General features: G+C 36.7%; 2 protein-coding genes and 2 pseudogenes across 2 annotated transcripts; all 4 read right to left on the reverse strand.

The window, feature by feature from the left end:
• Window positions 1-11,975: 11,975 nt before the first annotated feature.
• Window positions 11,976-80,758, reverse strand: LOC118056134 (receptor like protein 27-like; annotated as a pseudogene).
• Window positions 21,042-21,152, reverse strand: LOC118056163 (small nucleolar RNA R71; annotated as a pseudogene).
• Window positions 80,759-81,023: 265 nt separating the features above from the next.
• Window positions 81,024-84,220, reverse strand: LOC118056135 (receptor-like protein 6). The gene has a single exon (XM_035068256.2). It carries the CDS (start codon window positions 84,168-84,170, stop codon window positions 81,183-81,185), a length of 2,988 nt encoding a protein of 995 aa, XP_034924147.1. The 5' UTR covers window positions 84,171-84,220; the 3' UTR covers window positions 81,024-81,182.
• A 23,179-nt stretch (window positions 84,221-107,399) lies between these two features.
• LOC118056136 (receptor like protein 26-like) lies at window positions 107,400-110,116 on the reverse strand. The gene is given in 2 exon segments (XM_073405256.1): window positions 107,400-109,501; window positions 109,504-110,116. Coding segments are annotated over 2 exon segments (2,526 nt in total). The 5' UTR covers window positions 110,090-110,116; the 3' UTR covers window positions 107,400-107,561.
• Between the last annotated feature and the right edge of the window lie 34,063 nt (window positions 110,117-144,179).

Raw genomic sequence — 144,179 nt, forward strand, 5'->3', positions numbered from 1 at the left:
ATTTTTATTGGCCTAAAATGAAAATGGACATTCAACATATATGTGATAAATGCATTACATGTAGGAAAGCAAAATTTAAAGCCCAACAATATGGTTTGTACATTTTTTTGCCTATTCCTAAGGAACCTTGGGTATATATTTCTATAGACTTCGTATTAGGTTTGTCTAATGTTGTAATCTAATTTTTGATTCACTAAGATTTTCTTGAATGTTATTTTATTTCTATTATTATTCATAAAAATCCCAAAACAATTATGAAAAAGTTTAAAATTCAAAAATATATTTTTCTCGAGTCAACTGCATCTTTCGATAAAAACCGATTTCACTGGGTCAATACGGGTCAAATCATGTCGACCAGGATAAAAAATGAGTTTTCATGACGTGTGTCATAACCCAATTTTGGGGTTATTCCCCAAATTTCACTTTTTTGAAAATAAAAAATAAAAAAAATAAAATAAAGGCCGGCAATGTGGAGAAAGCTGATAAAAAAGAACCGCAAAAATAAGCAAAAATCGAAGGTCAAATTAAATGCAAATTCGAAGGTCAAATTAAATGATTATTGGATGAATTTGCATAAAAATTAAGTCCAATGACATAATTAAATTTTTAATGGGCCAATTTGATTTAATCATGGGCCAAATTAAATTTTAATTATGTTTAAGAATTAATTTAGGTCCAATTGAAGGATTTAATTAAGTGCAAGGACTTAATTATACTTTAAATGGGTCAAATTAATTTGGGGGCTTAATTGGTGAAAAATTAAGTTTGGGAGCCTAATTTGGACTGAATTGAAAAGATTAAAATTTTAAGACCAAATTTAATTTTTACCAAGTGAATTGAACACAAAAATTGAGGGACCAATTTGGAAACCCGAAAAAATGTTTTGCCTATAAATAGCAGTTTTTAACTCAAAGCTTGGGGGGGTTCATTTTGTAATTTTGGAAAGAAAGAGAGAACCCTAAAAAACTAAACTTTTCTTCTTCCCTGCTGAAAGCAGCCGCCAGGGAGACCCCCCTCTTTTGGGAAATTTTTTCCTTCTTCTCCGATAACAGCTGGAAGCTCCCCATTCGGATTTTTCTTCTCCCCGGCTTGTTGCTTCCCCAAAACAGCAGCAACATTGACAAACCAAAGAGCCCCCGCTGGTTTTCATTTTTGGGCTGCCTGAGCCGCTCCCCAGTTTTAATTTTCTTCCTCCTCAGCCCTTGCACAACCGGCTACACACAGAGCCGCTCTCACCTCTCCTCCAAAAAAAGGGCTACGGCGAATCCCCCCCTTTGCCTTGACAAGGCAAGTCAAGCCATCACCCTTTCCACATTTTCTCTCATCTTCAAAGCCGAAACCAGAGAAGCCAAGGCAGCCCTCTTCCCGTCTCTTTAGTCTTCCTCTCGGCTAAAAAGCCAAAATCGGCTGAAACCCATACTCTCCCCTTTCTCCTTCCAGCCGACTTCCCCTCTGCAAAAAAGAAAGAGAGTCACGGCCTCCCCTACCTTTCAAAAACCATAGAAGACGCTGCTCACTTCCCCTCTGTCAGAAACAGAGACAGGCCGCTGCTCCCATCCCCTGGAGTCTCTCCGTTTTCTGGGCAGGAGAACCAAAGTCGCTGCCCCCTTCCTTTGCCTAAGGAGGACCACCCGAAGCCAACAACTCCTCCTCTAGACTGAATACAGAGGCAGCCTCCACTGTTCGTTAGCTGCTCTCGTCTCCACCAACAGACCGGCCTTCCACTATAACCGACCAGTAGCAGCACGACACAGCGGCGCCGACAGATTCCCGATCTGTCCGCCTCCAGCCAGCAGCCTCTGCTATTGTCTTCAACCATCCAAACGGCCATAAGCAGTGGTGGCGTTGGACCCCAGAAGAAGAAAGGAAGAACAACAAACCATAATTAAAAAGAAAGACCCGAGAACAGATCTGCAGAGGAAGAAAAAGATTAAAATCAACTGCCATGTGTTGTGTTTTTGTGTTTTTGCTTCTTGGGCAGGTGACTGGGAGATGCACCGCTGGTATGGACGGGAAGAGAAGAAGGAGATGATCCAGATCCGCCCGTTGCTGGCATGTTCAACGGCGCGTGAACCCACGCGCCGCCAGTGGCGCGTGGGAGGACGCGCCACCAGTGTACAATGATCACAGAAGATGCCCAGAATTCCCCAGCACTGTTCCCGAAGTTATTTTGGAATTTTCAAATGTTGCTGGGTATATTTGGGCACTGTTGTGTTTTGATTTATTTGATTATTTTTTTCTTTGTTATGTTGGAAACATGTAATTGTGGACATGCAATTGTGGGTGAGTCAGCATAATAAAAGGAGGAGATGTGTGTGTGTGTTTTTTATTATTATTATTTATTATATTGAATTATAAAAATAATAAAAAAAAAGACAAAAAGAATTAACTGTTTAATTTGAACATGCACAAATTCTAAGGATGGATAAAATCATGTTGTATTTTCCATGAAAATGTAAGAACATGTTTCTACATATATTCTGGGAATTAATAACTGATGTATCGTAGCCTTAGAAGTGGGCTAAAATTCTATTTTAAAAATTACATCAAGCTCACGAAGTTTGAATGTGGTGCGTGTATTTTGTTTATGAATCTTTTATGATGAGACAGCAAAGAACAAAGAAGGAGACAGCAAAGAACAAAGAAGGATTTAATATTTTGATCGGATCAAAGGTGTAGAAGTACAAACTTGTACGGAAGTTGTATTTTTAAATTCCGATGAAAAGACAAAATTTTTAAAACTTCTTTAACACATCAAGTCCACGGAGCAGCTTACCTCAGGTAGGGTGCGTTAGGGGTGCTAACACCTTCCCTAACCACAATCAGTCCCTTACCCGTGAATCTCTGACCATGACCAGTCCATCAGGGTTTTCTAGTAACCTCAATTAAATACTAGGTGGCGACTCCTAACGAACCAATTCAAGCAATACAACAACGAGAGATATAAAATCGCCAGCCGGTGCCGCGGTCGGGATTTTTTCGACGTGCGACAGAATGGCGACTCCACTGGGGAGGTATTGTTTCTGACAATATTGGACTAAGCTTTGTGTACTTGATGTGTTTAAATTTTGCCATTTTTGTCTTGCTTTATTTTATGCATGCATTTTATAGAATTGTTTCATGCATCACTTGTATTTATTTTTGAAAGCACACACAAGCTTCTAAGTTAGGTGGGAAGTAGCAGTCTACCTCATGACTTTCAGTCGGGGTTCAGATTTGTGAAACATCCAACTATGAGCTGAGTGTTTACTCGGTAATGGCGGTCACATGGTGCCCCAACCATTCCTTGTAAACCCCTATACTACCTTCACGTGAGGTCGTCACTGGGCAGTTCATAGACCCTTTTGAGACCAGATAGAAAACTTACCCATGTTCACACGATGAATAGAACCTGTCCTTAGGTTGTATGTGCTATCATATATTTGCATCGGGGCGAACCGTTCTTGAAGCATCTTGAACTCAAGATTTTTGGGTGACACATTGGTCGTCACTCGGAAAATTTTCCTTGTAGAGTTTGGGCAAAAATCATGATTCTTGTTCCATCATACAAGAGTTACGACCATGTTGTCACCCCTCGAAGGGCGAGTTCATCATATAGACTTCATGTTCATACATTTGTCATGCATGCATCGGAATAAAAAGTAGGTCCCCTCTGAGTCTACAACACCTGATTTTGTGAGAAAAACATTGGAGACAGAGCGTGCTCACCGCAGCATCCATTTCCAAGAAGAGTTAGAGTCTCTGAAAGCAAGTGTGGCTCGCCTCACTAGCTTACTCGAGCAAATACTTAGAAATGCCTCTAGTGAAGGTCCTTCCAATCGGCCAACTATTTTTTGTTCAGCCCGAACAAAGACTCAACCCGAAGAAATTGGGGGCCCACATGATCAAGAGCCTCAACATAATTTGAAGGGGAATTGCATCACCGTTGCAGAATGGAGCCTGTTCTTGCTCTGCCCAAAATAACTACCTCTGTTTGATCATGCCTGCAAAAACTTGATTTTTTATTTCAACCTATCCCAGTTTTTGTTGGCAATTTGGCTCAAAATTCCACAAGACTTTCCCTGTCCACTGAGCCTTTCTTGTTAATAAGATCATGTGTTTTCCAGTGTTTATCACATGCCTTCATTTTTGTTGTTGTTTCATGCAAATAACACATTGAGCATAACCTTTAAGCATGAAACCATCGCGCCCAAAATCTTGTGGTGCGTTTCCTTTTTTCTTCCCAAAACAATGCATGATCATACATGTTTTTGTAAGGATTTTTGGGAATTCAAAGCTTAGTACAAAAACAAAAATCATGTTGATGTTTGTCTGAAACAAACGAGTTCTGGAAATTCAGGTGATTCCTTAGAGAGGTAACCATACACCTAGAAAACTAAAAAAAAAAAATATCATGAAGTGACTCCAAAGCTGAGTTTTATTTGCATGGATAATGAGAAATCACACTGCAAACTCGCATGAAAGCAAGGCTTACCGATCCTAAATGCATGCATTTGAGATGAAGAAAGGCCATCTTTGATAATCCTTTCACAAGGCTAAAATATATCATTTGCAGTCCCTTTTTGAGCCTGATAAATTTTTCTCGAAAAATAACCTTGGCTAGGATCACACCCTACACTGGGGGGCAAGTGCTAAAAATCCATAGTGATTGAAAGTGCCCAAATAACTCTTGGGGGCATGAAAAAGTCTTCAACAATGAAAGTGCCCACACAATACTGGGGGGCATAAAAGAAAATTCTCAATCATCAAAGGTGCCCATACAAAGCTAGGGGGCATAAAAAAAAATCCAAAGGATCCAAAAAAATTTTGAGCAAGAAAAACAAGGCTAATGCAATGATGCTCAAAATCAAATAAAAAAAAAAAAACAAAGAGAAAGAGCCCAAGCCCAACACTGGGGGGCACCGTGGACCATTTTACAAATCAATTCCAAGGTCCAAAAATGTATGAACAAAAGAGTTTGGGATATAAGCACTTGTGATCCTTAGTCTTAAAATCCCTTAAACACCTTTTGAGCCTACAAATATCCTTTTCTTCATAGCCAAAAGCCCAAGCCTGCATTACGTGCCTAATTAAGCCCTTTCTGATCAAAGGCAAGCAATCTGGATCGGTAGGCAGTGCTTTCTCATGCGAAACAAATTCATTATTCATGCAAATAAAATGAATGCTTTGACAACGGTTCTCAATAACCCACAAATTGAAATTCAAACCTTTTGTGACCAACCAGATGTCACTTTGTGTTCTTCATATTTTCATCAACGGTTCTCAATAACCCACAAATTGAAATTTAAACCTTTTGTGACCAACCAGATGTCACTTCGTGTTCTTCACATTTTCACCAACGGTTCTCAATAACCCTCAAATTGAAATTTAAACATTTTATGACCAACCAGATGTCACTCCGTGTTCTTCACATTTTCACCAACGGTTCTCAATAACCCTCAAATTGAAGTTTCAACCTTTTGTGACCAACCAAATGTCACTTCATATTTTTCACCAAAAATCAAAATAAAAAGTTTTCATCACTTTTGATAGCCTCTCAATAGGAATCACTTGAATTTCTTCAGAATGAGTTCGCTTTGAATCGATGTCAAAATGATTTCTGTATCTGGAATAGCTTTGAAATTCCAAAAATTCTACATGAAAACAACTCCTTGTTAAACCTTTCTTCACATAGCCTCATCCCCAAACCCAAATTGAATACTTGGGGGTATGATCAAGCTAGGGGGCAATCAAAAACATTTGGTAGAGCTTGCTCCATGATTTCCTTTCGAAGAAACTATTGGGCAAAATTGGCAACCCTTGAGATAAAAGGGGCGGAGAACAAAGAAATGACGACATCAAGTCTTTCCTGGAGGCCAAGATCGTAACATATTTCTTGAGTAAGCAAGGGGGACAAAAGCCATCAAAGCTTACTATCAGAGACTCAAACTTTTGAGAAAAGGAGAACTCCATGAAGAAAAGGGGACCTATACTTCTCAGGTAAGTATACATGCATATTGATCATGATGCATTACTTTCATCCTTGACAGATCAATGTCTAACCTTGGGTAGTGTGTTTTCCAACCCTGCCTCTTTTTAAGTGCCCCTTAGAGCACTTACCCCTTAGGTAGTGTGTTTTCTAACCCTACCTCCTTTTTTAGTGAGCCTTTGAGCCCTAACCCTCTTAGGTAGTGTGTTTTTCCAACCCTACATCTTTTTGAGTGCCCCTTGGAGCACTCACCCCTTAGGTAGTGTGTTTTCTAACCCTACCTCTTTTTTTAGGGTGCCTTCGAGCCCTAACCTTTTAGGTAGTAGGTTTTCTAACCCTACCTCCTTTTGAGTGTGGCTTTAATCCCTCACCTTTAGGTAGTGTGTTTTCCAACCCTGTCTCTTTTTGAGAGCTCTTTCAAGCCCTCACCCCTTAGGTAGTGTGTTTTATAACCCTAACTCTTCCTTTTAAGTGCGCCTTAGGGCCATCAACCACCTTAGGTAGTGTGTTTTCTAACCTTATCTCTTTTTAAGTGCGCCTTAGGGCCATTAACCACTTTAGGTAGTGCGTTTTCCAACCTTACCTCCTTACCTCTTTTAGAGTGCACCTTTGAGCCCTCGATCACCTATAGGTAGTGCGTTTTCTAACCCCTGCCTCCTTTTGAGAGCTCCTTTGAGCCCTCACCCCTTGGGTAATGTGTTTTCTAACCATACCTCCTTTTAAGTGCGCCTTAGGGCCATCACACTTTAGGTAGTGTGTTTTCCAACCCTGCCTCCTTTTTTTAGTGCGCCTTCGAGCCTTAACCCTTTAGGTAGTGTGTTTTCCAACCCTGCCTCTTTTTTAGCGCGCCTTCGAGCTAACAACCCCTTTAGGTAGTGTCTTTTCTGACCCTACCTCCCCTTTGGAGTGCGCCTTAAAGCCTTCAACCACCTTTAGGTAGTGCGTTTTCCAACCTTACCTCCTTTCGAGTGCACCTTTGAGCCCTCACCACTTTAGGTAGTGCGTTTTCAAACCTTACCTCCTTTCGAGTGCATCTTTGAGACCTCACCTCTCGGGTAGTGTGTTTTTCAACCCTACCTCCTTTAGAGTGCGCCTTCGAGCCCTTACCTCTTAGGTAGTGCGTTTTCCAACCTTGCCTCCTTTTGAGAGCTCATTTGAGCCCTAACCTCTTGTGTAGTGTGCTTTCTAGCCCTATTTACCTCCTTTAGAGTGCGCCTTGGAGCACTCATCTCTTAGGTAGTGTGTTTTTCTAACCCTACCTCCTTTCGAGTGCGCTCTTCATCCCTCGTTCCCCATCGAGTCCTATCATGTCGTCCCTTTCAGACATTGTGCCTTTTTGCCCGGGTAGGTCACCCATTATAATCAGATCTCTTTCAAAACTCTTTTCATCTTCCATTTTGGGCCGGTTGCCCATAACAATAAAACCAATTTTGAGAAATCCTTGCATTTCTCCCCACTTTCAAACTCTTTCCATTTGGGCCGGTTGCCCATTACAACAAAACCACTTTGAAAAATCTTTGCATTTTTCATCATTTTGAGAAATCTTCGCATTTCTCACCACTTTGAAAAATCTCTGCATTTTTCACCTCTTTGAAAAAATCTTTGTATTTTTCAAAACCTTCCATCTTGGGCCGGTTGCCCATTACAACAAAACCACTTTGAAAAATCTTTGCATTTTTCATCACTTTGAGAAATCTTCGCATTTCTCACCACTTTGAAAAATCTTTGCATTTTTCACCTCTTTGAAAAAATCTTTGTATTTTTCAAAAACCTTTCCATCTTGGGCCGGTTGCCCATTACAACAAAACCACTTCAAAAAATCTTTGCATTTTTCACCACTTTGAAAAATCTTTGTATTTTTCACCACTTTAAAACATCTTCGTGTTTTTCACCCGGGTAGGTCACCCATGACAATTCGACCATTCCAAAAAAAAAAAAAAAAAAAAAAAAAAAAAATCTTCCTTTTTGTTTCTTCTTTACAACGCTTATTATCTAAAGTCTCTTACAAAACTTTCTTTCATAAGCATTGTAAAGAGGGGGGCAACTGTCATAACCCAATTTTGGGTTATTCCCCAAATTTCACTTTTTTGAAAATAAAAAATAAAAAAAAATAAAATAAAGGCCGGCAATGTGGAGAAAGCTGATAAAAAAGAACCGCAAAAATAAGCAAAAATCGAAGGTCAAATTAAATGCAAATTCGAAGGTCAAATTAAATGATTATTGGATGAATTTGCATAAAAATTAAGTCCAACGACATAATTAAATTTTTAATGGGCCAATTTGATTTAATCATGGGCCAAATTAAATTTTAATTATGTTTAAGAATTAATTTAGGTCCAATTGAAGGATTTAATTAAGTGCAAGGACTTAATTATACTTTAAATGGGTCAAATTAATTTGGGGGCTTAATTGGTGAAAAATTAAGTTTGAGAGCCTAATTTGGACTGAATTGAAAAGATTAAAATTTTAAGACCAAATTTAATTTTTACCAAGTGAATTGAACACAAAAATTGAGGGACCAATTTGGAAACCCGAAAAAATGTTTTGCCTATAAATAGCAGTTTTTAACTCAAAGCTTGGGGGGGTTCATTTTGTAATTTTGGAAAGAAAGAGAGAACCCTAAAAAACTAAACTTTTCTTCTTCCCTGCTGAAAGCAGCCGCCAGGGAGACCCCCCTCTTTTGGGAATTTTTTTCCTTCTTCTCCGGTAACAGCTGGAAGCTCCCCATTCGGATTTTTCTTCTCCCCGGCTTGTTGCTTCCCCAAAACAGCAGCAACATTGACAAACCAAAGAGCCCCCGCTGGTTTTCATTTTTGGGCTGCCTGAGCCGCTCCCCAGTTTTAATTTTCTTCCTCCTCAGCCCTTGCACAACCGGCTACACACAGAGCCGCTCTCACCTCTCCTCCAAAAAAAGGGCTACGGCGAATCCCCCCCTTTGCCTTGACAAGGCAAGTCAAGCCATCACCCTTTCCACATTTTCTCTCATCTTCAAAGCCGAAACCAGAGAAGCCAAGGCAGCCCTCTTCCCGTCTCTTTAGTCTTCCTCTCGGCTAAAAAGCCAAAATCGGCTGAAACCCATACTCTCCCCTTTCTCCTTCCAGCAGACTTCACCTCTGCAAAAAAGAAAGAGAGTCACGACCTCCCCTACCTTTCAAAAACCATAGAAGACGCTGCTCACTTCCCCTCTGTCAGAAACAGAGACAGGCCGCCGCTCCCATCCCCTGGAGTCTCTCCGTTTTCTGGGCAGGAGAACCAAAGTCGCTGCCCCCTTCCTTTGCCTAAGGAGGACCACCCGAAGCCAACAACTCTTCCTCTAGACTGAATACAGAGGCAGCCTCCACTGTTCGTTAGCTGCTCTCGTCTCCACCAACAGACCGGCCTTCCACTATAACCGACCAGTAGCAGCATGACACAGCGGCGCCGACAGATTCCCGATCTGTCCGCCTCCAGCCAGCAGCCTCTGCTATTGTCTTCAACCATCCAAACGGCCATAAGCAGTGGTGGCGTTGGACCCCAGAAGAAGAAAGGAAGAACAACAAACCATAATTAAAAAGAAAGACCCGAGAACAGATCTGCAGAGGAAGAAAAAGATTAAAATCAACTGCCATGTGTTGTGTTTTTGTGTTTTTGCTTCTTGGGCAGGTGACTGGGAGATGCACCGCTGGTATGGACGGGAAGAGAAGAAGGAGATGATCCAGATCCGCCCGTTGCTGGCATGTTCAACGGCGCGTGAACCCCACGCGCCGCCAGTGGCGCGTGGGAGGACGCGCACCAGTGTACAATGATCACAGAAGATGCCCAGAATTCCCCAGCACTGTTCCCGAAGTTATTTTGGAATTTTCAAATGTTGCTGGGTATATTTGGGCACTGTTGTGTTTTGATTTATTTGATTATTTTTTTCTTTGTTATGTTGGAAACATGTAATTGTGGACATGCAATTGTGGGTGAGTCAGCATAATAAAAGGAGGAGATGTGTGTGTGTGTTTTTTATTATTATTATTTATTATATTGAATTATAAAAATAATTAAAAAAAAAGACAAAAAGAATTAACTGTTTAATTTGAACATGCACAAATTCTAAGGATGGATAAAATCATGTTGTATTTTCCATGAAAATGTAAGAACATGTTTCTACATATATTCCTGGGAATTAATAACTGATGTATCGTAGCCTTAGAAGTGGGCTAAAATTCTATTTTAAAAATTACATCAAGCTCACGAAGTTTGAATGTGGTGCGTGTATTTTGTTTATGAATCTTTTATGATGAGACAGCAAAGAACAAAGAAGGAGACAACAAAGAACAAAGAAGGATTTAATATTTTGATCGGATCAAAGGTGTAGAAGTACAAACTTGTACGGAAGTTGTATTTTTAAATTCCGATGAAAAGACAAAATTTTTAAAACTTCTTTAACACATCAAGTCCACGGAGCAGCTTACCTCAGGTAGGGTGCGTTAGGGGTGCTAACACCTTCCCTAACCACAATCAGTCCCTTACCCGTGAATCTCTGACCATGACCAGTCCATCAGGGTTTTCTAGTAACCTCAATTAAATACTAGGTGGCGACTCCTAACGAACCAATTCAAGCAATACAACAACGAGAGATATAAAATCGCCAGCCGGTGCCGCGGTCGGGATTTTTTCGACGTGCGACAACGTGTCGGGTCAAAACCGTCTTTTTCGGTCAAAACTGTCACTTTTGATCAAAATCGATTTCACCGGGTCAATACAGGTCAAGCCATGTCGACTAGTATAAAAAATAAGTTTTCATGACGTCTTGGATCAAAACTGTCATTTTTGGTCAAAACTGTCATTTTTGATTAAAACCGAGTCCACCGGGTCAATACGGGTCAAACCACGTCGACCAGGGTAAAAAATGAGTTTTCAGTCCATTTCGGGTCAAAACTGTCATTTTCGATCAAAACTAAGTCCACCTGGTCAATATGGGTCAAACCACATCGACCGGGGTAAAAAATGAATTTTCAGGCCGTTTCAGGTCAAAACCAATATTTTTCGGTCAAAACCCGGTTCACCGGGTTGATACCATCAATTTTTTTAGTGTTCCAACATAATTTTCGGTAATTAAAATATTTTATTTTAGCGGTTGAAACGGGCTTTTTCTAATATTGATTTGATTTTTTTTTAGTTTTACCCATATAAATATTTATTATTATATATAATAGAACAAAATCAATAATGCAAAAATTTATTATAGTAAGCGGGGTAGTTGTGGCGATGTAATTTTTTTTCTTTAAAGCAGATATGTGCCGCCACTATAAGATTTTTGATGTTACTAGGTTATTGGCTTTTAAAATAGCCAGTGCAAATTCGCCAGATGAAAAAGAGAAAAAAAAGAAAGAAAAAAAAAAAGAGAGAGATTACTATTTGAGGTTTTTTTAGTTTTTTTCTTCATGCGAGTAAGATATTTTTTTTATTAAAAACAATTTAAAAAATATCAAAAATATCATAACCGTTAGATATAATATTATTTAGTTCTGGACCTTTGATTTAATAGGATACAATATGGCTTACCACACTAGATTAAAACCCAAATCCATCTCAGCCTTTAACATAATCTACCCTTCGATCCTGTTGTGCCACGTCACCAGGTGTAGCAAACACTCGGTAAACCGCGCCACACCAGATCAAAACACAGCCAATCCGGACCGTCGATCAACTTGCAGATCAAGCAAATCACAGCCGAAGGATCAATTCATCCGCAATCCATCGGTTCACAACCTTCAGCTGCATCGATGTACCATGGTAACGTGCACACCATAGCAAAACCTCAGACTCTCTCTCTCCTCTCGCTGGCAACTCTCTCTCTCATCTGATCTCCCATTTCCGGCCGTTTTAAGTCTTCGAACCACCATAGAAAGGTTACTAGCCTCCTATAAAGCAAAACCCCAGCCGTTTTCAGCGTTTCCGCCGCCTAATCTAGCCGAAAAAGGCCGCAATTTCTTCGGCCAACCGAAGCTTCAAACCGACAATTCTCCCTTGTTAGCCATCAACGACCGTTGAAACCACCGTCATCAGAATCCTCTTCCTTATATCTACCAGAAGCAACCATTCGTTGGCCGGAAGTCTCGCCAAAAACTTTCACCACCTCCAACAGTGACTGCGCATGAGTGACAGTCGCCACTAGGGGCAATTTCATAATTTTCTGAGAAATTGAAAGGTATTTCAGTCTTTTACCTATACGGTGGCACTCAGGTAATTTTTTGAGATTCCTAACAGTATTTTTAATATTTTTATATATAAATATTTGTAAATTTTCTTGCATGTTGTAAAACAAAAAAACCAAAAAATAAGTATAAAAGGAATAACGACGCGGCTCCAACACCCATCTTATCATGTCGTCGTTCGTGGGTCCAAAGCCCAATTCTCAAGTATGGTTATACCCATTTCTCAACAATATCAAAATAATTTTTGTTTTATAAATGAATATTGTTTGTCGACATGTCTCTTTTTACAGAAAAGAACCGATGTCAAAAGTTTAAATACCAAATATGGATTATATCCATAATTTCTTTTTGGTAACTCAGACGTAATTCTCCTTTTTAGGGTTAAACGTCAATATTTTAGACGAGTCTCTTATTTTTAGGAACTGATGTCATTCATTTTTTTGACACGTCTCCTACGAACGTTGTTTGTCGACACGTCTCTTTTTACAGAAAAAGGACCGATGTTAAGGGTATTTATACCAAACATGGATTATGTCCATTATTTCTTTTTGGTAACTCAGACATAACTCTCTTTTTTAGGGTTAAACGTCGATATTTTAGACGAGTCTCCTATTTTTAGGAACTGATGTTATTTTTAACGTGTCTCCTATTTTTAAGGACCGACGTTAACCATCTTTAAAAGAAACAAATTGCAAATAAGCTCAAAATATAATAGCATTTGAATCAAATAAAAAACACACAAGCAAGGGTAACTTTTCTCTTGAAAGGATGTTTTAAGGGTGGTGTCTACCTTCCCTTAATCATAACTAACCCAGTACCTGAATCTCTGGGACCAGTGCCTAACTTGGGATTTCTAGTTCCCTCATATTACTAGATGACGACTTCAATAAAATCTTCATTTCCCCCAATCGAAAAAAAAAAATCTTTTTGTTAAATAAACGAAAAGAGGAGCCATCGCCCAACGTCGTGTATTGACACCTAAGTCGAAAACATGGTAGGGATTCAATATTTGTAGTTGTTGATAGGTTTTTGAAGATGACACATTTCATAGCATGTTATAAAACTGACGATACAACTAATATAGTTGATGTGTTCTTTAAAGAGATAATACAACTTCATGAGGTTCCCAGGAGTATATTTTAGGATAGAGATGTTAAGTTTTTAAGCTATTCTTGGAAGGTATTGTGCGGAAAAATAAGAACTAAATCGTTGTTTTTTATTACTTGTTATCCCCAAACAAATGAACAAATCGAAATAATTAATAAGATTATAACCACACTTTTATGCACTGTCATACAAAAGAACTTGAAAATTTAGGAAGATTGCTTGCATTCATTGAGTTTGCTTATAATAGTAATGTTTCATTCTATTATTAATTTTTCACAATTTGAAATTGTTTATGGTTTTTATCCTTTTGTTAATCTTTTTTTTTAAACAAGGTCAAAGACTAAGAGAGGGAAGAGACTCGCTACCTTTGTTTAATCCCTCGCTACTTCCAGCTATCCCTTTATTAACACTGATATTGTTTGAAAAAAACATTTAAAAACAGTCAACAAGTTTTTCCATTGAGTTTCATCTAGTCAATCTAGGTTACAGGTTAACCTGACTTCTTGACCATATCATATAGATCAATTCTTTCTTTCATTTTTCTTCGATCTAGAATACTCCAAGCCTCAAGACCAAGTTTGGGATCATCCGACCAAACTGAAGTTTTGTAGCTTGATGAAGACTATTTTGTGTATACAAGTTTTCAACATGCTATAGTAACATAATTCATTTACTTTAAAGATATCATCTTATTTATGGCACATGAAATAAACCATCTAAGAGACATTCACTCTTATACTTACAAGTGAAAATTAAGAAAGAAAACAGAAGGAAAAGGAAATACAAGATAATATTTATTTGCTATGATTAACAAACCAGAAAACATTGTAATAATTAGAAATCAACTTCTACGCCGTTGATTCTTTAAATGTTTACCTTTGTTTTGCCACCTCGCAGAATAATTCATCACCACCCATTCATAGTTCTTTGTGTTCATAACACATCCAAGAATCACTCCTATTAACAATCCACTTGCATAACCTATCACGACCACCTTCCAACCAAATTCAAGTGGATTTCCTGAGCCCTCATCTTCTTTGGGTGCTGGCAAGGAGTCATCATCATTTCCACATTTTTTCGACAAAGGCTCCCCACACAATCCTGAATTCGCATCAAATGAAGTGTTGCCAAATGTTCCGAATTGGTTTCCTTGTGGTATCGGACCAGAGAGAAAATTATGACGCATTAAAGATCTCGAGGAAGGTGAGCTGTGCAATTTGGACAGGAATCTCTCCAGACAGCTTGTTCTGAGAAAGGTCTAAAGCTTCAAGCTCTTTCAAGTTGGACAATGATGGAGGGATGCGACCACTGAGAAAGTAGTTGGAGAGATTGAGCAAATGAAATGCTTTGAGATCTCCGAGGACCTATGGAATTCCTCCTGCACAACCATTACTTGAGAGATCGATAGCATTGAGACTATCTTGGATCTTCTCATAAAGTCTCATCACACCTTTGTTTGTTATTATCAATGAGAATTGATATTCAATTGTGATTGAATAACCAGATATTTGGAAACTTGTGTCTACTTGCATGTAAATCAAGTGCTCATTACGGACATTTTTCATGGCAGTCCAATTTCAGAAATATTCAAGCGGCAACTTACCCTTAAAACTGTTGTTGGAGAGGTCAATAATCTGTAACCTCGGAAATTCAACGTTGGTTTTAGGTTTCCCAAGCACACCATAGAGCCCATTAGATCTCAATATCGGAACCCTCAAATAAGGAAGAACACCCAACCAAGAAGGAAAGACATCATTTATTGTTGGAAGGAGAAACCACTGGTGGTGGCTTTGAAACACTCAGAGGGGATAAAACACGATTTTATTTCAAAAACAACAAGTTTACAAAATACAAACAAAACACTTTTAATACACACCCTCTCTTTCTCTCTTTCTCCTAGTGTTTCTTTTTAATCTCTCCACACATAATAACATAAACTTAGCTGCCTATTTATACAAAAATTGAGAATAAGAAAAAATCAAACTTCAAGTGTGGAGGCGGCTGTCGGTATGCGGCTGGGCAGTGACAGCTGGTGGCTAGCGGCTGGTCGGTGACAGCTGGTGGCTGGGCGGTGATTGCCTTCCTTGACCTTCTAGATTGAGTTCACCACAACAAATTCCCCCTTTAAACTCAATCGAGGGATATCATGCCAAGCATGAACTTCAATATGATAAATATGTCCCTCTTCAATGGCTTTGTAAAGATATCTACAACTTGATCATTTGTTTTGCAGGATATAAGTTCGACTTTTTTATTCTTCATATGTTCTCGGATAAAATGATAACACGTATCAATGTGTTTACTTCTTTCATGATACACCAGGTTCTTTGCCAATTCAATCGTTGATCGATTGTCAATATAAATCTTTGTAGGATTTTTTCTTAGGAAATCCCAAATGCTTCAACATATTCCTTAACCATATTAAATGGCATATGGCTGAGTTGGTAGCAACATACTCAGCTTTACAGCTTGATAACGTTACAATCGATTGCTTCTTGGATGACCATGTGAAAGATGTATCTCCCATGAAAAAGACAAACCTTGTTGTGCTTTTCCTTTCATCCAGATCTCTACCCCAATCACTATCCGAGTAGCCTACAAGATTGAAGTTTTTACTTGAGGTATAAAACATACCTTCATTTATTGTGGCTTTGATGTAGAGAAGAATTCTCTTGGTTGCATTCAAGTGAGACTAGTATGGTGTCTCCATATATCTACTGATAAGTCCAACTCCGTAGAGTATATCCGGTCTGGTACATGTCAAGTACCTTAAGCTTCCTACTAAGCTTTTGAAGTAAGTTGGATCAACATTTCCAACTTTACTCTTCCTCAATTCCACTCCATTCTCAACTGGAGTTGATACCGGATTGTAGCTTTCCATCTTGAACCTTTCAAGAATATCTTTGGCGTTATCGCTTTGGGATACAAAAATCCCGTATTCTTTCTACGTTACTTCTAAGCCAAGATAATATGACATTAGACCAATGTCTGTCATCTCAAACTCCTGTACCATGCTTTTCTTGAAGTCTTCAAACATGGTAGGATTATTGCTGGTGAATATCAAGTCATCAACATATAGGCACACACATAATATGCTGCCATTTGCTTCTTTCTTCACATATATTGTGTGTTCAAATGGACATTTTTCAAATCCATTATCTTGAAAATACCTGTCAATTTTGGTATTCCAAGCACGCGGAGCTTGCTTCAAACCGTAGAGGGCTTTCTTCAACTTGTATACTTTGCCTTCATTTTTAGCTTCAATGTATCCAAGTGGTTGTTCAACATAGATCTCTTCTTCTAGGAAGCCATTAAAAAATGCTTACTTCACATGGAGTTGATAGATCTTTCATCTATGTTGTGCAACTAGTGAGATCATCAGTCTGATTGTCTCTAGCCGGGCTACTGGAGCAAATACTTTTCCATAGTCAATGCCTTCTCTCTGTTTGTAGCCTTTAGCCACTAATCTTGCTTTGTATCTTTGTACTTCTCCTTTTGCATTCTTCTTCCTCTTATAGACCCATTTGACACCTATTGCTTTCTTGTTTTCTGGTAGATTAGTCAACTTCCAGGTATCATTCTTCTCAATGGCATGTATTTCTTCATCCATTGCTTTTATCCACTTCTTTTCTGTGATAGCTTCATTGAAGCTAAGTGGGTCACTATCTGCGAAGAAACAAAATAAAGTTGTATCTTCCATGACTTGAGTGGCATCGTACAACTCTTCTAGATTTCTCCTCCTTCTTGGTCCTTTTGATGAGGATGCTGATGGTGGTGTTGATGATGATTCTGGTGTGTTTCTCCTGTTGAATACAGGGAATCTGTGTACCATATTTTGTGGCTCATCTGCTGGTAAAATTGGTTCTTCTATAAGTACTATTGGTACTTCCACTTCGTCTTCAAGGATAAAATTAGTGCTGATCCATTTGACTGCTTCTTGGTCATCATTCCATTGCCAAGATTTATCTTCTTCAAAGATAACATCTCTACTCATAATTACTTTCTTTGTGATGAGATTATACAACTTGTATCCCATCCTTCTATCACCATATCCGACAAAGATGCATTTCTCATTTTTATCATCGAGTTTGGTCCTTTTTGCATCTGGGATCTTTGCATATGCCACACAACCAAAGACTCGTAGATGAGTAACACGTGGTTTGTGACCACTCCATGCTTCTTGTGGAGTAACAACTTGTAAACTTCTGGTTGGGCAGCGATTTAGTAGATACACTGCACATGATACAACTTCAGCCCAGTATTGTTTGGGCAGCTTCTTTGCTTTGAGTAGACTTCTTGCCATGTCAAGAATTGTTCGATTCTTCCTCTCAGCTACACCATTCAGCTGTGGTCAAGGTTGTCAAAACCGCGTTTTGACTCGTAAAATCGTATGATTTTACGAGTCAAAACATGCATTACGGGTTGAATCGGTTGAAAAAATAAAAAATGGATAAAATCGGGTTGAAATCGGGTAAAATCGCAAAAATCGGATGATATCGCGCAAAATCGCGATATCAGGACCGATTTTACGATTAGAATATAATTGCTAAAGGCCCCGCCCCCAATATAATTGCTGCACAGCTTGCACTGAAAGTCCCCTCCCCCCCAATGTCCACCTGTCTTCATCAGTCTTCGGTCTTCGCTTCTCTGCTTCGGCCTTGAAGGCTTGAACAATTAACAAATACAGAAGTCAGAAGACTCAGAACAAATCAAAACGCCGAAAGCCACAAATACAAAACAATTAAGCTTTCTTGACAAATCACTCTTCAGTCTTCGCTTCAGGCTTCTGTCCTCGCTTCCTAACGGGATCAAGACCAATTAGGTCATGCACGAGTACCATCCAACCTTCAGCTTCCATAACCAGGTACCATTGCTGCACTTTTTAAGGTTTTTTGTAGTCTTTTCTTTTGTCTCTTCGTCCAGGAAAAGATAATTGAATTTCGAGGGTGTAATAGAAATAAAATTAACGAAAGGCTTGGGATCAGACCAGTCGATCCGAGCTTTAAACCTTGGTTTTATTGAATTTGTTTTGCTTGTTGTGTTTCTGGGTATATTGCTGGCCTGTTGGGAATTGTTCATGTTCTCTGATTTTTGGTGTTCTTTTGAAAATAAAATGAGGGAATTATTCATGGCTATACTGGAGAATCAGAACAAGGGAAACATTTCTAGACCTTGTATGCCGCATATGTGCTGTGTAATGATAGAGAAGCCACCATGTTCTTGTTAAAGCTTTTTCTTTGTTTTGAATAATTCGTTGTATGCCGCATATGTGCTGTGTAATGATAGAAAAGAAAACTGGACCTTGTATACCGCATATGGCTGGTTTTGTTAGATGCTGCAAGTGATTTAGTGCTGAGGTCTATAATAAGTAATAATTTTGTATGGCTAACAGTCCCAATTAATTACGGCAGAAGTGTTATTAAGCTTAGTTCAGCTTGTGGATAATTTAAACTGAATTTGTGACTTTAATTGTCGCACCCCAAAAAAATTTCAATTGCGTCCTATCGCGGGTTCGACTGGCGATTTTTTTTTTATTATTATTTTTGATTTGATTTGGTTCTTTGGAGTCGCCACCTAGTATTTTGGTCACTAGGAACCCTAACTGATCTCAGAGATCGGGTACGGAGACTGGTTGCGTAAAGGGAAGGTATTAGCACCCCAAATACGCCCTACCTAAGGTAAGCTGCATTGTTTTATTGTCCGATAAAAACTAAAGTGTTATTGTGTTTTCCTAGTTGTTGGTCTGTCTATGGTTCAAGAAAATCCCCCTCGGTAAGGAGGTTGACACGACAAAAGATTGAGTACAAGTCTGATGATTTATCTTAGACTTGTTATAAATGAGAATGCACTTTTAAGTTTTTGGTTCTTATGTAAATACATGGCAAATCCCCCCGGTTTTAATGATTTATCCTGACATTGTGATCGTCTTTTAAGAGTAATAATATAATACTCAATACGTGGCGTTGTTTATACCTGAGATGATCTAAAAGATCGGGTCACAGGATTCCAGCCTATATACTGAATTTATGAAAATATTAAAGAGATATATTATATATAATATAAACAGATTTCTGATGTAAATGAACAAGGCAAGACCAACAATGTCAGGATCCTTGATCAAACACAGAGCATACTTAACGTACATATAATATAACAAGAATGTAAATGGTAATAATAGTAGTAGTAATAATAAAGAGAGCTTTGAGAGGTGAGGTTGATGTAAGGATTAAACAATGATAAAACAGATGTCAAGGTTAGAGGATTCACTAATGGTATTTCAAATAAATATAATATAAACTCAACATGGACTTTAATGTTTATATCCAAGAAAAATTATTATTAACATGTTTTATCTTTTTATCTTGCTAATTCTTAATACCTTGCTTAATGGTTAATCTAGATTTGTGTTGTATAACACTTGGTACATCAAATGCTTGATCCTTCATAGTTTTCGGCTGACATCATTATTATGATAGGAACTTGATTTGCTGTTAACATAAGCTAGCAACATGAATACTTGATGATATTTATAAGTATGGTGTTACTTAGATAAGATAATTAATATAATATGTTAATAATTTATAATGAGCTAATAACGATAAATCATCCGATTGGAACCTCCTTTGTGTGTGGTTTCCAGTTGAGTAATAAAAAGAGTTTATATTATATTTATTTGAAATACATTAGTGAATCCTCTAACTTGACATCTGTTTTATCATTGTTTAATCCTTACATCAACCTCACCTCTCAAAGCTCTCTTTATTATTACTACTACTATTATTATCATTTACATTCTTGTTATATTATATGTACGTTAAGTATGCTCTGTGTTTGATCAAGGATCCTGACATTGTTGGTCTTGCCTTGTTCATTCGCATCAGAAATCTGTTTATATTATATAATATATCTCTTTAATATTTTCATAAATTCAGTATATAGGCTGGAAACCTGTGACCCAATCTTTTAGATCATTCTCAGGTATAACAACGCCACGTACTGAGTATTATTATTATTACTCTTAATATTACTATTACTATTGTTGTTATTATTGTTGTTGTTATCGTGTTGTTATTTATAATTTAACAATTAACCTCCCTGTGGTTCGACCCCGGTCTTGCCGGGTTATTTATTACTTCGACACTCCTGCACTTGGGAGAAGACATCAATCTTTTGGTCGTGTCAAGTTTTTGGCGCCGTTGCCGGGGAACGGTAAGTATTGTATAAATTATATATTTCTTTTAGTTTCTTTTGTTTTTACTTTTATTTGTTTTTCTAATTTTTGTTCTTTTTCTTTTTCTTTGCACTTGCATGAGAGTTTGGACACGTACATTAAGTGGTAGACTTTCTAGGAAAGCCTCATTTTCTTTAGAAAACATGGCCGAAGAAGATAACCAGTCAATTCATAATGAGAATAATGAGAATAATCGTGCGAGAACACTTAGAGATCACATGAATCCAATAAGAACAAGTGCACCATCATGTATTGTTTTTCCTCCTGATGCGTCTCATTTTAATTTTAAGCCAGGTATTATTCAACTTTTACCCACTTTTCATGGCTTAGAATTAGAAAATCCATACTTGCATTTAAGAGAATTTGAAGAAGTTTGTAACACCTATAATGACTTAAATTGTAGTATGAACACCATCAGATTAAAGCTTTTTCCTTTTTCATTAAAAGATAAAGCTAAAACATGGCTACAAAATATTAGGTCAGGATCCATTCGTGCTTGGGATGAAATGCAACAACAGTTTTTAAAGAAGTTTTTCCCTTCTCATAGAACAAACTCTTTCAAAAGACAAATCACCACTTTCACTCAAAAACCAGGAGAAACATTTTACAAGTGTTGGGATAGATATAAAGACTTGCTTAACACCTGTCCTCATCATGGTTTTGAAAGATGGAGATTGGTTTCACAATTTTAGGAAGGGTTAACACCTAAAGATAGGCAAATGGTGGAATTGATGTGCAATGGAACTTTTGAAGATAAAGACCCTGATGAAGCAATGGAGTACCTAGACTTGTTAGCTGAAAATGCTCAAAATTGGGACACCACAGGCACGTGTGAGGCACCAGGTAAAACTCAACCTCATACATCTAATGGAGGCATGTACAACCTTAGGGAAGATCATGACCTCCAAGCCAAATTTACATCTTTAGCTAAAAAAGTTGAAGCACTAGAATTAAAAAAGAGTGGTTAGTTAAAATCTGTTCAAGAAATTATGTGTCAAATTTGTGAAACTAATGAACACTCAACCAATGATTGTCCAACGTTGCCTTCTTTTAAGGAATGTCTTCATGAACAAGCCAATGCTTTAAATAGTTTTCAAAGGCCAAGTAATAACCCATACTCACAAACATACAACCCTGGTTGGAGAAATCACCCAAATTTCAGTTGGAAGAATGGTAACAATAATGCACAAACTTCACAGCCACCATTTCAAGCACACCATAATTTTCAAAATTCTCATGGATATACACCTACTTATGTTCCCCCTCCTAGAAGAAATCTTGAGGAAACACTGTATACATTCATTGAAAAGCAAGAGACAATCAACACTCAAAATGCTCAAACCATGGCAGATCTAAAAGATACTCTTGCAAAGTTCACATCTGCTCTTAGTTTTCAGGAGAAAGGTAAGTTTCCATCTCAACCCCAACAAAATCCCAAAGGGCAATACAATTCAAGTGCAAGTGGTTCCGGAAACCAACATATGGATCAAGTCAAATCAGTCACTACTCTCCGCAGTGGTAAGGTTATTGAAAAACCCACTCTTGAACCTTGTGAGAAAGATGAAGAGTCTATCTCTGAGGGTAAGGAAGGGGTTGAACCTGAACATTGCAAAGAAAAGGCTGATTCACCGCCAGCACTTCCATTTCCTCATGCCATGACCAAACAAAGGAAAGTCAATCATAATTCTGAAATCTTTGAGACTTTCAAACAGTTAAAGATCAATATACCTTTGTTAGATGCTATTAAACAGGTACCTTCTTATGCTAAATTTTTGAAAGATCTGTGCACTGTGAAAAGAAAACTGAATGTGAAAAAGAAAGCCTTTTTAGCCGAACAAGTAAGTGCCATTCTTCAGAATGATAATGCTTTGAAATATAAAGACCCTGGTTGTCCTACAATTTCTTGCTTTATTGGAGAACATAAAATTGACAGAGCTTTACTTGATCTTGGAGCTAGTGTGAATTTACTTCCATATTCAGTTTTTCAAAGTCTCAATCTAGGTGAGTTGAAACCTACTTCTGTAACTCTTTTACTTGCTGATAGATCTGTAAAAGTGCCTAGAGGAATAGTTGAAGATGTGTTAGTACAAGTTGATAAATTCATCTTTCCTGTGGATTTTATTGTGTTGGATACACAACCTGTTGAAGCATGCAATCCAACTACGGAAAGCCGTAAAAAGCTTAAATTGGATTTGAGCCTTAGTTTGTAAAAACTTTGTGTCTTTTGTTTTTATTATTATGTTTTGTTATTTCTTATATTTGTTTAAGTGTGTTTCAGGTTTGTCAGTGTTTGCTGTTTCAGGTAATGTCTTCTATACTCTTTCTTTCTGCCTTAGCACATTGAGGACAATGTCTCGTTTTGGTTGGGGGGAGAAGGTAGTTGATATATTAAAAAAAAAAAAAATTTTATTAACTAACTGTGTTTTCTATTATTAAAACCATTTGACAACATTGTTATTAGGATAGCAGAGTATAGAGTCAGTTTTATTACCTCTTGAGACACATTTTAGTAAGTATCTTTATTAGGATGGTAGAGTAAGGAGGAAATTTTATTGACTCTAGAGACGCATCTTAGTAAGTATCATTACCAAGGTCTATCATAATACTTCTTGAAATATTCAGGTTTACAAACTCTCACATTGTTATCACTTAATTCTGCTTATATACTCATTTAATAAGTAATTCTTAAACCTTCATTTTCACACACACACTTTAACATATGATTGTGGGTTGCATATTTGGATTATTACATTATTCAATGTTCTTTTGTTTAAAGGTAACAACTAAGGGAAATGGATAGTATATATATATATAAAAAAACAATATGAATAAAAAAAAAAAAGTAGATAAGTTTGGTTTCGTAGCCTCCTTGATTTAAGCAATTAAGCTCGAAGGGGTGTTTTAACACCTAGTACCCTAAAGTCAACTGACTTGGGAGCTATTGGCCCAGTGCTTGTTATATGGGTTGAGGAGAAAGCTTAAGGGAATCAAACATTGCACTATCTACATATCAGTATCTACAACCCGAGTTACTAAGCTCGTAGGGGTGTCTCAACACCTGATGCCCTAAGACCAACTGGTCTGGGAGTCATTAGCTTAAAGCTCGCTATATGGGTTAATGATGCATTGTGTTTTAAGTTATATGTATATATACCAAAAAAAAAGAAAAAGAAAAAAAAAAGATAATCATCTCAACCCAAGGAAGTTAACCTTAGAAAAACATTAGAACAAAATATTGTTTACTTCTAATAAAAGCCCCATAATTTATGTTTTCATACATTGAGCACATAAAAGAAGGTTTATTAATATTTTGTTTAAGAAGTATGAAGCAGATATATAAATTTAATAAGAGTTTGTTTATCTGGATAGATTAATGGAAGTTGAATGATGAATGCCTTGCTTTGTGGAACTTGCAAATTGTTTTTCTATTTTAACGCTTTGATTACTAGGGACTAGTAATAAGCTGGTTGGGGGGTGTGATTAGTACTTAAAGTGCATTCTCATTAAGGTTTTATATCATCGTATTGCACTAAAGTATCATTAAATTCCCTAACTACAACATGTTTTTATAATAACAAGTCTGATAATATAATATATCTTTAATTTATGGTAAATGCTTATTTTGAATGCAGGTATATCTCACAATTCAAAGAATTTATTGATGTGATTAACTATTAAAAGTGAAGAGACAAAAAGAGGACTAGGCTAAGAGAAGAGATGCTGGTTCAATTCCAAACTCGAACACCATTCGGTTATTGGATCATAACTGGAGTTGTAGAACTCGGATTTAGGTCTACTTTATATGAATCAAAAAGCTAAGACATAGACCTACAACGTTCATGAAGAGTCCAAGACTCAAATCTGTCGTTTTCAAGTTCAAATCGTAGGAACAACGGAGAAGTCGGAACCTGTCCTGCAGCTCGGACACTATTCGGTTTTCAGCTCATATCTTGAGTTCTAGAAGTCCAAATGAGCTCTGGTTTTTTTTGTTGGAAAGCTAAGACAATTGCCCACAGCTTTGATGGAACAAAAGGCTCTAATTCTGATGTTACAATGACGTTTTGACCAGCCAACAATATCAAAAACAGCAGCCAACAATATCAAAAACCAGCAGCCAAATCAGCCAACAATAATCTTCTTAATGATATTATATCTATTATACAAACTTAAATTAGAAAACTTGAACATTACAAAGTTTTTGGTCGTAAAAACAAAAAAACAAACAAATTGAATAATAATAAAAAAAAGTAGATAAGTTTGGTTTCGTAGCCTCCTTGATTTAAGCAATTAAGCCCGAAGGGGTGTTTTAAACACTAGTACCCCTAAAGTCAACTGACTTGGGAGCTATTGGCCAGTGCATGTTATATGGGTTGAGGAGAAAGCTTAAGGGAATCAAACATTGCACTATCTACATATCAGTATCTACAACCCGAGTTACTAACCTCGTAGGGATGTCTCAACACCTGATGCCCTAAGACCAACTGGTCTGGGAGTCATTAGCTTAAAGCTCGCTATATGGGTCAATGATGCATTGTGTTTTAAGTTATATGTATATATTACCAACAAAAAAAAAAAAAAAAAAGATAATCATCTCAACCCAAGGAAGTTAACCTTAGAAAAACATTAGAACAGAATATTGTTTTCTTCTAATAAAAGCCCCATAATTTATGTTTTCATACATTGAGCACATAAAAGAAGGTTTATTAATATTTTGTTTAAGAAGTATGAAGCAGATATATAAATTTAATAAGAGTTTGTTTATCTGGATAGATTAATGGAAGTTGAATGATCAATGCCTTGCTTTGTGGAACTTGCAAATTGTTTTTCTATTTTAACGCTTTGATTACTAGGGACTAGTAATAAGCTGGTTGGGGGGTGTGATTAGTACTTAAAAGTGCATTCTCATTAAGGTTTTATATCATCGTATTGCACTAAAGTATCATTAAATTCCCTAACTACAACATGTTTTATAATAACAAGTCTGATAATATAATATATCTTTAATTTATGGTAAATGCTTATTTTGAATGCAGGTATATCTCACAATTCAAAGAATTTATTGATGTGATTAACTATTGAAAGTGAAGAGACAAAAAGAGGACTAGGCTAAGAGAAGAGATGCTGGTTCAATTCCAAACTCGAACACCATTCGGTTATTGGATCATAACTGGAGTTGTAGAACTCGGAATTAGGTCTACTTTATGTGAAACAAAAAGCTAAGACATAGACCTACAACTTTCATGAAGAGTCCAAGACTAAAATCTGTCGTTTTCAAGTTCACATCTTAGGAACAACGGAGAAGTCGGAACCTGTCCTGCAGCTCGGACACTATTCGGTTTTCAGCTCATATCTTGAGTTCTAGAAGTCCAAATGAGCTCTGGTTTTTTTTGTTGGAAAGCTAAGACAATTGCCCACAGCTTTGATGGAACAAAAGGCTCTAATTCTGATGTTAGCAATGACGTTTTGACCAGCCAACAATATCAAAAACAGCAGCCAACAATATCAAAAACCAGCAGCCAAATCAGCCAACAATAATCTTCTTAATGATATTATATCTATTATACAAACTTAAATTAGAAAACTTGAACATTACAAAGTTTTTGGTCGTAAAAACAAAAAAACAAACAAATTGAATAATAATAAAAAAAAAGTAGATAAGTTTGGTTTCGTAGCCTCCTTGATTTAAGCAATTAAGCCCGAAGGGGTGTTTTAACACCTAGTACCCTAAAGTCAACTGACTTGGGAGCTATTGGCCCAGTGCTTGTTATATGGGTTGAGGAGAAAGCTTAAGGGAATCAAACATTGCACTATCTACATATCAGTATCTACAACCCGAGTTACTAACCTCGTAGGGATGTCTCAACACCTGATGCCCTAAGACCAACTAGTCTGGGAGTCATTAGCTTAAAGCTCACTATATGGGTTAATGATGCATCCCTAAGACCAACTGATGCATTGTGTTTTAAGTTATATGTATATATACCAAAAAAAAAAAAAAAAAAAGATAATCATCTCAACCCAAGGAAGTTAACCTTAGAAAAACATTAGAACAGAATATTGTTTACTTCTAATAAAAGCCCCATAATTTATGTTTTCATACATTGAGCACATAAAAGAAGGTTTATTAATATTTTGTTTAAGAAGTATGAAGCAGATATATAAATTTAATAAGAGTTTGTTTATCTGGATAGATTAATGGAAGTTGAATGATGAATGTCTTGCTTTGTGGAACTTGCCAATTGTTTTGGGGGGTGTGATGATATAAAACCTTAATGAGAATGCACTTTTAAGTACTAATCACACCCCCAACCAGCTTATTACTAGTCCCTAGTAATCAAAGCGTTAAAAATAGAAAAATAATTTGCAAGTTTCCACAAAGCAAGGCATTCATCATTCAACTTCCATTAATCTATCCAGATAAACAAACTCTTATTAAATTTATATATCTGCTTCATACTTCTTAAACAAAATATTAATAAACCTTCTTTTATGTGCTCAATGTATGAAAACATAAATTATGGGGCTTTTATTGGAAGAAAACAATATTTTGTTCTAATGTTTTTCTAAGGTTAACTTCCTTGGGTTGAGATGATTATCTTTTTTTTTTTTTTGGTATATATACATATAACTTAAAACACAATGCATCATTAACCCATATAGCGAGCTGTAAGCTAATGACTCCTAGACTAGTTGGTCTTAGGGCATCAGCTGTTGAGACACCCCTACGAGCTTAGTAACTCGGGTTGTAGATACTGATATGTAGATAGTGCAATGTTTGATTCCCTTAAGCTTTCTCCTCAACCCATATAACAAGCACTGGGCCAATAGCTCCCAAGTCAGTTGACTTTAGGGTACTAGGTGTTAAAACACCCCTTCGGGCTTAATTGCTTAAATCAAGGAGGCTACGAAACCAAACTTATCTACTTTTTTTTTTTTATTCATATTGTTTGTTTGTTTTTTTTTTATATACTATCCCTTTCCCTTAGTTGTTACCTTTAACAAAAGAACATGAATAATGTAATAATCCAATATGCAACCCACAATAATATATTAAAGTGTGTGTGTGAAAATGAAGGTTTAAGAATACTTATTAAATGAGTATATAAGCAGAATTAAGTGATAACAATGTGAGAGTTTGTAAACCTGAATATTTCAAGAAGTATTATGATAGACCTTGGTAATGATACTTACTAAGATGCGTCTCTAGAGTCAATAAAATTTCCTCCTTACTCTACCATCCTAATAAAGATACTTACTAAGATGTGTCTCAAGAGGTAATAAAACTGACTCTATACTCTGCTATCCTAATAACAATGTTGTCAAATTGTTTTAATAATAGAAAACACAGTTAGTTAATAATTTTTTTTTTTTTAATATATCAACTACCCTCTCCCCCCAACCTAAACGAGACATTGTCCTCAATGTGCTAAGGCAGAAAGAAAGAGTATAGAAGACATTACCTGAAACAGCAAACACTGACAAACCTGAAACACACTTAAACAAATATAAGAAATAACAAAACATAATAATAAAAACAAAAGACACAAAGTTTTTAAAAACTAAGGCTCAAATCCAATTTAAGCTTTTTACGGCTTTCCGTAGTTGACCAATTTAGGCGACTCATGGAGGGATCAATTACAGGGATGAAAGATTGTAGTTGGTCAATCAATTGTTCAGCAGTAGCAGCAGAGATTATGATTTGTCGTGCCGAAGATGTTAGAAATTCCTGTTCCACAGCTTGATCAAGGAAAGACAGTAACTTATCATAAAAACCATTGACATTTAACAAACCTATGGGTTTATGGTGAATGTGCAGTTGGGCCCAAGAGGAAATATGAAAGATCTTTTCCAATGTGCCCAAACCACCTGGTAAGGCAATGAAGGCATCAGCATGGTTAAACATTGTATTCATCCGATCAGACATTGTGGGGACTCGTACTTCCTCTCCAATTGTTTTTCCAATGAGGTCGCCTTGTGCGAAAGCTTTGGGGACAACCCCCAAAACTTGACTGCCTCCCATTAATGCAGCCATTGACACACCTCCCATTAACCCAAGGCTACCTCCCCCATAAACTAAATGAATCTTTCGCTCAGCTAGTACCCGACCAAGATGATTTGCTGAGTCTAAAAACTCTTTTTCTTTCCCAGGATTGGATCCACCAAAAACACAAATATATTTGATGTGATGACTTGAGGAACCAGCCATTTCTACACACTTCTATGTTTGATGAATGTATGGGTTGAGTAGAAATGAAGGGAAGGAAAAGAAGTTATAGATGAGAATTTGAAAATGCAATCATACCACCTATGTGTAGGCCAGTTGTAATCTCACTCACTCTCTCTCTTTTTATTTATTTATTATTATTATTATTATTATTTTGAAAATAAATATAAAAATAAAATGTCTATGTACAGGCAGTTGTGATTGTGGCACACATCTTCCCTTGGTTTTACGTCCAAGAACGGCTTAAACACCCTCTATGGGTCGGGGATAGGCTTCCCATCTAGTTTTCTTAAAAACTGGCAAACAAGGTCTTTTTTAGTCAGATTCCCAAGACTAAGTCGATCATGTTCTTTATGGAATTGTGGCCATAAATCATGAATGACACGATGCACATCTCCACTAGGATGCGTCTCAAGGGTCAACAAAAGATTATCTAAGGACCCTTTACTCAGGCCATCCTTAATGAATTGTATCTTATCTTCACGGTTTACAGATACCATTCCTAAAGAACGACATGTCACATTACAAGTCCATCTGGCACATCTGTGACAGACTTTCAGTCGTTTTGCACGACGTTTCTTTGCCAAAGTGCTTGTACCTGTTCCAGGCATGTGTGAAATGAAAGAATTAGAGGACTCACCTGATAATCGAACCTTTGCTTCAATTAACCAGCGAATATCTTCAGGAATTCCATGATTCATTAACAACCTCAATCTTGCACACCTAGCACGGTAAATTTTTGTAATTGCATTTAAAGGCAGAGCGGGAAAATATCTTTTCAACTTTTCAAGAGTGGTGTCCATTTTCAAATGAGAATTGGGGAAAAGATTCAAAGAAGGGAGAAAGATCAGAGAATTGTACAAAGATATACAAATATCAATTATTTGGGAAATTGAAAGAACCGACTTAAGTCACGGAGTACCGTTATCCGCCATTTGACCAGGGTGAAAGAGAGACTAGCAAAACAAAAGTTACACCAAAACACAAAACAATGTGAGAAAAAGAATTAATCTTTATATACAGGATCGCTCAATTCAATAGAGTCATTTTCAACTGAAAAATTGTCAAAATAAACTTTCAAACGATGCCCATTTACCTTGAAAACATTGCCATTCTTTGGATTCTCAATATCACAGGCCCCATATGGATACACATGTTTCACAATGAAAGGACCGCTCCATCTTGATCTTAGTTTTCCAGGAAATAAATGGAGTCGAGAATTATAAAACAAGACTTTTTGACCAACATTAAATGTTTTTCTTAGTATTTTCTTGTCATGAAAGTCTTTGATTCTTGCTTTATGAATTCTTGAATTGTCATATGCATCATTTCTTATTTCCTCAAGCTCATTTATTTGCAATTTTCGCAGTTGACTAGCATCATCAAGGTTTGAATTGAAAGCTTTAATAGCCCAATAAGCTTTATGTTCAATTTCCACAGGCAAGTGACAAGGTTTCCCATAAACTAGTCTATAAGGTGACATACCTAATGATGTTTTATAAGCAGTTCGATAAGCCCAAAGTGCATCATTAAGTCTTAAAGACCAGTCTTTCCTATTAGGGTTAACTGTTTTCTCCAAGATTTGTTTGATCTCCCTATTAGCAAGTTCTACTTGTCCATTTGTCTGGGGGTGATAAGGGGTGGTAACTTTGTGTGTAATTCCATATTTCTTCATTAAAGACTCAAATGGCTTGTTACAGAAATGTGTTCCACCATCACTTATAATGGCCCGAGGGATTCCAAATCGACTCAAAATATTTTCATTTAAAAACTTGATCACTGTTTTATGATCATTATTACGACTTGGAATTGCCTCTATCCATTTTGAAACATAGTCTACTGCGATCGTCTTTTAAGATGTTAGATCTGCCAGTAGTGAAACCTTTTCACCTTGACATAATTAACTTAGCTAAACATAATGAAGAAGAAAAACATAAATAAACAATATAAGAACATAAACATGATATAAGTTAACTAAGTATAGGAAAGGAAATGAAAAAGCATAAGCAAGATATTAATATAGCATGAAAGAAAACTTGAACATTACAAAGAGAGAAAGCAAGAAGATGATTGTGATCTTTAAGTGTTCTCGCACGATTATTCTCATTATTCTCATTATGAATTGACTGGTTATCTTCTTCGGCCATGTTTTCTAAAGAAAATGAGGATTTCCTAGAAAGTCTACCACTTAATGTACGTGTCCAAACTCTCATGCAAGTGCAAAGAAAAGAAAAGAAAAAGAAAAAGAAAAAGAACAAAAATTAGAAAAACAAATAAAAGTAAAAACAAAAGAAACTAAAAGAAATATATAATTTATACAATACTTACCGTCCCCGGCAACGGCGCCAAAAACTTGACACGACCAAAAGATTGATGTCCAACACAATAAAACACAATGCATCATATAAGTTAACTAAGTATAGGAAAGGAAATTAAAAACGATAAATCATCTTTTGGTTGTGATTAGTACTTAAAAGTGCATTTTCATTAAGGTTTTATATCATCGTATTGCACTAAAGTATCATTAAATTCCCTAACTACAACATGTTTTATAATAACAAGTCTGATAATATAATATATCTTTAATTTATGGTAAATGCTTATTTTGAATGCAGGTACATCTCACAATTCAAAGGATTTATTGATGTGATTAACTATTGAAAGTGAAGAGACAAAAAGAGGATTAGGCTAAGAGAAGAGATGCTGGTTCAATTCCAAACTCGAACACCATTCGGTTATTGGATCATAACTGGAGTTGTAGAACTCAGATTTAGGTCTAATTTATATGAATCAAAAAGCTACGACATAGACCTACAACTTTCATGAAGAGTCCAAGACTCAAATCTGCTGTTTTCAAGTTCAAATGTTAGGAACAACGGAGAAGTCGGAACCTGTCCTGCAGCTCGGACACTGTTCGGTTTTCAGCTCATATCTTGAGTTTTAGAAGTCCAAATGAGCTCTGGTTTTTTTTGTTGGAAAGCTAAGACAATTGCCCACAGCTTTGATGGAACAAAAGGCTCTAATTCTGATGTTAGCAATGACGTTTTGACCAGCCAACAATATCAAAAACCAGCAGCCAAACCAGCCAACAATATCAAAATCCAGCAACCAAACCAGCCAACAATATCAAGAACCAGCAGCCAACAATGTCAAGAACCAGCCACAAAATCAATGGATGGCCACCAATCAATAGTTCTAATTTTTAGCCTATAAAAGGAGGCATTTGCCATGTATTTACATGTGTTATTTTTCAGATCACAACAATCTTCTTGCTTTCTCTCTTTGTAATGTTCAAGTTTTCTTTCATGCTATATTAATATCTTGCTTATGCTTTTTCATTTCCTTTCCTATACTTAGTTAACTTATATCATGTTTATGTTCTTATATTGTTTATTTATGTTTTTCTTCTTCATTATGTTTAGCTAAGTTAATTATGTCAAGGTGAAAAGGTTTCACTAGTGGTGTTAGAATAGATATAATATAAACTCAACATGAATTTTAATGTTTATATCCAAGAAATATTGTTATTAGCATGTTTTATCTTTCTATCTTACTAATTCTTAATACCTTGCTTAATGGTTAATCTAGATTTGTGTTGTATAACACTTGGTACATCAAATGCTTGATCCTTCATAGTTTTCGGCCGACATCATTATTATGATAGGAACTTGATTTGTTGTTAACATAAGCTAGCAACATGAATGCCTGATGATATTTATAAGTATGGTGTTACTTAGATAAGATAATTAATATAATCATGTTAACAATTTATAATGAGCTAATAACGATAAATCATCCGATTGGAACCTCCTATGTGTGTGGTTTCCAGTTGAGTAATAAAAAAGAGTTTATATTTATATTTATTTGAAATACATTAGTGAATCCTCTAACCTTGACATCTGTTTTATCATTGTTTAATCCTTACATCAACCTCACCTCTCAAAGCTCTCTTTATTATTACTACTGCTATTATTATCATTTACATTCTTGTTATATTATATGTACGTTAAGTATGCTCTGTGTTTGATCAAGGATCCTGACATTGTTGGTCTTGCCTTGTTCATTCGCATCAGAAATCTGTTTATATTATATAATATATCTCTTTAATATTTTCATAAATTCAGTATATAGGCTGGAAACCTGTGACCCGATCTTTTAGATCATTCTCAGGTATAACAACGCCACGTACTGAATATTATTATTACTCTTAATATTACTATTACTATTGTTGGTATTATTGTTGCTATTATCGTGTTGTTATTTATAATTTATACAATTAACCTCCCTGTGGTTCGACCCCGGTCTTGCCGGGTTATTTATTACTTCGACACTCCTGCACTTGGGAGAAGACATCAATCTTTTGGTCGTGTCAAGTTTTTATTAACTATTGAAAGTGAAGAGACAAAAAGAGGACTAGGCTAAGAGAAGAGATGCTGGTTCAATTCCAAACTCGAACACCATTCGGTTATTGGATCATAACTGGAGTTGTAGAACTCGGATTTAGGTCTACTTTATATGAATTTAAAAGCTAAGACATAGACCTACAACTTTCATGAAGAGTCCAAGACTCAAATCTGCCGTTTTCAAGTTCAAATATTAGGAACAACGGAGAAGTCGGAACCTGTCATGCAGCTCGAACACTGTTCGGTTTTCAGCTCATATCTTGAGTTCTAGAAGTCCAAATGAGCTCTGGTTTTTTTTGTTGGAAAGCTAAGACAATTGCCCACAGCTTTGATGGAACAAAAGGCTCTAATTCTGATGTTAGCAATGACGTTTTGACCAGCCAACAATATCAAAAACCAGCAGCCAAACCAGCCAACAATATCAAAATCCAGCAACCAAACCAGCCAACAATATCAAGAACCAGCAGCCAACAATGTCAAGAACCAGCCACAAAATCAATGGATGGCCACCAATCAATAGTTCTAATTTTTAGCCTATAAAAGGAGGCATTTGCCATGTATTTACATGTGTTATTTTTCAGATCACAACAATCTTCTTGCTTTCTCTCTTTGTAATGTTCAAGTTTTCTTTCATGCTATATTAATATCTTGCTTATGCTTTTTCATTTCCTTTCCTATACTTAGTTAACTTATATCATGTTTATGTTCTTATATTGTTTATTTATGTTTTTCTTCTTCATTATGTTTAGCTAAGTTAATTATGTCAAGGTGAAAAGGTTTCACTAGTGGTGTTAGAATAGATATAATATAAACTCAACATGGACTTTAATGTTTATATCCAAGAAAAATTATTATTAACATGTTTTATCTTTTTATCTTGCTAATTCTTAATACCTTGCTTAATGGTTAATCTAGATTTGTGTTGTATAACACTTGGTATATCAAATGCTTGATCCTTCATAGTTTTCGGACGACATCATTATTATGATAGGAACTTGATTTGCTATTAACATAAGCTAGCAACATGAATACTTGATGATATTTATAAGTATGGTGTTACTTAGATAAGATAATTAATATAATCATGTTAATAATTTATAATGAGCTAATAACGATAAATCATCCGATTGGAACCTCCTTTGTGTGTGGTTTCCAGTTGAGTAATAAAAAGAGTTTATATTATATTTATTTGAAATACCATTAGTGAATCCTCTAACCTTGACATCTGTTTTATCATTGTTTAATCCTTACATCAACCTCACCTCTCAAAGCTCTCTTTATTATTACTACTGCTATTATTATCATTTACATTCTTGTTATATTATATGTACGTTAAGTATGCTCTGTGTTTGATCAAGGATCCTGACATTGTTGGTCTTGCCTTGTTCATTCGCATCAGAAATCTGTTTATATTATATAATATATCTCTTTATTATTTTCATAAATTCAGTATATAGGCTGGAAACCTGTGACCCGATCTTTTAGATCATTCTCAGGTATAACAACGCCACGTACTGAGTATTATTATTATTACTCTTAATATTACTATTACTATTGTTGTTATTATTGTTGTTGTTATCGTGTTGTTATTTATAATTTATACAATTAACCTCCCTGTGGTTCGACCCCGGTCTTGCCGGGTTATTTATTACTTCGACACTCCTGCACTTGGGAGAAGACATCAATCTTTTGGTCGTGTCAAGTTTTTGGCGCCGTTGCCGGGGACGGTAAGTATTGTATAAATTATATATTTCTTTTAGTTTCTTTTGTTTTTACTTTTATTTGTTTTTCTAATTTTTGTTCTTTTTCTTTTTCTTTTTCTTTGCACTTGCATGAGAGTTTGGACACGTACATTAAGTGGTAGACTTTCTAGGAAAGCCTCATTTTCTTTAGAAAACATGGCCGAAGAAGATAACCAGTCAATTCATAATGAGAATAATGAGAATAATCGTGCGGGAACACTTAGAGATCACATGAATCCAATAAGAACAAGTGCACCATCATGTATTGTTTTTCCTCCTGATGCGTCTCATTTTAATTTTAAGCCAGGTATTATTCAACTTTTACCCACTTTTCATGGCTTAGAATTAGAAAATCCATACTTGCATTTAAGAGAATTTGAAGAAGTTTGTAACACCTATAATGACTTAAATTGTAGCATGAACACCATCAGATTAAAGCTTTTTCCTTTTTCATTAAAAGATAAAGCTAAAACATGGCTACAAAATATTAGGTCAGGATCCATTCGTGCTTGGGATGAAATGCAACAACAGTTTTTAAAAAGAAGTTTTTCCCTTCTCATAGAACAAACTCTTTCAAAAGACAAATCACCACTTTCACTCAAAAAACCAGGAGAAACATTTTACAAGTGTTGGGATAGATATAAAAGACTTGCTTAACACCTGTCCTCATCATGGTTTTGAAAGATGGAGATTGGTTTCACAATTTTATGAAGGGTTAACACCTAAAGATAGGCAAATGGTGGAATTGATGTGCAATGGAACTTTTGAAGATAAAGACCCTGATGAAGCAATGGAGTACCTAGACTTGTTAGCTGAAAATGCTCAAAATTGGGACACCACAGGCACGTGTGAGGCACCAGGTAAAACTCAACCTCATACATCTAATGGAGGCATGTACAACCTTAGGGAAGATCATGACCTCCAAGCCAAATTTACATCTTTAGCTAAAAAAGTTGAAGCACTAGAATTAAAAAAGAGTGGTCAGTTAAAATCTGTTCAAGAAATTGTGTGTCAAATTTGTGAAACTAATGAACACTTAACCAATGATTGTCCAACTTTGCCTTCTTTTAAGGAATGTCTTCATGAACAGGCCAATGCTTTAAATAGTTTTCAAAGGCCAAGTAATAACCCATACTCACAAACATACAACCCTGGTTGGAGAAATCACCCAAATTTCAGTTGGAAGAATGGTAACAATAATGCACGAACTTCACAGCCACCATTTCAAGCACACCATAATTTTCAAAATTCTCATGGATATGCACCTCCTTATGTTCCCCCTCCTAGAAGAAATCTTGAGGAAACACTGTATACATTCATTGAAAAGCAAGAGACAATCAACACTCAAAATGCTCAAACCATGGCAGATCTAAAAGATACTCTTGCAAAGTTCACATCTGCTCTTAGTTTTTAGGAGAAAGGTAAGTTTCCATCTCAACCCCAACAAAATCCCAAAGGGCAATACAATTCAAGTGCAAGTGGTTCCGAAAACCAACATATGGATCAAGTCAAATCAGTCACTACTCTCCGCAGTGGTAAGGTTATTGAAAAACCCACTCTTGAACCTTGTGAGAAAGATGAAGAGTCTATCTCTGAGGGTAAGGAAGGGGTTGAACCTGAACATTGCAAAGAAAAGGCTGATTCACCGCCAGCACTTCCATTTCCTCATGCCATGACCAAACAAAGGAAAGTCAATCATAATTCTGAAATCTTTGAGACTTTCAAACAGGTAAAGATCAATATACCTTTGTTAGATGCTATTAAACAGGTACCGTCTTATGCTAATTTTTTGAAAGATCTGTGCACTGTGAAAAGAAAACTGAATGTGAAAAAGAAAGCCTTTTTAGCCGAACAAGTAAGTGCCATTCTTCAGAATGATAATGCTTTGAAATATAAAGACCCTGGTTGTCCTACAATTTCTTGCTTTATTGGAGAACATAAAATTGACAGAGCTTTACTTGATCTTGGAGCTAGTGTGAATTTACTTCCATATTCAGTTTTTCAAAGTCTCAATCTAGGTGAGTTGAAACCTACTTCTGTAACTCTTTTTCTTGCTGATAGATCTATAAAAGTGCCTAGAGGAATAGTTGAAGATGTGTTAGTACAAGTTGATAAATTCATCTTTCCTGTGGATTTTATTGTGTTGGATACACAACCTGTTGAAGCATGCAATCCAATTCCTGTTATTTTAGGACGTCCATTTCTTGCAACTTCTAATGCATTAATTAATTGTAGGAATGGAGTGATGAAGTTATCTTTTGGAAACATGACATTGGAGATGAATGTTTTTAACATTTACAAGCAACCTGGAGATGATAATGATTTACAGGAAGTAGATTTTATTGAAAAATTAATCTATGATCAATTTGAAAATTCTTCCAGTGAAACTGAGTTTAATGAATCTGAAGATTTGCAAATGGTTTATTTTCAGGAAAAGTCAAAGGCAAATAGTTGGAGATCGAAAATTGAGGAATTGCCACCACGATCAATTGAGTCCATACCTTCAAGTGTTCAACCACCAAAACCCGATTTGAAGCCATTACCATTTAATCTCAAATACTCATTTTTGGGAGAAAATAAAACTTTTCCGGTAATAATTTCTTCCAAACTTAATGTTCATCAAGAAGGTAAGTTATTACAGACTCTGAAAATGCACAAAAATGCATTAGGATGGACCATAGCTCACATAAAAGGAATTAGCCCTTTGATTTGCACACACAAGATTTATTTGGAGGAAAATGCTAAACCATCTAGAGAAATGCAACGAAGGCTTAATCCTAATATGAAAGAAGTAGTGAAAAATGAAGTCATTAAGCTTCTAGATAATGGAATCATTTATCCTATTTCTGACAGCAAATGGGTAAGTCCTACCCAAGTTGTACCCAAAAAGTCTGGAGTTACTGTGATAACAAATGAGAAGAATGAGTTAATTCCAACGAGGACTATTACTGGTTGGCGCATGTGCATTGACTATAGAAAACTTAATTCACTGACTAGAAAAGATCATTTTCCTTTACCTTTCATGGATCAAATTCTAGAAAGAGTTGCAGGTCATGAATTTTATTGTTTTCTAGATGGTTATTCAGGTTACAATCAAATTGAAATTGCATTTGAAGATCAAGAGAAAACTACTTTCACATGTCCATTTGGTACGTTTGCATATCGAAGGATGCCTTTTGGATTATGTAATGCACCAGCCACGTTTCAAAGATGCATGCTTAGCATATTCAGTGATATGGTTGAACGTTTTCTTGAAATTTTTATGGATGACTTTTCTGTTTTTGGTGATTCATTTGATGATTGTTTAAATAACTTGGAAAAGGTTTTGAACAGGTGTGAAGAGAAGAATCTTGTGCTGAATTGGGAAAAATGTCATTTTATGGTAACAAATGGTATTGTTCTTGGTCACATTGTTTCATCAATAGGAATTGAGGTTGACAAATCTAAAATCGAGTTAATTGCCAACTTGCCAGCACCAAAATCTGTTAAAAATGTTAGATCATTCTTAGGACATGCTGGTTTTTATAGAAGATTCATCAAAGATTTTAGTGTAATATCTAAGCCATTATGTAACCTTCTAACAAAGGATAATGTTTTTGAATGGACTGAACATTGTGAAGAAGCCTTTGTTAAACTTAAAAGCTTGCTTACTTCTGCTCCTGTCATTCAATCTCCTGATTGGTCATTACCTTTTGAAATAATGTGTGATGCTAGTGATTATGCCGTGGGTGCTGTTTTAGGACAAAGAAAAGACAAGAAACCCTATGTAATTTACTATGCAAGAGCAGAGAATTGTACAAAGAGCAGAGAATTGTACAAAGATATACAAATATCAATTATTTGGGAAATTGAAAGAACCGACTTAAGTCACGGAGTACCGTTATCCGCCATTTGACCGGGGTGAAAGAGAGACTAGCAAAACAAAAGTTACACCAAAATACAAAACAATGTGAGAAAAAGAATTAATCTTTATATACAGGATCACTCAATTCAATAGAGTCATTTTCAACTGAAAAATTGTCAAAATAAACTTTCAAACGATGCCCATTTACCTTGAAAACATTGCCATTCTTTGGATTCTCAATATCACAGGCCCTATATGGATACACATGTTTCACAATGAAAGGACCGCTCCATCTTGATCTTAGTTTTCCAGGAAATAAATGGAGTCGAGAATTATAAAGCAAGACTTTTTGACCAACATTAAATGTTTTTCTTAGTATTTTCTTGTCATGAAAGTCTTTGATTCTTGCTTTATGAATTCTTGAATTGTCATATGCATCATTTCTTATTTCCTCAAGCTCATTTATTTGCAATTTTCGTAGCTGACTAGCATCTTCAAGGTTTGAATTGAAAGCTTTAATAGCCCAATAAGCTTTATGTTCAATTTCCACAGGCAAGTGACAAGGTTTCCCATAAACTAGTCTATAAGGTGACATACCTAATGATGTTTTATAAGCAGTTCGATAAGCCCAAAGTGCATCATTAAGTCTTAAAGACCAGTCTTTCCTATTAGGGTTAACTGTTTTCTCCAAGATTTGTTTGATCTCCCTATTAGCAAGTTCTACTTGTCCATTTGTCTGGGGGTGATAAGGGGTGGTAACTTTGTGTGTAATTCCATATTTCTTCATTAAAGACTCAAATGGCTTGTTACAGAAATGTGTTCCACCATCACTTATAATGGCCCGAGGGATTCCAAATCGACTCAAAATATTTTCTTTTAAAAACTTGATCACTGTTTTATGATCATTATTACGACTTGGAATTGCCTCTATCCATTTTGAAACATAGTCTACTGCGACTAATATGTAAACAAAACCAAATGATGGAGGAAATGGACCCATAAAATCTATACCCCAACAGTCAAAGATTTCAATGACAAGAATAGTATTTAAAGGCATCATGTGACGTTTTGAAATAGATCCTAACTTTTGACAGTTTTCACAAGTTTTGCAGAATGCATGCGTATCTTTAAACATGGTGGGCCAATAAAATCCACATTGTAAGATTTTGGCAGTTGTCTTTCTTGATGAGAAATGACCCCCACAGGCCTCAGAATGACAAAATTTAATAACACTACTTACCTCATTGCCGGGAATGCATATTCGAAATATTTGATCAGGACAATATTTGAATAAGTAAGGGTCATCCCAATAAAAGTTCTTCACTTCGTTCAAGAACTTTCTTTTGTCTTGAGTACTCCAATGAGCTGACAAATATCCTGAAACAAGAAAATTAACAATATTAGCAAACCAAGGCATTATAGAGACGGAAAGTAAAGATTCATCAGGAAAGTAGTCATTAATTGGTGTGATGTCAGATCTTGAATCAGTTGTCAATCTTGACAAATGATCCGCGACAACATTTTCGGTGCCTTTCTTATCCTTGATTGTGATATCGAATTCTTGAAGTAACAAAATCCACCGCACCAATCTAGCCTTAGAATCCTTCTTAGAAAGAAGATATTTCAACGCTGCATGATCGCTAAAAACAATAACAGGTGAGCCAACAAGACAAGATCTGAATTTTTCACAGGCAAATACTACTGCAAGTAATTCCTTTTCAGTGGTAGTGTAATTCATTTGAGCACTATTTAAAGTTTTACTTGCATAGTAAATCACATAGGGTTTCTTATCTTTTCTTTGTCCTAAAACAGCACCCACGGCATAATCACTGGCATCACACATTATTTCAAAAGGTAATGACCAATCAGGAGATTGAATGACAGGAGCAGAAGTAAGCAAGCTTTTAAGTTTAACAAAGGCTTCTTCACAATGTTCAGTCCATTCAAAAACATTATCCTTTGTTAGAAGGTTACATAATGGCTTAGATATTACACTAAAATCTTTGATGAACCTTCTATAAAAACCAGCATGTCCTAAGAATGATCTAACATTTTTAATAGATTTTGGTGCTGGCAAGTTGGCAATTAACTCGATTTTAGATTTGTCAACCTCAATTCCTATTGATGAAACAATGTGACCAAGAACAATACCATTTGTTACCATAAAATGACATTTTTCCCAATTCAGACAAGATTCTTCTCTTCACACCTGTTCAAAACCTTTTCCAAGTTATTTAAACAATCATCAAATGAATCACCAAAAACAGAAAAGTCATCCATAAAAATTTCAAGAAAACGTTCAACCATATCACTGAATATGCTAAGCATGCATCTTTGAAACGTGGCTGGTGCATTACATAATCCAAAAGGCATCCTTCGATATGCAAACGTACCAAATGGACATGTGAAAGTAGTTTTCTCTTGATCTTCAAATGCAATTTCAATTTGGTTGTAACCAGAGTAACCATCTAGAAAACAATAAAATTCATGACCTGAAACTCTTTCTAGAATTTGATCCATGAAAGGTAAAGGAAAATGATCTTTTCTAGTCACTGAATTAAGTTTTCTATAGTCAATGCACATGCGCCAACCAATAATAGTCCTCGTTGGAATTAACTCATTCTTCTCATTTGTTATCACAGTAACTCCAGACTTTTTGGGTACAACTTGGGTAGGACTTACCCATTTACTGTCAGAAATAGGATAAATGATTCCATTATCTAGAAGCTTAATGACTTCATTTTTCACTACTTCTTTCATATTAGGATTAAGCCTTCGTTGCATTTCTCTAGATGGTTTAGCATTTTCCTCCAAATAAATCTTGTGTGAGCAAATCAAAGGGCTAATTCCTTTTATGTCAGCTATGGTCCATCCTAATGCATTTTTGTGCATTTTCAGAGTCTGTAATAACTTACCTTCTTGATGAACATTAAGTTTGGAAGAAATTATTACTGGAAAAGTTTCATTTTCTCCCAAAAATGAGTATTTGAGATTAAATGGTAATGGCTTCAAATCGGGTTTTGGTGGTTGAACACTTGAAGGTATGGACTCAATTGATCGTGGTGGCAATTCCTCAATTTTCGGTCTCCAACTATTTGCCTTTGACTTTTCCTGAAAATAAACCATTTGCAAATCTTCAGATTCATTAAACTCAGTTTCACTGGAAGAATTTTCAAATTGATCATAGATTAATTTTTCAATAAAAATCTACTTCCTGTAAAATCATTATCATCTCCAGGTTGCTTGTAAATGTTAAAAACATTCATCTCCAATGTCATGTTTCCAAAAGATAACTTCATCACTCCATTCCTACAATTAATTAATGCATTAGAAGTTGCAAGAAATGGACGTCCTAAAATAACAGGAATTGGATTGCATGCTTCAACAGGTTGTGTATCCAACACAATAAAATCCACAGGAAAGATGAATTTATCAACTTGTACTAACACATCTTCAACTATTCCTCTAGGCACTTTTACAGATCTATCAGCAAGTAAAAGAGTTACAGAAGTAGGTTTCAACTCACCTAGATTGAGACTTTGAAAAACCGAATATGGAAGTAAATTCACACTAGCTCCAAGATCAAGTAAAGCTCTGTCAATTTTATGTTCTCCAATAAAGCAAGAAATTATAGGACAACCAGGGTCTTTATATTTCAAAGCATTATCATTCTGAAGAATGGCACTTACTTGTTCGGCTAAAAAGGCTTTCTTTTTCACATTCAGTTTTCTTTTCACAATGCACAGATCTTTCAAAAATTTAGCATAAGACGGTACCTGTTTAATAGCATCTAACAAAGGTATATTGATCTTTACCTGTTTGAAAGTCTCAAAGATTTCAGAATTATGATTGACTTTCCTTTGTTTGGTCATGGCATGAGGAAATGGAAGTGCTGGCGGTGAATCAGCCTTTTCTTTGCAATGTTCAGGTTCAACCCCTTCCTTACCCTCAGAGATAGACTCTTCATCTTTCTCACAAGGTTCAAGAGTGGGTTTTTCAATAACCTTACCACTGCGGAGAGTAGTGACTGATTTGACTTGATCTATATGTTGGTTTCCGGAACCACTTGCACTTGAATTGTATTGCCCTTTGGGATTTTGTTGGGGTTGAGATGGAAACTTACCTTTCTCCTGAAAACTAAGAGCAGATGTGAACTTTGCAAGAGTATCTTTTAGATCTGCCATGGTTTGAGCATTTTGAGAGTTGATTGTCTCTTGCTTTTCAATGAATGTATACAGTGTTTCCTCAAGATTTCTTCTAGGAGGGGGAACATAAGGAGGTGCATATCCATGAGAATTTTGAAAATGATGGTGTGCTTGAAATGGTGGATGTGAAGTTTGTGCATTATTGTTACCATTCTTCCAACTGAAATTTGGGTGATTTCTCCAACCAGGGTTGTATGTTTGTGAGTATGGGTTATTACTTGGCCTTTGAAAACTATTTAAAGCATTGGCCTGTTCATGAAGACATTCCTTAAAAGAAGGCAAAGTTGGACAATCATTGGTTGAGTGTTCATTAGTTTCACAAATTTGACACACAATTTCTTGAATAGATTTTAACTGACCACTCTTTTTTTAATTCTAGTGCCTCAACTTTTTTAGCTAAAGATGTAAATTTTGGCTTGGAGGTCATGATCTTCCCTAAGGTTGTACATGCCTCCATTAGATGTATGAGGTTGAGTTTTACCTGGTGCCTCACACGTGCCTGTGGTGTCCCAATTTTGAGCATTTTCAGCTAAACAAGTCTAGGTACTCCATTGCTTCATCAGGGTCTTTATCTTCAAAAGTTCCATTGCACATCAATTCCACCATTTGCCTATCTTTAGGTGTTAACCCTTCATAAAATTGTGAAAACCAATCTCCATCTTTCAAAAACCATGATGAGGACAGGTGTTAAGCAAGTCTTTATATCTATCCCAACACTTGTAAAATGTTTCTCCTGGTTTTTGAGTGAAAAGTGGTGATTTGTCTTTTGAAAGAGTTTGTTCTATGAGAAGGGAAAAACTTCTTTAAAAACTGTTGTTGCATTTCATCCCAAGCACGAATGGATCCTGACCTAATATTTTGTAGCCATGTTTTAGCTTTATCTTTTAATGAAAAAGGAAAAAGCTTTAATCTGATGGTGTTTATGCTACAATTTAAAGTCATTATAGGTGTTACAAACTTCTTCAAATTCTCTTAAATGCAAGTATGGATTTTCTAATTCTAAGCCATGAAAAGTGGGTAAAAGTTGAATAATACCTGGCTTAAAATTAAAATGAGACGCATCAGGAGGAAAAACAATACATGATGGTGCACTTGTTCTTATTGGATTCATGTGATCTCTAAGTGTTCCCGCACGATTATTCTCATTATTCTCATTATGAATTGACTGGTTATCTTCTTCGGCCATGTTTTCTAAAGAAAATGAGGCTTTCCTAGAAAGTCTACCACTTAATGTACGTGTCCAAACTCTCATGCAAGTGCAAAAGAAAAAAGAAAAAGAAAAAGAACAAAAAATTAGAAAAACAAATAAAAGTAAAAACAAAAAGAAACTAAAAGAAATATATAATTTATACAATACTTACCGTCCCCGGCAACGGCGCCAAAAACTTGACACGACCAAAAGATTGATGTCTTCTCCCAAGTGCAGGAATGTCGAAGTAATAAATAACCCGGCAAGACCGGGGTCGAACCACAGGGAGGTTAATTGTATAAATTATAAATAACAACACGATAACAACAACAATAATAACAACAATAGTAATAGTAATATTAAGAGTAATAATAATAATACTCAGTACGTGGCGTTGTTATACCTGAGAATGATCTAAAAGATCGGGTCACAGGTTTCCAGCCTATACACTGAATTTATGAAAATATAAAAGAGATATATTATATAATATAAACAGATTTCCGATGCGAATGAACAAGGCAAGACCAACAATGTCAGGATCCTTGATCAAACACAGAGCATACTTAACGTACATATAATATAACAAGAATGTAAATGATAATAATAGTAGTAGTAATAATAAAGAGAGCTTTGAGAGGTGAGGTTGATGTAAGGATTAAACAATGATAAAACAGATGTCAAGGTTAGAGAATTCACTAATGGTATTTCAAATAAATATAATATAAACTCTTTTTATTACTCAACTGGAAACCACACACAAAGGAGGTTCCAATCGGATGATTTATCGTTATTAGCTCATTATAAATTATTAACATGATTATATTAATTATCTTATCTAAGTAACACCATACTTACAAATATCATCAGGTATTCATGTTGCTAGCTTATGTTAACAGCAAATCAAGTTCCTAACATAATAATGATGTCGGCCGAAAACTATGAAGGATCAAGCATTTGATGTACCAAGTGTTATACAACACAAATCTAGATTAACCATTAAGCAAGGTATTAAGAATTAGCAAGATAAAAAGATAAAACATGTTAATAATAATTTTTCTTGGATATAAACATTAAAGTCCATGTTGAGTTTATATTATATCTATTCTAACACCACTAGTGAAACCTTTTCACCTTGACATAATTAACTTAGCTAAACATAATGAAGAAGAAAAACATAAATAAACAATATAAGAACATAAACATGATATAAGTTAATTAAGTATAGGAAAGGAAATGAAAAAGCATAAGCAAGATATTAATATAGCATGAAAGAAAACTTGAACATTACAAAGAGAGAAAGCAAGAAGATGATTGTGATATGAAAAATAACACATGTAAATACATGGCAAATGCCTCCTTTTATAGGCTAAAAATTAGAACTATTGATTGGTGGCCATCCATTGATTTTGTGGTTGGTTCTTGACATTGTTGGCTGCTGGTTCTTGATATTGTTGGCTGCTGGTTCTTGATATTGTTGGCTGATTTGGCTGCTGGTTCTTGATATTGTTGGCTGGTTTGGTTGCTGGTTTTTGATATTGTTGGCTGGTTTGGCTGCTGGTTTTTGATATTGTTGGCTGCTGTTTTTGATATTGTTGGCTGGTCAAAACGTCATTGCTAACATCACAATTAGAGCCTTTTGTTCCATCAAAGCTGTGGGCAATTGTCTTAGCTTTCCAACAAAAAAAACCAGAGCTCATTTGGGCTTCTAGAACTCAAGATATAAACCGAACAGTGTCCGAGCTGCAGGACAGGTTCCGACTTCTCCGTTGTTCCTAAGATTTGAACTTGAAAACGGCAGATTTGAGTCTTGGACTCTTCATGAAAGTTGTAGGTCTATGTCTTAGCTTTTTGATTCAAATAAATTTGACCTAAATCTGAGTTCTACAACTCCAGTTATGATCCAATAACTGAATGGTGTTCGAGTTTGGAATTGAACCAGCATCTCTTCTCTTAGCCTAATCCTCTTTTTGTCTCTTCACTTTCAATAGTTAATCACATCAATAAATCCTTTGAATTGTGAGATGTACCTGCATTCAAAATAAGCATTTACCATAAATTAAAGATATATTATATTATCAGACTTGTTATTATAAAACATGTTGTAGTTAGGGAATTTAATGATACTTTAGTGCAATACGATGATATAAAACCTTAATGAGAATGCACTTTTAAGTACTAATCACACCCCCCAACCAGCTTATTACTAGTCCCTAGTAATCAAAGCGTTAAAATAGAAAAACAATTTGCAAGTTCCACAAAGCAAGGCATTCATCATTCAACTTCCATTAATCTATCCAGATAAACAAACTCTTATTAAATTTATATATCTGCTTCATACTTCTTAAACAAAATATTAATAAACCTTCTTTTATGTGCTCAATGTATGAAAACATAAATTATGGGGCTTTTATTGGAAGAAAACAATATTATGTTCTAATGTTTTTCTAAGGTTAACTTCCTTGGGTTGAGATTATTATCTTTTTTTTTTCTTTTCTTTTTTTTGTATATATACATATAACTTAAAACACAATGCATCATTAACCCATATAGCGAGCTTTAAGCTAATGACTCCCAGACCAGTTGGTCTTAGGGCATCAGGTGTTGAGACACCCCTACGAGCTTAGTAACTCGGGTTGTAGATACTGATATGTAGATAGTGCAATGTTTGATTCCCTTAAGCTTTCTCCTCAACCCATATAACAAGCACTGGACCAATAGCTCCCAAGTCAGTTGACTTTAGGGTACTAGGTGTTAAAACACCCATTCGGGCTTAATTGCTTAAATCAAGGAGGCTACGAAACCAAACTTATCTACTTTTTTTTTTTATTCATATTGTTTTTTTTTGTTTTCTTTTTTTTTATATATACTATCTCTTTCCCTTAGTTGTTACCTTTAACAAAAGAACATGAATAATGTAATAATCCAATATGCAACCCACAATCATATGTTAAAGTGTGTGTGTGAAAATGAAGGTTTAAGAATACTTATTAAATGAGTATATAAGCAGAATTAAGTGATAACAATGTGAGAGTTTGTAAACCTGAATATTTCAAGAAGTATTATGATAGACCTTGGTAATGATACTTACTAAGATGCGTCTCTAGAGTCAATAAAATTTCCTCCTTACTCTACCATCCTAATAAAGATACTTACTAAGATGTGTCTTAAGAGGTAATAAAACTGACTCTATACTCTGCTATCCTAATAACAATGTTGTCAAATGGTTTTAATAATAGAAAACACAGTTAGTTAATAATTTTTTTTTTAATAAATCATCTACCCTCTCCCCCCAACCAAAACGAGACATTGTCCTCAATGTGCTAAGGCAGAAAGAAAGAGTATAGAAGACATTACCTGAAACAGCAAACACTGACAAACCTGAAACACACTTAAATAAATATAAGAAAATAACAAAAAACATAATAATAAAAACAAAAGACACAAAGTTTTTACAAACTAAGGCTCAAATCCAATTTAAGCTTTTTACGGCTTTCCGTAGTTGACCAATTTAGGCGACTCATGGAGGGATCAATTACAGGGATGAAAGATTGTAGTTGGTCAATCAATTGTTCAGCAGTAGCAGCAGAGATTATGATTTGTCGTGCCGAAGATGTTAGAAATTCCTGTTCCACAGCTTGATCAAGGAAAGACAGTAACTTATCATAAAAAACCATTGACATTTAACAAAACCTATGGGTTTTATGGTGAATGTGCAGTTGGGCCCAAGAGGAAATATGAAAGATCTCTTCCAATGTGCCCAAACCACCTGGTAAGGCAATGAAGGCGTCAGCATGGTTAAACATTGTATTCATCCGATCAGACATTGTGGGGACTCATACTTCCTCTCCAATTGTTTTTCCAATGAGGTCGCCTTGTGCGAAAGCTTTGGGGACAACCCCCAAAACTTGACTGCCTCCCATTAATGCAGCCATTGACACACCTCCCATTAACCCAAGGCTACCTCCCCCATAAACTAAATGAATCTTTCGCTCAGCTAGTACCCGACCAAGATGATTTGCTGAGTCTAAAAACTCTTTTTCTTTCCCAAGACTGGATCCACCAAAAACACAAATATTTTTGATGTGATGACTTGAGGAACCTGTCATTTCTACAAACTTCTATGTTTGATGAATGTATGGGTTGAGTAGAAATGAAGGGAAGGAAAAGAAGTTATAGATGAGAATTTTAAAATGCAATCATACCACCTATATCTAGGCCAGCTGTAATCTCACTCACTCTCTCTCTTCTTTTTTTTTTTTTGAAAATAAAAATAAAAATAAAATGTGTATGTACAGGCAGTTGTGATTGTTGTAACCTATTTTTGGGTCCCCATAAAAAATAATAAATACAAAAAAAAAAAAAAATTAATTTAAAAAAAAAAGAAAAAAAGAAAGCTCAAAACAGTGCCGTTTTGAACGGCACTGTTCCCCTTTCTTCCCCGCCGAACACACAGCAGCAAAGAAGGAAAAAGAATGCATATTTAATGACGCTGGTCCCTCAAACCCACTGACCGTCAGTCCCTCTAGCCCACCGACCGAAGACATTGGCCGACCACCTACCGCACCGCCGAAACTAAGGTAGGCACGCCTGGACAGCCGCGCCCGACCAGCCGCCGCATGACCCGTTCCTTGGCTCCACAATGAAAAAAACATGCTCACGGGCTCTATAAATAGAGGAGAGGAGACCCGAGAGAAGGGGAGGAGAAGAGAAGGGAGAGCAAAGAAAGAAGAGGAGAAGAGAAGGGAGAGACAGAGAGAAGAAAGTAGAAGAGAAGGGAGAGAGAGCGAAGAAGAAGAAGAAGCAGAGAAGAGAGTAAAACAGAGGAGAGAGAGAGAGGAAAACAGCACCGCCGGCCACCGCGAACAGCCAGTTCCGCCGCCGTCACCCCTGCCACATCAGTTGCTGCCAACATCACCACCGATCCAGGTAGCCTTGCCCGTCGTTTTTTTTTTGGTTGAGCTTCATCTGCATTTACGTTCTGCAGCAGATGAAGATTAATTAGCGAGTTACTGTGCTGTGCACAGTAACTCGCTAATTAATTCACGGTTACTGTGCATGTGCACAGTAACCTGCAGATTAATTCTCTGGTTACTGTGCACACAGTAACCCCGGTTACTATGTGCACAGTAGCTAACCCATTCTTTGGGCCAGGTTCGGCCCAGCCCATATATTTGGGCCTGATTCGGCCCATTTCAAAAAAAAAATATTTTTTTTTCAGCATTTTATTTTTCCATGTAATTTTTATGTCATTTTGATTAATATTTGGTGTTTTTTTTTTTTATGTTGTTAAAAATACAAAAATCTGATTTTTAAATACCCGGTTTTCGTAAAAAAAAAAAAAAACTTCCAAAAATACAAAAAAATTGAAAAAAAAGAGAAAACAAAATGTTTTTGTGCATACGGTCAAGTGTCTCAAAGCTAAAAAATTCATATTGTATTTTTCATACACCAAAAAAAAATATTTTAGCATGCATTTTGGCTTTTAATAACCAGTTTATTAAAGTCAAGAGAATATTGGCCAATATTTTCAAAAACAACAAAAAATTTTACTTTGTTTGTCTCTTAGTATCCGGGGTATGACTTTACACGTAATGCATATTCCGGATATTTAATGCTTTTTTTTTTTTGGCAATAGAACCTGGGGTATGACATTACACGTAATGCGTATTCCAGATATTTAATTCTTTTTGTTTGAACAATAGAACCCGGGGTATGACATTACATGTAATGCATATTTTGGACAATAGGAAACCACAACATGACTTAGATTTTATTAGACAAAACAATGCAGCCTACCTTAGGTAGGGCGTAGTTGGGGTGCTAACACCTTCCCTTTACGCAACCAGTCTCCGTACCTGATCTCTAAAGACCAGTAAGGGTTCCTAGTAACCAGAATACTAGGTGGCGACTCCCTGTCCATTTTTTACCTTAGAGACAAAGAACTCCTTGTCTCACCATATTTTCCATGCCAAATAGACAACATACCACACCCTCATGAAGGGTTGGGGGTGGACGATCGCCGCGCCGCCGCACACGTGCGACAGAATGGCGACTCCACTGGGGACTTTGTGGACTAAGCTTTGTTTTTGTCTGATGATTGTGTTTTATTGTTGTGGTTTGCTTGTTTATTTTTAAATATGCATTTTCTATATATTTGTTCATATTTAGTTGCGCGTTTTAATTTCTGTACATATTTATCTCATGCATCACATAGTTACTTTTTTTAAAGCACACACAAGCTTCAGGTTAGGAGGGGGACTAGCAGCTTACCTTACGACTTTTAGTCAAGGTTTAAGTTTGTGTAAACCCCAACTCTTCGTTGAGTGCTTAGACTGGTAATGGTTGGTACACGTACCATCTCATTGCCTACAAGCCCCCATATTGCCTCCACGAGGGCGATCACTGGGACAACGAGAGTCCCTGTTTTAGAGACCAAATAGTAAACCTACCTTTTGTCTCACTTAAAAAGATTAGAACCAGCCTTTAGGATGTATGCTCCGTATACATTGTTTTGCATCCGAGCAAGCCCGTCTTGAAGCATCTTGAACTCTAGACTTTTGGGTGACACAATGACCGTCGCTCAGAAAATTTTCATTGTAGAGTTTGTGCAAGAATCAAGATTCTTGTTTCATCATACAAGAGTTGCGACCATATGTCACCCCTCGAAGGGCGAGTTTTTCATATAGATTACATGTTCATACATTTAACATGCATACATGTCAGATTGAAATATAGGTCCCCAAAAAATCTACAACACCCGATTTCGAGCAAGAAACATGGAAGATGAAGAGCGTGCTCAACGTGATGCCTATTTGCACGAAGAGTTGGAGTCTCTGAACAAAAGCTTGACTCACCTCTAGCTTACTCGAGCATATATGGAGAAATGCCTCTAGTGAAGGTCCTTCCAATTGACCTATCATTTTTGTTCAAACCCCAGCAAAGAATCAACCTGAAAACATTGAGGGCCCACATGATCAAGAGCCTCAACACAATTTGAAGGGAAATTGCATCACCATTGCAGAATGAAGCCTGTTCTTGCTCTGCCAAAATAACTACCTCTGTTTGATCATGCCTGCAAAAACTTGATTTTTTGTTTCAACCTATCCCAGTTTTGTTGGTAATTTGGCTCAAAATTCCACAAGACTTTCCCTGTCCATTAAGCCCTTCTTGTTAATAAGATCATGTGCTGCTGTGTTCATCACATGCTTTCATTTTTGTTGTTTCATGCAAATAACACATTGAACATAACCTTTAAGCATGAAACAATCGCACCCAAAATCTTGTGGTGCGTTTCCCTTTTTGTTCCCAAAACAATGCATGATCCTATGTTTTCATAAGGATTTTTTGGAATTCAAAGCTTAGTACAAAAACAGAAATCATGTTGATGTTTGTCCGAAACAAACGAGTTCTGGAAATTCAGGTGATTCCTTAGAGAGGTAACCATACACCTAGAAAACCCAAAAAAAAAAAAAACATGAAGTAACTCCAAAAGCTGAGTTTTGATTGCATGAATAATGAGAAATTACTTTGCATACTCGCATGAAAGCAAGGCTTACCGATCCTAAATGCATGCATTTGAGATGAAGAAAGGCCATCTTTGATTACCCTTTCACAAGGCTGAAATATATCATTTGCAGTCCCCTTTTTGAGCCTAATAAATTTTTTGAAAAATAACCTTGGCTAGGATCACACCCTACACTGGGGGGCAAGTGCAAAAAAGTCCATAATAATTGAAAGTGCTCAAATAACTCTTGGGGGCATAAAAAAGTCTTCAACAATGAAAGTGCCCAAACAATACTGGGGGGCATAAAAGAAAATTCTCAATGATCAAAGGTGCCCATACAAAGCTAGGGGGGCATGAAGAAAAATCCAAAGGATCCAAAAATTTTGAGCAAAAAAACAAAGCAAATGCAATGATGCTCAAAATCAAATGAAGAAAACAAAAACAAAGAGAAAGAGCCCAAGCTCAATACTGGGGGGCACCGTGGACCATTTTACAAATCAATTACAAGGTCCAGGAATGTATGAACAAAAGAGTTTGGGATATAAGCACTTGTGATCCTTAGTCTTAAAGTCCCTTAAACACCTTTTGAGCCTACATATATCATTTTCTTCATAGCCAAAAGCCCAAGCCTACATTACATGCCTAATCAAGCCCTTTCTGATCAAAGGCAAGCAATCTGGATAGGTAGGCAGTGCTTTCTCGTGCGGGTCAAATCATTATTCATGCAAATAAATGCTTTGAATCAATTCGGTTCTTAATAACCCTCAAATTGACATTTAAACCTTTTGTGACCAACCAGATGTCACCTTCATCTTTAAACAAAAGCAAAAAGCTTTCATCACGTCAAGAAACCTGTCCATAGGAATCACTTGAATTTTTGAGAACAAGTTTATTTTGAACCAATATGAAAATCATTTTTGTGAGTGGCATAACTCTGAAGTTCCAAAAATTTTGCATGAAAACATTTCATTGTACAAAAAAAAAAACCCAAACTTACTTTCACATATCCTCACCCCAAACTAAACCCAAGTTGAACACTTGGGGGGCATGATCAAGCTGGGGGGCAATCAAAAACACATGGTAGGGCTGACTCCATGATTCCTGTTCTAAGGAAAATGACGGGCAAAATTGGTAACTCTACTTGTTGGGGTGAAGGACAAAGATGTATGATGACATCAAACCCTTCCCAGAGGCCAAGATCACAATATGTAACCCGAATAAGCAAAAGTGGAAAAGCCATCGAAGTTTACTACCAACACTACAACTTTTAAGAGAAAACAAAGACACCATGAAGAAATGGGGGGCCTATATTTCTCAGGTAAGTATACATGCATATCAATCATAATGCATTTTCTTGCAACATTCACAGATCAGTGTTTCAACATCATCCCTTGGGTAGTGCGTTTTCTAACCCTACCTCCGTTTGAGTGCACCTTTGAGCCCTCACCTCCATTTTGAGTGCGCCTTTGAGCCCTCACCTCCATTTTGAGTGCGCCTTTGAGCCCACATCCCTTCGGTAGTGCGTTTTCTAATCTTACCTCCTTTTGAGTGCGCCTTTGAGCCCTCATCCCTTCGGTAGTGCGTTTTCTAACCCTACCTCCTTTTGAGTGCGCCTTTGAGCCCTCACCTCCACTTTGAGTGCGCCTTTGAGCCCTCATCCCTTTGGTAGTGCGTTTTCTAACCCTACCTCCTTTTGAGTGCGCCTTTGAGCCCTCACCTCCATTTTGAGTGCGCCTTTGAGCCCTCATCCCTTCGGTAGTGCGTTTTCTAACCCTACCTCCTTTTGAGTGCGCCTTTGAGCCTCACCTCCACTTTGAGTGCGCCTTTGAGCCCTCATCCCTTTGGTAGTGCGTTTTCTAACCCTACCTCCTTTTGAGTGCGCCTTTGAGCCCTCATCCCTTTGGTAGTGCGTTTTCTAACCCTACCTCCTTTTGAGTGCGCCTTTGAGCCCTCACCTCCATTTTGAGTGCGCCTTTGAGCCCTCATCCCTTGGGTAGTGCGTTTTCTAACCCTACCTCCTTTTGAGTGCGCCTTTGAGCCCTCACCTCCACTTTGAGTGCGCCTTTGAGCCCTCATCCCTTTGGTAGTGCGTTTTCTAACCCTACCTCCTTTTGAGTGCGCCTTTGAGCCCTCATCCCTTTGGTAGTGCGTTTTCTAACCCTACCTCCTTTTGAGTGCGCCTTTTGAGCCCTCACCTCCATTTTGAGTGCGCCTTTGAGCCCTCATCCCTTGGGTAGTCGTTTTCTAAACCCTACCTCCTTTTGAGTGCGCCTTTTGAGCCCTCACCTCCATTTTTGAGTGCGCCTTTAAGCCCTCATCCCTTCGGTAGTGCGTTTTCTAACCCTACCTCCTTTTGAGTGCGCCTTCGAGCCCTCACCTCCATTTTGAGTGCGCCTTTGAGCCCTCATCCCTTTGGTAGTGCGTTTTCTAACCCTACCTCCTTTTGAGTGCGCCTTTGAGTCCCTCACCTCCAACTTTGAGTGCGCCTTTGAGCCCCTCATCCTTCGGTAGTGCGTTTTCTAACCCTACCTCCTTTTGAGTGCGCCTTTGAGCCCTCATCCCTTCGGTAGTGCGTTTTCTAACCCTACCTCCTTTTGAGTGCGCCTTTGAGCCCTCATCCCTTTGGTAGTGTGTTGTCTAACCCTACCTCCATTTTGAGTGCGCCTTTGAGCCCTCACCTCCATTTTGAGTGCGCATTTGAGCCCTCACCAACATTTTTCTGGGTAGGTCACCCATTACAATGAGACCACACTTCACATTCTTTCCTTTTTTTTTTGGGTTAGAGGGGATTGGCGAAAGGAATCTCAGTTTAGCCCAACCATACACAGGACTTTGGGTCCGGTTGAAATTTTAGGATCAATCAAATTTTGAGACGACCAGTTTTTTGGAAGAACCAATGTTTTTTTTTCTTTACAACACTTACTATGCACAAATCTCTGCTCCGTAAGCATTGTAAAGAGGGGGCAACTGTTGTAACCTATTTTTGGGTCCCCATTTAAAAAATAATAAATACAAAAAAAAAAAAATTTAATTTAAAAAAAAAAGAAAAAAAGAAAGCTCAAAACAGTGCCGTTTTGAACGGCACTGTTCCCCTTGTTCTTCCCCGCCGACACACAGCAGCAAAGAAGGAAAAAGAATGCATATTTAATGACGCTGGTCCCTCAAACCCACTGACCCGTCAGTCCCTCTAAGCCCACCGACCGAAGACATTGGCCGACCACCTACCGCACCGCCGAAACTAAGGTAGGCACGCCTGGACAAGCGCGCCCGACCAGCCGCCGCATGACCCCGTTTCCTTGGCTCCACAATGAAAAAAACATGCTCACGGGCTCTATAAATAGAGGAGAGGAGACCCGAGAGAAGGGGAGGAGAAGAGAAGGGAGAGCAAAGAAAGAAGAGAGAGAAGAGAAGGGAGAGACAGAGAGAAGAAAGTAGAAGAGAAGGGAGAGAGAGCGAAGAAAGAAGAAGAAGCAGAGAAGAGAGTAAAACAGAGGAGAGAGAGAGAGGAAAACAGCACCGCCGGCCACCGCGAACAGCCAGTTCCGCCGCCGTCACCCCTGCCACACATCAGTTGCTGCCAACATCACCACCGATCCAGGTAGCCTTGGCCCGTCGTTTTTTTTTTGGTTGAGCTTCATCTGCATTTACGTTCTGCAGCAGATGAAGATTAATTAGCGAGTTACTGTGCTGTGCACAGTAACTCGCTAATTAATTCACGGTTACTGTGCATGTGCACAGTAACCTGCAGATTAATTCTCTGGTTACTGTGCACACAGTAACCCCGGTTACTATGTGCACAGTAGCTAACCCATTCTTTGGGCCAGGTTCGGCCCAGCCCATATATTTGGGCCTGATTCGGCCCATTTCAAAAAAAAAAATATTTTTTTTTCAGCATTTTTATTTTCCATGTAATTTTTATGTCATTTTGATTAATATTTGGTGGTTTTTTTTTTTATGTTGTTTAAAAATACAAAAATCTGATTTTTAAATACCCGGTTTTCGTAAAAAAAAAAAAAAAACTTCCAAAAAATACATAAAAATTGAAAAAAAAGAGAGAAAAAAAAAATGTTTTTTGTGCATACGGTCAAGTGTCTCAAAGCTAAAAAATTCATATTGTATTTTTCATACACCAAAAAAAAATATTTTAGCATGCATTTTGGCTTTAATAACCAGTTTATTAAAGTCAAGAGAATATTGGCCAATATTTCAAAAAACAACAAAAAATTTTACTTTGTTTGTCTCTTAGTATCCCGGGGTATGACTTTACACGTAATGCATATTCCGGATATTTAATGCTTTTTTTTTTTGGCAATAGAACCTGGGGTATGACATTACACGTAATGCGTATTCCAGATATTTAATTCTTTTTGTTTGAACAATAGAACCCGGGGTATGACATTACATGTAATGCATATTTTGGACAATAGGAAACCACAACATGACTTAGATTTTATTAGACAAAACAATGCAGCCTACCTTAGGTAGGGCGTAGTTGAGGTGCTAACACCTTCCCTTTACGCAACCAGTCTCCGTACCTGATCTCTAAAGACCAGTAAGGGTTCCTAGTAACCAGAATACTAGGTGGCGACTCCCTGTCCATTTTTTACCTTAGAGACAAAGAACTCCTTGTCTCACCATATTTTCCATGCCAAATAGACAACATACCACACCCTCATGAAGGGTTGGGGGTGGACGATCGCCGCGCCGCCGCACACGTGCGACAGTGATTGTGGCACACATCTTCCTTTGGTTTTACGTCCAAGAACGGCTTAAACGCCCTCTATGGGTCGGGAATAGGCTTCCTATCCAGTTTTCTTAAAAACTGGCAAACAGGGTCTTTTTTTGTCAGATTCCCAAGACTAAGTCGATCATATTCTTTATGGAATTGTGGCCATAAATCATGAATGACACGATGCACATCTCCACTAGGATGCGTCTCAAGGGTCAACAAAAGATTATCTAAGGACCCCTTACTCAGGCCATCCTTAATGAATTGTATCTTATCTTCACGGTTTACAGATACCATTCCTAAAGAACGACATGTCACATTACAAGTCCATCTGGCACATCTGTGACAGACTTTCAGTCGTTTTGCACGACGTTTCTTTGCAAAAGTGTTTGTACCTGTTCCAGGCATGTGTGAAATGAAAGAATTAGAGGACTCACCTGATAATCGAACCTTTGCTTCAATTAACCAACAAATATCTTCAGGAATTCCATGATTCATTAACAACCTCAATCTTGCACACCTAGCATGGTAAATTTTTGTAATTGCATTTAAAGGCAGAGCAGGAAAATAACTTTTCAACTTTTCAAGAGTGGTGTCCATTTTCAAATGAGAATTGGGGAAAAGATTCAAAGAAGGGAGAAAGAGCAGAGAATTGTACAAAGATATACAAATATCAATTATTTGGGAAATTGAAAGAACCGACTGAAGTCACGGAGTACCGTTATCCGCCATTTGACCGGGGTGAAAGAGAGACTAGCAAAACAAAAGTTACACCAAAACACAAAACAATGTGAGAAAAAGAATTAATCTTTATATACAGGATCACTCAATTCAATAGAGTCATTTTCAACTGAAAAATTGTCAAAATAAACTTTCAAACGATGCCAATTTACCTTGAAAACATTGTCATTCTTTGGATTCTCAATATCACAGGCCCCATATGGATACACATGTTTCACAATGAAAGGACCGCTCCATCTTGATCTTAGTTTTCCAGGAAATAAATGGAGTCGAGAATTATAAAGCAAGACTTTTTGACCAACATTAAATGTTTTTCTTAGTATTTTCTTGTCATGAAAGTCTTTGATTCTTGCTTTATGAATTCTTGAATTGTCATATGCATCATTTCTTATTTCCTCAAGCTCATTTATTTGCAATTTTCGTAGCTGACTAGCATCTTCAAGGTTTGAATTGAAAGCTTTAATAGCCCAATAAGCTTTATGTTCAATTTCCACAGGCAAGTGACAAGGTTTCCCATAAACTAGTCTATAAGGTGACATACCTAATGATGTTTTATAAGCAGTTCGATAAGCCCAAAGTGCGTCATTAAGTCTTAAAGACCAGTCTTTCCTATTAGGGTTAACTGTTTTCTCCAAGATTTGTTTGATCTCCCTATTAGCAAGTTCTACTTGTCCATTTGTCTGGGGGTGATAAGGGGTGGTAACTTTGTGTGTAATTCCATATTTCTTCATTAAAGACTCAAATGGCTTGTTACAGAAATGTGTTCCACCATCACTTATAATGGCCCGAGGGATTCCAAATCGACTCAAAATATTTTCTTTTAAAAACTTGATCACTGTTTTATGATCATTATTACAACTTGGAATTGCCTCTATCCATTTTGAAACATAGTCTACTGCGACTAATATGTAAACAAAACCAAATGATGGAGGAAATGGACCCATAAAATCTATACCCCAACAGTCAAAGATTTCAATGACAAGAATAGTATTTAAAGGCATCATGTGACGTTTTGAAATAGATCCTAACTTTTGACAGTTTTCACAAGTTTTGCAGAATGCATGCGTATCTTTAAACATGGTGGGCCAATAAAATCCACATTGTAAGATTTTGGCAGTTGTCTTTCTTGATGAGAAATGACCCCCACAGGCCTCAGAATGACAAAATTTAATAACACTACTTACCTCATTGTCGGGAATGCATCTTTGAAATATTTGATCAGGACAATATTTGAATAAGTAAGGGTCATCCCAATAAAAGTTCTTCACTTCGTTCAAGAACTTTCTTTTGTCTTGAGTACTCCAATGAGCTGGCAAATATCCTGAAACAAGAAAATTAACAATATTAGCAAACCAAGGCATTATAGAGACGGAAAGTAAAGATTCATCAGGAAAGTAGTCATTAATTGGTGTGATGTCAGATCTTGAATCAGTTGTCAATCTTGACAAATGATCCGCGACAACATTTTCGGTGCCTTTCTTATCCTTGATTGTGATATCGAATTCTTGAAGTAACAAAATCCACCGCACCAATCTAGCCTTAGAATCCTTCTTAGAAAGAAGATATTTCAACGCTGCATGATCGCTAAAAACAATAACAGGTGAGCCAACAAGATAAGATCTGAATTTTTCACAGGCAAATACTACTGCAAGTAATTCCTTTTCAGTGGTAGTGTAATTCATTTGAGCACTATTTAAAGTTTTACTTGCATAGTAAATCACATAGGGTTTCTTGTCTTTTCTTTGTCCTAAAACAGCACCCACGGCATAATCACTGGCATCACACATTATTTCAAAAGGTAATGACCAATCAGGAGATTGAATGACAGGAGCAGAAGTAAGCAAGCTTTTAAGTTTAACAAAGGCTTCTTCACAATGTTCAGTCCATTCAAAAACATTATCCTTTGTTAGAAGGTTACATAATGGCTTAGATATTACACTAAAAATCTTTGATGAACCTTCTATAAAAAACCAGCATGTCCTAAGAAATGATCTAACATTTTTAACAGATTTTGGTGCTGGCAAGTTGGCAATTAACTCAATTTTAGATTTGTCAACCTCAATTCCTATTGATGAAACAATGTGACCAAGAACAATACCATTTGTTACCATAAAATGACATTTTTCCCAATTCAGCACAAGATTCTTCTCTTCACACCTGTTCAAAACCTTTTCCAAGTTATTTAAACAATCATCAAATGAATCACCAAAAACAGAAAAGTCATCCATAAAAATTTCAAGAAAACGTTCAACCATATCACTGAATATGCTAAGCATGCATCTTTGAAACGTGGCTGGTGCATTACATAATCCAAAAGGCATCCTTCGATATGCAAACGTACCAAATGGACATGTGAAAGTAGTTTTCTCTTGATCTTCAAATGCAATTTCAATTTGGTTGTAACCAGAGTAACCATCTAGAAAACAATAAAATTCATGACCTGAAACTCTTTCTAGAATTTGATCCATGAAAGGTAAAGGAAAATGATCTTTTCTAGTCATTGAATTAAGTTTTCTATAGTCAATGCACATGCGCCAACCAGTAATAGTCCTCGTTGGAATTAACTCATTCTTCTCATTTGTTATCACAGTAACTCCAGACTTTTTGGTACAACTTGGGTAGGACTTACCCATTTACTGTCAGAAAATAGGATAAATGATTCCATTATCTAGAAGCTTAATGACTTCATTTTTCACTACTTCTTTCATATTAGGATTAAGCCTTCGTTGCATTTCTCTAGATGGTTTTAGCATTTTCCTCCAAATAAATCTTGTGTGTGTGGCAAATCAAAGGGCTAATTCCTTTTATGTCAGCTATGGTCCATCCTAATGCATTTTTGTGCATTTTCAGAGTCTGTAATAACTTACCTTTCTTGATGAACATTAAGTTTGGAAGAAATTATTACTGGAAAAGTTTCATTTTCTCCCAAAAATGAGTATTTGAGATTAAATGGTAATGGCTTCAAATCGGGTTTTGGTGGTTGAACACTTGAAGGTATGGACTCAATTGATCGTGGTGGCAATTCCTCAATTTTCGGTCTCCAACTATTTGCCTTTGACTTTTCCTGAAAATAAACCATTTGCAAATCTTCAGATTTCATTAAACTCAGTTTCACTGGAAGAATTTTCAAATTGATCATAGATTAATTTTTCAATAAAATCTACTTCTTGTAAATCATTATCATCTCCAGGTTGCTTGTAAATGTTAAAAAACATTCATCTCCAATGTCCATGTTTCCAAAAGATAACTTCATCACTCCATTCCTACAATTAATTAATGCATTAGAAGTTGCAAGAAATGGACGTCCTAAAATAACAGGAATTGGATTGCATGCTTCAACAGGGTTGTGTATCCAACACAATAAAATCCACAGGAAAAGATGAATTTATCAACTTGTACTAACACATCTTCAACTATTCCTCTAGGCACTTTTACAGATCTATCAGCAAGTAAAAGAGTTACAGAAGTAGGTTTCAACTCACCTAGATTGAGACTTTGAAAAACCGAATATGGAAGTAAATTCACACTAGCTCCAAGATCAAGTAAAGCTCTGTCAATTTTATGTTCTCCAATAAAGCAAGAAATTGTAGGACAACCAGGGTCTTTATATTTCAAAGCATTATCATTCTGAAGAATGGCACTTACTTGTTCGGCTAAAAAGGCTTTCTTTTTCACATTCAGTTTTCTTTTCACAGTGCACAGATCTTTCAAAAATTTAGCATAAGACGGTACCTGTTTAATAGCATCTAACAAAGGTATATTGATCTTTACCTGTTTGAAAGTCTCAAAGATTTCAGAATTATGATTGACTTTCCTTTGTTTGGTCATGGCATGAGGAAATGGAAGTGCTGGCGGTGAATCAGCCTTTTCTTTGCAATGTTCAGGTTCAACCCCTTCCTTACCCTCAGAGATAGACTCTTCATCTTTCTCACAAGGTTCAAGAGTGGGTTTTTCAATAACCTTACCACTGCGGAGAGTAGTGACTGATTTGACTTGATCCATATGTTGGTTTCCGGAACCACTTGCACTTGAATTGTATTGCCCTTTGGGATTTTGTTGGGGTTGAGATGGAAACTTACCTTTCTCCTGAAAACTAAGAGCAGATGTGAACTTTGCAAGAGTATCTTTTAGATCTGCCATGGTTTGAGCATTTTGAGAGTTGATTGTCTCTTGCTTTTCAATGAATGTATACAGTGTTTCCTCAAGATTTCTTCTAGGAGGGGGAACATAAGGAGGTGCATATCCATGAGAATTTTGAAAATGATGGTGTGCTTGAAATGGTGGATGTGAAGTTTGTGCATTATTGTTACCATTCTTCCAACTGAAATTTGGGTGATTTCTCCAACCAGGGTTGTATGTTTGTGAGTATGGGTTATTACTTGGCCTTTGAAAACTATTTAAAGCATTGGCCTGTTCATGAAGACATTCCTTAAAAGAAGGCAAAGTTGGACAATCATTGGTTGAGTGTTCATTAGTTTCACAAATTTGACACACAATTTCTTGAATAGATTTTAACTGACCACTCTTTTTTAATTCTAGTTCCTCAACTTTTTTAGCTAAAGATGTAAATTTGGCTTGGAGGTCATGATCTTCCCTAAGGTTGTACATGCCTCCATTAGATGTATGAGGTTGAGTTTTACCTGGTGCCTCACACGTGCCTGTGGTGTCCCAATTTTGAGCATTTTCAGCTAACAAGTCTAGGTACTCCATTGCTTCATCAGGGTCTTTATCTTCAAAAGTTCCATTGCACATCAATTCCACCATTTGCCTATCTTTAGGTGTTAACCCTTCATAAAATTGTGAAACCAATCTCCATCTTTCAAAACCATGATGAGGACAGGTGTTAAGCAAGTCTTTATATCTATCCCAACACTTGTAAAATGTTCTCCTGGTTTTTGAGTGAAAGTGGTGATTTGTCTTTTGAAAGAGTTTGTTCTATGAGAAGGGAAAAACTTCTTTAAAAACTGTTGTTGCATTTCATCCCAAGCACGAATGGATCCTGACCTAATATTTTGTAGCCATGTTTTAGCTTTATCTTTTAATGAAAAAGGAAAAAGCTTTAATCTGATGGTGTTCATGCTACAATTTAAGTCATTATAGGTGTTACAAACTTCTTCAAATTCTCTTAAATGCAAGTATGGATTTTCTAATTCTAAGCCATGAAAAGTGGGTAAAAGTTGAATAATACCTGGCTTAAAATTAAAATGAGACGCATCAGGAGGAAAAACAATACATGATGGTGCACTTGTTCTTATTGGATTCATGTGATCTTTAAGTGTTCTCGAACGATTATTCTCATTATTCTCATTATGAATTGACTGGTTATCTTCTTCGGCCATGTTTTCTAAAGAAAATGAGGATTTCCTAGAAAGTCTACCACTTAATGTACGTGTCCAAACTCTCATGCAAGTGCAAAGAAAAAGAAAAGAAAAAGAAAAAGAAAAAGAACAAAAATTAGAAAAACAAATAAAAGTAAAAACAAAAGAAACTAAAAGAAATATATAATTTATACAATACTTACCGTCCCCGGCAACGGCGCCAAAAACTTGACACGACCAAAAGATTGATGTCTTCTCCCAAGTGCAGGAATGTCGAAGTAATAAATAACCCGGCAAGACCGGGGTCGAACCACAGGGAGGTTAATTGTATAAATTATAAATAACAACACGATAAGAGCAACAATAATACCAATAATAGTAATAGTAATATTAAGAGTAATAATAATAATACTCAGTACGTGGCGTTGTTATACCTGAGAATGATCTAAAAGATCGGGTCACAGGATTCCAGCCTATATACTGAATTTATGAAAATATTAAAGAGATATATTATATAATATGAACAGATTTCTGATGTAAATGAACAAGGCAAGACCAACAATGTCAGGATCCTTGATCAAACACAGAGCATACTTAACGTACATATAATATAACAAGAATGTAAATGATAATAATAGTAGTAGTAATAATAAAGAGAGCTTTGAGAGGTAAAGTTGATGTAAGGATTAAACAATGATAAAACAGATGTCAAGGTTAGACGATTCACTAATGGTATTTCAAATAAATATAATATAAACTCTTTTTATTACTCAACTGGAAACCACACACAAAGGAGATTCCAATCGGATGATTTATCATTATTAGCTCATTATAAATTGTTAACATGATTATATTAATTATCTTATCTAAGTAACACCATACTTATAAATATCATCAGGCATTCATGTTGCTAGCTTATGTTAACAACAAATCAAGTTCCTATCATAATAATGATGTCGGCCGAAAACTATGAAGGATCAAGCATTTGATGTACCAAGTGTTATACAACACAAATCTAGATTAACCATTAAGCAAGGTATTAAGAATTAGTAAGATAAAAAGATAAAACATGCTAATAACAATATTTCTTGGATATAAACATTAAAATCCATGTTGAGTTTATATTATATCTATTCTAACACCACTAGTGAAACCTTTTCACCTTGACATAATTAACTTAGCTAAACATAATGAAGAAGAAAAACATAAATAAACAATATAAAAACATAAACATGATATAAGTTAACTAAGTATAGGAAAGGAAATGAAAAAGCATAAGCAAGATATTAATATAGCATGAAAGAAAACTTGAACATTACAAAGAGAGAAAGCAAGAAGATGATTGTGATCTGAAAAATAACATATGTAAATACATGGCAAATGCCTCCTTTTATAGGCTAAAAATTAGAACTATTGATTGGTGGCCATCCATTGATTTTGTGGCTGGTTCTTGACATTATTGGCTGCTGGTTCTTGATATTGTTGGCTGGTTTGGTTGCTGGTTTTTGATATTGTTGGCTGGTCAAAACGTCATTGCTAACATCAAAATTAGAGCCTTTTGTTCCATCAAAGCTCTGGGCAATTGTCTTAGCTTTCCAACAAAAAAAACCAGAGCTCATTTGGACTTCTAGAACTCAAGATATGAGCTAAAAACCGAACAGTGTCCGAGCTGCAGGACAGGTTCCGACTTCTCCGTTGTTCCTAAGATTTGAACTTGAAAACGGCAGATTTGAGTCTTGGACTCTTCATGAAAGTTGTAGGTCTATGTCTTAGCTTTTTGATTCATATAAATTAGACCTAAATCTGAGTTCTACAACTCCAGTTATGATCCAATAACCGAATGGTGTTCGAGTTTGGAATTGAACCAGCATCTCTTCTCTTAGCCTAATCCTCTTTTTGTCTCTTCACTTTCAATAGTTAATCACATCAATAAATCCTTTGAATTGTGAGATGTACCTGCATTCAAATAAAGCATTTACCATAAATTAAAGATATATTATATTATCAGACTTGTTATTATAAAACATGTTGTAGTTAGGGAATTTAATGATACTTTAGTGCAATACGATGATATAAAACCTTAATGATAATGCAATTTTTAAGTACTAATCAGAGGTCTTTATCTTATCGGGTAAAAAATCCTAAACGTTCTAACGTCCATACCAAAATTTTATTAATAATATTTAGGAATACATTTTACGTATAAATTCGTAATCCCAAATACTAAAAGAAAACAAAAAAGATTTTTTTTAGAATTTTTGAAATATTGGCCTAGTTCTCATGGCTTGAATAAACTGGTTATTAAAGCGAAAATACATGTTAATACATATATTGTTTTTGAAAATTTTCTTTGTTGTGTGAAAATATTATGTTATAATATTTATATATATATATATTGGAGAGACTAGGCCATATTTTAAAACAAAAACAATTTTTTGGAAAATATTTTTTTTTTACTTTGACGAAAATCGGGTATTTTAATACTGAGCTCGTATCCTTACAGTATAAAAATACAACCCAATATTAATCCACTTTGATAAAAATATGCATAAAAATCAACAACATTTTTAGGGAATTTTTAGAATTTTTTTTGAAAGCAAAAACATTTTTTATTCTGAAAATCTTTGATATTTTGACGAAAACCGGGTATTTTTTAACACTGGTTTTGTATCTTTACAGTATAAAAATACAAACCAACATTAAACCACTTTGACAAAAATATGCAGAAACATCACAATATATTTTTTTTTAAGATATTTTTTTAAAATATATATTTTTTATTATTATATTTTTTTATATATATACATATATACACACATATAATATATAATATAAAAATAATTCGGGCTGGGCCGGCCCAAATATCTGGGCCGGACTTGGCCTAGAGAGCTGGTATGGGCCAGACCTGGTCTGGCCCGTCAAACACAAGGCCGGGCCAGACTCAGTCTGGCCCAAAAAAAAAAAACAATGCTGGGCCAGGATCCGCCTGGCCCAGCTACGCATCAACAATTTCCCCCCTCCTCCTGCATGCAGAATGTTCATTCTGCATGCAGGGAAAGCAAATAAAAAGCTAACGAAAGGGGGGAGAAGAGGTGATCTGGCGTGGAGGAGGCGGTGCTGCGATGGCTCTACGGTGGCGTGGCTTCACGGACGGCGGCGCTGTGGCTGCTGCGGGGAGAAAAGATTTTCTTCCTCTTCCCCTTTCTTTTTTTTTTTTGTTTCGGTCTTTCTCTCTTTTCCTTCAATTCTCTTGGTTTTCTGTTTTCTTCTTTTTTTTTTGTTTTTGTTTTTCTGTTTCTCTTTTCACTCTCTCCTGTTTATTCTCTCTCTCTTCGGTCTCCTCTCTCTCTCCTCCCTTCGGTTTTTTTTTTCTTCTCCGTCCTCCTGCACCTTCGGTTTTCTTCTCCATTTATAGGGGCAAAACCGTGGGGGACCATCGTTAGTGCGGTGCAACTGCTGGTCGGCCAATGTCTAAAGGAGGTGGGGGCGAGGAGAGAGAGGCGCGGGAAGATTTGAAAAAAAACGAAAAATGGTTTTCTTCTTCTGCTGCTCTGCTTCGGGGGGAAGGAGGAAGATGAACAGTGTCGTTCAAAACGACACCGCTCTGGGCTTTTTTTTTTTTTTATATATATATGAAACGGCGTCGTTTTGGATAAAACGCGCCGTTTCATTTAAAGGAGCCAAAATCCAGATCAGTCCTCCATTATTTCACCTTCGGTCTCCGCCCCTCTTGTTGGCCGCCTTTTTCACTTTGGTCCTTGGCCTCTGATTTATGCAATTTAGCCCTCAATTGATTAATAAACTTTCAATTTCTTCAATTAGGTCCCTGAACCGAAAAATTGCAGCCCCTCCATTTACGCGCCTCTTCCAATTTGGTCCCTGGTTTCGGATTTTCTTAATTAAATCCCTAATTGGCCCTTAAACTTCAATATTTATGCAATTAAGCCCCTGATTTGACCCAATAAATTCCTAAAAAATATATTTTGGCCCCAGAACTTAAATTTCTTCTAATTAAATCCCAAATTGACTTAAAAATCAAATTTTCTTGCAATCAAATCTTCTATAAATTCAAATAAAAATCCAATTAAATCCATAAACATCCAAATTTGGGCTTTTCTCCTCAAAAATTCAAAATTTCCTTCTCAATAGGGCTTTCATCCTTCAAGAATATACTGTCAAAAATTCAATCCTTGTATTTTTAAAATTCCTTGACCGATTTTCTAACTGTTTTCTGAGCGCTTCTGCCTCCTGTTATTTTTTCTAACCTCTTTTGGCTATTTATTTTATTTTTCATGGGGACCCAAAACTGGGTTGCAACAGATGCCCCCTCTTTATAATACTTACGGAGCATGGATTTTGCGCAGTAAGTGTTATAAAGATAAACCAAAAATGACAATCCCGAAACTGATCTGGTAGGAGCTTAAATTGATCTGAAACTTTGTCTTTTACAACAATCCTCCTTAGCCCAAAAACTACGATCAAAACTTAGTCATCTCGAGATCCTTATCCGGTGATCCTCTGAATTCTTACTTTAGTTTGATCAACATGGAAATCCATCCGAGATCCCATCTGGTGATCTCCTTTAACCTGGAATCCCAACCGACGATTTCTTTACAAAAAATGTGTGTGGTCTCATTATGATGGGTGACCTACCCAAAAAAATAAATAATGGTCTCATTGTACAGGTGACCTACCCAGAATAAAAAAAAAATGAAGAATGGTCTCATTGTATGGGTGACCTACCCAGAAAAATAATGGTCTCATTGTACGGGTGACCTACCCAAGAAAAATGATGGTCTCATTGTACAGGCGACCTACCCAAGAAAAATGATGGTCTCATTGTATGGATGACCTACCCAAGGGAAAAAGGAAGAGTGGTCTCATTCTTTGGGTGACTTACCCAGGGGAAGGAATGGCCTCATTCTTATGGGTGACCTACCCAGGTAAACAAAAAGATGGAGAATGGTCTCATTGTATGGGTGACCTACCCAAGAAAAATGATGGTCTCATTGTATGGGTGACCTACCTAGAAAAATGATGGTCTCATTGTATGGGTGACGAACCCAAGAAAAATGATGGTCTCATTGTATGGGTGACTAACCCAAAAAAATAATGGTCTCATTGTACGGGTGACCTACCCAAGAAAAATGATGGTCTCATTGTACGGGCGACCTACCCAAGAAAAATGATGGTCTCATTGTATGGGTGACTAACCCAAGGGGAATAATTCTTAGTAAACTCCATGCTTTTCTAAGAAATGGTTTCAATATGAGGTCCCTTCTGGCGACCTTCCTTGATGAATGTCGAAGTACGAGATCCCTTCTGGCGATCTCAAATAACTTGGAATCCCATCTGGCGATTCCTTTTATTCAAAGCTGAAATATTAGGTCCTTTCTGGCGACCCTCATCGAAATATGAGATCCCTTCTGGCGATCTCCTTTAGCCAAACAGCTTGGAATCCCATCTGGCGATTCCTTTTATACCAAAGCTGCAATTTGAGGTCCCTTCTAGCGACCTTCATTGATGAATATCGAAACCGAGACCCCTTCTGGCGATCTCAAACAACTTGGAATCCCATCTGGTGATTCCTTTTATTAAAAGCTGAAATATGAGGTCCCTTCTGGCGACCTCCATCGAAATACGAGATCCCTTCTGGCGATCTCAACAAATTGGAATCCCTTTTGGTGATTCCTTTTTACCGAATGCTATCGATGTCGTTCTTCCTGCTGGCAGGGTTTGAAAACCATTATCTTCTCTTCTTGTTGTTCTAGAATCAACTCAATGATTCTTTCTTCGTCCATAATCTTGTTGGAATGCGCTAAGATCTCCTTCTGTAACGATCCAAAAAAAACATATATGCAATGATTTATGATTAGATGCAATGCATGTATTTATACCTGGTTTTGAAACATAGGTCCCAGCCTCTTCTTCTAGTTCATGAGACTCCCTCTTAATATGAACCTGCTTTTGAAGTCGTATGCTGGATTTATCTCTCGTGTTGCCTATCATATTCTTGGAGAAGAAGTTTTTGACTTTTTTCAAGTAGTCCTTTTCTCAAAATGTATGACTTGTATTTGCCTCTTTGTCATGCTTTTGTCAAATACTTTAGCTTGGTTTTCAAATCTATAGGCTTTTATCCAATTTTAAACACGTAAAACTTTTCATAAAACAACTCGTCTTGCCCCCAGTGTAGGGGTGCGATATTAGTCTGGGCTTTTATGTAGAGAAGAAATTCCTTCCGACTCCAAAACAAAAAACCACCAACAAAAAAAACTCTTTAGAGAGTGAAAGGACAATAATTTTTTTTTCAAAAATGCACATTGTTAGGATTGATAAACTCTATTTTTATCTTGAAAGAAAATTTACAGGTGATGTATCAATTCATTATGTTATCCAGAGGTGAGGTTGTATTTCAAGGGTAGCTTTTCTTAAATTTCATATTAAACCATTTTATGATACTTTATTTGTAACCACTCAACTTGTTCCAAAAGTGCATAATCTCATCATTTATTTAAAGAAAAAGTAGGCTCAAAGACAAACACAAAAATCTGGCTGACAATATGAGCCCTGAATGCTCACTAGAGAAAATAAAAGCAAAGACAAAAGCAAATGACAAAAACATGCTAAGGCAAATAAAGTTGTTTTACATTTTGAAAACTACGAGAAGTTCTTGGGTCAACCCGTTCTGAAACTTCTTCTAGTGTGTGGAAAGTCAACCGAGGCAATGATTTATCTTCCTTCCCCACTTGCGTTTCCTTGTCTTCTCCTTCGATCTCGCCTTCTTCATTATTGACGATTCTTGACCAAGGTTTTCCAACCCTTTATCCCCTATCACTTTTGTCATGACCAAACAATGGATTTGAACTGATATTGGGTGTGTCTTCAAATGACACCCATCCTATCTTGATGAGCTTCAACAACTTGTTCTTGAAACCATAGCACGTTTCAAGACAATGCCCGGGAATACCAGCATGGTACTCGCAAGTCAACTCGGGCTTATACCAGATGGGGAATGGTGGCTGTAGTGGTAATGTAGGGATAAGAGCTATTTGTCCAATGCTCAGTAGTTTGGCATATATGTCTTTCAGAGGCATGGGTAATGGCGGTAGTTGTTCTGAAATGTATCTTGTGTTTGGTCTTTGGTGGGTGTTTTGGGTGTTTGACTGGTCATTTGCTTGATTAAGGGAAAAAGGTTTGTTAAAGTTTATGTGGGCCACATGAGAGGTAGGTATTTGTGGGTTATATGAATCTGTTATCTTGTCATTGGACCCACCTTCGAAGTTGTTAACGGGACCTTTCATTTTTCTTCCGAAAAAACCCTTTGTCTCCAATGGCTCAATTATGCGTCCAGCTTTAATCCCTTGCTCTATTCTTTCCGCTATGCGTACAACATCATAGAAATGTTGAGATGAGCTACCCATTAAATGCTCATAGTAGGGTGCCTTGAATGTGTTGGCGAACAAAGTCACCATCTCCGTTTCTATCAAAGGGGGTTGCACATGCATGGCCTCATCCCTCCACCTTTGCGCATAAGCCCTTACTGATTCTTGGCTTCTCTTTTCCATTGACATAAGGCTCGTTCGATCTGGAGCAATTTCCAAATTGAACTTGTATTGCTTAAGGAAAGCCTCAACTAAATCCTTCCATTTCTTGATCTTGGCATTATCCAGCCTCATGTACCAACTTAGCGCCGACCCCGATAGACTGTCTTGGAAAAAGTAGATCAGTAACTTATCGTCATGAATCACCTCAGCCATCTTATTGCAATAAGATCGAAGGTGAGTGTTTGGGCATTCCAACCCAGTGTACTTTACAAACTCCGGTATCCTAAAATCTTTTGGTACCGTGATGTTTGGTACCAAACATATTTCAGACGCCCGCATGGGGTCAAACCAGTCATTTCCCTCGACTGCTCTTAACCTTTCTTCCAAGGCTGATATCTTGTCGTTGTTCATAAATCCAGTGGACCTATTATTGGAAGGCCCATCTATAGTGATGTGAGCTTGAGGGGGCTGAATGGGAATGGCAGGTGCAAAGTGCTGCCCCGTCACTGAATCTGCCCCCAAGTTCTGAGCTACCCCCGGGACATGAACTGACGGTGCTCCTATAGGTGGTTGGGTAGACGTTCCCTCCCCGTTCTTGGCTCTTAAAAGTTGCTCAAGCAGATTGGTCAGTCGAGAAACTTCGTTTTTCACAGATTCCAACTCGGTCTGGTAGCGGGATTCTAGGATGGCCCTTTCTTCATTCTCCATTCTTGATCTTAAACGGGTTTGATGGACTCTGGGTGTGGGACCTATGTTTCACGAATATACTGTCAAAAATTCAATCCTTGTATTTTTAAATTCCTTGACCGATTTTCTGACTGTTTTCTGAGCGTTTCTGCCTCCTGCTTTTTTTTCTAAACTCTTTTGGCTATTTATTTTATTTTTCATGGGGACCCAAAAATGGGTTACAACGGATGCCCCCTCTTTATAAAGCTTACGGAGCAGAGGTTCTGCGCAGTAAGTTTTATAAAGATAAACCAAAACTGAGCTCCTGAAACTGATCTGGTCGGAGCTCGATTGCTCTGAAACTTTGTCTTTACAGCAATCCTCCTTAACCTAAAAACTATGATCAAAATAGTCATCTCGAGATCCCTTCTAGCGATCTCCTTTAACCCAAAAAACTTGGAATCCCATCTGGCGATTCTTCTTAACCAAGGCTAAAATATGAAGTCCCTTATGGCGACCTCCTTTAACCAATATCGAAATGCGAGATCCCTTCTGGCGATCTCAATCAACTTGGAATCTCATCTGGCGATTCCTCTTAACCATAACCAAATACAAAAATACGTGTGTGGTCTCATTATGATGGGTGACCTGCCCGAGTGGAAAAGGAAAAGAGTGGTCTCATTATTATGGGTGACCTACCCAGGGGGAAGAATGACCTCATTATTATGGGTGACCTACCCAGGTAAAAGATGAAGAATGGTCTCATTGTATGGGTGACCTACCCAGAAAAATAATGGTCTCATTGTATGGGTGACCTACCCAAGAAAAAAAAAATGGTCTCATTGTATGGGTGACCTACCCAAGAAAACATAATGGTCTCATTGTATGGGTGACCTACCCAAGATAATGGTCTCATTGTATGGGTGACCTACCCAAGAAAAATAATGGTCTCATTGTATGGGTGACCTACCCAAGAAAAATAATGGTCTCATTGTATGGGTGACCTACCCAAGATAATGGTCTCATTGTATGGGTGACCTACCCAAGATAAATAATGGTCTCATTGTATGGGTGACCTACCCAAGGGGAAGAATTCTTAGTAAACTCCATGCTTTTCTAAGAAATAGTTTCAATATGAGGTCCCTTCTAGCGACCTTCCTTGATGAATGTCGAAGTACGAGATCCCTTCTGGCGATCTCAAATAACTTGGAATCCCATCTGGCGATTCCTTTTATACAAAAGCTGAAATTTAAGGTCCCTTCTGGCGACCTCCATCGAAATACGAGATCCTTTCTGGCGATCTCAACAACTTGGAATCCCATTTGGCGATTCCTTTTTACCGAAATGCTATCGATGTCGTTCTTCCTGCTGGCACGGTTTGAAAACCATTATCTTCTCTTCTTGTTGTTCTAGAATCAACTCAATGATTCTTTCTTCGTCCATAATCTTGTTGGAATGCGCTAAGATCTCCTCTTGTAACGATCCAAAAAAAAAAACATACATGCAATGATTTATGATTAGATGCAATGCATGCATTCGTACCTGGTTTTGAAACATAGGCCCCATCCTCTTCTTCTAGTTCATGAGACTCCCTCTTAACATGAACTTTGCTTTTGAAGTCGTATGTTGGATTCATCTCTCGTGTTGCCTATCATATTCTTGGAGAAGAAGTCTTTGACTTTCTTCAACTAGTCCTTTTTCTCAAAATGTATGACTTGTATTTGCCTCTTTGTCATGCTTTTGTCAAATGCTTTAGCTTGGTTTTCAAATCTATAAGCTTCCATCCAATTTTAAACACGTAAAACTTTTCATAAAACATCTCGTCTTGCCCCCAGTGTAGGGGTGCGATATTAGTCTGGGCTTTTATATAGAGAAGTAATTCATTCAGCTAGTGATAAACGTTTTTAGTGAGTGAAGAGATAATGATTTTTTTTTTCATTTCAAAATGCACATTGTTATGGTTGATAAATTCTATTCTTTAAAAGACAAATTACAAATTATTATAAAGTGACCACTTAATCATTTATCCACGCAATTTATTGTGCTATCAATGATAGTTGTATTTTAGGGTTAGCTTTTCTTCAATTTCATATTAAACCATTTTATGATACTTTATTTGTAACCACTCAAACTTGTTCAAAAAATGCATAAACTCATCATTTATTTAAAGAAAAGGTAAGCTCAAAGACAAACACCAAATCTGGCTGACATCATGAGCTCTGATTGCCCACTAGAGAAAATAAAAGCAATGACAAAAACATGCTAAGGCAAATAAAGTTGTTTACATTTTGAAAACTACGAGAAGTTCTTGGGTCAACCCGTTCTAAAACTTCTTCTAGTGTGTGGAAAGTCAACCGAGGCAATGCTTCATCTTTCTTCCCCACTTGCGTTTCCTTGTCTTCTCCTTCGATCTCGCCTTCTTCATTATTGACGATTCTTGACCAAGGTTTTCCAACCCTTTATCCCCTATCACTTTTGTCATGACCAGGCAATGAATTTGAACTGATATTGGGTGTGTCTTCAAATGACACCCATCCTATCTTGATGAGCTTCAACAACTTGTTCTTGAAACCATAGCACGTTTCAAGACAATGCCCGAGAATATCAGCATGGTACTCGCAAGTCAACTCGGGCTTATACCGGATGGGGAATGGTGGCTGTAGTGGTAATGTAGGGATAGGAGCTATTTGTCCAATGCTTAGTAGTTTGGCATATATGTCCTTCAGAGGCATGGGTAATGGCGGTAGTTGTTCTGAAATGTATCTTGTGTTTGGTCTTTGGTGGTTGTTTTGGGTGTTTGACTGGTCATTTGCTCGATTAGGGGAAAAAGGTTTGTTAAAGTTTATGTGGGCCACATGAGAGGTAGGTATTTGTGGGTTATATGAATCTGTTATCTTGTTATTGGACCCACCTTTGAAGTTGTTAACGGGACCTTTCATTTTTCTTCCGATAAAACCCTTTGTCTCCAATGGCTCAATTATGCGTCCAGCTTTAATCCCTTGCTCTATTCTTTCCGCTATGCGTACAACATCATAGAAATGTTTAGATGAGCTACCCATTAAGTGCTCGTAGTAGGGTGCCTTGAATGTATTGGCGAACAAAGTCACCATCTCCGTTTCTATCAAAGGGGGTTGCACATGCATGGCCTCATCCCTCCACCTTTGCGCATAAGCCCTTACTGATTCTTGGCTTCTCTTTTCCATTGACATAACGCTCGTTGGATCTGGAGCAATTTCCAAATTGAACTTGTATTGCTTAAGGAAAGCCTCAACTAAATCCTTCCATTTCTTGATCTTGGCATTATCCAGCCTCATGTACCAACTTAGCGCCGACCCCGATAGACTGTCTTGGAAAAAGTAGATCAGTAACTTATCATCATGAATCACCTCAGCCATCTTATTGCAATAAGATCGAAGGTGAGTGTTTGGGCATTCCAACTCAGTGTACCTTATAAACTCCGGTATCCTGAAATCTTTTGGTACCGTGATGTTTGGTACCAAGCATATTTCAGACGCTCGCATGGGGTCAAACCAGTCATTTCCCTCGACTGCTCTTAACCTTTCTTCCAAGGCTGATATCTTGTCATCGTTCATAAATCCGGTGGACCTATTATCGGAAGGCCCATCTACAATGATGTGAGCTTGAGGGGGTTGAATGGGAATGGTAGGCGCAAAGTGCTGCCCCGTCACTGAATCTGCCCCCAAGTTCTGAGATACCCCTGGGACATGAACTGACGGTGCTCCTATAGGTGGTTGGGTAGACGTTCCCTCCCCATTTTTGGCTCTTAAAAGTTGCTCAAGCAGATTGGTCAGTCGAGAAACTTTATTTTTCACGGATTCCAACTCGGTCTGGTAGTGCGACTCTAAGTGAGCTCTTTCTTCGTTTTCCATTCTTGATCTTTGTCGAGTGTTGTGGATTCTAGAAGAGGGACCTATGTTTCTTAATCTGCAGATGCATGCATAGAAAAATGTATGATTGTGATGGATACAAAAAATGCCATTTCGTGATGAATTAGTGATGATGGCCATTTCATTCACAAGTCCTGCAATTCAAAATGCATTGGGGTTTAGACTTGTTTTGATGCAAAAGATACATTGGAACATACACCCTAAGGATAGGTTCTAGTTCCTCTACGTGAGTCATAGGGTAGGTTTACTACTGGGTTTCTAAAAGAGGGTCTCTTGCTGTTCCAGTGATCAACCTTCGTAAAGGCGATATGGAGGTCTAGCAGATAGTGGGATGCTACGTGTACCAATCACAATCAGTCTAAACACTCAGCAAAGAGTTGGGGTTTACACAAACTTAAACCTTGACTCAAGTCATAAGGCAAGCTGCTAGTCCCCCACTTAAACTTAAAGTTACATGTGTGCGCCCTCCAAAACATAATAATAATAATAAAGTGATGCATGACTATGCCATGTATGATATAATGTAAAGATGTATGCTAAAGCTTTTAAACAAAGCAAACCATTCATAGTAAAAAAAAGAAAAACAACAACAACACATAGCATAATAAAAAAACAATTACCAAGCTTAGTCCAAGGTTCCCAGTGGAGTCGCAATTCTGTCGCACCCCAAAAAAAATAACAAAAAATTAGTTTTTACGACATTCAACTGGCGACTTTCGTTTTGTTCTGTTTTGCTGATTTGGTTCTTTGGAGTCGCCACCTAGTATTTTGGTCACTAGGAACCCTAACTGGTCTTTCAGAGATTCTAAGGCAAGGGACTGGTTGCGTAAAGGGAAGGTATTAGCACCCCTAGTACGCCCTACCTAAAGTAAGCTGCTTGGTGTTTTAGTTTGCTCTATAATTGCTATGGTGTTGGTATTTTCTAGGCTCGTCAATTGATTTTGGATAGAAATCTAAGGAGATTCCATGTGCTTTGAAAGCTCATTTTTCCTTAGTATTTCAAGAGTTTGCGACTCATAAATCGTGGAATAATAAAAAAAATTAAAATTTTGAAATGTCCTCGATTATAATCAAGGCTTCTTTCAAGAATGTGTACGAATTTATTAATCCCAATAATATTTTGGATATTCATCCTTTTAAGGATTTCTTTATCCAAACATTAGCGGTGAATAATAAATAAATTTTCTCCCCCCAAAATAAGATTTTTATAGTTTTTGGAATATTGGCCAATACCCTTTGGAATTTTACAAACTTGTTGTAAAATCCAAAAATGCAAAGAAAATAATTTGTGTTTTAGAAATCTATGCAAAAACACACTTTCGAAGCTTCCAATATATTTTTTTATAAAAAGAACATTCAAAACATGTTAGAGTATTGGTCGTATTGCAACACGCAAGAAAACATTTTTTTTTGTAAAATATTTGTTTTTCGATGAAAAACGGGTATTTTTAAACACTGAATTTGTATCTCCACGGTATAAAAATACAAACCAATGTAAAAAATCATAAACTAAATGTGCAGGAAAATCCACAATATTCTTAAGGATATTTTTTTAGAATTTTTGAAAGCAAACAGACATTTTTATCTTTCAAACTCTGGATGTTTTGATGAAAACCGGGTATTTTAAACACTGAGTTTGTGTCTCCACAATATAAAAAAATACAAACCAATGTATATAAAAAATATATATATATGAAAAGGAAACAATAATATATTTTTTCAAAAAAAAAAAAAAACTTTTCGGATTTTTTTTTTAATATATATACATGCATAATATAATATAATAAAAAAATATAATAATATAATAAAATATATATATTAAGTGGGCTGGGCCGGCCCAACTAAACTGGGCCGGACCCAACCCCAAAAGTCGTTGGGCCGAACTCGGCCCAAAAAACTAATTAACCTCGGTCTGGGCCGCGTAATCTGGGTCGGACGCGGCCCAGACCACCGGATTGGGCCAGATCCCTCTAGCCCGTCCCACATAGCTCTGGGCCAGACACCATCTGGCCTAGGGAAATAAAAAACAAAGCAGGGGGGGGAATTATTCCCCCCCCCCGCCTCCTGCATGCAGAACGATTCTGCATGTAGGAGGCAAAACTGATGCAGGTTTTAAAAAAAAAATGCAGGGGGGAAAAGGAAGCGTACCTGGTGCGGTGGAGACGGTGGCTTGCTGGCGGTGCTGCGGTGGAGGCGGTGCAGCGTCGTGGCTTACGGACGGCGAGTCAGGCGGCGCTACAGTTTTTTTTTCCCACGGTTCGTCGTCGTTCACCCGGTTTGTTGCTTCTGTTTCGGTTTCTTGAGATTCCTATCGGCTTCAAATTTTCCCAAGCTTCTCAGTTTTGGGTTTTCGGTGGCTGTTTCTTAAGTTCGGTGGTTTCTCTCTGTCTTCGTTTTTTGTTCTCTTCGGGTTCCTCTTCTGTTATTTTTTTTTTTGTCCCTTGTTCTCCCTTTCGGTTCTCTATTTATAGAACCATGGGCGCGACTTCAACGTGGAGCCGAGGAGCGGGTCGTGGAGCGGCTGTCCAGGCAAGCCTCCCTCGGCTTCGGCGGTGCTGCGGGTGGTCGGCCAGTGTCTTCTGTCAGTGGCCCACCGGTGTGGGGCCTTGGTCGGTGGCAAGAGGGACCTGCAAAAAAACAAATAATGCAATCTTTTCCTTCTTCCCCGCTGTAATGTTCGGGGGAAGAAGAAAGTGAACAGTGCCGTTCAAAACAGCACCGTTTGGTCTCTCTTTTTTTTAATTTTTTTTTTATTATTATGCATGAAACGACGTCGTTTTGGATAAAACGCGCCGTTTCATTTTAAAATAAAGGTGCCAGAACATTTTTTAAATCAGTCCTCAATTTATCATTTGTTCTATTAAGTCCTTCAATCGAGTCCTTCAATCAAGAATAAAATTCAATTTGCGTCCCTGCCAAATTCGGGTCCCTACCCCTATAGTTTTGCCGCGTTTTTCACTTTGGTCCTTGGCCTCTGATTTTCACAATTAAGCCCCTAATTGATCAATAAACTTCCAATTTCTTCAATTAAGCCCCTGAAACAATTCCAAACAGCCCCCTCTATCTTTGCGCCTTCTCCAAATTGGTCCCTGGTTTTCGGATTTTCACAATTAAGTCCCTAATTGGCCAATAAACTTCAATATTTATGCAATTAAGCCCCCTGATTTGACCTAAATAATTCCTAAAAAATATATTTTGGCCCCAGAACTTAAATTTCTTCTTAATTAAAGCCCAAATTGACTTAAAAATCAATTTTTTCTTGCAATCAAAATCTTCTATAAATTCAAATAAAAATCCAATTAAGTCCATAAACATCCAAATTTGGGCTTTTCTCCTCAAAATTCAAATTTTCCTTCTCAATAGGGCTTTCATCCTTCAAGAATATACTGTCAAAAATTCAATCCTTGTATTTTTAAATTCCTTGACCAATTTTCTGACTGTTTTCTGAGTGTTTCTGCCTCCTGCTTTTTTTTCTAAACTCTTTTGGCTATTTATTTTATTTTTCATGGGGACCCAAAAATGGGTTACAACAGGAACTTTTGAGGTATCTCCAAAAGTAACTAGACCTTGTATGGTCTCATCTAGATCACCAAATAAATTCTTGTTGGCCCACACATGTGATTGCTGGCTCCAGAATCTAATATACCAAATATTCTCTTGTTTCTCGCCAAGTCCTTGTTAGACAAATAATGCAGCTGGTCCTCTGCTGTTGACATCCTTCTCTGTATAGTTGGCTTGCTCACGTACCTCTAAAGGAGCTTTCCTTTGACATTCAGTGCTATAGTGCCTAAAATTGATTGCAATTTATAAACACTGGATACTCCTCCTGTCACGGTTATTGTAACCGCCTCCTCTTCCTCTAGGAGTGAATGCTTGTTGTCCTCGATCTCCTCTGGTGGTGTTTCTACCACCTCTTCCTCTAAAACCTGTATTCCAAGATCCTCTTCTTTGAAATCGCTGAAATCCTTCTCATGTTTGTTGACTTCTTCCTCGAGTAGTATATCCACTTGTTGAAGTCTCCCCTTGCTTATATATGTCTTTGAGAGACAACTTTGCTTGTAAGGCATGCTCAATTGCCTTATCTCCATTTCTTTTTGCAATCTTTTGCTCATGAGCTTACAAAGAACTCATAAGCTCATCCATTGTCAACTTGTCCACTTCTTTGGACTCTTCAATAGAGACAACAACAAAATCAAATTTTGGATCTAGGGATCTCAAAATTTTCTCAGTAATTCGAGAATCTGTGATGGCTTCTCCATTTCTTCTCATCTGATTGACTATCACCATAATTCTTGTGTGATAATCAGAAATAGATTCTGAGGACTTCATTTGCAATAATTCAAATGCACCTCACAAAGATTGAAGACGAATCTTCTTGATTTTGTCAGCACCTTTGTATTTTTGTTGGAGAGCCTTCCATATTTCTTTTGATGTTTCTGCGGATGCAATGATCTCAAATGTGTCTTCATCAAGACCTTGATAAAAGATGGTCTTTGCTTTGTTGTCTTTCTTTCTTTCTATTGGCTTTTAGGACTTGCTTCTATGCCTTTTGTAGAGCATCTTCTGATTCTTTGGACTCTGGTTCATCATAACCATATTCCACAATCTCTATACACTCTTGTGAACCAAGGAATGCCTTCAATTTGATGCACCAACTATCATAGTTGTTTTTGGTCAGCTTCGGGATGAGTGTTTGTGTACTTTCTGTAGTCATTTTTGCTTCTTTGAATGACTATATCACTTCTGGGAGTTTGAATTTGACAAAATAGACACTGCAGATCGATCTGGAATGCTCAAAATAGTAGGGAACCGGTCTGACTTTGTTGAAAGTTGGTCAGAAATGGGGTGAACCGGTCAAAAAATCGATTCTGTACGTCGGGCGGTTCGCTGGGGTTGAACCAAGAATATTCTATCAACTTGGCTGGCGAACAGCTCAGCTGGAGGGCGGCTCGGCTAGGAGGCGACTTAGGTGGCTTAAACGACTCTAATATGGCGCGCGTGTGGCTCAGTCATCGTCTACCTCTAGGCGCGTGGTTGCGACTGGGCTACAGTTCCCGGACTTTCAGGCGGCGCATATGGCTTACCGCTTGCTCCGATGAAGCTGATTTTTGCACCAGTGAGTTCGTATGGATGAACTCTACACCGTGGAATGATCAAAATATGTTTTTGACAACTTTGAAAATTTGGGTATATCCCAAACCTCTTCTATTTTCTGACGAACGAGGCTCTGATACCAATTGTTGGTGGGAGAAACCATTGGTGGTGGCTTTGAAACACTCAGAGGGGATAAAACACACGGTTTTATTTCAAAAACAACAAGTTTACAAAATACAAACAAAACACTCTTAATACACACCCTCTCTTTCTCTCTAGTGTTTCTTTCTAATCTCTCCACACATAATAACATAAACTTAGCTGCCTATTTATATAAAAATTGAGAATAAGAAAAAATCAAACTTCAAGTGTGGAGGCGGCTGTCAGTATGCGGCTGGACGGTGATAGCTGATGGCTGGCAGCTGGTCAGTGACAACTGATGGTTGGTGGTTGGGCGGTGGTTGCCTTCCTTGACCTTCTAGATTGAGTTTACCACAACATTTATGTTATTTTGTTCAAGATTGAGAATCTCTAGCTCGGTGCAATTGGCTAATGATTTTGGTATCTTCCCCTCCAGTTTGTTTTGACTGAAATCAACGACACTCAATGAGCAGCCACTTGTGAATGTTTCAGGAATATCACCGCTGAAACTATTGTTGCGCAGATTCAGAACCGAAGCAGTCCTGCTTTTATTGCCCAAGCACGGCGGAAGTTTGCCGCTCAAATTGTTATTTGACAATTCAAGGACAGAAAGCGAAGTCAGATCGCATATAACATTTGGTATTTCTCCGGTTAATTTGTTGTTCCAGACTTTATATTCGAAGATTGCTGGTGGTGGAATTGGAAGGGATCCTTGCAGCTTGTTCGAATAAAGTTCCGGTGAGCGTAGATTCTTCCATGGAAGAACGTCAAAGAATTGCTCAAATCCAGTCTGAAGGTTGCCAGCCAGAGATAGAGCCTCGAGGGTTACGGTACTCATGTTCATAAACCATTTGGGTATGTGTCCGTCCAGTTTGTTATCGGCAAGTTCTAAAAGCTCCAAATGGTTTTGATCACGCAAGAAACTGGGAAATTCACCTAGATTGTATCCACTTAACGTCAAGAGTTCAAGTTTTGGCTGAGGAATGGTAGCATTGTTGCTATTAAGCAGAGACATATATATGCATTAATTAGTTCTGTGAAGGAAACAAGATTTGGTTGAAAACAACGCATGGGTGGATGAAGGGATTGATTATGTAAATAATTTGACCCGGCCCCATATTGAATTAATGGAATTAATTAATTTAAAATAGTTAGAATTTGTTTATAACAAACATAGTGAATATGGATGCATTTAATATCAAATTAAAAGAGGATCCACTTATGTTTTGGATTAAAATTTTATTTAAAATTATTATTGAACAGAAACATTTTCATGTGGATGACTGGACTTAATTTTATAACTATTTTATGCACAAAAAACCATCCAAGAGAAAATCACTCCTATCCTTACACGTGAAAATTAAGAAAGAGAAGACAATGAAAAGAAAATACAATCTTAACATGATTCACAAACTAGAAAACACCTCAATAATTAGAAATCAACTTCTACGCAGGCGAGTCTTCAAGTTTTGACCTTTGTATTGCCACCTCGCCAAATAATTCTTCACTAGCCATTCATACTTCCTTGTGTTCATAGCGCATCCAAGAATCACTCCAATTACCAATCCACTTGCATAACCTATCACCACCACCTTCCAACCAAATTCAAGTGGATATCCCGAGCCCTCATCTTCGTTAGCTGTTGGCGGCGAGTCCTCGACATTATTTCCACATTCTTTTGACAAGGGCTCCCCACACAATCCTGGATTCGCATCAAATGAAGTGTTGTCAAATGCTCCGAATTGATTTCCTCGTGGTATCGGACCTGAGAGAAGATTGTGAGACACATTAAAGACCTCGAGGAAGGTGAGCTGTGCAAGTTGGACAGGAATCTCTCCCGAGAGTTTGTTCTGAGAAAGGTCCAAAGATTCAATCTCTTTCAAGTTGGACAAGGATGAAGGGATGCCACCCCTGAGAAAGTTGTTGGAGAGATTGAGCAAATGAAGTGCTTTGAGATCTCCGAGGACCTCTGGGATTCCTCCTTCAAAACCATTACTTGAGAAATCGATAGCAGTGAGACTATCTTGGATCTTCTCATATAGTCTCATCACACCTTTGTTTGTCATTGTCATTGAGAATTGAAATTGAATTGTGATTAAAAATTCATATATTATGAAACTTGTGTTTACTTGCATGTAAATCAAGTGTTCCTTGTGGACTGTTTTCATGGCTGTCCAATTTCGGAAATATTCAAGTGGCAACTTACCCTTAAAACTGTTGTTGGAGAGGTCAACAATCTGTAACCTCGGAAATTCAACGTTGGTTTTAGGTTTCCCAATCACACCATGGAGCCCATTAGATCTCAATATCAGAACCCTCAAATGAGGAAGAGCACCCAACCAAGAAGGAAAGACATCATTTATGTTATTTTGTTCAAGATTGAGAATCTCTAGCTCGGTGCAATTGGCTAATGATTTTGGTATCTTCCCCTCCAGTTTGTTTTGACTGAAATCAACGACACTCAATGAGCAGCCACTTGTGAATGTGTCAGGAATATCACCGCTGAAACTATTGTTGCGCAGATTCAGAACTGAAGCAGTCCTGCTTTTATAGCCCAAGCACGGCGGAAGTTTGCCGCTCAAATTGTTATTTGACAATTCAAGGAAAGCAAGCGAAGTCAGATCGCAAATAACTTTTGGTATTTCTCCGGTTAATTTGTTGTTCCAGACTTTATATTCGAAGATTGTTGGTGGTGGAATTGGAAGGGATCCTTGGAGCTTGTTCGAATAAAGTTGCAGTGAGCGTAGATTCTTCCATGGAAGAACGACGTCAAAGGATTGCTCAAATCCAGTCAGAAGGTTGCCAGTCAGACATAGAAACTCAAGTGTTATGGTACTCATGTTCATAAACCATTTGGGTATGTGTCCCTCCAGTTTGTCATCGGCAAGCTCTAAAATCTCCAAATGGTTTTGATCACGCAAGAAACTGGGGAATTCACCTAGATTGCATCCACTCAACGTCAAGAGTTTAAGTTTTGGCTGAGGAATGGTAGCATTGTTGCTATTAAGCAGAGACAAATTGGAATACGATAACTGGAGTGAAACAAGGTTTCTGAACTTAAGAAGAAGGTTCAAATCCAAAGTACCACTAAAGAAACTATCTCCTAGGTCAAGTTCTTCAAGATTTTGAAGCCTATAAATAGATTCAGGAATCGGACCGTGCAGTTTGTTGTCACCAAGGTATAGTGAGATTAATTGGGTATGGTTTCCTATCCAAGATGGAATTTGACCAGTTAATTTATTTCCTCGAAGCGCCAAGATGGTGAGCTGAGTCAAGTTTCTAAGAGAGGATGGAATGTTACCATATGAATTGGTGTCTTGCAAGTCTACATAATTGAGATTGGTTAGATTACCAAGCCAATCTATAGTACCAGAACTGAAATTGTTGAAAGAAAGCCTCAGATAAGAAACTTGGAGAAGGTTGACAAATGTGGAAGGGATTTTCCCAGAGAAAGTGTTCTGAGAAAGGTTTAGATAGTTCAGTTTCGTAAGATTACCAAGTGAAGATGGTATCACCCCTGAAAAATAACATCCTGCCACATCAAATACTTTCAATGATTTGAGGTTCCCAAGGGACCCCGGTAGCTGACCTGAGAAATTCGTCACTGCAAGAACCAATAATTCAATCTGGCTGCCCGATTGAAATTCTGGCAAATATCCAGTGAGATATGGATTATACGGGATATAAAGAAAGTGAAGGTTGGGTAATTGGAAAATTCCCACGGGGAACTCTCCTTGCAATCCACAACCTTCGAGAAACAGAGATGACAGAGAGGATAAATTTGCCATGATTTGAGGTACCTTGGATGATATTTCCACTCCGCTGAGATGGAGCACCTCCAAGTTGGTTAATGCTTCAACTAAATGTTGCAGACCAGGCTTTTGGAGCTTCAAAGAATTCCATCCCAGATCAAGGGAAACCAACTTGGAAAGCTCTAAGATCTCTGCTGGAATTTGACCCGAGAAGCCAGACATTGAGAGATTTAGATCAAACAGCCTTGAGAGATTTCGAATCTCAGAAGGGATTTTGGAGTGGTTGAAGTCGTTGTCAGAAAGATTCAGCCTTCTGAGCTGAACAAGGTGGAAGAGGCTGCTATTGGAGTCGATGGAGCCATAAAGGCAGCTGCTACTGAGGTCAAGGCCGATCACATGACCAGAGTCTCCGTCACATTCAACACCATCCCATGAGCAGCAATCACCGGTTTCTCCATCAACTTTCCATGATGCAACCTTAGGATAAGCAGAAGGATCAGAAGAAGCGGACTCATTAATGACAAGGCTTTCCTTGAGCTGCAACAAGGCATGACTCTCCTCATCATGGCATAGAGGCTGCATGGAAGGAGAAGAAGAAGCAGCTCTAAGATGAAACAAAGACAGCAAAAAGAGCAAAAGCATCCGCATGGTTAAGAAACACACAGGTGATGCCATGTTTTTTTAGTAAAGAAACTCTTATCTTTTTTAATAAACAAATAAGAGAAATAAAGCAGTTTATATAGATAAAAATATTCACTCTGGTAGAAAAGTAAACAAAGTATTGTATTTTTCATTGATTTAATTGAAAACAATGGAGATTTTTCACTAATTATTTCTATTGGATCGAGCCATCAATCGATTATATATATTAAGTAGCTATTAATTTTTCCTCTATTTGATGGCATAACCGTTTGACTTTAACCAATTAACGAATAAAGGGATTTTTAAGGAAAAATTATCTCCTCGATGATATAAAAAATAATAAGAATAAAAGTGTTTTTAATAAAAATTAAAAGGAAAGCTCTCAAAATATTATTTTTTTCAATAAAAATACAAAAGTAAAAGGCTTTTCTGCTACCCCACCCATTTCATAAATCATTCTACCTGGTTTAGTGCACATGAATAGTCTCCGTCTCCAAAGACCATCTGTCAATTTCTTTCAAAGTTAAGTCTAAGTCTTCGTCTTGTTCCAATATTCCACTGCAATTGCCAAAGTTAATTGGCCCCACAACCATCTTATCACTTTAATAATTCTTTAAGCAAGTGGATGAGAAGTTTCTTTCTTATCACTTTAATAATTCTTTAAGCAAGTGGTTGAGAAGTTTCCTTCTTGACATGGTTTCCTTCGTGTTCTCGCTTTTCTTTGGCTGAATAATCAATTAAAGGAAGGGGATATACAACACATAAGAGCACTGCAATAAAATACATGATTGTCACTGCAGCAGAATATAAACTTCGAAAAACCGACTGACAAATATATAGCAATTCAAACTGTTAAATATGACTTAAATGTAATGCTAATGGAAGAAATCTTCCAAGATATCTATAATTAGTCGCTAAGAATTTAGTGACAGAACACCACTACTCAAACATGCATCTGAATACCAATGTTTTCCCACTGCATCAACTTGCTCAGTTGGGGCCATATCAGAGCTGTGTTGGGTTTTTTTTTTGTAGTGCTTGAGTTAGATTTCATTTGCCTGCGTTTTGGGTGATAGGTTTGTTCTTAGGAGGTTTTGGAAAGATGGGTTCAGGTTCATGATTGAACTTGTAATGTAATTCAATGGATCCAGAAGTTAGAAGTAGATCACTTTTGAAGTTGTTAATGTAATTCAACTTCCATTTTGAACATTGCCGAACCGTTGTAAATCCACCAGACTGATCTTTTTTCACTTCCTAAAACATTTGCTCCATCAAATCCAGCAAAGCAGAAATCACTGCAATTGTTACTACTGACAAAGCTCATGTTTCGCATTGACAAAAATTGACTCTGCAACCATAACTAAGAGATCTATGAGTTTTAATGAGTTTTCCATTATCCTAGATTGAATGGCACACATCATTTAATCAAGAGAGCCCCTTTTGAATTCAAATCTATTTATAGCAGCTTAACATTAGTAGGAGAAAGGCAGAGAATAGGTGGCCAGAAAATTCTCAGTTGACTTTTATAGTGCCAGAACACCAATTAATGTGACCAGAGTATGCTAAGCGTATTTCAGAAAACAGAGGATAAAATGCATCAAAATGCAGATGATGTTTCGTGTAAATTTGCCTACACATCCTTCAATCTATGTTTGAGGATTCATCATGCCATAACTGTTGGGGATTCCGACCGGTGATGTACCGATAATTGAGGATTCATCATGCAATAACAACCATGATTTTTAGCAATCTAGGTTTTTCGTTTTTATCTCAAATGTTCTATATCATTTTTAATACAAATATATATTTTTATTTTTTGATTTTATCAAAATAATTTTAAAAAATGAGTAATAGGTTTTCATTTTATAAAAAATGTTTTCAATAGTAAATATTTCCTATAATTTGTCAAAGAATTAAATCAAAATATTAATAAAAACTTAAATGAGCAAAAAGTTTTTATTTTTTACTAAAATATTATTATTATTATTATTATTATTATTATTATTACTACCACCACCGCTACTATTATTATATAATCAAAATATTTTCTGTAAATGCCATATTCACCGACGGATACAGTCCTTCGATAGTTCACCGAGAGTTAAAAAATATTTACTTTATATGCCACTATCACCGACAAAATATTTTCGTTGGTATATTTCAAGCAGGAATAATTTTCAATGTTGTAATCTCAGGTCTGTCAGTAAAACTATTAAATGTTGTAGTGTATTCCAATGTTGTAATCCCTACGAGAGGAAAGGCCGGCTAACGCACAACCTAAGCTTATTCTCAACTTTAGTTATCATATAGGGTATTTAATGTTGAATTATATTTTTATTATTTGTAAATGATTTTATATCATGTATTTAGAAATAAAAATACATCAAGTGCCTAACGTACGTAAAAAACCATTTAATACTTGATATGGTAATACTATAGGGCAAATGATTTTAGCAAGTACACTGCAAGAAGTGGATGCGAAAGTAGAGCAATCGATTTGGAAACTTAAATGCATACCGAGCATCGTTCCTCGGCACAAGAACAGGGTTACACTACAAAGCTTATTTCGAAGAAGGGCTAACCTGATTTATCAACATTGCAATCTTCCTCTGCCTCGCCGACCATCTCACAGTAACAACGTTATACAAATCGCAGTGCATTGTACTAAGGGTTTCGGATGAAATTCCTGGTTTTTTATATTTTTTTCCAATTTATTATATTTATAGTCTTAGATTAAATTTCTTTTCTTCAAATTTTACTCTTTTTTATATGGTTTCTATTCTTTTAAATATGATCTATAAGGGATAAATCATTGAATTGAGTGGTATTTTTGCTTTTTAGATATAGAAGAGGAAGAAGATGGAAGCAGAGTTGATAAATGCAGAGCTGGTGTTGCCAACACACTTCAGTTTCAAGAGGATACAGATATATGAGAAATACCCAAAGGGACAACCAAGAGGCCGTTGGAAACACCTTAAGCAGATTCTTCAGGCTGAAAATTATCAGAATTGCCCTCCTGATGAACCCAACTGTAAGCTCCTCTTTGAAGAACAACCTCCGCCATTTCCTAGCTTCTCTCTCTGTTTTTTTTTTTTTTTACTTTAATTTGAAGTCTGGTTGTGATTTGTTTGATTTATAGTTGAAAAAATTATCCTTTGATGAATATTTGGTGGTCTCTAATTGAGAGAGAATCATCAGCTGTTAATGATAATCTGCATTTTATTCATTTCCTACTATTCAGCTAAGATACACCTGCTGTCATTGAACTTTTTGTGTATGGTTTGGCTGAGCTTAAGCTTTTCTACAGTCATATGTTCTTTAGCTTGTTCAGTGGAATTGAGGATTAAAGTTTCAAAATTTCCAGAATTAAATAGAGCACTGGTTTCTTTTACTTGACTTAATTGGCAATGGCATTTTTTTTGTTAGTTGCATGGTGAATCATATTTTGGTTTTGAATATCATGAACTTATTGGTTGTCCTATTGCCAGTTCAAATTTGGACACTACAAACTATTGGTTGAGAAAAAAACAATTGAAGGCTAGATTTGTTTGGCTTCATCTAACCTAAATATAATCCTGTAGCTTGAAGGAGGCTTTCCGATCAATTTGCATCGTCAAAGTACCTCATCAACTTTCTTTTAGAGTGAGAAGATTATTATGAGCTGTCCATCATTCTGCGTATTATGCATTGCCATAATTCGGTTGAGCTACTCCTTTAGTCGGTTGAGCTACACCGTCTCTTAATTTTTGATCTCATCACATATAATTTGGTTGAGCTTGAGCTTGTTTACATCTGTACAAGCTTATTGTCTTGATGAAATTGAGGATGGAGTTAGAGTTCTTACAGAACTCAAACTAAGAACTGGTTCCTGTTTCCTGCTTGGCAATGTTCTTTCATATGTCAATTACATGTCACATCATATTTGTAAGCAATATTTCTGAGGATGAATTACATCCTAGTACTCTATTGCTTGTTAGAAATGTGAATAATGGAAGTTAGTGGGTGGGGAAAAATTCAAAGATAAATTTGTTTGACCAGATTTAACATGTAATCTTGCAACTTTGATGAAGCAAATGTGCTTGGTGCGCATCTTTGAAGGTGACATGTGATGTCCTACAACTGGATTCCAAATACATCTGCTTTTGTTTAGCTGGAAGAAGCCATGATGCTGAAGTTTAGATTGTTCAGGATCGAGCATGGTGCTCAAGATTGAAAATACCATCATGCATTGTGCCAAACACAGGTCCTTTTTTATTTGCTTCAATGTAGTGGAAATTCAATAGTGCATAATCAAATTCAAGTAGGTCTTCTTAATGGTCCTTTCAGCAACTTAGTATTGCCCCAGGGGAAATCACTTACAAAAATTTAAGTTTCATCCAACAGTAAAATTTTTTATTATTATAGTTTTAAGAAGCTAATAAATCTTGATTGTTCTATATCTTTTATCAGATCTAGATCTATTCTACTAGCCCATAAATAGATTTTTTCCAGTTTTTGAATGCGCAAGGGTAGAACTGTATTTTTTTTATCACTATGGTGGTTTTGATTGGTTAGGTTGACAGGGTCAGAGGATTTTATTTTATTTTATTTTTCAAAATTTATTTTATGTGGGGCAGTAGATGTTCTTGGTGGATAGGTTGATGGGGTTTAAAATCTTAAAATCATCCTCCTAATTAGGTCACTCTAGGTCCATGCATCTATAATTTCTAACATTTAATAGAATAACCTGGATTATTAATAATTCATTGTGAAGAAAACCAAATTTGATTGAAAACAATGGGGACTTTTCATTGATGTATCAATTAATTTTTTTCAGTGTGCAAAGAATGTAAATATTTTTTTTAAAGAAAAAAAAAAGCAAAATTACTATTATTATTATTCCTGGTACTGGAAAAGTAATTTTCCCACCTCCAAGTCTCCATCTTCAATGGCCTTTTGCACTACTTTCAATTTCATTCAAAGTCCAACTAAGCAAGATGTTATATATATATATATATATATATATATATATATATATATATATATATATACATCCACAAAGACTTTATGCTTGACAACCAATTTCATTCAAATTTTAAGTTGTTATCTTCAAGGGTGGAGTTAGGAATTTTTCCTACACTGAGCTATTAAATAAATATATAAATTTTTGTTATGATCAATTATTACCTTGTGTATATAAATTTTTTAAAATTAACAGTAAAGTTTTAATTCAAATACACTATCCAAAATATTAAAAATTAAATTTGAAAATACATAAAATTAAAGTGAAAGTAAAAATAAACTCACTATTAAAATTACATCCTTTGATGTTTTGTGGAATATAATTCATCTATAATCGAATCTGAATCAATATTGTAACAACCTCTCAACCGAGATAAAATAACAATATCATGACAACTGCAAAATAAAGTAATTAAATTTTTTTCCTCTCTCAATTTCTCTTTCCTTCACTTGATTCTTCCTTAGATTAATGCTTTATAAGTTGGACTTTATAAATTTATAAGGTTATTCTCTCACTTTTCTTTTTTTTTTCTTGGCTTTTTTTTGTTTTCCCCTTACTTTTCTCTCTCTCTCTCTAGCCTTTTTTTTTTCTTTTTCTATTATGCTTCTGCCCAGTTGGCAACATATAAAAGCAAGGAAGAGTTGATTTGTTTTATTGTTTAATGGCAAATAACCATTTTACCGTTAATGAGTTGTTTTGCTTTTATTTGACGGTTTTTTTTTTTTGTTAGCACTACCAAACCCCGTTCATCCTAAAATTTTAACCAAATTTTATTCAATATATTTTAAGATCCCTCATAAAATTTAAGCTCAATCTGATGGTCAGATTGAAAATTACGTCCAATAACATAAAACTAGTCAAATTGTGATTTTTCATCAAATTTTTGAATTTCTTCAAAAATTTTGAAATTTTAACCCAAGCTAAAATATCATATTATAAGGTTTCCCGTAAATTTTTAGAATTTTTTAAAATCTCAATTGAGAATTATAAATTTTTTTTATACATAAAACTACTAAAAACATATTAATAAAATCTTAACATGAAAGCTCATCCAAATCTTTAACATGCCTTCAACACTGGTTGTAGTGCTATCAAATGGTGCATTTTGTGCACTATCAAATGGTGCATTTTGTGCAGGCTGCCGTATAATATCGGCCAGGCTGCCGTATAATATCGGCCAGGTAATCGGTCTCCAGAGATCAAAACATACATGGTTTGGCGAGGTCCTAACATGATGAGTGAGGTGGTAAAAGGCTTGAAATAGGAGGCATCATCACCAACAATTGTGAACATATGACTGGCTATGGCGAAGAAAAGTAACTGAGTGGCTACAACATTGATGACTCGGAACACTATAAGATTTCACAGTTTTACCGACGAAAATATTCCGTCGGTGTATGATAGCACGTTCGTCGGTAAATTATTTACCGACTATATTACCGACGGAATACGCCTGTCGGAATACCTTTTGTCGGTGATTCCACATTCCGTCGCTATATCGGTCGGTAATACAAAAAAAACATTTACCGACGGTTTTACCGACGGACCGTGCGCGCCAAAAAAAAAAAAGTTTCCCACTTGGAATATACCGACGGAAAATATTCCGTCAGTGTTATGTAAATACCGACGGACTACCTCCGTCGGCAAAAGTGTCGGTGATATTTCATACCGACCGAATAAATCCATCTGTAAATTCATCGGTATTTTTTTACCGACGGATTATTTCCGTCGGTGAATATGTCGGTGATGGGATGGAATACCGTAGACACTGTCCAATGCTGACGGATTTATTTCGTCGGTAAATCCCTGTGTAATTTTTTTTTTTAATTATTTAGAAAAAAATAATATAAATTAATGGTAATACAAACCAATTATGCAAATAAAATTTATATTAAGCAACAAAAACTCAAAGTTAAATAATATTCATTACAAAATGAATGTGTTTAAAAAAAAACAATTAATATAAAGGTGGAGGAGGAGGAGGAGGAGGAGGAGGAGGAGGGTGGGGGTTAGGCAGTCAAAAAGGATTAGGCGCACATGTTCCACCTTGTGTCATGTTCATGACCATTTGACGAAGCTCTTCATAGGCCGCTCTTTGTTGTTCAGACTCTGCTCTGCGTTGTTCGTTCGCCAATCTGTGTTGTTCGTTCGCCAATCTTTGCTCTTATTTGAGTTATGTGTACGCCTTTGATAGGTGGTCGCACCTTTGCTGCAAGGCCACAAACTCCTTAGATTGGGAGCTCGATACAGATTGGGAGCTCCCAACGGTTGAAGCAGTACCGGTCGACCGCAAGTTGGCGGCGGTAGTGTTGGAGAGCCCGTAAACCCAATTTTTATCGGGTCCACCTGACGATCCAGCCTCCATCCACAAATCCGGATCGAATTCCGGAAGGGTCGAAGGATCGTCCCCGTATCTCTCCCTTAACCGATTATTATAGGTCTCCTGAAAAAAAAAAAATAATCATATTCAATTCAATAAACATGATAATAACTTATAAAATAAAATGGTTGAACAAACATACCACAAACTGTTGAGCACGGTTGTCAACGAACTGTTGCGTCCCCTTTTGGCGGTCATGACTCCGCACGTGCGTCTCCACAAACAGCTCCATAGGGCTCGGCTCACGTCCAAGAGACGTAGCCTATATATAATGAAAAAAATGTATTAACAACAAATTAATTGAACGATATATTTCATTTAAATTAATCTTATCATCCGTTTCGCATGTGCAGCAAACGGAACGGAGCCGCCGGTGTGCGTTGTAACCGAGCCATGAATTGGCCGATTCCGGTTGCCGGCACCGGACTGTGAGCGTCGAGTGAACCGCTCAGGCGTCACGTGCGGAAGATAGTGCGGCCATATATCTTCCGGGATGTATATTGGTTTGAAATCCCTCCAAACCGAAACATCGTTCCAGCCTTGGAACCCCTTATCCCTCGCTGTTTTTTTTGCTTTTTTCTGGGTGTCATACCAAAAATCACGCAACCTAATTCACGCACAAAAAAATTACATTTCGAAACAGAAATAATTATGTAAAAAAAAGTCATATTGTTTTCGATGTTACCTAATTGCCGCGTGATTTTCCCACACCCTCCTCACAACAGTGTCATGTTCATCGTCCCAGCAGAATCGATGTTGTATATAAAAAAAATAATTTTTTAAAATGTTAATAATTTATTTACAATTATAAGTTGAATTTATTAGAAATAAGCTGAAAATTATATATTAACACGAACCTCAAATCTACGAAACCATGCATTGATTTGAGGCATCCATTCAGGATGTCTGGATATCTGACTCCATTGAAACAATGGAATCTCCATCGACGCTTTAAACGCCGATGATATTACTCGGGCGGCCTCAATGTTTGTGAACCTGAAAAGAAATGAAATTAATTTGTGATTACTTCATAAATTATGTTTTAAATTTGTTTTTTTTTATATAAAAAAAACTAAAACCTTAACAAACTTACATTGAAAGATCGTCCTTCCACTGTGCCTCGAACTGGCGGGTAAATTGATTCCGCTTTGAAGGCACGCCGCGTCTGCGATGTGAAACATCGCTGGAAGAGGCAGCATCGGTTGACGGCGCAGGTGGTGTAGGTGCCTCTTCTTGAGAGGCACCTAAGGAAACATCATCATCGCTGCTAGACGAACTTGATTCGATTGGACATGAACGACCAGCTCTGGTTTTCATTTTGCGCATCTAAACAATTTTATATTAATAATTGTATAATAAAATTCAAAAGTTAAAAAAAAATCGGCAGCACCTCCCCTATACTGGATACTACCCAAATCCAAAAACCTGCAAATATTAACAATAGCCACAACCAATCGAACCAATCTATACTAATTATTCCAACATATTCAAGTATTAATCCTAAGATAAATTCAACGTTAACAATTACAATTCACAAATTAATCAATAATTATATTCAAAAACAATAAAAAATATGACAAAAAATAAATTCAATAAATTCAACAAAATTATAATTCAACAAATTAATCATTTTAATTCAACATTAACAATTATAATTCAACAAATTAATCAATAATTATATTCAAAACAATAAAAAATATGACAAAAAATAAATTCAACAAATTCAACAAATTATAATTCAACAAATTAATCATTACAATTCAACATTAACAATTATAATTCAACAAATTAATCAATAATTATATTCAAAACAATAAAAAATATGACAAAAAATAAATTCAACAAATTATACTTCAACAAATTAATCATTATAATTCAACATTAACAATTATAATTCAACAAATTAATCATTATAATTATGACAACAAAACAATAAAAAATATTCAAAAAAAAAAAAAAAAAAAAAACCTACATCAATAAAAGGAACGAAATATACATACCTTAATAATGTGACAAATTCAAAACTTTATCTACATTACCAAAAAAAAAAAACACCAAAACAACAAAATAACAAAAATAAAAACAACTAAAAATAAATTAAAAGTAAATAAATTAAATTGGAAATCGATAATTATTCCAACAAACGCAATTATTAATTCTAAGGTAAATTCAACATTAACAATATTAATTCAATAAATTAATCAATAACTATATAGGCAATACAACAATAAATTATATTCAATAAATTAAAAAATATATAGACTAACAATTAAATTAACAAATATTCAACAAATTCAAAAAATTCAAAAAAATTCAAAAATTCAACTTTAACTAATAACACTTCTAACAACACAACAACAAAAAATATTCAAAAAATTAAAAAAAAAACCTACATCAAGAAAAGGAACGAAATATACATACCTTAATAATGTGTCAAATTCAAAACTTTATCTACATTGCAACAAAAAACACCAAAACAACAAAAATAAAAACAACTAAAAATAAAATAAAATAAAATAAATTAGAAAAAAACACATACCTTTTAATAGGATGAAGATTTACAACACCAAATCTTGCTAGAGATTAAAGGTGAAAGTGTTTAAGGATTGAGGGGAAAAAAATGAAAAATTTGAGGTGAAAAACGGAGGAGAAGCGAAGCGGCGGGGAGAAGAAGAAAAAATGAAGCGAAGCGGCGAGGGCTGGAACTTATAGGGCAGTTTTACCAACGGACTCACCGACGGATATTAATTCCGTCGGTAAAAGGGAAAAAATTCCATCGGTAACAGGTCAAAAATCCGTCGGTATTTTTTGAATTTCGCCCTGAATTTTTAAAAGCCCTCCATATTTTTCGCAGTCCGTCGGTGATTCCGTCGGTAATCTGACAAGTTCAGAGGCGCATTAATTCACACACTTTGGAAATCGCGCGGTCCGTCGGTATTTCTGTCGGTAATATGTGTGACCGACAAATTACCGACGGACCTATTCTGTCTGTATAGTTGTCGGTGAAGCCGTGGGTAATGTCGTCGGTGTTGGTGGCCTTTCGCGTAAATATTTTTGAACTCTCTGTGAGATACCGACGGATGGTTGTCCGTCGGTATGGACGTCGGTGATTGTGGCATTTTGTTGTAAATATTTTCGAACTCTTTGTGAGATACCGATGGATGGTTGTCCGTCGGTATGGATGTCGGTGATTGTGGCATTTTGTTGTAAATATTTTGGAACTCTCTGTGAGATACCGACGGATGGTTGTCCGTCGGTATGGACGTCGGTGATTGTGGTATTTTGCAGGAAAGGTTGTCTTTGTATTGCCTGTTTACCTTCCTGCAATAACTTAACTGATAAACTGTCTATCACATAAAACAATAACCACATTGCTTAAACAATAAATATTTTGTTTTACAAAATACATCATCAATAATCTAAATTACATGAGACAAATGTTTTTACATAGGGCTTCATTTTCATAATTAGTCGGAACTTTCTTCTTCTTCCTCATCAATTGAATTGTCATCATCTTCATCGCAATCTTCAATATGGATATCATCTTCTTCATCGACATTTGCTTGTCCGCTAGAGCTGAGAACAACATTCAACTCCTCTCCGTCAATATCAACAAGACTATCATCGAGAACTCGAAAATTTGAATTTTCTTCCAATTCAATCGAAGGAGCAACTCGATATGGTTCAACCAACTCACGAACTTGAAAGACTTCATCTCGCACACTTGTGTCTTCGTTCTCATCCTGAACAACCTCGACACGACCCCGTGGTTTCGTTTTTAAAACGGACAACCAATCAACTCTTGAACGATCCTTTCTAAATGAAGGGGTGTATGTGTAATAAACTTGTTGACATTGCTTTGCGAAAACAAAGACATCGTTTATGTTGTGGAGTCTAGCTTTTGAGTTGATTTCGACCAGACCATGTTGCGGATCAACTCTGATTCCTCTGTCCGTCGTGTCATACCAATAGCATTTGAATAAAAACACTTTATTCTGCTCGCTATGATATTGCAGTTCGACGACCTCTTCTAATCTACCATAGTAGTCAACTTCTAACTGGCTACTTGTGGATCCCTTAACACAAACACTGCAGTTGTATGTTTTTCTTCCTTGCCCGTATTCTTCAGTATGGAAAACATATCCATTGACAAAATACCCGTTGTAGCACTTAACTTTTCTTTCAGGGCCGACGCTTAGTGAAGACAATGACTTGGGCGCACTCCTTCCCATTTGATAAACCTTGTAAATATATGTAATTAAATGTACATCAATACACGGTAAATGAACGAGAATCTCGTAATGACATGCATATGTTAGAATGAGTTTGTGATAGTGCTTACATGTGTTCTGAACCATGTGGCAAATTGTTCATCTTATAATTGAAAGATCTGGGATTCGGTCAGCTGCGAGTTATTGGAGAGCAAATATTGTCGATGTTGCCTGCAAGTGATAAATGAGTGTATGATATTACAATATATAAGTAACAGTATATTACTGACAAAGTTTAATTAGTATTACACATATATAGACTTACTGAATAAATGGTCTCAGCTCATCATAGTTAAATAGAACATAGTTGTGTGCTTGTTTGAATTCTATTTCCGACAAATATCTTCCTCTTACGGCATTTTTAGGTGTGGGTCGTCCAGTATTGGAGAATATTGACAAGTTCCCACTGGAAGGCACTTCACCACCATCGTCATGCCGTGGAACGCGATTGATTCTTGTTCTCAGATGAGGTTCAAAATAGTACGAGATAAATGTTGATATCTCTTCAACAATATAGGCCTCAGATATCGAAGCCTCAACATGCGCCTTGTTCTTAATCTTTTTTTTTAGATTAAACTAGTACCTGCATTGAAGTACAATTCAAGTATTTTCAAATAAGAAAAACATAGAAAATACTTTAAGATATGAATTCCATTGCAACTGTAATATATCACCGTTCGAATGGGTACATCCATCTATACTGGACCGGTCCTCCAGCTTTTGCCTCAAACGGTAGATGTATAGGGAGATGCTCCATTGAGTCAAAAAATGAAGGAGGGAATATCATCTCAAGTTTGCATAGTGTCTCGATGATATTCGTTTGAAGCATCTCAATGTGCTCAACATTCATCTTGCTGGAGCATATATCTCTGAAGAAATGACTGATCTCCGTTAGTGCATCTCATATTCCCTTTGGCAACAAATCACGAAAAGCTAATGGGATGAGTGTTTGCATAAACACGTGGCAGTCATGGCTCTTCATTCCATACAATCTGCAGTCCTCTATGTTAACAAGCCTTGATATGTTCGATGCATGTCCATCCAGGAAACGCAGACTCTTAAGCCATTTGTAGACTAGCAGTTGTGCGTTTTTCTCTAACACGAAGCTTGCCCTTGGTTTTGCAACCCGTGACTCGTCATAAACCAACTCCATATTTTTACGGTTACAGTATAAAGCTATATCCAATCTAGCCTTCATGTTGTCCTTTGTCTTCCCCTTCACATCCATGACGGTGTTGAAAATATTCTCAAACACGTTCTTTTCGATGTGCATGACATCAAGGTTATGGCGGAGAAGATTAGTCTTCCAATACAGAAGCTCCCAAAAGATACTTCGCTTTACCCAATAATGGGTCAAACCAAAACCAGGAAACTTTGCTTACCTGATTGAAGGCCAAACACAATGTCACCGTACTCTGATACAACATGATGCAATTCTTCACCAGAAAGACGCGGGGATGCAACATCTTTTTCAACTCTACCAACAAAGAAGTCTTTTATGTTCTTTCTGAACCTGTGATTAAGTGGCAAGAAGAGACGGTGACAGTCAAAAAAAGAAGCTTTACCTCCGTTTGCCAGCGTGAATGCCTTGTTGTTTTCCATGCAGTATGGACATGCGAGTTTCATGCGTGCTCCAACCAGAAAGCATTCCATAAGCTGGAAAATCACTGATAGTCCACATCAAAGCTGCCCTCATAAGGAAATTTTGTTTCCTCGATATATCATAAGTCAGAGATCCGGAGGACCACAACTGCGCCAGCTCATCTATCAACGGTCGAAGACAAACATCTATATTCCGCCCCGGGCTGCTTGGACCGGGTATGACAGTAGATAGAAACATGAACTCCGGCCTCATACACATTCCCGGTGGCAAGTTATAAACTGTGAGAATGACCGGCCAACAAGAATAGGGAGCAGCAAATGACCCAAATGGGTTGAACCCGTCTTTACACAACCCAAGTCGAACATTCCTTGATTCAGCAGAAAAGTCAAGATGAACACTGTTAAAGCATTTCCACGCTTTGCCGTCAGAAGGATGCACCATCACACCATCAACGACATCGTGTGTTTGGTGCCATGTCATGTGCTCAGCAGTCCTTGGTGACATAAATAACCTCTACAGTCTAGGTGTGATCGGGAAATATCTAAGTTTTTTATATGCCACTAGAGTCTTCCCCCTGCCAGTTCTGGGTTTGTAACGGGAATGCCCGCATGTCATGCACTCGGTCATCTCAGAATTTTCAAGGTAGTATAACATGCAGAAGTTAGGGCACATGTCAATTTTCTAGTATCCTAAACCGAGGGGTTTCATCATGGACTTCGCAGCATAGAAGTTCTCTTTGAGCCTGTTCCCTTCAGGTAAAATGCTTCTTGCCCAATCAATAATTTTGTCATACCCGACCTCACTCAACCCGTGATCTGACTTGATGGTGAACACCTGTGCCACAGCCGATAATTTACTGTGGTTTGTGCAGCCATCTTATAATGGTTCGTCAGAATCTTTCAACAAATCAAAAAACCTAGCTGCCTCTGCATTAGGTTCTTCTTCTACGATTGGTCATTGATTGACATTATCTTGATTCATTCTCATTGCATCCATAACCATGTTTCTGTAAGGATTAGTGTTGTCATTTGTCGCTTCATGTACGTTGCTAGCACTAGAAGTTGACCCAACCACCGTTTCTCCCATTCTCCTATTACTAACAAATACCTCTCCATGTGCATACCAACACTCGTAATCCTCCACAAACCCTTTGTGTAGAAGATGCATAATTACAACATCTAAATGCAGATACCTTTTATTTTGACACTTCCTGCATGGACACCTAATACCGCCTTCAGTAAAATTTCTGGGAATAGATGTTGCGAAATTAATAAAACCCTGAACCCCGTTACAATAATCCATCCTCCGCAATCCTTGGGGTGAATCTAGATACATCCATGAACGATCATCCATGACTTCTATCGAACCTCTATAAAAAGGACCCATTAAGCAAGCTCTTAATTATTTCAAAACATAACATGTAATTCGGTAATTCTACAAATTAAGTTTTAACAATTTTCAAACAAATACAATCTTATAAAATCTAAAACAAACCATAACAAGTATAAAATTATACATTCATATACTACAAGTTTGTTTGAGAAATAACAATAAAACATGTACATCTACTAAAAAAAAATACATATACTAAAAAAACAATAAAATTGACATTTAAATGTTAAAATTTTAAAAGATAGAATTACTTACAAAAAATGATAAAATCCGTCGGTAAATCAGAACACAGATGTTGTGACCACAAAACTTCAAGAAATACAACTTGTTGTGCTGAGATGAGGAAGATTTTTGTTTTGGGGCGAGGGGGGCTGGTTATTTTGCAGATGGGGAGGGTTAGGATTAGGAAGAAGAAGGAGAAATGGGGGAGGAGAGTGTTGGCAGAGTGGCCATATATTCACTTTTGCCGACGAACTTACCAACGGTTTTGATTCCGTCGGTGAATACGTCGGCGAAACCGTCGGTAATTCTGACTGGCAATCGACACGTCACCGCACGGACCTGCTATTCAAATCCCTCGGTGATTCCGTCGGTATTTTTAACGATGCACCGGTCACGTCACCGGTACGGATCTGGCATTTCAAATCCGTCGGTATTTTTTACGGTGAACAGGTCCCATCACGCATACGGGCCCTAGGTTTAATTCCGTCGGTGATTCCGTCGGAAAAATCACCCGCCAAAACCTCCACGCCACCTACCCGCCCTTTTTTCATTAATTCTGAATTTTCGGTCGGTAATGACCGACGGACTATGTCGGTTGGTAATTACCGACGAATATTGTCCGTCGGTGATTTCGGCCGCAAAATACCAACAGAAAAAATTCCGTCGGTATGTCCGTTGGTATTTAGCGAATTTCTGGTGGTGGAAGAGGTATTTTTTTGAGTTTTTTTTTTTAATTATCCTACCTGGGCTACAGACCAACGGAGCAAAGGCTCCGCCCTTGGTTGTCTTGTTTCATTAAATTCTAGAGCACGAAGAAGTTGCTGGACAGCTAGTTCCAATATTCCACTGGGATTGTCAAAGTTAATTGGCCAAAATCACAAACTTGTGATATGATCTCAAAGAAATGAATGCAACATGTATGTCGTGGTCTGAATCAAGTTGACCTTGAGCGTTTAACTTACTCTGAAGACTTCTATTTTCACCACAATCATCCTTGTATTCAATGACTTATAACATTAGCAGAGACTTTACCCCTTATTTTGAAGTGAAGAGGAAAGCTCCCAGGTGACTAAGAGAGCCGTGGGAGATGGGTTGAAGACTTTAAACAGAATGGTTTTTGAATGTTATTATAACATATGCATTACTATCACAAATAACTTCTTGTGAAGGAAACAAGATTTGATTGAAAACAATGGGGATTTTTCGTTGATGTATTTATTTAGATTGTTCAGTGTACAAAGAATGTGCGGTTGCAAATTAATAATTTAGAGTTCTTAAGTCCTCTGTGAAAAATAAAAACTTCAATTTCTTTCGTAAAGAAAAAGTTCAATTTCCTTATTGCGAAGAATGGAGTGTACGAATCGAAAGAACTGAATATTCGGATGCTAAATATATAATGGGATCAATTTAAAATATTATCAAGCAATTGGTTTAAAATAATATAATGAATGAATTTCATAAAAACATTCGCTATCAAAAATTAAGAAACGTAACTTTTTTCTCTTTTCATTTTAATGATTCTTTAAGAAACATGGAAAGAAACTTTTGAAAATAATCCAATAAATAGAACATACCACACAATCTATTCAAATTTGAGAAGACGGAACTAGCCACGCAAATTTTGGTTAACTCAAAAGTTTGAAGATACCAAGAGAGAAAGAGGGGCTGCCAAGGGCAGCAGCCCTCCTGCCTTGTGCAGCAGTGTGTGTGAGAGTTGGGAGTTGAGTTTGAATGAAGTGATTCTCCTCCTTCATGTATTTGTTTTGTATTCTTTTTTTATCTCTAATAATATGAACTTCTCCTGTGGAAGTAGGTGGTTTGTCGAACCACGTTAAATATTATGTCAGTATGCTAAGCCTCTAATGGACAACTATCAGTACATCACCGGACGGATTTCCCAACATAAACAACACATAAGAACTGTTGTAACCCATTTTTGGGTCCCCATAAAAAATAAAATAAATAACCAAAAGAGGTTAGGAAAATAACAGGAGGCAGAAGCGCTCAGAAAACAGTCAGAAAAATTGGTCAAGGAATTTAAAAATACAAGGATTGAATTTTTGACAGTATATTCTTGAAGGATGAAAGCCCTATTGAGAAGGAAAATTTGAATTTTGAGGAGAAAAGCCTAAATTTGGATGTTTATGGACTTAATTGGATTTTTATTTGAATTTATAGAGGATTTGATTGCAAGAAAAATTAATTTTTAAGTCAATTTGGGCTTTAATTAGAAGAAATTTAAGTTCTGGGGCCAAAATATATTTTTTAGGAATTTATTAGGTCAAATCAGGGGCTTAATTGCATAAATATTGAAGTTTAATGGCCAATTAGGGACTTAATTGTGAAAATCCGAAACCAGGGACCAATTTGGATAAGGCGCAAAGATAGAGGGGGCTGTTTGGAATTGATTCAGGGGCTTAATTGAAGAAATTGGAAGTTTATTGATCAATTAGGGGCTTAATTGTGAAAATCAGAGGCAAAGGACCAAAGTGAAAAACACGGCCAACTATAGGGGCAGGGACCGAATTTGGCAGGGACGCAATTGAATTTTATTCTTAAAATCAGGACTCGATTGAAGGACTTAATAGAACAAATGATAAATTAAGGACTGATTCAAAAACAAATGTTCTAGCGCCCTTTTTTAAATGAAACGACGCGTTTTCTCCAAAACGACGTCGTTTCATACATAAACATAAAAAAAAAAAAAAAACCGAACGGTGCCGTTTTGAACGGCACTGTTCACCTTTCTTCTTCCCCCCGAACATTACAACGGGGAAGAAGGAAAAGTTTGCATTTGTTAATTCTTTGCAGGTCCCTCTTGCCCACCAACCACCCGAGGACCCACGTCGGTGGGCCACCGACAGAAGACACTGGCCGACCACCCGCCGCGCTGTCGAAGCCAAGGGAGGCCCGCCTCGACAACCGCTCCCCGACCAGCCGCTCCTCGACCCGCTCCTGGGCTCCACGGTGAAGCCGCGCTCACTGGTTCTATAAATAGAGAACCGAAAGAGAGAACAAGGGACGAAAAAAAAAGGAAAGGAAGAGGAACCCGAAGAAAACAAAAAAACAAAGAGAGAGAGAGGAAGAGAGAGAAACACCCAACCGAGGAGAGAAAGCCAACAAAAACTAAAAAAACCGAGAGAAGAGTGAAAGTTTGAAACCGGGAGGAAATATAGGAAAACAAAACCAACCCAACGAGCCGAGAGGACGTCGCCGGGCCACTTGGAATTCGCCGTGAGGAGCCGCCGTCCGTGAGCTAGGACACTGCCACCACCTCCACCGCAGCCCCGCCAGCAAACCACCGCCTCCGCCGCGCCAGGTACGCTCTCTCCCCTGCACATTTTTTTTTCTTGTAAAGTTTCGTCTCCTGCATGCAGAATTGTTCTGCAAGCAGGGGACGGGGGGGGGAAAATAATTCCCCCCGTTCTGTCTTCTCTTCTGGGCCAGACGGGTTCTGGCCTAGAAACATGCATATGGGCCAGAAGGATTCTGGCCCAACCCGGCGGTCTTGGCTGGGTCCGGCCCAGACCAATTTAGGACTTTTCTTGGGCCGAAATCGGCCCAATCCCTTTTGGGCAGATTTCGGCCCAATGACTTTTGGGGCTGGGTCTGGCCCAGTTTAGTTGGGCCGGCCCAACCCACTTAATATATTAATATATTTATTAAATTATATTATATTATTATATTATATATATATTATATATATTAAAAAATTTTCGTATATATATATATATATACATTGGTTTGTATTTTTATATTGTGGAGATACAAACTCAATGTTTTAAAATACCTGGTTTTCGTCAAGACATCCAGAGTTTCAAAGATAAAAAAAATGTCTGTTTGCTTTCAAAAATTCTAAAATTCCTTAAAAATATTGTTGATTTTTTTTTTTCCGCACATTTTTTTAAAAAAATGACTTAATATTAGTTTGTATTTTTATACTGTGGAGATACAAATTCAGTATTAAAATACCCGATTTCAACAAAAAAAATGTTTATAAAAAAAAAAGTTTTGTTTTCATGCATACGGCCAATACTCTAACATGTTTTGAATGTTCTTTTTATATAAAAAAAAAATATTGGAAGTTTTGAAAATGTGTTTTCGCATAGATTTCTTGAACACAAATTATTTTCTTGCATTTTCTGGATTTTACAACATGTTTGTAAAACTCCAAAGGGTATTGGCCAATATTCCAAAAACTATAAATATCTTATTTTGGGAGGGGAATTCATCTATTATTCACCGCTAATGTTTGGATAAAGAAATCCTTAAAGGACGAATATCCAAAATATTATTGGGAGTAATAAATCCACATTGATTATAATCGAGGATATTTCAACTTTTGTCTCCATGGTTTACGAGCCGTGAAAGTATGAAATAGTAAGGCAAAAGGAGGCTTTTAAAGCACTCTGAATTTCCTTAGATTTCTAAATCTTGGTCCTTCCTTCTTGCGATTTACGAGTTGCAAACTCTTGAAATACTAAGAGAAAAATGAGCTTTCAAAGCACATGGAATCTCCTTGGATTCCTATCCAAATAATTTTATTTAAATCAAACCTAGGAAAATTGACGGGACTAGAAAACACCAACACCATAGCAATTATAGAGCAAACCAAACACCAAGCAGCTTACCTTAGGTAGGGCGTACTAGGGGTGCTAATACCTTCCCTTTACGCAACCAGTCCCTTGCCTTAGAATCTCTGAAACAGTTAGGGTTCCTAGTGACCAAAATACTAGGTGGCGACTCCAAAGAACCAAATCAAGCAAAAACAAACGAAAAATCGCCAGTCGATGCCGCATCGGGATTTTTTTGGGGTGTGACAAGAACCTTGCTCAACTCAAATCATTTAGCAATAAAATACATGACTGTCACAGCAGCAGAATATGAACTTGGAAAAACCGACTGACGCATCTCAAACTACTAAACATGACTTAAATGTAATGCTAATGGAGGAAAGCTGCCAAGATATCTATAATTAGTCGCTAAGAATTTAATGACAGAACAACACTGCTCAAACATCTGAATATCAGAGCTGTGTTGGGTTTTTTTTGTAGTGCTTGAGTTAGATTTCATTTGCGTGCGTTTTGGGTGATGAGTTTGATTATAGGATTTTTTGGACTATAAAGTTGGAAGCAGACTACGTTTGAAGTTCTTAATGTAATTCAACTTCCATTTTGAACATTGCCGATCCGTTGTAAATCCACCAGACTGCTCTTTTCTCACTTCCTAAAACATTTGCTCCATCAAATCCAGCAAAGCAGAAATCAATGCAATTGTTACTACTGACAAAGCTCATGTTTCGCATTGACAAAAATTGACTCTGCAACCATAACTACGAGATCTATGCTAGCACAGTATTCATTCATTTTAATGGGTTTTCCATTATCCTAGATTGAATTCAAATCTTTTTATAGCAGCTTAACACTACTATAAAACACCAATTAATGTCCCCAGAGTATATATGCTAGGCGTTTTTCAGAAAACAGAGGATACAATGCTTCAAAGTGCAGAGGATGTTTCGTGTAAATTTTCCTACACATCCTTCAATCTATGTTTGAGGATTCATCATGCCATAACAACTATGATTTTTAGCAATCTAGGTTTTTCGTTTTTATCTCAAATGTTCTATATCATTTTTAATAAAAATATATATTTTTTGTTTTTGATTTTATCAAAATAATTTTAAAAAAATGAGTAATAGGTTTTCATTTTATAAAAAATGTTTTCAATAGAAAATATTTTTATAATTTGTCAAAAAAACTAAATTGGAATATTAACAAAAACTTAAATGAGCAAAAGTTTTTAATTTTTTACTAAAATTTATTATTATTATTAGTATTAGTATTAGTATTAGTATTAGTATTAGTACCACTACTATAACTTTTCTTTTTAAATGTGTAAAAGGTTATGGTTTTGTTAATGCATGGGTTTTGTTTTCTTCATGAGTAAAGAGTTTTATTTTTTATTATTTTTATATTCAATTATCATAGGAAACAAAAGGTTTTATTTTTAAATAAGTTATATTTTTTATCCACAAATAAAAAAAATTAACACTCTAATTGGACGAGTTTAACAACCAAAATCTTCAAAGCCTCTTCCTTAAAAACCCGTTCATGATAGAAATAGGAAATGTAATAATTAATAATGAGCAGATTCAATATTTAAAAGAATGGACAGCTCTCGTAATAATGGAGAGATTACTATGATTGAGATTATATCTCTTGTTTACAATTTTTTTCTCTCCAAATAAGGCCTTCTTTAGTAGTGTCTCTTCTGCTTTTGGCCTTGCTTCTACAGGCGAGGTCTACATATATAGACTAAAATTATCAATCATTTCAAGTTGCCGAAGAGTCTTATTTTTTCATTTTATATATATTATTGGGTTTAACATCTATTGTTATTAATTTTCATGCAAGATTGAGCTCAAAAGGTTCAGGTGATGCATTCAAATGAATATTTTTACTTATTTTCAATTTAGCTTCAGTTCTGATGGAAATTAAGTGATTAATGGGCAGAGGAGAAGAGTTCTTCGAAAGAAAGAAGTAATGCTGGTGCTGTGCTGGGAGAAACCATTCTCTCCAAAGAATGGTAATGAAAAGATCAGTGTACGAGAAATCTTCACGTCAACCATGCTTTTGATAGAAATATTATTATTACTTTTGATAAATCTCATATTTAATTTTTTTTTCTTTCATTATATATCTATTTTTCTTCAAAATAGACTCAGAGAATAATTATTCCTACTGACTTCTTGAATATCATAAAATCTTACTCTCTTTTCCTAAAACTCTGACGTGAGAGCTAGCTGCTGGGTTTTAGGAGATTTAAACCCTTGGCCATGTACTCCTGGTATTCTATACAGCAAATTTGTTCCAAGAAACATATTATCAATCTTTCTCACCAATTTAATTAACTTTGATTGAGGGCATAATCATATTTGATCAATAACTTACATCGGAAACTATTTCCCTAGTATCAAAAAGAAGGAGAAAATCTAGCTACGTTTTTTTAACTTCCAAAAATGCCCTATAAATCATTCATCTGCTTTTGGGCCAATGACAGATTATTAGTCCATTTCATGAGCCAAGATTGAGGCTTTTAGTCCATCATCAATCACAAGTTGTGATTACCTCGAAAATCAAATAATTAATGAAAATCGAAAGTCTCATTAATCTTTTCAGGCCTAAAAAGCAAATAAATAAAAAATCTCAGAAAAACAACCTCGGGTCGAACACTGGCTTTCACATTTTAGAATACTCCCATTACCTATGATATAAAAGACCTAAAAAATTAATCTTAAAATAAGGATTTCGGCAAAAAAAAAAAAAAAAAAATCGTTGGTGTAAAATCAGAGCACTAAATTGTTGTTCTACCAGTTATTAAACATATGTATAGCATAATTATAGACTTAAAATTGCTTTATCATGTTTGAAGTTATCAAACAAATGTAAAAGGTTTCTTGGTTGGTTTTGAAATTGATTTTAGCTAGATAAGAGATTTGGTTCCCTTTATTGGACAATTTAACTATAATTATCTTTTTAATTATATAGCTTTATTATTTTGTTGCTTCTAGTAATCTTACATGGCTCACAATGACATGAGAAAAAAATGATAAACAAATTTACCATCAATGAGAGTAAGGAAACTAGTTGTTGTCGACACACGCAACTAAAGTAGTCCAGCTAGCGATAATAAATAATTTTAAATAGTCATGTGTGAGTCTACTACAACTAAATAAAAATTTGCTCCAAATAAATTACATGGATGACGTAATATATATATAAAAACTAGTGGGATAAGAGACTAGGCTTAAGAAATGATCTGGTTATGTCAGACCAGAATAACAGCTCATAAGAGTCCTGATTTTTAATTCAACCATTATATTGCATTCAAATTTTTACAAAAGCTTACGGAGGTTATTTTCCTTAAAGTCGCATGGAATTGCTACGCCGACCATCAGATCTTTAAATTTTGAAAATCTAGCACCGAGTCTTTATTTTTGGCTATTTTTATTATTTTTCTTGTTATTTTTTTATTTCATGTTAATTTTTGGATTTTATATTTCTTTCCTTTGTAATTTCATATTTTAATTGTTTTCTAGTTGAGGTAGAGCTTTTTACTTATTTAAATGTAAACCTCCTCAGATTTTATTATTGTTAATTTAGAAAAAATAAAATTCATATTTGTAGTCGCTCATTAAAATTCTTGGTTTTTTTTTTTTTTAATCTGTTATTATCTTTATCTTACGCATGCATCAGTAACTCTCCAGTCACATATTATAGCAGCACGAATTATATTAAGATTTTTTTCATCTAAAATTCGTACTATAGACTAATAGTGTACACAAATATTCAACATACTATATGTTACATTACTAATTACTTTAAAGACATCATCATGATATTTTTAGCACGTTACATAGACCATCCAAGAGAAATTCACTATTAACCTTACAAGTGAAAATTAAAGGGAACAAAAAGAAAAAGAGAAGGAAGAGGAAATACGAGAATACGAGATAATACAACAAACTGGAAAACATCCTAATAATTAGAAATCAATTTCTACGCAGGCGAGTCTTCATATTTTGACCTTTGTTCACAAAGTAATTCTTCACCACCCATTCATACTTCCTTGTGTTCATAGCGCATCCAAGAATCACTCCAATTACCAATCCAGTTGCATAACCTATCACCACCACCTTCCAACCAAATTCAAGTGGATATCCCGAGCCTTCATCTTCTTTGGGAGCTGGTAGCGAGTCCTCGCCATTTCCACATTTTTTTGATAAAGGCTTTCCACACAATCCTGGATTCGCATCAAATGAAGTGTTGTCAAATGTATCGAATTGGTTTCCTATTGGTATTGGACCTAATAGAAGATTGTGAGACACATTAAAGACCGCGAGGAAGGTGAGCTGTGCAAGTTGGACAGGAATCTCTCCCGAGAGTTTGTTCTGAGAAAGGTCCAAAGCTTCAAGCCCTTTCAAGTTGGACAAGGATGGAGGGATGCGACCAGTGAGAAAGTTGTTAGAGAGATTGAGCGAATACAGTTCTTTGAGATCTCCAAGGGCATCTGGAATTCCTCCTTCAAAACGATTTCTTGAAAGATCAATAGCTGTGAGAAATTCTTGGATCTTCTCATATTTTGTCACCACACCTTTATTGGTCATTGTCATTGAGTAGTCAAATTCATATGCCATTACATACCTTGGTAATTGAAAACTTGCGTCTACTTGCATGTACAACGGGTGTTCTTTATAGATAGTTTTCATGGCAGTCCAATTTCGAAAGTATTCAAGTGGCAACTTACCCAAAAAACAATTACCGGATAGATCAACAATCTGCAACCTCTGGAATTCAAAGTCAGCTTTAGGTTTCCCAATCACGCCATGGAGCCTATTGGATCTCAAAATCAGAACCCTCAACTCTGCCAAAATACCCAACCATGAAGGGAAGACATCATTTATCTTGTTTTGTTCGATATTGAGAATCTCTAGCTTGGGACAATTGGCTAATGATTTTGGTATCTTCCCTTCCAATTGGTTTTGACTGAAATCGATTGCCCTCAATGCGCAGTCACTTGAGAAAGCTTCAGGAATGTCACCGCTGAAGCTGTTGTTGTGTAGATCGGGTACTGAAGCAGAGTTACTTATGTTTCCTAAACATTGCGGAAGCTTGCCACTCAAATTGTTGTTAGACAATTGGAGGATAACAAGAGATGTCAGATTGCAGATTGCTGGTGGAATTTCTCCATTTAAACGGTTGTCTGAGACTATATAGATAATGGTGGAATGTGGTGGAATTGGAAGGGCTCCATCAAGCTTGTTGAAAGAAAGTCTCAGATATCGTAGATTATTCCATGGAAGAATATCAACGGATTGCTCAAAACCTGTTAGTAGGTTGCCTCTGAGATCTAAACTCCAAAGAGTTTCGGTGCCCAAGTTCATAAACCATGTTGGTATGTGTCCCTCAATTTTGTTTCCACCGAGTTCTACAAACTCCAAGTGATTTTGACCATGTAAGAAACTTGGAAACTCGCCTGATAAATTGCATCCACTCAAACTTAAAATTTGAATTTTTGGCAGAGCAGCACTATCATTGTGGTTACCAATCACAGACAAATTATTGTCAGATAATTGGAAGGAAACAAGGCTTCTTGACTTAAGAAGGCCAAATTCTACAGTGCCACTGAATAAATTTTTTCCTAGGTGAAGGGTTTCAAGATTGGGAAGCCTAAAAATAGAATCTGAAATTGGACCGTGCAGTTTGTTGTCTCCAAGGCCCAGTAAGATTAATTGGGTTTGGTTTCCTATCCAAGATGGAAGTTGACCAGTTAATTCATTCAAATTAAGGTTTAACTGGGTGAGCTGAGTCAAGTTTCCAAGACAGGATGGAATCTCACCGTATGAATTGGTTCCAGCCAAGCCTACATGATTGAGTTTGGTTAGATTACCGAGCCAATGCAAGGTTCCAGATGTTAAATTGTTGTAAGAAGGGACAGGTAAGTAAGTTGAAAAAGGTTGACCAAAGGAGGGATTTTCCCAGAGAAAAAGTTATAAGAAAGGTCTAGATAGTTCAGTTTTGTAAGATTACCAAGTGAAGATGGTATCACCCCTGAAAAGACAGACATTGAGAGATTTAGATAAACCAGCCTTGAGAGATTTCGAATCTCAGAAGGGATTTCAGAGTTGTTGAAGTCGTTGTCAGCAAGATTCAGCCTTCTGAGCTGAACAAGGTGGAAGAGGCTGCTATTGGAGTCGATGGAGCCATAAAGAAAGCTGCTACTGAGGTCAAGGCCGATCACATGACCAGAGTCCCCTTCGCATTTAACACCATCCCATGAGCAGCAATTATCTCTTTCTCCATGAACTTTCCATGATGCAACCTTAGGATAGGCAAAAGGATCAGAAGAAGCGGACTCATTAATGACAAGGCTTTCCTTGAGCTGCAACAAGGCATGACTCTCATCATCATGGCATAGAGGCTGCATGGAAGGAGAAGAATAACAAGTTCTAAGATGAAACAAAGACAGCAAAAAGAGCAAAAGCATCCGCATGGTTAAGAAACACACAGGTGATGCCATGTTGTTTTAGTAAAGAAACTCTTATCTTTTTTAATAAACAAATAAGAGAAATAAAGCAGTTTATATAGATAAAAAATATTCACTCTGGTAGAAAAGTAAAAAAAGTATTGTATTCTTCATTGATTTGATTGAAAACAATGGAGATTTTTCACTAATTACTTCTATTGGATCGAGCCATCAATCGATTATATATATTAAGTAGCTATTAATTTTTCCTCTATTTGATGGCATAACCGTTTGACTTTAACCAATTAACGAATAAAGGGATTTTTAAGGAAAAATTATCTCCTCGATGATATAAAAAATAATATGAATAAAAGTGTTTTTAATAAAAATGAAAAGAAAAGCTCTCAAAATATTATTTTTTTCAATAAAAATACAAAAGTAAAAGGCTTTTAGTTTTCATTTCAAATACTTTTATATCATTTTTGCTAAAAATAACTTTTTTTTTGTTTTTTTTAGTTTTGAAGTTTCTCAAAACAATGTTTAAAAAAAATTAATGAGTAATATAGGCTTTCATTTTTATCAAAACCTATTTTTCCTTTTTATTGAAAATATTTTTAAAAGTTTTCAAAAAAAAATGAAAATATGAACAAAAACTTAAAAGGGTAAAAGGTTTTTTATTTTTCTCTTAAATTAGTACTATATATTATTATCGATACTCTTATCAAAAGTATTTTACCATAAATTTGTCTTTTTAATGAGTAAAAGTAATTTTTTTAAAATTTCGGAATAATTAATGTATGGACTTCCTTTTCTTAATGAGTCGATGCAAGAGTTTATTTAAAAAAATAAATATTTTCCTTCATGTTTTTTAGTTCTTGATCAGTATAAAAATTTTATTTAGATAAAATAAATTTTTTATTTATCTATTCAATATTATTTGATTTTTTTAATTTTTCTATATAAAACATTATAATAGCTTTTTAACAAGTACAACTTCAAATAATGAAAATAAAACATGTTAAATGCCTCTATAATTCCCATTCCACCTAATATTCACAAAATTTGTAGATAGTTAGAATAGATTCGTAAATCAAAGTGACTAATATGTTTTAAATTTAGATTCATTCAACATGGTTTTTCACTATTTATTCTATGTTGTGGGTTAAAGCCAAAAACATTTTTGCCTTCACCTTCTTATGTTAATAGATCCTATTCTAAGCATTCCTTTTCTTTCCATGTCCGGATTTGTTGTAGAGATTATTATGTCAGTAAGAATGTTCTTACTTATGATAAACTAAAATTTTTGCCGCCTCATAATTTTGATATAATTAACATACTTTGTTTTTATTTTTTTTATGAATTAATTATTTAATTTTTGTTATTAATTTTTATTAAAGTTATATATATGAAACACAAACTACTAATTAGTTTTAATTTAATTGATTTTGTTTAAATATCAAATATTATAAATCATGGTTTATATCTCACTATAATGCTTTATTTTATAATACTTTAGGTGCTAATGAAACTAATTTAGTGAAATTTAATTGTTTTAATTCCCGACTCGATTGCACCAAAAACTCAAGTCCCTTTGGATTTCCATCTTCATCTTGATCCTTTACAATTTATGTCGCATTTGAGTTCTTTATAAGTATGCACGATTACAACTTTGATCACTTCACATCATTCTAGTGGTGAATTTTGGACTGCTTCCTTACTCAACAATAATAACATGGTTGATATGAGCATATCATCTATTACTAGTTTTTATGATTTGAATACACATCAATTCTCAAGCTCCACTATTATCTGCTACATTTAAATGGGTTTAAGAATTGATCATATTCCTTTTTTTTAATCTTTTATTTAAAGGAAAAGGGCAAAAAAATATATATATTGTTTGTTCAAAACAAAAACAAAAAAAAAAGAATCTTGCGAATTTTTTTCCTAAAAAGGCCTTTTTTCTTTTAGTTCTGAATTCTTATCTTGAATTGTGTTCGTATAGGTATTTTGGGTGCTGCTTCTGAAATAGTTTTTCCGGCTATATTTTCTGCTACCCCCACCTATTTCATAAATCATTCTACCTGTTTAACGACCATCTGGCAGTACTGTCAATTTCATTCAAAGTCTAAGTCTTCGTCTTGTTCCAGTATTCCACTGCGATTGCCAATGTTAATCGGCCATCTCTGAAGACGTCTATCGCCACCACAACCATCTTATCCCTCTTATAATGACTAATAAGAGAATGATTAAGATGAACGTGGGGGATGGGTCGAAGACTTTGAACAGAATGGTTTGAATGCATTACTATCACAAATAACTTCTTCGGAAGCAAACACGATTTGATTGAAAACAATGTTAATGTACGTATCTGTTTAGATTTTTCAGAGTGCAGAGAATGCGTGGCTGCAAATAATGGATAGTTATCAAGTCCCCTTCAGTTTCTATCTTAAAGCGCCAAAACAAAAAAAGAAGAAATTCATAGCTTATGAGTTAAATAATTGGGTCAAGGAACTGATTAATTACTCAGACACTAAATAATTTGACCTGTTTACTTTTCAACCCTCATAGTTTTCATGGAGAAAATGATTTCAGAATAATATGACGAATGAACATCATAATAACGCCAAGATCTTACATTCATTACCATAAATGAATGAAGAAACAGATTTCTTTCTTATCATTTTAATAATTCTTTAAGCAAGTGGTTGAGAAGTTTGTTTATAAAATGATTTTCCTTCACATGGTTTCCTTCGTGTTAACGTCTTTACTTTGGCTGAATAATCAATTAAAGGCAGGGATAAACAGCACATAAGAGCCTTGCTTCGCTCAAATCAATTAGCAATAAAATCTATTTTCCCATAAAAACTGTTAAAAGAAAGGTCTAGATAGTTCAGTTTCGTAAGATTTCGAATCTCGGAAGGGATTTTAGAGTTGTTGTCGGCAAGATTCAGCCTTCTGAGCAGAACAAGGTGGAAGAGGCTGCTATTAGATTCGATGGAGCCATAGAGACAGCTGCTACTGAGGTCAAGGCCAATCACATGACCAGTGTCCCCATCGCATTCAACACCATCCCATGAGCAGCAATCAGCACTTTCTCCATCAACTCTCCATGATGCACCTTGGGATAAGCAGAAGGATCAGAAGAAGCAGAATCATTAATGACAAGGCTTTCCTTGAACTGCAACAGTGGCTGCATGGAAGGAGAAGAATAACTAGCTCTAAGATGAAACAATGACATTTTTCTTAATGATCTCTCTCTCTTTAAAAGTAAACTAATCTTTAGTTTTCTTAATGAGCAAAATAATGAAGCAAAGGAGTTTATATAGACAAAAATTTCGAGTGTGATTCGATACAAATAAAATACACAAAAGCAATGCGCATAAAGGGCTTCAAAGTCTTCCATTACAGGTGCCAAATGTTTGACAAGCACCACGCAAGCTAGCGATAGGGTCCGAGTGAGTCAATTGAATTATTGTTATTTTTTAAATTACTGTCAGGGGGCTTCTAGCACCATAATCATGTTATCCTGACTAAAATTAACGTGAGAGATGGATCGAAGACTTAAAAAATGGTGTATAATTATTTAAATGCTAGAAAAAATAATATATTATAAATTGAGATTGAAGAATGAAATTAAAAAAAAATTGTACAAAAAATTAAGAAAACAAAATAATAAAGATTAAATTAAAAATAACAATATATTACAAATTAGAATTGAAGGATGAAATTGAAACCAAATTAAAAATTTATAAAAATGACAAGAACAAAAAAAATAATTAAAAAAAATTATGATTAAAGTTGAAATATTAATAACTAAATAAACAACTCTAAAATTATGAATGACTGAAATGAATTTTGAGGGGAGGAAAGAGAGAAAAAAGAGTAGGAAATACAGCCCCACCAATGACAACTATCTCACAATCGCTACTATCAAAATATTGTATAATACCAACAAAATATTCCGTCAATATTTAATTATATATTTAGTTAAAAATAAATTAATTTACCAATGAAATCATAACAATAACTGGTTATCAAAAAACTTATCCTCAGTAATTGCTATTACTTTGATCATTTCATTGTAATATAACATAATAATTGATGGATTTACAATTAGAAAAGACACACCCAAAAAAAAAATATTATCATCATCAATCTATCGATAATATTTTTAATTAATATCACATGTTATCGACATAGAAAATAGTTTATAATTTCATTAATAATTTATTTTAAATTACAGATGGACTGAACCCAAAGATGATTTAGATATTTTAGATATTTCTAGTGGCAAGTTCGTGGAATTTTGGTGGAACTCTCCAAGGGAACACTGCTTAAAATTACCCGAGTATGCTAAGCGCCTTTCAGAAATCAGAGGACGAAAGTATCAGACTGTAAATAGAGGCTGTTTCTTGTAATTTCTCCTACATTGGCGTCGTAGGTTCCTTGTTGCCAAAGATTTCAGTTTGACATTTTCTGCATCTTCTAAGACCACAACGTTGTAAACCAGCAGCAGCTGCACTTTTAGCATATTCAGAAACCTCATTCTTCGGCATCAATGCCGAGCATTTAGGATACAGGTAGTAAATTTTATCCGAAACTGGAATCGAAGCTTCGTGTATACGGACGCACATCGTCAATTAACTTAGGTGTCAAGAATTTGATGCAACTTTCCACAATATCTCAATCTAACACCCTTCATGATGGCATTTTTGCATCATCTCATAAAGCAATGTAACCTCCACATGTTGTTTCACAGTATCTATGCAACCGAAAAGATATGATCATTTCGAGATTCAGATTCGGACAAGAATTGTCCTCTTACCTCAGTATTCTCAAAACAAACTGCACAAGCCTCAATAATAGCAATCCTCTTACCACTAGATTCCTCTGGCCGTTTCCTAACCTGAGAAACTATTGTCGCTGTAGCAAACTTAAATGCATACCGAGCATCGTTCCTCGGCACAAGAACAGGGTTACACTACAAAGCTTATTTAAAAATTATTTTTGTCCGTTTAGGGTTATGCCGAGTTCGAGCAACAGGGGATTCTGAACTGAGAGGTTCGTTTGCTCTTTTTTTTTTCTTTTTTAAGGGTTTCGGATGAAATTCCTGGTTTTTTATATTTTTTTTTCCAATTTTTTATATTTATAGTCTTAGATTAAATTTCTTTTCTTCAAATTTTTACTCATTTTTTATATAGTTTCTATTCTTTTAAATTTGATCTATAGGGGATAAATCATTGAAGTGAGTGGTATTTTTGCTTTTTAGATATAGAAGAGGAAGAAGATGGAAGCAGAGTTGATAAATGCAGAGCTGGTGTTGCCAACACACTTCAGTTTCAAGAGGATACAGATATATGAGAAATACCCAAAGGGACAACCAAGAGGCCGTTGGAAACACCTTAAGCAGATTCTTCAGGCTGAAAATTATCAGAATTGCCCTACTGATGCACCCAACTATAAGCTCCTTGTTGTTACCCAATTTTTGACCCACCTATTTGATAAAATTTTTGAAAAATCCAAAAATAGCAAAAAAAAAAAACAATGAAAATCCAAAAAATATGTTTTTAATATATTTGCATCGTTTTTAGCATTTTTGACTTCTTCTAAAAAAAATTAAATTTTCAAAGGTTTTCGAACGCGTTCGACTTTTCACGCGTCATTTTTAAGATCATCGATTTTCCTCATTGAATCGACGTTGATATTGCTCGTTTTAAAAAAAAAACAAGAAAAAAACATATTTTTGGGGAGGCAACACAAAAAATGAAAAAACCCCAAAAAAGGCTGAACTTTTCTTCTCCCTCACCGAAAAGGAGCCGCCAACCCCTCCCCCTCCCTTTCTGATTTTTTTTTCCTCCCTCAACCAGCTATAGCCGACCTTCCTCCCCTCACCAGACACAACAATCAGCCACAAAACAAGCCACCGCTCTCCCTTTCTCTTTGATAGAACATCAAGCCGGCAATCACCCTTCTCCCCCCAACTACGATCTTCATCAGTTCTTTCCTCTCTATCAACCGACCAGCCCGCCAAGACCGGTCTCCACCGACAGACCCCACCACAGCGCACCAATCTCCCAACCAAGGCAGCGGTGGATGACGCTGCCGGTGCAGAAATGAAGTAGGAGGAGGGAAGCCGTCGATCCTCCACATGTTTGGTTTGTCGGTGGCGCGTGTAGAATATGTTCTCCTCTCAGCCACCATGAACATCCACCTCCAGCGTTCCCTCTCTCCAGACTCGCCAACCACCACCAGCTACACAAGCATGACAAAGACCCAATCACCACCAACCCTTTGGTCACACCGCCGAGCGCCTGAAACAAAGAAGGAGAGGAGATGAAAAGAAAGGGAGCTGCATGGAGAGAGGCAAATCTGAAATCAGTGAAACAAAATGAAAATCAACTGCCTTGGTTGCCTTTTCTGTTGTGTTTGCAGGTCATGGTTGTCACCTTCGGCGAGGAAAAGAAGGGGGGAAGAAGTCGATCCAGATCCCCCCTATTGCTAACTTTTTCTTGTGGCGGCGCGTGAACCCACGCGCCGCCAGTGGCGGAGGCGCGTGGAGCAACGCGCCGCCACTATTCCGCCCTGCACTGTTCCTGATTCTGTTTGAGTGGTTGTTTTTTTGTAACTTTAAGTTTGTTTAATGTAATATTTGTTTATTTTTTAGTTTTTTATAATTTGTACTTTGTAAATGTGGATGTAAAAGAAAAAGAAAGAAAAGAAAAAACAAAAACAATATGTAGTAAAAGTGAGTGTGTGTTTTGATTTTCATTTATTTATTTATGTATGTTTTTTTTATGATAAAATTGCAAGAATAAAGAAGAATTTAATATTTTGATTTGCTCATGGATAAAGAATTATGAACTTAAACGTAAGTTGTATTTCTAAAATTCGATGAAAGAACATAATTTTTAAAACTTCTTTAACACATCAAGTCCATGAAGCAGCTTACCTCAGGTAGGGTGCGTTAGGGGGGCTAATACCTTCCCTAACCACAACCAATCCCTTACCCGTGAATCTCTGACAAGACCAGCACCTGGGTTTCCTAGTAGCCTTCAATTAAATATTAAGTGGCGACTCCAACGAACCAATCAAAGCAAACAAGGAACAAAAAATCACTAAGTTGATGCCACGCGGATTTTGACGTGCGACAGAATGGCGACTCCACTGGGGACGGTACTGTTGCTGACAATATTGGACTAAGCTTTGTATATTTGATGTGTTTATATTTTTTTTTTATCCATGCATTTTGTAGAATTGTCTCATGCATCACATATTGTAAATTTTTAAAGCACACACAAGCTTCAGGTTAGGTGGGGGACTAGCAGCTTACCTTACGACTTTTAGTCAAGGTTTAAGTTTGTGTAAACCCCAACTCTTCGTTGAGTGCTTAGACTGGTAACAGTTGGTACACGTGCCATCACATTGCCTACGGGGCCTCTATATTTCCTTCAAGAGGCTGATCACTAGGACAAAGAGAGACCCTTTTTAGAGACCAAATAGTAAACCTTCCTTTTGTGTCACTTAAAAAGATTAGAACCTGCCTTTAGGATGTATGTTCTGTATACATTGTTTTGCATCAAAGCAAGCCCTTCTTGAAGCATCTTGAACTCAAGACTTGTAAGTGACACAATGACTGTCGCTCAGAAAATTTTCATTGTAGAGTTTGTGCAAGAATCAAGATTCTTGTTTCATCATGCAAGGGTTGCGATCATAAGTCACCTCTCGATGGGCGAGTTCATCATATAGATCACATGTTCATACATTTATCATACATGTACTGGGTTGAAAGGTAGGTTCCCCCACATAAGCTATGCTACACGCGATTGAGAAAAAAGATAATGGAAGTGAAGAAAGATGTCTGACACGACTAAAAGCTTGATGTTTTCTCCCAAGTGCAGGAGTGTTGAAGTAATAAATAACCCGACAAGAACGGGGTCGAACCACAAAGAGGTTAATTGTATAAATTATAAATAACAATACGACAATAACAACAATGATAACAATAATAGTAATAGTAATAGTAATAGTAATAGTAATAGTAATAATACTCAGTACGTGGCGTTGTTATACCTAAGAATGATCTAAAAGATCAAGTCACAGGTTTCCAGCCTATATACTGAGTTTATGAAAAGATCAAAGAGATATATTATATAATATAAACAGATTCTGATGCGAATGAACAAGGCAAGACCAACAATGTCAGGATCCTTGATCAAACACAGAGCATACTTAACGTACATATAATATAACAAGAATATAAATAATAATAATAGTAGTAGTAGTAATAAAGAGAGCTTTGAGAGGTAAGGTTGATGTAAGGATTAAATAATAATAAAAACAAATGTCAAGGTTAAAGGATCCACTAATGGTACTTCAAACAAGTATAGTATAAACTCTTATTACTCAATTGAAAACCACACATAAAGGAGGTTCCAAACAGATTATAAATTGTTAACATGATTACATTAGTTATCTTATTCGAATAATGCTAATACTTGTAAATGTTGTCAAGCATTCATGATTATAACTTATGTTAACAACAAATCAAGTTCCTTTCATAGCTCAGGTGTTGGTTATACCATACAGTATGGGCTATGAAAGTGCCAAGTATTTGTTGTACCAAGTGTTATACAACATAAATCTAGATTAACCATTTAACAAGCAAAGTATTAAAAGTAAATAAAATAACAAATATAAAACATGTTAGTATCCAACATTAAGGTCCATGTTAAGTTTATATTATACTTATTCTTACACCATTAGTGTACCCTTTTCACCTTGACATAATTAACTTAGCTAAACATAATGAAAGAAAGAAACATAAATGAACAAGATAAGAACATAAATGAGAAAGAAGTTAACTAAATAAAGGAAAGGAAATGAAGTGCATAAACTTGATATTAATGGAAGCAAAACATAAGCAATACAAAGAGAGAAAGCAAGAGCATGATCTTGATCTGGAAACCAAGATGCCTCAATACATGGTAAATGCCTCCTTTTATAGGCCAAAATTTGGAACTAATGATTTGTTGACTAATTGATGAGTGGGTGGCCACATCTTGACTTGGTGACAATCCTTATCTTCTTGTCTGAACAAGACATCACTACTAACATCATAATTTGCATAGAATCCTTAGGAAAGTTCTAGGAAATTGTCTCAGCTTTCCAACAAAAAAAAAAATGAGTTCATGTGGACTTCTAGAACTCAAGATATGGGCTGAACACTGAATAGTGTTTGGCCTGCAGGACAGATTCGGACTTCTTCGTTGTTCCTACAATTTGGACTTCAAAACAGACTTTTTAATTCTTGGGTTCCATATGAAAGTTGTAGGCCTATGTCTTACCTTTTCATCTATAAAAAATGGACCTAAATCTGAGATCTAGAGCTCCAGATATGATCCAATTATTGAGCAATGTTCCGGTTTGGACTGCACCAGCATCTCTTTTCTAAGTTTGGCCATCTCTTTGTCCTTTCACTTTTCAATACTTAAACTCATTAATCAATCCTTTTATTTACGTGTTAGGCTTGCATTTAAGATGAGCATTTACCATAAATTAAGGTATCTTATAGTATCAAACTTGTTATTAAAAAACATGTTTTAGTTAAGGAGTTATTGATACTTCAAGTGCAAAATGATGATATAAAACCTTGATAAATGTTGCTACCCAATTTTTGACCCATGTTTTGATATATTTTTAAAAAATCCAAAAAATTGAGGAAAACAAAGAAAATCCAAAAAAATATGTTTTTTAATATATTTTCGTCATTTTAGCATTTTCAACGTCGTCTAAAAAAAGAATTTAAATTGTTAAAATATTTTCAAACGCGTTCAACTTTTCACGCGTCATTTTTAAAATCATTGATTTTCCGCATTTGAGTCGACGTTGATATTGCTCGTTTTCAAAAAAATACAAAAAATAAGAAAAATCAAAATTTACAAAAAGAAAGAAGTTGAGGGACCAAGTTGAAAAACTTGGCAACATTTTTTGTCTATAAATACTGGTTTCCAACACTTGCAAGGGGGGGCAATTTTGAAATATCACAAAAAAAAAAAAACACAAAACCTAAACCTAAAACCCATTTTTTTTCAAGGCAGGCGCCGCCCCCCCGTGGCCTCTGATTTTTCAACTTTCAATACAGTCGTCGGCCAAAGAGAAACCAGAGGCCGGCCACCTGAGACTTTCCCCTTTTCCCCTACACCATTTTCGGTTTCTTCTCCCTTCACCCGCTCACGACCCAAACAGCCCCATCGCCGGTTCTCCTTCTTCTCGCCAGCCAAACTCAGCCCACGAAGAAACCGCCACCATTCATCAACACAGAGCCATCGACACAGCCCTTAATTTCACTCCTCTTTCCCCCATTTTCCTTTAGCTTTTGGACCACAACAACCCATTTACCTTCTCAGTTGCAGGAGCGAAAGGCGAACCGGACGGAGACCAGCCTTCTCCCTCAACAGCAACGGCGAAGCAGCGCCGTCCACCACAGTAGCGCCACTCCTTCATCCTCTGCTTTCTCAACCACCGTGGACCGACCACCCCGCACACAGCTCCTCCCTCATCCCCGCAGACCCAACGACCTCCAGCGGCTACCCCGACACAGCGGCGCCGACAGATTTCAGTTCTGTCCGCCTCCAGCCACCAGCCACTTCTTCGATCTTCAACCAGCCGGACGGGAACACGCAATGGCACCGTAGAACCCAAAAGAAGAAAGGATTAAAAGAGGGAGTAGCTCTGAAAAGGAGAACCAAAACAGATCCGAAATAGAGGAGACACGAACACGGATCCGGACCAAAAGAAAAATTAAAATCGACTGCCGATTGTGTTGTTGTTTGTTTTGCAGGTGACGGGCAGCAGGAGATTGAAGAGGGGAGGAAGCCATTGCAGCCCCCTCACGCCGCCAGTGGCGGTGGCGCGTGGGAAGACGCGCCGAAACTGTTCATGCGGGTGCAGAAGTCCTTCCCTGCAATTTATGGATTTCTTAGGGACTATTTTGTAAATATTAAAGTTTTAATGTAATTTTTGTTTATTTATTTTAAATTTGTAATATGTGAATGTAAAAGAAAAAAAAGAAGAAAAGAAAAGAAAATAATAATAAAAAAGGATGTGTGTGTTGGTGTATTTTTATTTATTTATTTTGAATTTGTAATTTATATTTATGTAAATATGGATGTAAAAGAAAAGAAAAGAAAAGAAAAAGAAAAGAAAAGAAACAAAAATAAAACAGTGAAAGTGTATGTGTGTGCTTGTATTTTTGTTTTATTTATTTGTATATAGTTTTGAATGATAAAATTGCAAATATATTAAAGAAGAATTTAATTTTTTGATCGGATCACGGTTAAGAATTATTAACTTATACGTAAGTGATATTTCTAATTTCCGATGAAAAGACAATTATTAAAACTTCTTTAACACGTCAAAGCCACGAAGCAGCTTACCTCATGTAGGGTGCGTTAGGGGTGCTAATACCTTCCCTAACCACAACCAGTCCCTTACCCGCGAATCTCTGACAAGACCAGTACATCCGGTTTCCTAGTAGCCTGAAATCAATTACTAGGTGGCGACTCCAACGAACCAAATTCAAGCAAACAACAACGAGACGAAAAATCGCCAGCCGATGCCGCGCGCTGATTTTTTTTTGGGGTGCGACAGAATGGCGACTCCACTGGGGAAGGTACTGTTTCTGACATTATTGGACTAAGCTTTGTGTATTTGATGTGTTTAAGTTTTTGCATTTTTAATCTTTTTGTTAATATTTATTTCCATGCATTTTATAGAATTGTCTCATGCATCACCTGTATTTATTTTTGAAAGCACACACAAGCTTCTAGGTTAGGTGGGTAACTAGCAATCTGCCCTAAGACTATTGGTCAGGGTTCAGATGCGTGAAGCACCCAACTCATATCTGAGTGCCTGCTTGGTAATGGTTGGTATACGTACCTTAACCATTCCTTGCAACGCCCCCATACTGTCTTTACAAAGAACGTCACTGGGCAGATATGAGACCCTTTTGAGACCAGATAGAAAACTTACCCATGTTCACATAATAAATAGAACCTGTCTTTAGGATGTATGTGCTATCGTTATTTGCATAAGGGCAAACCCTTCTTGAAGCATCTTGAACTCAAGACTTGTGGGTGACACATTGGTCGTCACTCCGAAAATTTTCATTGTAAAGTTTGGGCGAAAATCACGATTCTTGCTCCATCATACAAGAGTTACGACCATATTGTCACCTCTCGAAGGGTGAGTTCATCATATAGATTACATGTTCATACATTTGTCATGCATGCACCAGAATGAAAAGTAGGTCCCCTACGAGTCTACAACACCCGACTTTGAATGAGGAAAAACTCGGAAGATGAAGAGTATGCTCGTTGTAATTTTTGAAGACATGTGTGACTTGCTTCTAGCTTACTCGGGTAGATACTGAAAAATAACTCTAGGAAAGTTCCTTCCAACCGACCTATCATCTTTGTTCAAAACCCAACAATGACTCTGCCCGAAGAAATTGGGGGCAAACTTTGGTCAAGAGCCTTAACACAATCATGTATTTCTGCAAAAGCTTTGGTGGGAAGGCTGACCAAAGGGAATTGCACTACTGGTGCATAATGGAGCCTATTCTGCAAAAAAAAAAAAAAAAAAACCTTAGTTTGATCATTCCTGCAAAATTTCTTCATTTCTGTTTCAACCTGTTCTAGTTTTGTTGGTAATTTGGCTCTAAATTTCATAAAAAAACTTTCCCTGTCAAATCAGCCTTTTCTTGTTAATAAGATCATGTGTTTTCCTGTGTTCATGATATACCTTCAATTTTTTTGTTGTTTCATACAAAGAGCATATTGAGTATAACCTTTAAGCATGAAACCATCACAAAGAATCTTTGGGGTGTGTTTCCTATTCTTTCAAAACTATGCATGATCGCACATGTTCACAAGGATTTTTGGGAATTCAAAGTTTAGTACAGAAACTGAAATCATGTTGATGTTTGTCCAAAGCAAACGAGTTCTGAAAATTCAGGTGATTCCTTAGAAAGGTAACCACACACCTAGAAAAACCCAAAAAAAAAAAAACAAACAAACACCATGAAGTGACTCTAAAGCTGAGTTTTGATTGCATGAATAATGAGAAATCACTTTGCATACTCGCATGAAAGTAAGGCTTACCGATCCTAAATGCATGAGTTTGAAATGAAGAAAGGCCATCTTTGATAATCTTTTCACGAGGCTAAAATATATCATTTGCAGTCCTTTTTTAGCCTTATGCTTTTCTTGAGATAAATAACCTTGGCTAGGATCACACCCCACACTGGGGGCAAGTGCGATGACATAGAGAAAACCTCAATGATCGAAAGTGTCTAAGCAATACTAGGGGGCATAAAAGAAAATTCTCAATCATCAAAGGTGCCCAAACAAAGCAAGGGGAAATGAAGAAAAACCCAAAGGATCCAAAAGTTTTGAGCAAAAAAAAAAAAAAAAAAACAATATGATGATGCTCAAAACCATATGAAGAAAACAAAAAAAGAGAACAAGCCCAAGCCCAACACAAGGGGGCACGATAGACAATTTTCGAAAGACAGTCACATAACAAAAGGGTCAAAGAAACAAGCACAAGTGATCCTTAGTCTTCAAATCCCTTAAACACTTTTGAGCCTACAAATATCATTTTTCTTCATAACCAGTAGCCCAAGCCTACATTACGTGCCTAATCAAGCCCTTTCTGATCAAAGGCAAGCAATCTGGATCGGTAGGTAGTGCTTTCTCATATGAATGAATTCATTATTCATGCAAATAAAATAAATGCTTTGAACCTCGGTTCTCAATAACCCTCAAATTGAAATTTAAACCTTTTCTGACAAACCAGATGTCACTTCATATATTTTTTTTTTTACCAAAAGCCAAAAAAAAAAAAAAAAAAAGGGTTTTCATCACTTCTGATAACCTCTCCATAGGAAACACTTGAATTTCTTCAGAATGAGCTTGCTTTGAATCGATGTCAAAATGATTTCTGTGTTTGAAATAGCTTTGGAATTCCAAAATTTCTGCATGAAAACACCTCCTTGTCAAACCTACCTTCACATAGCCTCATCCCCAAACCCAAATTGAACACTTGGGGGCATGATCAAGCTAGGGGGCAATAAAGAAACATATGATAGGGCTGGCTCCATGATTCCTATTCTAAGAAAATGTCGAGCAAAATTGGCAACCTTTGAGATAAAGAAGCGGAGGACAAAGAAGTACGATGATATCAAGTCTTTCCTAGAGGTCAAAATCACAAGAGATGACTCGAGTAAGCAAGAGCGAAGAAGCCATCAAAGTTCACTGCCAACACTCCAACTTGTGAGAAAAGAAACACACCATGAAGAAATGGGGACCTATTATTTCAAATCAGGTAAGGATGCATGCATATCATCTAACCTAAAAAAAAAAAATTGCACATATTTTTTAATTGTTACAGGAAAACCTTTAATGAGGTCCAGCAAGATGGTGGAAAAAGAAGGAAGCATGGTGGTGATAATAATAAAGAATCGGTTTTGATCACGGAATAAAAAAAAAAGGGGATAAACCTTACCCTTAAGAAAATCCCAAAGAAATGAAAAGATCAACCTTGCAATCGGGAAGCCTCGAGTTTTCAACCCTTGCAGTCAGGAAACACCGAGTTTTCAAACCCTATGATCGAGAATTATCAGGAAGCACCAAGTTTTCCAGCCTTTTATTCTGTCATCCCTTCAGAACTTCGCCAGGTAAGTCCTATTTTTCACACTTGTCATGTCACATTTTTTCCATCTGGGTAGGTCGCCCATCATAATAAGACCGTTTTTCACATTTTTTCCATCTGGGTAGGTCGCCCATCATAATAAGACCGTTTTTCACATTTTTTCCATCCGGGTAGGTCACCCATGACAATGAGACCGCACTTCATCATATTTTTTCCATCTGGGTAGGTCACCCATTACAATGAGACCACACTTCATATTTGTTTCCACGTGGGGTTCGTCACCCATACAATGAGACCATCATTTTTCTGGGGTTCGTCACCCATACAATGAGACCATCATATTTCTGGGGTTCGTCACCCATACAATGAGACCATCATTTTTCTGGGGTTCGTCACCCATACAATGAGACCATTTTTCACACATTCTTTTGTTTTGGTTAAATGAGGTCGCCAGATGGGATCTCATGTAGCTTTGGTTAAAGGGAATCGCCAGATGGGATTTCAGGTTAACCGAGTTACACAATATTTTCGTTCCAGTTGAATGAGGTCGCCAGATGGGATCTCAGGTAAACCCAATGTGTGGGCAGGTCGCCCGTGAAAATAGACTATTGGGAGAGTGTGGGTCGGTCGCCCGTGAAAATAGACCAGAGTGAGTATGTGTGGGCAAGTCGCCCGTGAAAAATAGATCAGTGTGAGTGTGTGGGCAGGTCGCCCAAGATAATAAAATCATTTTCCTTTTGTTTTCTTTACAAAGCTTACTATGCAAAATTTTGAGGAGTTTTGCTTCGTAGGCATTGTAAAGAGGGGGCATCTGTTGCTATCCAATTTTTGACCCATGTTTTGATATATTTTTAAAAAATCCAAAAAATTGAGAAAAACAAAGAAAATCCAAAAAAATATGTTTTTTAATATATTTTCGTCATTTTAGCATTTTCAACGTCGTCTAAAAAAAGAATTTAAATTGTTAAAATATTTTCAAACGCGTTCGACTTTTCACGCGTCATTTTTAAAATCATTGATTTTCCGCATTTGAGTCGACGTTGATATTGCTCGTTTTCAAAAAAATACAAAAAATAAGAAAAATCAAAATTTACAAAAAGAAAGAAGTTGAGGGACCAAGTTGAAAAACTTGGCAACATTTTTTGTCTATAAATACTGGTTTCCAACACTTGCAAGGGGGGGGCAATTTTGAAATATCACAAAAAAAAAAAAACACAAAACCTAAACCTAAAACCCATTTTTTTTCAAGGCAGGCGCCGCCCCCCCGTGGCCTCTGATTTTTCAACTTTCAATACAGTCGTCGGCCAAAGAGAAACCAGAGGCCGGCCACCTGAGACTTTCCCCTTTTCCCCTACACCATTTTCGGTTTCTTCTCCCTTCACCCGCTCACGACCCAAACAGCCCCATCGCCGGTTCTCCTTCTTCTCGCCAGCCAAACTCAGCCCACGAAGAAACCGCCACCATTCATCAACACAGAGCCATCGACACAGCCCTTAATTTCACTGCTCTTTCCCCCATTTTCCTTTAGCTTTTGGACCACAACAACCCATTTACCTTCTCAGTTGCAGGAGCGAAAGGCGAACCGGACGGAGACCAGCCTTCTCCCTCAACAGCAACGGCGAAGCAGCGCCGTCCACCACAGCAGCGCCGCTCCTTCGTCCTCTGCTTTCTCAACCACCGTGGACCGACCACCCCGCACACAGCTCCTCCCTCATCCCCGCAGACCCAACGACCTCCAGCGGCTACCCCGACACAGCGGCGCCAACAGATTTCAGTTCTGTCCGCCTCCAGCCACCAGCCACTTCTTCGATCTTCAACCAGCCGGACGGGAACACGCAATGGCGCCGCAGAACCCAAAAGAAGAAAGGATTAAAAGAGGGAGCAGCTCTGAAAAGGAGAACCAAAACAGATCCGAAATAAAGAAGACACGAACACGGATCCGGACCAAAAGAAAAATTAAAATCGACTGCCGATTGTGTTGTTGTTTGTTTTGCAGGTGACGAGCAGCAGGAGATTGAAGAGGGGAGGAAGCCATTGCAGCACCCTCACGCCGCCTGAATTTCTGGGCGGCGCATGGGAAGACGCGCTGGAACTGTTCATGCGGGTGCAGAAGTCCTTCCCTGCAATTTCTGGATTTCTTAGGGACTATTTTGTAAATATTAAAGTTTTAATGTAATTTTTGTTTATTTATTTTAAATTTGTAATATGTGAATGTAAAAGAAAAAAAAGAAGAAAAGAAAAGAAAATAATAATAATAAAAGGATGTGTGTGTTGGTGTATTTTTATTTATTTATTTTGAATTTGTAATTTATATTTATGTAAATATAGATGTAAAAGAAAAGAAAAGAAAAGAAAAAAGAAAAGAAAAGAAACAAAAATAAAATAGTGAAAGTGTATGTGTGTGCTTGTATTTTTGTTTTATTTATTTGTATATAGTTTTGAATGATAAAATTGCAAATATATTAAAGAAGAATTTAATTTTTTGATCGGATCACGGTTAAGAATTATTAACTTATACGTAAGTGATATTTCTAATTTCCGATGAAAAGACAATTATTAAAACTTCTTTAACACGTCAAAGCCACGAAGCAGCTTACCTCAGTTAGGGTGCGTTAGTGGTGCTAATACCTTCCCTAACCACAACCAGTCCCTTACCCGGGAATCTCTAACAAGACCAGTACATCCGGTTTCCTAGTAGCCCGAAATCAATTACTAGGTGGCGACTCCAACGAACCAAATTCAAGCAAACAACAACGAGACAAAAAATCGTTAGCCGATGCCGCGCGCTTATTTTTTTTTTGGGTGCGACAATAAACATGTACTTTTAAGTACTAATCAATGTCAGATAGAGGCTCAGTATCAAAATGAGGTTGAGAGCATCAAAGGTGAAGTAGCTAGACTCAGATCTCCTAGAACAAGTGTTGAGCATCAAATGGAAAGAGAATGTCTGCATAGTTTTCGATGGGGACATTGCTTGTCCACATCCAATTGAAGCTGCACCTCTCCTTTTCAGTCATGGACACCAACAACAATGCCTTCAGTCATCAACTAATGACAACCTTTGTTCTTGTTCAGTTGCACTGTTAATTGTTCATCGCCTACACATCTTCTAATGGAACCAAATAACTACTAGCCTCCTGTGCATGGTGCATTAGTCTTCTTTGAAGTTACCCCAATTGTGAGCTCAATTCCAGTTTAGCAGCACAGGTAAATATTTTACCAATGTTGGGATAGGTATCGAGATTTGCTTAATACTTGCCCTCATTATGGTTTTGAAACATGGAGATTGGTTTCACATTTTTATGAAGGTTTAACACCTAGAGATAGGCAAATGGTTGAATTGATGTGCAATGGAACTTTTGAAGATAAAGACCCTAATGAAGCAATGGAGTACCTAGACTTGCTAGCCGAAAATGCTCAAAATTGGGACACCACAGGTACTTATGAGGCACCAAGTAAAACTCAACCTCATACATCTAGTGGAGGTATGCACAACCTTAGGGAAGATCATGACCTCCAAGCCAAGTTTGCATCTTTAGCTAGAAAAAGTCGAAGCACTTGAATTAAAAAAAGAGTGGTCAATTAAAATATGTTCATGACATTGTATGTCAAATCTGTGAAACCAATGAACACTCAACAAATGATTGTCCAACTTTTCCTTCTTTTAAGGAATGCCTCCATGAACAAGCCCATGCTTTAAACAGTTTTCAAAGGCCCAACCATAACCCATACTCACAAACGTATAACCCTGGTTGGAGAAATCACCCAAATTTTAGTTAGAAGAGTGATAGCAATAATGCACAAACTTCACAACCACCGTTTCAAGCACACCATAATTTCCAAAATTCTCATGGATATGCACCTCCTTATGCTCCACTTCCTAGAAGAAATCTTGAGGAAACATTGCATGCATTCATTGAAAAGCAGGAGACAATCAACACTCAACTTGCTCAAAGCATGACAGATTTTAAAGATGCTCTTGCAAAATTAACATCTGCTCTCAGTTTCCAAGAGAAAGGTAAGTTTCCATCTCAACCACAGCAAAATCCAAAGGGGCAATACAATGCAAATACAAGTGGTTTTGGAAGCCAACACATGGATCAAGTCAAATCAGTCATCACTCTTCGTAGTGGTAAGGTTATTGAAAAACCCATTCTTGAATCTTGTGAGAAAGATGATGAATCTATCTCTAAGGATAAGGAAGGGGTTGAACCTGAACATTGCAAAGAAAAGGTTGATTCCCCGTCAGCACTTCCATTCCCTCATGCCATGACCAAACAAAGGAAAGTCAATCACAACTCTGAAATCTTTAAAACTTTCAAACAAGTAAGGATCAATATACCTTTGTTGGATGCTATTAAACAAGTTCCTTCCTATGCTAAATTTTTGAAAGATCTGTGCACTGTAAAGAGAAAATTGAATGTGAAAAAGAAAACCTTTTTAGCCGAACAAGTAAGTGCCATCCTTCAGAACAATAATGCTTTGAAATATAAAGACCCTAGTTGTCCTACAATTTCTTGCTTTATTGGAGAACATAAAATCGAAAGAGCCTTACTTAATCTTGAAGCTAGTGTGAATTTACTTCCATATTCAGTCTTTCAAAGTCTCAATCTAGGTGAGTTAAAACCAACCTCTGTAACTCTTTTACTTGCTGATAGATCTGTAAAAGTGCCTAGAGGAATAGTTGAGGATGTGTTAGTACAAGTTGATAAATTCATTTACCCTGTAGATTTTGTTGTCTTGGATACACAACCTGTTGAAGCATGTAATTCAATTCCTGTCATTTTAGGACGTCCATTTCTTGCCACTTCTAATGCATTGATTAATTGTAGGAATGGACTGATGAAGCTATCATTTGGAAACATGACATTGGAGATGAATATTTTCAATATTTACAAACAACCTGGAGATGATAATGATTTACAGGAAGTGGACTTTATTGAAAAATTAGTTCATGATCAATTTCAAACCACTTCGAGTGAAACTGAGATTGATGAATCTGATGATTTGCAAATGGTCTACTTTCAGGAAGAATTAAAGGCATGCAATTGGAGACCACAAATTGAAGAATTGCCAACACGATCAATTGAGTCCATACCTTCAAGTGTTCAACCACCAAAACCTGATTTGAAGCCATTACCATTTAATCTCAAATACTCATTTTTGGGAGAAAATAAAACTTTTCCGGTAATATCTCTTCCAAACTTAATGCACATAAGAAGGTAAGTTATTACAGACTCTTAAAATGCACAGAAATGCATTAAGATGGACCCTAGCTGACATAAAAGGAATTATCCCTTTGATTTGCACACACAGGATTTATTTGGAGGAAAATGCTAAACCCTCTAGAGAAATGCAACGAAGGCTTAATCCTAATATGAAAGAAGTAATGAAAAATGAAGTCATTAAGCTTCTAGATAATGGAATCATTTATCCTATTTCTAACAGCAAATGGGTAAGTCATACCCCAAGTTGTACACAAAAAGTCTGGAGTCACTGTGATAACAAATGAGAAAAATGAGTTAATTCCAACTAGGACTATTAATGGTTTCACATGTGCATTGACTATAGGAAACTTAATTCAATGACTAGAAAAGATCATTTCCCTTTACCTTTCATGGATCAAATCCTAGAAAGAGTTGCAGGTCATGAATTTTATTATTTCCTAGATGGCTATTCAGGTTACAATCAAATTGAAATTGCATTGGAAGATCAAGAGAAGACTACTTTCACATGTCCATTTGGTACTTTTGCATATTGAAGGATGCCTTTTGGAGTATGTAATGCACCAACCACGTTTCAAAGATGCATGCTTAGCATATTCAGTGATATGGTTTAACGTTTTCTTGAGATTTTTATGGATGATTTTTCTGTTTTTGATGATTGTTTGACTAACTTAGAAAAGGTTTTGAGCAGGTGTGAAGAGAAGAATCTTGTACTGAATTGGGAAAAATGTAACTTTATGGTAACAAACGACATTGTACTTGGTCACATTGTTTCATCGAAAGGAATTGAGGATGACAAATCTAAAATCGAGTTAATTGCCAACTTACCAACACCAAAATCTGTTAAAGATGTTAGATCATTCTTAGAACATGCTGGCTTTTACAAAATTTTCATCAAAGATTTTAGTGTAATATCTAAGCCCTTGAGTAACCTTCTAACAAAGGATAATATTTTTGAATGGACTAAACATTGTGAAGAAGCCTTTGTTAAACTTAAAAACTTGCTTACTTCTGCTACTGTCATTCAACCTCCTGATTGGTCATTACCTTTTGAAATAATGTGTGATGCTAGTGATTATGTCGTGGGTGCTATCTTGGGACAAAGAAAAAATAAGAAACCTTATGTGATTTACTATGTAAGTAAAACTTTAAATAGTGTTCAAATGAATTACACCACCACTGAAAAAGAATTACTTGCAGTAGTATTTGCATGTGATAAATTCAGGTCTTATCTTGTTGGCTCACCTGTTGTTGTTTTTAGTGATCATGCAGCATTGAAATATCTTATTTATAAGAAAGATTCGAAGGCTAGATTGGTGCGGTGGATTTTGTTACTTCAAGAATTTGATATCACAATCAAAGACAAGAAAGGCACCGAAAATGTTGTTGCAGATCATTTGTCAAGATTGACAACAAATTTAAAATCTGACATCACACTAATCGATGACTACTTTCCCGATGAATCTTTACTTTCCGTTTCTACAATGCCTTGGTTTGCTAATATTGTTAATTTTCTTGTTTTGGGACAATTGTTAGTGCATTAGAGTACCCAAGACAAAAGAAAGTTCTTCAACGAAGTGAAGAACTTTTATTGGGATGACCCTTATTTATTCAAATATTGTCCTGATCAAATATTTTGAAGATGCATTCCTGACAATCGGGTAAGTAGTGTCATTAAATTTTGTCATTCTGAGGCATGTGGGGGTCATTTCTCGTAAAAAAACAACTGCAAAAATCTTACAAAGTGGATTTTACTGGCCCACCATGTTCAAGGACTCACATGCATTCTGCAAGACTTGTGAAAATTGTCAAAAGTTGGGATCTATTTCAAAACATCACATGATGCCTTTAAATCCTATTCTTGTCAATGAGATCTTTGACTGTTGGGGTATAGATTTCATGGGTCCATTTCCTCCATCATTTGGTTTCGTGTACATATTAGTCGCAATAGATTATGTTTCAAAATGGATAGAGGCAATTCCAAGTCGAAACAATGATCACAAAACAGTGATAAAGTTTTTGAAAGACAATATTTTGAGTCGATTTGGAATCCCTCGAGCCATGATAAGTGATGGTGGAACACATTTCTGCAACAAGCCATTTGATTCTTTAATGAAGAAATATAGAATCACACACAAAGTTGCCACCTATTATCACCCTCAGATAAGTGGACAAGTAGAGCTTGCTAATAGGGTGATCAAACAAATCTTGGAGAAAACAGTGAAACCTAATAGGAAAGACTGGTCTTTAAGACTTGATGATGCACTTTGGGCTTATCGAACTGCTTATAAAACATCATTAGGTAGTCACCTTATAGACTAGTCTATGGAAAACCTTGTCACTTGCCTATGGAAATTGAACATAAAGCTTATTGGGCTATTAAAGCTTTCAATTCAAACCTTGATGATGCTAGTCAGCTGCGAAAATTGCAAATAAATTAGCTTGAGGAAATAAGAAATGATGCATATGACAATTCAAGAATTCATAAAGCAAGAATTAAAGACTTTCATGACAAGAAAATACTAAGAAAAACATTCAATGTTGGTCAAAAAGTCTTGCTTTATAATTCTCGACTCCATTTATTTCCTAGAAAACTAAGATCAAGATGGAGCAGTCTTTTTATTGTGAAACATGTGTATCCATATAGGGCCTGTGATATCGAGAATCCAAAGAATGACAATGTTTTCAAGGTAAATGGGTATCGTTTGAAAGTTTACTTTGACAATTTTTCAGTTGAAAATGACTCTATTGAATTGAGTGATCCTGTATATAAAGATTGATTCTTTTTCTCACATTGTTTTGTGTTCTGTTTTGGAGTATCTTTTGTTTTGCTAGTCTCTCTCTCACCCTGGTCAAATGGCGGATAACGGTACTCCATGACTTAAGTCGGTTCTTTAAGTTTCCTAAATAACTGATATCTATATATATTTATACAATTCTCTGCTCTTTCTCCCTTCTTCGAATCTTTTCCCCAATTCTCATTTGAAAATGGACACCACTCTTGAAAAGTTGAAAAGGTATTTTCCCGCTTTGCCTTCAAATGCGATTACAAAAATTTACCATGCTAGGTGTGCAAGATTAATGTTGTTAATGAATCATGGAATTCCTGAAGATATTCGCTGGCTAATTGAAGCAAAGGTCCGATTATCAGGTGAGTCCTCCAATTCTTTCATTTCACACATGCCTGGAACAAGTACAAGCACTTTTGCAAAGAAACGTCTTGCAAAACAACTGAAAGTCTGTCACAGATGTGCTAGATGGACTTGTAATGCGACATGTCGTTCTTTAGGAATGGTATCTGTAAACCGTGAAGATAAAATACAATTCATTAAGGATGGCCTGAGTAAGGGGTCTTTGGATAATCTTTTGTTGACCCTTGAGACGCACCCTAGTGGAGATGTGCATCATGCAATTCATGATTTATGGCCACAATTCCATAAAGAACATGCTCGACTTAGTCTTGGGAATCTGACTACAAAAGACCCTGTTTGCCAGTTTTTAAGGAAACTGGATGGGAAGCCTATCCCCGACCCATAGAGGGCGTTTAAGCTGTTCTTGGACTTAAAACCAAGGGAAGATGTGAGCCACAATCACAACTACCTGTACATACATGCTTTGTCAAAATAAATAAATAAATAAAGAGAGAGAGTGTGATACAACAATTAGCCTACATGTAGGTGGTATGATTACATTTTTAAATTCTCATCTATAAATTCTTCTCTTTCTTCCCTTCATTTCTACTCAACCCATACATTCATCAAATATAGAAGTGTGTAGAAATGGCAGGTTCCTCAAGTCATCACATAAGAAATATTTGTGTTTTTGGTGGATCCAGTCTTGGGAAAGAAAAAGAGTTTTTAGAATCAGCAAATCATCTTGGTCAGGTACTAGCTGAGAGAAAGATTCATTTAGTGTATGGGGGAGGCAGCCTTGGGTTAATGGGAGGTGTGTCAATGGCTATATTTTTAAGAGGCAGTCAAGTTTTGGGGGTTGTCTCCAAAGCTTTAGCAAATGGGAACATTATTGAAAAAACAATTGGAGAGGAACTACAGGTCCCCACAATGTCTGATCGACTGAATGCCATGTTTAGCCATGTTGATGCCTTCATTGCCTTACCAGGTGGTCTGAGCACATTGGAAGAGATCTTTCATATTTCCTCTTGGGCCCAACTGCACATTCACCATAAACCTATAGGTTTGTTAAATGTTAATGGTTTCTATGATAAATTGTTGTCTTTTCTTGATTAAGTTGTGGAACAGGAATTTGCAACATCTTCGGCATGAAAAATAATAATCTCTACTGTTACTGCTGAACAATTGATTGATCAACTACAATCTTTCATCCCTGTCATTGATCCCTGCATGAGTCGCCTAAATTGGTCAAGGAAAGCTGTAAAAAGCTTAGATTAGATTTGAGCCTTCATCTGTGAAACCTTGTGTCTTTTGATTTTATTAATAACATATTATTTTGTTTTGTTACTTCTTATATTTGTTTAAGTGTGTTTCAGTTTGTCATTGTTCGCTGTTTCAGGTGATGTCTTCTATACTCTATCTTTCTACCTTAGGACATTGAGGACAATGTCTCGTTTTGGTTGGGGGGAGAGGGTAGTAGTTTAAAAAAAAAACTAACTTACTAACTGTTTTTGCTATTATTAAAACCATTTGACAAAATTGTTATTAAGATGGCAGAGTAAGAAGTCAGTTTTATTAACTCTTGAGACTCATCTTAGTAAGTATCCTTATTAGGATGGCAGAGCAAGGAGGAAATTTTATTGACTCTTGAGATGCATCTTAGTAAGTATCATTACCAAGGTCTATCATAATACTTCTTGAAATATTCAGGTTTACAAACTCTCACATTGTTATCACTTGATTCTGCTTCATATACTCATTTAACAAGTATTCTTAAACCTTCATTTTCACACACACACTTTAACATATGATTGTGGGTTGCACGTTGGATTATTACATTATCTATGTTCTTTTGTTGAAGGTAACAACTAAGGGAAAGGGATAGTATATAATTTGCAAAAAAATATATGATAATATTGATGATAATAAAAACGTAGATAAGTTTGGTTTCGTAGCCTCCCTAACCTAAACGATTAAGCCCGAAGGGGTGTTTTAACACCTAATACCCTAAAGTCAACTGACTTGGGAGCTATTGGCCCAAAGCTTGTTACATGAGTTAAGGAGAAAAGCTTAAGGAAATCAAACATTTATCTACGTATCAGTATCTGCAACTCGAGTTACTAAGCTCGTAGGGGTGTATCAACACCTAATGCCCTAAGACCAACTGGTTTGGGAGTCATTAGCTGAAAAATCATTACATTGGTTAAAGATACATTGTGTTTTAAGTTGTATGTGCATATAAATAAATAAAAAAAAAGAAAAAAAAAGGAAAAAAAGAAAAAGAAAAAGAAAATAATAATAATAATCCCAACCCAAGGAAGTTCACCTTAAACATTTGAACATAATATTGTTTTCTTCCAACAAAAGCCCCATCATCTATGTTTTCATATATTGAGCACATAAAAAGAAGGTTTATTAATATCTTGTTTAAGAAGTATGAAGCAGGAATATAAATTTAATGAGAGTTTGTTTTATCTAGATAGATTAATGGAAGTTGAATGATGAATGCCTTGCTTTGTGGAACTTGCAAATTGTTTCTCTATTTTAACGCTTTTGATTAATAGGGACTAGTAATAAGCTGGTTGGGAGGTGTGATGTACTTAAAATTGCATGCTTATCAAGGTTTTATATCATCATTTTGCACTTGAAGTATCAATAACTCCTTAACTAAAGCATGTTTTATAATAACAAGTATGATACTATAAAATGCCTTAATATATGGTAAATGTTCATCTTAAATGTAGGCCTATCACATAAATAAAAGGATTGATTGATGAGTTCAAGTATTGAAATTGAAAGGACAAAGAGAAGGCCAAACTTAGAAAAGAGATGTTGGTGCAGTCTAAACTAGAACGCTGTTTGGTAATTGGGTCATATCTCGAGTTCTAGATGTCCAAATGATCTCAACTTTTTACACTGATTCAGTAAGACATAGGCTTACAACTTTCATGTGGAGGCCAAGATCTAATAAGGCCGTTTTCAAGTCCAAATTATAGCAACAACGTAGAAGTCTGAATTTGTCCTGCAGCCCAGACACTGTTTAGTGTTCTGCCCATATCTCGAGTTCTAGAAGTCCAAATGACCTCCATTTTTTTTCCTGAAAAGCTAAGACAATTTACTACAACTTTCATGTGTCAAGTGGACCCAGTTCTGATGCTAGCATTTTCGTTTTATTTAGACAAGAAGATAAGGATTTTTACCAAGTCAAGAGTTGTTCACCCACTCAACAATTAGTCATCAAATCAATAATTCTGAATTTTGGCCTATAAAAGGAGGCATTTGCTATGCATTTGGGGGCTTGATTGTTCAGATCAAAAACTTTCTCTTCCTCTCTCTCTTTATAGTTTTTTGTAATTCTTAAGTTTTGCTTTCATTAATATCTTGTTTATGCTTTTCATTTCCTTTCCTTTCCTTAGTTAACTTGTATCTTATTTATGTTCTTGTTTTGTTTATTTATGTTTCTCTTCTTCATTATGTTTAGCTAAGTTTATTATGTCAAGGTGAAAATGTTACACTAATGGTGTAAGAATAATTATAGTGTAAACTCAACATGGACCTTAATGTTTAATATTAACATGTCTTATCTTTTTATCTTACTAATTCTTAATACCTTGCTTGTTAAATGGTTAATCTAGATTTGTGTTGTATAACACCTGGGACAACAAATGCTTGGCACTCTCATAGCCCAACCGTATGGTATACACCTGTGCTATGAAAGGAACTTGATTTGTTGTTAACATAAGTTAGCATCATTAATTCCTGACAATATTTAAAAGTTTGGTGTTACATAAATAAGATAATTAATATGATCATGTTAATAATTTATAATGTATTAATGACAAATCATCCGATTGGAACCTCCTTTGTGTGTGGTTTCCAGTTGAGTAATAAGAGTTTATACTATACTTGTTTGAAATACCATTAGTAGATCCTCTAACCTTGACACTTGTTTTTATTATTGTTTAATTCTCACATTGATCTTCCATATTAAAATTCTCATCAACTTCTTCCTCTTTCTCTTCCTCTTCCTCTTCCTTTTCCTCTTCCTCTTTTTTATTGTTATTATTATTATTATTATTACTACTACTACTACTACTACTATTACTGTTGTTGTTGTTATTGTTGTTGTGTATTATTGTTTTTTTATAATTTATACAATTAACCTCCTTGTGGTTCGACCCCGTTCTTGCCGGGTTATTTATTACTTTGATACTCCTACACTTGGGAGAAGACATCAATCTTTTGATCATGTCAGTCACCTCATCACAGACCATCAAAATATATACCCAAAATCAGAGTCTAAAAATGGATACAAAGACCCATGAAAAAAAAGAAGAAGGAGAAAGTCATTTTAGTCTTACAACAGGTCAATTTCTGTTTTCAAAATGCATGACAATCAAAGGACTGTGTATTTCGAATAACATGTGTTGGGTCTTTGATCAAAAAGCTTGATTTTCAAAAGGTCTTTCTAAAAAAGGACATCTCTTATTTCATTTCAACAAACTAGACTTTGAACAGACATAATCGTTGAAATATGAGAGTTGATTCCAAAACAAGGAAGATTATCGGACACAAAAGAACATTGGTTGAGTCTCTGAAATCCTTGATAGAAATGACATTGAAGTCCTCGACACTCCTTGAAAAGTTGAGCAGCTGGGGGCAATACAGTGGACCTTGAAAAGGAAAAACAAGTAGTATTCAGATCAGCTATGAGGCAATGAAAGATGATTAAATGATGAATCAGTGAACTGAAGACAATGATGTTCAAAGAAAGATAATTAATGAACGAGCACATTCAGATCATATTGGGGGCAATGTCGTTCCAAAATAGTTCATGCTCTAGTGAACCCTGTCGACAATGGAGAAACAAGGATGTACCTAAAGGATACTTTCATATCATCATCTTTTGAAACATGGCTAGCGATCAATGAGGATACATGAATGAATGTAATTGAATGGCGAAAAGATGTACACCACCAAGACTAACTATGGAACAATGTTGCACTTGAAGGACAGTCTCATATTGTCATCCTTTGAAACATGGTTATCGACAGATGTTATCACACAATTGCATTAAATGAACATCGGAAAGGCACCCACCTCAAAGACTAACTATGGAACAATTTGTTTTGAAGCCAGATGAGCACTTCACCGCATGAGTATGTGTGATAAAAACAACATCATTGATGAGGCTGAGACATTTCTTTTCACAATCTGATTAGAAGAGTTGAAGGGAATGTATTGAGAAGAACACTAAGCATACAACCATGAGCCTTTGTACTGCAAGTTATGAAATGCATGTCTGGATGACTGGATGATTTCCAAAAAGGCTGATGATAACAGGTACTTAAAGAGTATTGTTTCAACTATAGGCAAATTCATGAATGATTGATAATTTTAATGGGCATTTGGCACGATGCACATATTTAATCAAAGAACAATTCTTGGAAGAATCCAAGAGATAAGCGCATTCATGGAATCAAGCTACATCACACATGGAAGCATGGTCAAAGCTTGAGAAGCAATGAGAGCAGTAATCGTCATGGACGACCCACGATAGGCACTGCATTTACATCTAAGTGGAAGGCTAGCACATAAATAAATCAGTGCATTGAAAGCATAAAGAAAACTTTGAATAACAAACGAAGGCACCCTGTGATGATGGAACATTGAAGAGGGGGGGACCTATATTTCAAATTAGGTAAGGATGCATGCATGTCATCTAATGTCAAAGCATTGCATATATTTTTGATTTGTCGTAGGAAAAATTCTCGTTAGTCCAGCAAGATTGGGGACAAAGAAAGAATTATTGATTTGAAGAACAACGAAGAATCATGGTTTTGACCCTGGAATAGGAGGAAGATGAGATAAACCCTAGCATTAGGGAAATCTCAAAGAAATAAGAAGATCAACGAGGAAGAGTCTTCAAATCGAACCCAATCATCTTGAAGAAGAAACATATTTTTTTGTTAAAAGAGATTGCCAGAAGGAATCTCAGGTCAACCACCATGAAGATTTTAGCTTTGGTTAAAGGGAGTCTCTAGATGGGATTTCAGGTTGACCAAGCTGCACAAAGATTTTGGTTATGGATAAAGGGGATCGGCGAAGAGATCTCAGTTTAGCCAAAACACATATATTTTGGTTACGGTTAAAAGGGATTGACGAAGGGATCTCAGTTTAGCCTAATCACACACAGACTCTGGTTATGGTTAAAGGGGATCGGCGAAGGGATCTCATTTTAGCCTAACTGCAAAGGATTTTGGTTATGGTTGAAGAGGATCAGCGAAGGGATCTCAGTTTAGCCTAACCACACAGATTTTGGTTCTCGTTAAAGGGATCGGCAAAGGGATCTCAGTTTAGCTTAACCATACAAAGACTTTGGTTCTGGTTAAAGGGGATCGGCGAAGGGATCTCAGTTTAGCCTAATTACAAAGGATTTTGGTTCCGATTGAAGGGGATCGGCAAAGAGATCTTAGTTCAGTCTAACTACATAGATTTTGGTTCTCGTTAAAGGGGATCGGCGAAGGGATCTCAGTTTAGCTTAACCACACAAAGACTTTGGTTCTAGTTAAAGGGGATCGGCGAAGGGATCTTAGTTTCGCCTAACTGCAAAGGATTTTGGTTCCGATTGAAAGGGATTGGCAAAGGGATCTCAGTTTAGCCTAACTACAAAGGATTTTGGTTTTGGTTGAAGGGGATCAGCGAAGGGGTCTCGGTTCAGCCTAACCTCATTGGATTATGGTCCTGATTAAAGGGGATCGGCAAAGGGATCTCAATTTATCCTAATCACACAAGATTTTGGTTCTGGTTAAAGGAGATCGACAAAGGGATCTCAGTTTATCCTAGCCACACAAATTTTGGTTCTGGTTAAAGGGTGTCGCACCCCAAAAAAATCCAGCCCGCGGCATCGATATCGGCTGGCGATTTTTATCGTAGTTGTTGCATTTGCTTTGAATTTGGTTCGTTGGAGTCGCCACCTAGTAATTCATTGAGGGCTACTAGGAAACCTGATGTACTGGTCTTGTCAGAGATCGCGGGTAAGGGACTGGTTGTGGTTAGGGAAGGTATTAGCACCCCTAACGCACCCTACCTAAGGTAAGTTGCTTTATGTTCTGATGTGATTTGAAAATTTAAAATATTAATTAAATTCTAAGGCTTGAATAAATCAGTTATTAAATCCCCGAATATATGTAAAAACTTGTTCTTACATTTTCATGGAAAATACAACTTGATTTTATTTGTCCTTGAGATATTTAACCATATTTAAATTAACAATTAATTCTTTTTGTCCTTTTTTTTATTTTTTATTCAATAACATAAATAAAAAAAAACAAACATACAAGCACACACAAACATTTCCTTCTTTTTTTTTTGTTATTTATCACTTTCTCTTTTCTTTTCTTTCTTTTCCTTTTTTCTTCCATATTTACAAAATACAAAAAAAAACTCAAAACTAAATAAATATTACATTAAACAATTCGGAAATTACAAAAATGACCCCAAAACACCCCTGAACAGTGGCAGGACGACTTCTGGAGCTGCTGGAACAGCGGTGGCGCGTTGTTCCACGCGCCACCGTCATGGAGCATGGATTCACGCGCCGCCGTGAAGAAAAAGCAGGGGATCAGCCACGGCTTCCTCTCTTCTTCTCCTCCTCACCAGCGATGAGGCTGTGACCTGAAAAATAACAAAAAATGCACACAACAGGTAGTTGATTTTTATTTTGTGTTCTTTGTTTAAAAATCTGCTTCGGTTTTTTCTTCTTTTTGACAGATCTGTATGTGTTTCTTCTTCTTCTCCGATGGCAGATCAGTCGTGGAGGAGGAGCTGTCGGTGGTCGATTGAAGCAGGAGCTCAGTGGCGGTGCTGAGGAGATCGGGTCTATCCACGGTGGCTGAGAGAGAGAAGCCGGTCGGAGCTGAGGAGCGGTTGGCTTCGGTGGGCGCTGGGTTTCGTCTTCTCCTCCTCTGCTTCGGGTGGCAGATCGGGCGGTTGCTCCGCGGCTGTTGAAGCTTTTGTTCGGTGGCCGGTGGTGGAGAGATGAAGAAGACCGTGGGTCTGTCGCCGGTTGAAGATGGAAGATCGCCCGCTGTCGTTGTTCGTGGGTCTTGCTATTGTCGTCTGTTAGGCTAGCCGGTCACGGTGCTGGGAGAAGGAAGGATAGATCGGTGGCAGAGGCTGGAAGGAGACAAGTGGCTGTCTGTGGAAAATCAGAGGAGGTCTTGGTCGGGTAAGGGAGAAGAAGTGGGGGCCGGCATGCAGGGGAGGTTGGTGTCGGCTGGGAGAAGAAAAAAAATGGCTCCGGGGTGGAGGCTGTGTGTGAGGGAGCTGTGGGTGGGGGAAGAAAGAAGAGAAAAATAAAAAATCAAAGGGGTGGGGGGCTCCGGCGACTGCCTTTGGGTAGAGATCAGTTTAGGGTTTTTTTTTTTTGTGTTTCTCCCCTCTTTACAAAATTGCCCCCTTTACAAAATGACCCCCCTCCCCTTTAGAAATTCAGTGTAGCATTGTATTTATAGGAAAAGTTTTGCTATGTTTTCAAACTAGTCCCTCACCTTTTCCTTCTCTTTTCCTCTTTTTTTTTTTTTGAAAATTTTGATTTTTCTTATTTTTTTGTATTTTTTGAAAACGAGCAAAAACAACATCGACTCAACGAGGAAAATCAATGATTTTAAAAATGACGCGTGAAAAGTCGAACGCGTTTGAAAATCTTTTGAAAAATTAAAATCTTTTTTAGACGACGTTGAAAATGCTAAAATGACGAGAATATATAAAAAAACATATTTTTTTTATTTTCTTTGTTTTTCTCTATTTTTTGAAATTTTTCTGAAAATATGTCGAAACATGGGTCAAAAAATGGGTAGCAACAAAGGGAATTGGTGAAAGGAATCTCAATTTAGCCTAACCACACAGGATTTTGGTTCTGGTTAAAAGGGATTGGCGAAAGGAATCTCAGTTTATCCTAACCACACAGGATTTTGGTTCTGGTTAAAGGGGATCGGCGAAGGGATCTCAGTTTATCCTAACCTCATAGGATTATGGTTCTAGTTAAAAGGGATCAGTGAAGGGATCTCAGTTTAGCCTAACTACAAAGGATTTTGGTTTTGGTTAAAAGGGATCGGCGAAGGGATCTCAGTTTAGCCTAACCACGCAGAATTTCGCTTTGGTTAAAGGGAATCGCTTGATGAGACTTCAAGTTGACCAAGCTACACACCGATTTTTGTTCTTGTTAGATCACCAGATGGGATCTCAAGTAAACCCAATCAAAAGGGTAGGTCGCCCGTAAAAATAGACTAGTGTGAGTATGTGGGCAGATCGCCCGTGAAAATAGACCGGTGTGAGTATGTGTGGGCAGGTCGCCCGTGAAAATAGACCAGTGTGAGTGTGCGGGCTGGTCGCCCCTGAAAATAGACCACTTTGAGTATGTATGGGCAAGTCGCCCGTGAAAATAGATCAGTGTGAGTGTGCGGGTTGGTCGACCCTAAAAATAGGCCACTTTTCTTCAAAAGGGGCATGTTGCCCAAAATAATGAGATCATTTTCCTTTTGTTTTCTTTACAAAGCTTATTATGCAAAATATTGAGTTTTGCTTCGTAAGCATTGTAAAAAGGTGGCATTTGTTGTTACCTAATTTTTGACCCATCTATTTGATAATATTTTTGAAAAATCTAAAAATAGCGAAAAAACAACGAAAATCCAAAAAATATGTTTTTAATATATTTGCATCGTTTTTAGCATTTTCGACGTCGTCTAGAAAAGAATTTAAATTTTCAAAGGTTTTTCGAATGTGTTCGACTTTTCACGCGTCATTTTTAAGATCATTTATTTTCCTCATTGAATCGACGTTGATATTGCTCGTTTTAAAAAAAACACAAGAAAAAAACAAGAAAAGTCAACATTTTACAAAAAACAAAAAGTTGAGGGATGAATTTTGAGGCCCAGGCAATATTTTACCTATAAATAGAGGTCTAAAACTCAAATAAAAGGGGGGGCAATTTTACAATTTGGGGAGGCAACACAAAAAATGAAAAAACCCTAAAAAAGGCTGAACTTTTCTTCTCCCTCACTAAAAAGGAGCTGCCAGCCCCCCACCTCCCCTTTTGATTTTTTTTCCCTCCCTCAACTAGCGACAGTCGACCTTCCTCCCCTCACCAGACACAACAGTCGGCCACAAAACAAGCCACTGCTCTCCCTTTCTCTTTGACAGCACATCAAGCCGGTCATCACCCTTCTCCCCCCATCTGCGGTCTTCATCAGCTTTTTGCTCTCTATCAACCGGCCAGTCCGCCAAGACTGGTCTCCACCGACAGACCCCACCATAGCGCACCAATCTCCCAACCAAGGCAACGGTGGACGACACCGCCGGCGCAGAAATGAAGTAGGAGGAGGGAAGCTCCACATGTCTGGTCTGTCGGCGGCGCGTGTAGAATATGTTGTCCTCTCGGCCACCAAGAACATCCACCTCCAGCGTTCCCTCTCTCCAGATCTCGCCAACCACCACCAGCTGTACAAGCGTGACAAAGACCCAGTCGCCAGCAGCCCTTCGGTCACACCGTCGAGCACCTGAAACAGAGAAGGAGAGGAGACGAAAAGAAAGGGAGTTGTATGGAGAGAGGTAGATCTGAAATCAGTGAAACAAAATCAAAATCAACTCCCTTGGTTGCGTTTTCTGTTGTTTTGCAGGTCATGGTTGTCACCGCCGGCGAGGAAAATAAGAGGGGAAGAAGTCGATCCAGATCCCCCCTGTTGCTGGGTTTTTCTCGTGGCGACGCTTGCTACACTGTTCCTGATTCTGTTTGAGGGATTGTTTTTTTGTAACTTTAAGTTTGTTTAATGTAATATTTGTTTATTTTTTAGTTTTTTATAATTTTTACTTTGTAAATGTGGATGTAAAAGAAAAGAAAAGAAAAAACAAAACAAAAAAATATGTAGTAAAAGTGAGTGTGTGTTTGGATTTCATTTATTTATTTATGTATGTTTTTTTTATGATAAAATTGCAAGAATAAAGAAGAATTTAATCTTTGATTTGCTCACGGATAAAGAATTGTGAACTTACATATAAGTCGTATTTCTAAAA

The sequence above is a fragment of the Populus alba genome, chromosome 16 (assembly GCF_005239225.2).
Source record: "Populus alba chromosome 16, ASM523922v2, whole genome shotgun sequence".
Taxonomy (NCBI): Eukaryota; Viridiplantae; Streptophyta; class Magnoliopsida; order Malpighiales; family Salicaceae; genus Populus; species Populus alba.

Coding starts and splice junctions, on each gene's coding strand:
- LOC118056135 (XM_035068256.2), bottom strand. CDS start 84,170: ATGGCATCACCTGTGTGTTTCTTAACCATGCGGATGCTTTTGCTCTTT.